Here is a 144,179-nt window from a genome sequence, read left to right on the forward strand (position 1 = left end):
ATGATTCAAATCACTCATCTGTATAGAAATCTATGGAGAGGGGAGGGGAAGGAGTGAGCAGGAAGTGCAGGAGATAAGGGAAGAAACACAAGCTCAGACTGATGATGGAGTTGAGCAGAAACTTCACATCAGTACAGGTCAGGACTTCTATATATGTCCTGAATGGTCTTGGATATGCAACAAAAGATAATCTGGCACCCGTGTAGAAAGCCTCAAAAAGGACTTGGTGAAAACAGTTGCAGCTCTTACCCGGGCACCCACCTGGTAGGGGGTGTAACATATAAAGGAAACACTTAAAAGAACGGGATAATGGGTAGAGTGCTACTGGTTAATTCGCAACTGATTAATTATAATTATCCAAGAAGAGTAGGAAATGAGCTAAAAAAGCTTTATTGGTTCCAAATAGACAGAGAAATGGCTTCATGTTTTACGTCGTCTTCCTCAGGCCAATGCAGAGTACACTGTCAGAGCGTGGGAACCAGGTACTCCTTCTCTATCTGGGCCCAGACTGCCATGAAGACTTGCTCATATCATGCCTGTGCACACAAGTTTTCTGTCATTCTCATCCCCATTTACTAACCATGCCCCCTTTTGTGTCACAACCTCTCTCACCATCAAGGTTTTTTTATATTTCATACCTACTGGCTAACACGGTATAAAAATATTTTTAGCCTCTCTCACAGAATCCCTCCTGGACTATACGCTGTTGACCAGCTGCTATATTTTTTTTTTTTGCCAATAAAGGGTTAATTTTATCCTTTCTGACACTTTAATATTGTGTACCAAAAATCTTCTTACTCCAGTGCACCAGAGGGCAGAGGTCATGAATTTATGACCACAGACCAATGGTCATCAAAGGACATCAGAAAAGAGATCAAAGAAGTTTATCCAGCCCTAGTGTGTTGATGGTGACCTGTGGGCCCCCTGGCTTCTGGACCTGGTCACAGTTGTGACCACTGCGACCTCTTTAGTTACACTGGTGCATACACATGCCATTTTATAATGGAAAGTCAAATAAATATGCATATTCACTGATGAAAAAAAGTATGTCTATCAAAATAAATATTGAATGATCTCTTCTATAAGACAAGAATTTATCAGTCGTTTAACAAACATTTTCATTGCTAGTCATTATAAGTAATCTTTGGTTTTTAGAGGGACTGTATAATGTATTTAATTTTTGCTCCAAAATTGTTTCATTACAATCCCCTCTATCCCATGCCTTCAAGTGCCAGAGTAGATAGTACTTGAGTCAGAGTTGATTGCCGGTCTTAAACCCACAGCATCACAAGGTGTCTTCACTCCCTTGTAAGGATGAAATGGTAGTGTGCATGCCCAGCCTCCGCCACATTTACTAATAGAGAAAGACAAGTACTGCATTTTTTTCAGTCCTATGGAGTTGAATAGAGTCATTCCATTCTCACATGGGACTCAGGACCCACATTCTTCTGATTGAGGGGAGTCCCTGGGGGTTGTATCCCCAGTACTTAGACAGATACCCACTATCCTGCTGATAGAGGCTTAACTCAAATCTCCTTGGCCCCAAAATATGTAATGAGGCCCCAATTTACCATGTTATCTGTAATACCGATGTCTTCTGATATTGTAGTGACGCCATTAGACCCCCCCTGAAGGGTCCGGTAACAATTGCACTACCGGGGTATTTCTATATTTATATATAACTGCTTTCCATTTTGTAATGACCATACAATACTTTTATATTATAAAATGATATGGAAATGTTATTTCTAGGGCTGTGGAATCGATAGACAAACACCAACTCCTCTGTTTTTCCAATGGACTATTTCAACTCCAATTCCAGTAAAAATCCAGTGGAATTGCAATGAAAGTAAATATGTAACAAACTACGCATCTAATTAATGATACAATATTAAACACTGTATAATGTAATTAAAAATAAATACTTATTTTATTATGAAGCCAGCATCGGTGTCAGTAACTTTTTTCCAACTCTGACTTAAACCAAAATTTGGTCCCAACTAGAGATGAGCGAACACTAAAATGTTCGAGGTTCGAAATTCGATTCGAACAGCCGCTCACTGTTCGAGTGTTCGAATGGGTTTCGAACCCCATTATAGTCTATGGGGAACATAAACTCGTTAAGGGGGAAACCCAAATTCGTGTCTGGAGGGTCACCAAGTCCACTATGACACCCCAGGAAATGATACCAACACCCTGGAATGACACTGGGACAGCAGGGGAAGCATGTCTGGGGGCATAAAAGTCACTTTATTTCATGGAAATCCCTGTCAGTTTGCGATTTTCGCAAGCTAACTTTTCCCCATAGAAATGCATTGGCCAGTGCTGATTGGCCAGAGTACGGAACTCGACCAATCAGCGCTGGCTCTGCTGGAGGAGGCGGAGTCTAAGATAGCTCCACACCAGTCTCCATTCAGGTCCGACCTTAGACTCCGCCTCCTCCGGCAGAGCCAGCGCTGATTGGCCGAAGGCTGGCCAATGCATTCCTATGCGAATGCAGACTTAGCAGTGCTGAGTCAGTTTTGCTCAACTACACATCTGATGCACACTCGGCACTGCTACATCAGATGTAGCAATCTGATGTAGCAGAGCCGAGGGTGCACTAGAACCCCTGTGCAAACTCAGTTCACGCTAATAGAATGCATTGGCCAGCGCTGATTGGCCAATGCATTCTATTAGCCCGATGAAGTAGAGCTGAATGTGTGTGCTAAGCACACACATTCAGCACTGCTTCATCAAGCCAATACAATGCATTAGCCAGTGCTGATTGGCCAGAGTACGGAATTCGGCCAATCAGCGCTGGCTCTGCTGGAGGAGGCGGAGTCTAAGGTCGGACCTGAATGGAGACTGGTGTGGAGCGATCTTAGACTCCGCCTCCTCCAGCAGAGCCAGCGCTGATTGGCCGAATTCCGTACTCTGGCCAATCAGCACTGGCTAATGCATTGTATTGGCGTGATGAAGCAGTGCTGAATGTGTGTGCTTAGCACACACATTCAGCTCTACTTCATCGGGCTAATAGAATGCATTGGCCAGCGCTGATTGGCCGAATTCCGTACTCTGGCCAATCAGTGCTGGCCAATGCATTCTATTAGCTTGATGAAGCAGAGTGTGCACAAGGGTTCAAGCGCACCCTCGGCTCTGATGTAGCAGAGCCGAGGCTGCACAAGGGTTCAAGCGCACCCTCGGCTCTGATGTAGGAGAGCCGAGGGTGCACTTGAACCCTTGTGCAGCCTCGGCTCTGCTACATCAGAGCCGAGGGTGCGCTTGAACCCTTGTGCACACTCTGCTTCATCAAGCTAATAGAATGCATTGGCCAGCGCTGATTGGCCAATGTATTCTATTAGCCTGATGAAGTAGAGCTGAATGTGTGTGCTAAGCACACACATTCAGCTCTACTTCATCGGGCTAATAGAATGCATTGGCCAGCGCTGATTGGCCAGAGTACGGAACTCGACCAATCAGCGCTGGCTCTGCTGGAGGAGGCGGAGTCTAAGATCGCTCCACACCAGTCTCCATTCAGGTCCGACCTTAGACTCCGCCTCCTCCAGCAGAGCCAGCGCTGATTGGCCGAATTCCGTACTCTGGCCAATCAGCACTGGCTAATGCATTGTATTGGCGTGATGAAGCAGTGCTGAATGTGTGTGCTTAGCACACACATTCAGCTCTACTTCATCGGGCTAATAGAATGCATTGGCCAATCAGCGCTGGCCAATGCATTCTATTAGCGTGAACTGAGTTTGCACAGGGGTTCTAGTGCACCCTCGGCTCTGCTACATCAGATTGCTACATCTGATGTAGCAGTGCCGAGTGTGCATCAGATGTGTAGTTGAGCAAAACTGACTCAGCACTGCTAAGTCTCTGCATTCGCATAGGAATGCATTGGCCAGCCTTCGGCCAATCAGCGCTGGCTCTGCCGGAGGAGGCGGAGTCTAAGGTCGGACCTGAATGGAGACTGGTGTGGAGCGATCTTAGACTCCGCCTCCTCCAGCAGAGCCAGCGCTGATTGGTCGAGTTCCGTACTCTGGCCAATCAGCGCTGGCCAATGCATTCTATTAGCCCGATGAAGTAGAGCTGAATGTGTGTGCTTAGCACACACATTCAGCTCTACTTCATCAGGCTAATAGAATACATTGGCCAATCAGCGCTGGCCAATGCATTCTATTAGCTTGATGAAGCAGAGTGTGCACAAGGGTTCAAGCGCACCCTCGGCTCTGATGTAGCAGAGCTGAGGGTGCACAAGGGTTCAAGTGCACCCTCGGCTCTCCTACATCAGAGCCGAGGGTGCGCTTGAACCCTTGTGCAGCCTCGGCTCTGCTACATCAGAGCCGAGGGTGCGCTTGAACCCTTGTGCACACTCTGCTTCATCAAGCTAATAGAATGCATTGGCCAGCACTGATTGGCCAGAGTACGGAATTCGGCCAATCAGCGCTGGCCAATGCATCCCTATGGGAAAAAGTTTATCTCACAAAAATCACAATTACACACCCGATAGAGCCCCAAAAAGTTATTTTTAATAACATTCCCCCCTAAATAAAGGTTATCCCTAGCTATCCCTGCCTGTACAGCTATCCCTGTCTCATAGTCACAAAGTTCACATTCTCATATGACCCGGATTTGAAATCCACTATTCGTCTAAAATGGAGGTCACCTGATTTCGGCAGCCAATGACTTTTTCCAATTTTTTTCAATGCCCCCAGTGTCGTAGTTCCTGTCCCACCTCCCCTGCGCTGTTATTGGTGCAAAAAAGGCGCCAGGGAAGGTGGGAGGGGAATCGAATTTTGGCGCACTTTACCACGTGGTGTTCGATTCGATTCGAACATGGCGAACACCCTGATATCCGATCGAACATGTGTTCGATAGAACACTGTTCGCTCATCTCTAGTCCCAACTCCACAGCCCTGGTTAATTCTATATCCTATACACAATGAGTGTAGTCATATATCTGCTGTTATTGGTTGTTATATGTTGCCATGGCTTACACAAATCCTAGTAAATATTTTATCTGTGCACACAATAGCCCCCGCTCCTTGTTCTGTCTCAAAATTAACTTTTTGGATAGTCATTGGTTTATGTAAGTCCAAAAAGGAAAATCTTTCACTGCGAAATGCTCTAATTTTGGAGTAAAATCCATAATGGCCGCACATTAATTGGGGTAAAAATTAACATAAATCCGCAGGGCCAGGTCCCACCAAGGCAATGCCCCCAACCATGTCCACTTTCAAGAAAATTGCGAGGATGTGTAAAAATGAAAAATTTTGTTCATAAACCTGGCTTGTGCAAAAAATTTGCGACTTTTCGTGCCTTGTATGCCAGAAAGCATACAAGGCATAATAAATCTCTCCCATTATGTGCTGTGAGTTTTACCATATGTAAGGTGAAAGGTGAAAACTATAAAAATCCACGGAAAGAACTGACAGGCTGGTGTAAAATCTAAACACTTGGTTAATTTCCACACAATGTCTGGATTAGATTTGGTAAAATCTTGTCTACTTTGCAAAATGTTGCAAATATTGCAACGAAAAAGGTGGACACAAAATCAACAGCGTATCCGCAAACTGGCGAATGACAGAGAAATGGTGATCTGTGCTTTTTCGTTTCGTGCTGATGTTTCCAGTGACGAACATTTACTAGAATCAGATCTGTCTCACAAAAATTCTTTACAAAATATTGGAAAATTATTTTCAGACACAAAGACTTCTGCGACTTTTTGACATAAAAATTGAGCCACTCACTACAGTTTTGAAAAGTGGGTCGGCAATGACATGTCTGTACATGAAATTCATCAAATGCAAATTTTCAAAAACTTTGAAAAAATGAAAATGGAGGAAGTAACTGTAATGTTGGATCGTGTTGCGGAAATACAGCTTTTTTTGCTTGCAGATTTTGTTTCAATTTCACTCAAGTAACACAGACCAACATATTATATGGGCCTGTCCTCAGAATTAGAACGGAGAAAGCATATGTGTAGTATTGTCAGTACAATTGGCTTATGTTGCGGAACGGCAGATTTTTTTGTTACAGATTTTGTTTCAATATCACTCAAGTAATACAGACTCTGGCACTTGTTAGAAACCCAGCCATGATTTCCGTATTCCATACAGGAAGGGGCACTACATGTAAGAGAGCTGGCTGGGTATCAGAACTTAGAAAGTTTCTGCATTCATCGTTGTATCCATTGACAACCGACCAAGACAACAGAAGTCACCACTAAGATGGTTAGAGAAAATCTATAAAATTCTGCAAAAATTAATTATTTATATTTGCATTTAAATGTCTACAAATTTAAGCATTGTTATGTTTGTGGGAAAATTCCTTTAAGGTTAAAGCCCCACATTGCGGAAACGCAACTTTTTTTGTTGCAGATTTTGCTGCGTTTTTTTTTAGCCATAGCCAAGAATGGCTACAAAAGGAATGGGAAATATATAGGAAGTTCTTATACTTCTACCTTCTGTTCAATCCACTCTTGGCTTTGGCTCAAAAAAAATGCAACAAAATCTGCAACAAAAAAAGCTGAGTTTCTGCAACGTGGGGTCTTTGCCTGAGGCCCCAGGGTGCAGAAACGCATTTTTTGTTGCAGATTTTGCTGCAGTTTTTGAGCCAAAGCCAGGAGTGGATTGAACAGAAGGTAGAAGTATAAGAACTTCCTAAAAATTTCCCATTCCTTCTGTGGTCACTAATAGGTTTGGCTCAAAAAACCGCAGCAAAATCTGCAACAACAAAAGCAGTGTTTCCGCAACGTGTGGCCTTAGCCAAGGAATACAATCTGTGCTTACTTTAGCACTCACCGACTTTTCCTTTTCCCTCTGATAAAGCATTTAGGTAATTGTCTTTTTAGGAACTACAAGTTAGTTTTCTCAGGAATCTAAGAAACTCTGCCAATACTCTATTAGTAAATAAAATACGGTATATGATTACTATGGAAACAGAGGAAGATCTTTGGATCAGAATTTTTTTTTTTTAATAATAAAAGTTTTTGTGAAGGATATGGTTACTATGGAAACAGAATATTTTTCTTCTTTGGATCTGAATTTTTTTTCTTCCTAAGAAAATTTTGTAGAAAAATCATTATAGTGTCACAATGAAAAATATTATCATTATTTTATTGATTTTAAAACTCGCTACCCGAAACCGTCATCTCTTGTTCGGTCAATAAAACCTGACCATACGAATATTACGACTATACGGCAGTGTGTGTATGGAGGTTGTATACAGAGGCATGAAGCAGTCAGTCAATGCAGTAGTTGCTGTGAAGTTTCCCCCCCACCGACAATTTGTGAGGTAAAAATAACCTCCCTAAGCAGTGATAAGGTTGGGAGTTTGCCTTTTGTGTCCGTCTGAGCCGAAGGGCCAATGGAGCTGTATGTATCTGACACATGGGAATTTCTCACATATCTGCCCTCTACTGTGACCTTCAGCCACACAATAAAAAGAGGCTTCAGTGTATCTGTCCGCAGCCTCTCGGTCCTGTAGCCAAGGTTGGTAGCAGTGTATGTGTGTGTGTGAGCGATACTAACCCCCCAGTCTGACAGTCTTATGTCGGCCTTGTCTCCCCTCTCATAGACGTCTCATCCACTAACCAGTACCGGCCTGCTCTCTATCGCACCGTCTCCTATGGATCAGACTATGTCTAATGTCTAAACATCTCCCACATGGCATTTTTCTGTCCATTTTACTGGTTTTGGTTTTCTGCTATAGGGATTACTCATTTCTTTATACATTGTGTGATGGCAAAGTGTAGAAATGCAACTTGGATTACTAGGATTATGGACGTTTTTTCTGTCTGAATTTTTTGCATTTTTTAGATTTTTTGTCATTCCAGGGTCTTTTGTAAGGTTTTTGCTTCTACTATTACCATAGCTAACATCTGCTATTGACTGTATGCCTATTATGTATGAATCACTCCTATATACTACTGTGTACTATACAGCTATGTCGTGGCGGGACTGAAGTCTATGTCTAAAAGCAATTTAAGAATTTTCTGAAGGAACTGTACATATTGTACAATACATATCTGACTTAGGTTATCACACAGCATGGTAGACATATATCTCATTTTTTATGATTTTTCTTATGATTTTTCACATTTCTCACCTAAGTCCAGTTTTCGCTTTCGTGTATTATGTAACGCTACTTTGTTGTTACGTATTATTATGCACTGTTCACATTGTAATACACTCATCTTATCTTAAATATTAACTTTTATCTAGTTTTTTTTTTTATGTCCAATTTTAACAGGATCCATGACCGATATAATGGATTTTTTTTTTAACTGGTCATAGATTTTTATTTATTTTTTTAATAATTCGGTGTCCAACATTAGCGGAAAGCTTACATTGCTGCTTTTCTTATTTATGTAAGGCTTCTTTTGTAAGTGCCCACATTATTTTTCCTATAACCTGACCCGGTATAAGTTATAAGACTTCCTTTAAATCCAAACGTCATCATGGCAGCCATGATGGTCATGTGAACAGCGCCTACAATAAAATACATAAATTAAATTTGTACAATTTTTTTGTCCCTTTCAGCATCAACTCTTTATTATTCCCTTGCAGGATGGTTATGGAATATTTTTAATTTACAATATAATAACCGTGACATTTAGAGATAGTCTATGTAGTCAGATTGTATATTTCATTCTAATTGTAGATTTTTTTATTTTGTAATTTTTTCCTCCCCTGGCACTTACATAGATCCAACATATTCCATAGTAAATCTTATCAGTCTCTGTTTCCGGTGTGGCCTGCCATCTATTTTCCCATCCAACCCATACACTAGATAGATATATGGCTCTTCTTGTGGGAAACAAATTAGAAAACAGCAGAAAGTGATGTTTTTGACAATTCAATTTGTAATTTTTAAATTCTTATTACTTTAAATTAGAAATATTCTAGGATTTATTCCCTTCAGAATTATCTACGTTTTTAATAACTGGGATTTCTAGGAAGATTGATGGAAGCGGAGCTCACATAACTGGCAATGCCCTATGTCTAAATGTCATATACTATATATACAATATACTAAATATAATCGCAGGGGCGGATTTGCGTTCAGCCATTCATAAACAGCCGCGTTAGTAAACGAACAACATTGATCGGATGTCATTCTGTATGGAAAACTCAAAAGAAGGGTATGGGTGCCCCATATTATCACCAAAATTGTATCAAGACATTTTCTTAATCATTATTGATATGGATATCCTAAATATTCTAACTAATATGAATAATTTTAACCCATTTGCAAGAGGCTTTACAGCAGCACATAGACGCTATGCGGCTGCACAGCATGAAACTACACTAACTCTGTGTCACCATCTTACTGGGTTAAGCCAAGGCCCCACATTGCGGAAACGCTGCTTTTTTGTTGCAGATTTTGCTGCGGTTTTTTGAGCCAAAGTCAGGAGTGGATTGAGCAGAAAGGTAGAAGGATAAGAAATTCCTATATATTTCCTATTCCTTGTGTAGCCATTCTTGACTTTGCTGCTAAACCTGCACTGAAAAAAGCTGCGTTTCTGCAACACGAGGTCTCAGCGTTAGTAGGGATGCCTATAGAAGACAATACCTCTGTAATAAGGCAAATGATAGATCATGCTACAATCATTTCTTTCCAGATTCACAGATCTTACAGAATAACCAGTGTATGTCCACACATTAAACAAATAGGAACAGAGGCATAGTAGAGTTCCATAGAAGTTTATACATGTACTATTATGGTGCCATCCAATTTGAGCATTGTACAGAGCAGTGGTTCTTAACCGGGGTTCGATCGAACCCTAGGCTCTATGCATGGTTCATTTTGTGTACCAGTAAAAAAACATATACCTATGTCTTGAATTTGGAAAAAAATCATATTTGATTTATCACTAAAGAAGGGTTTGGTGAATGTGCATATGAAACTGGTGGGTTTGGTACCTCAAACAAGGTTAAGAACCACCGGTATAGAATCATAATATGGCCATGTACATGAACCCATAACCAGGCTATACCATAGCTAATGATATTTTTCCATTAGATTACCCCAAAATATAAGTCATTGGTGTGTTCCTCTTTTCTCAGGTTTCTAAAAAAATGTAATTATTTATATTTGCAAATATTCTATTTAGTAGTATTTCAATTTTGTCTGTTTCTGGGAAATCTGGGCGACAAATAATATAATATATAACACTGTGTATAATGTATGGCTGAGTAAATTGGGCTGTAACTAAAAACTCAACTTGGAGACAACTGACTGAATTTGTTATGGCTGGGTATACCATAATGTACATAATTAGGATGGGGGTTCGTTGGCACCTGTCGTGTAAAGGCATGGAACACATTGTATATTTTTTGTAACACATGGGGACCAAGGTCGGGGCACATGCTGTAGTGGACATAAACAATGAGTTTAACCTTAGGCCACTACTTGGTCTGCCTGGTGAGTGTAGGATTGGGTTACACAGTCAGGACCATGTCAAGAGGCTGAGGTCATGGATGTGCCTCAAGTGGCTTACTGTTTGAAAAAATGTTTTTGTTGTGCTGGATTACCGTGACACAATGTTACCATTAACCTCTGTGCCAACAGCTGCTGGCGTTTGATGCTCTATGAGGGAACTTTAGCATGGTAGCCCAGGACTGTGCAGCCTTTTAGTTGAGACTCTAAAGATGGCCATGGATATTAGTTTACTAGCCAGGCAGTTATCCCTCCAACATGAAAATGTTACTTGTCCAAGCTTGTATATAACTTGTTTAGTAGGAGTGCAAACAGTTTTGAGACACCCTTGTTTTGGAAGGAAACAATAAAGGGACATCATGTAAGTAGACACTCTCTCCAATTAGTGGTTTTGGCCATTGACCGTGCTATTTCAATAAATGGGTTGTCTGGTGCAGAAAATTTTTGACAAAGGACCCAGAATGGGTACAAAAGTAAATTAAAAAAGCAATACTTGTCACACTGATTCTCTGCCGCTCCCATTCTGGTTCTTCCTGGGTCAGTGACCAGTTTCCACCTCTAGGTCCCTCTCGGCCTACAGAGCATTGATCTCAGATAGTCATTGGTCACCAAGAAGTAGAAACTGGCCTCAGAATTGGACTGTTGAGGAACCAGTAAAATGAGTATTGCTTCTTAGATTTTTTTAACCCACTAAATTTTGGACTCCTCCGTTCCTACTTGGAAGCAAAGTCAGTGCAAGCAATGTTTGTTGTCAACTTCATGTATTGGGTTTCCACGATTGAGCAACCAAGCACAATCCTGAGAGCAGCATATACAAATAGAAGTGTCAGCGAGAGTGGTGAGAACACAACCTTATCGGAGAGGTGAAAATACATTCTAATGGGTGAGGGATCACTCTTTGCAATCTGGTAGTCTAAATGGACAAATCTGAGTTTGACCCAATGTATGTTGCCAATTGCAAAGACTTAGGGTTTGTGAATTTGTTTTTCATGACATGGGCCACTTACTGTAGGTCCAGTAGAGTGAAAAGTTAATACTATGGCAAGAATAGTCTTTCCAATGATAGAAATAAGCTTGAGGAAGACTCTTACATTTCGGCAGTGTCCTCAGTGCATCATAAAATGAGGTCCGGAATAATGGTATACTTTGGGAGGAAATGCTCTATAAGTAAATTTCTGACCACTGTGGATGGAGATGCTTTGCTTTGCCGAGCACCATGGCCCCTTCATTCAGAGATTGTAGCTCACTGACTCTTAGCAATGTTGTCTCCTGGTGGAATCCCATGTGTCTTAAGGAAAGCACACACTAAGAATTTTGGCTGCAGAGGTTTTTCTCTTGTAGGACCTGTTCACATTTTCAACTTTTTTTCTAGGGGTGAGGAACATCCCTGTTATTCCAGTTTCTGCCGGCTGGCTAGTCACAGTCTTTGTCCATCATGTCGTCGCTCCTGGATATGTCCGAATTTGGAGAAGCCGCGGATTATTTGCGGAAAAGTGATAATGAACTCATGAAGCTACAAACAATCCCATTTGATGGTAAATGGATATTTATAGATATTCTGAATGAGCTGCGTTGATGATGTATTTTTGGTCTGTGTCTAGAGTAATAGTTTACAGAATTATGATATCTGATCAATTCCTAATGTGCAGGAATAGTCACAAATTTTTGAAACAATCTCGGCCAAAAACGAGTGTAATTCCTAAAGAGTATAACATTACTTATTTCCTTTTTATACTATAGGTAAGAAGAAGGGATGGGTTCCAGATGAGAAGGAAGCCTACATAGAAGTTGAAATAAAGGATTCTACTGGTGGCAAAGTCACTGTGGAAACTAAAGACAAAAGGGTAACCCTTATCTAATTTTGTTATATAACCAACCTAATGGATGGCTCTTTTTTAGATTCCACTTTATTTCCATGGAAATTCCCTTTTTGTATGAAGCCTCTGCTATTCTAAACTTCTAATCACATTTTCATATTATTTTCCCAGCATCTAAGAAGTCACACTGCTGTCTTTTAGGCAAAACCCCCTCTGGTCAGGGTCATTGGTACCCAATTAAGCACCATGCTTGCTAAATAGGGTACTAGGCACCTCCACCCATGCTTTTTGTGGTGAATGTGCCATCTCAGTTTGGTTTACATTAGGTTCACACTAGCTTTGCATCTCCATTGTTCTGCTCTGTTGGGGGACCCAAACAACAGAGAGGTTACACAAGGAGCCTGGCGGACCCCATTGACTATAATGGGGTCAGTTGGGGTTTATTTGTAAAAAGTGCAGGTGTGAACATGGTCTTACTAGACAGGAGGTTTATGCTACCAATCCTAAATTGATGGCCTATGCAAGGATTCTAGACTAGGCCATCAATGTACTAGTTGTAGAAAACTAAGTACATTGACTGCCATTAACTGTACCATAGTCAAGTGATGGCAAAACAGCTCAATCTGAATATTCCTGGGTCCTCCGGTAGTTTATTCCCCTTTAATACAGCACTATAATATACTATTTCAGCTATAGTATGTCTGTTTGGAAAATTTGTTAGTCCATAAGAATATTGTAATGGGAATCGCTGTAGATATCGCTGTAGTTATCTCCAGAAGGTCCCATTGAAACAGGATGGGGTTCAAAACACCCCTATTTCTCATGATCAGCGGAGTCCCATTGAACAATCCTTTGGGATCAATTCTTTAAATCCGTTTACAATCCCTATTTCACACTGATTAAATTATAAATCTCTTTATTACTTGTCTTTATGTAGACTCTAGTGGTGAAAGAAGATGACGTCCAGCAGATGAACCCACCCAAATTTGACATGATTGAAGACATGGCGATGTTAACTCACCTCAATGAGGCCTCAGTCCTTTCCAACCTGAGACGACGCTACGCCAACTGGATGATCTATGTAAGAGAACCTTTTTGTTTTATAATACGAAGCTTCTTACAAGTGTAACCCGTTTGCACACATTAGATAGAATCAGTGTAGTGAAGCATCTCATGGTGGCGATACACCAAAGACAAGGATGAATTAGACCAGGGCGACAGGTGCCGTGACTGATGGCAAATATCTGTCAAAAAGTTTAGCTGCCATTGTCTTTGTATGCTGTAGGTAGAATATTATTCATGCGGAACAACAGATCCTCATTCCATGAATAGAAGCCCAGACTAGGCCGTAGATCATGGCAGAGATCAGACAGTTTTTGTTGTAACATATGGCATTGTCATTCAATAGGAGGTCAAGTCATTCCGAAAACAGCCCAAAATCCCTAATGGACATATTGAGTTATTAGCAAAATATCAGCAAATTCCTTGGATAGATTTATTATAATGTCCATGATATAAAACAGTATATAGGCAAAGATAATTCATCAAAATATCCTTGGAGACGTGACGTAGTAAAAATCCTAAAAATATTAGAAAAAATATACCAGGACATTCATTTTACTTACTGGATTGGTCTTCGAGAGTCTTTGTTTGGCGATGTGTAAAAAAAGCTTGCTTGTTTCAACCTGTTTTGTGACAGATGATATCCTAACATGGTGGATATTTCATGTAATTAACCATGGAGAGAACGATTGAGGTTCTTGGAAGTGATCTGTGGGCACTTTGTAGTTTATGAGCACAGCTGTTGCATAGTTGAAGTTTTTTCTTCTTTCTCTTCTCAGACCTACTCCGGGCTCTTCTGTGTAACTGTGAATCCATACAAATGGCTTCCTGTCTACACGGCCACTGTTGTAGCCGCTTACAGAGGCAAGAGACGCACAGAGGCTCCGCCACATATTTACTCCATTGCTGATAACGCATACAACGACATGGTGCGAAGTGAGTATCCAGTTAAGCCATTTTACCCTCTGGACATTGATAGGGAACCAATGAACATAGGGCTTATCTATAGGGAATATGACCTTATAGTTATCGGGGCAGGCATTGTCATACGGGGAGGCTATCCATCACTGGACCACCCACGCCTTAGTATAGAAGGAGCATGAATGTAATACTGAATCCTTCCCTATACAACCATATATCAATCTGCTCAGCTCCTCCTGCTCTGTAACATGCCGCCATGTTTAGTGTGACATGTCATAGTCACTTCGAGACATGAAAGACACATTCTCCAATGGGATAGTTGGATTGTATTTTCAACTGGTTACAAAGATTCACCACCAAAAACATATATAATAATTGAGATCAGAAAATGAAATAACAAGGGAATTATATTATAATAACTATAGCAAAGCTCTGGTACAATATAATTCATCAGTAAAAAGTAATACAAATAATAGCCAAAAAAATGCAACTTATGTAAGAAGCCAAGAAACAACATTACACTAGTTGGTCTTTAGCTAATTGTTGTGTTATTTACTTATTTTTAGATCGTGAGAACCAATCAATGCTGATCACGTAAGTATAGCTATACATTATATATATGTTTATTAAGTTTGTTCTGTTCTTTAGTTGTAAACGTCGACAGCACTTCATAGAATTCTGTGAAGTTATATTGATAGTTATATTGATGGTTATACCCTCTGTGATAGATAGAAACATTGACAGCATTTAGTAAGGTTTTATATAAGAATATAAAGGGGGAATTTGTACTATGGAGTACTATGGAACAGGAGTCTAGTATGGAGTGCACTGGAGTAAGATGCGCTACATTTATTAGCTATACACTTAGTAGATAGGGAACATCTTTGGCTGTCTGTGTGTCCTGAAAAGAAATTGCCTGCCAAATCGTAAGCTGCCACTTACATGGATTTCTGATGACAATTATAGTAAATCTGTTGGGTTGTAGGAGATCCCGTCTCCTCTGCTTAACCCACCAACTTTTCATTTATAAAGTGACCAGAGGAGTGAAAAAACTTCTATGAAGTCTGCCAAAATTTGCGATGCCTTTGATAAACTCCCCCACAGTGATCCATAGTGTGTATGTTTAGGATTTGCCTGAAACTGGAATAATTTAGGAATAAAACATAATTTTATTATAGTATACTGTATACCAGTAATATATAGTAAATAATGTATAATGCCTCTCTGTTATGGATGGGGATGGATCTGTCACGTGATGGACACAAACAGATCCTTATGGACCCTAGTGACTATAATGGCATCTGTCAGGGTTTGTTATGGTGTCAGTCATATTGCCTCTGATGATAACATGACCTTAGCTTCTTGTTAGCCTGCAGATATCAGATATGTCACCAAGTGTGATACAATGCATTTTTACAAGTCCATGACATCACACCTTTCTCCTATACGTCAAATATGAATATGCTTTGTGACCTATATTACTTTACTCCGCATCCATTGACTCTCATGTACATTGGCAGTATTGCAGAACATACTCTGTCATTTCTTTGCTAAAGTCCAAATATTCTGTAGTTTAATGTTCCAAAATCCATTATATATCTTACAAACGTTTGGATTTCTGGGATATGGAGACATCTGGTTTGACCCCTGATCTGACCCTTCATATTATTTTTGATAAGTAAGATCCAGACAATGGATCCAGATGGCTATGGGACTAGATTCTCACGTATATTACAGGCATAGAAAAGCTAAAATAAGCAGCCTAAGAGCAGCCACATCTCTGGACTAAACCATTGCCTAATTAGGTAAAGCAGAGATCTGGTATTAAAATGCCTGGCTGTTCTCCTACCGCCACCATCCTGCTATCATTGTCCATAGCCTTTGTTATCTGGGACTATAATACCAGGAGGGCTATTCATAGCAATGAATCACTCCAGAACAATTGGTTAGCGCAGATATAGAGCATGAGTTTATCTTCATTGTCACTCCCAGTAACACTACACTAGGCAGACAGTCTTGTATCAGGGTCACTATATTACACACCCTCTTTTCTATATATGTATATATAATAACATAGCTATATACCTGTACATGCTACAATCCTGTATTATCTGTATACTGGGGTCATAGACCTAGAATAACTGAGAACTACACAACGCTCGGTGGATTTTATTATCTGATTTCCCATTATAATCATGTCAAATTCTCTGGCACAAGAGCTGACACTTTAACGGTTACCTACTCAATAGATCATAGCACAACAAGAAGTGTATTTTTTATTTGGGGCTGTTTTCATCCTATCTATAGTTTATTTATTCTTCTATAATTTTCTAGAATTATTCGCATTTAATAGTTCAATAATAATAAGGACTCGTAATATTGGATTAATGGAATTACACTGTATGTAAGGAAAGGCGCCCATTGTGTGTATGTCTTATAAAGAGTCCTATATATGCAATATATATATATATATATATATATATATATATATATATATATATATAACATTATACAGTAAAGGATTGGTGGCATGTTAGATGAACATTCTCTTATTGCCGTGTATGGTTATGTATCTTTGTGTATTTGTCATATCATGACTGTATACACTTCTATACACATATCTCATTGACACTTTTCCTCCTTTGTACAAGATCAGAGAGTTTTTAAAGAAAGAGCGCCTCTTACTGGTCACATGGACACATTGTCCACTGATATTCTGTGGATCCAGCCAAGTGTAATGTTATATCTGTATACCTTTAACCATTCTTCCTTCATTCACCCTCTCACGTCTTTCTGTTACCCAAAGCGGAGAATCCGGTGCAGGAAAAACTGTTAACACGAAACGTGTAATTCAGTATTTTGCTATTGTGGCAGCCCTTGGGGAAGGGATCGGGAAGAAGAGCGTAAGATTGAGTTTCCTGACAGCGCTTCCCTTGCCATTTTTCCCCTTTTTCTCTTCTTTTTTTAATTTGCTTTTGCTTTTTCATCTCCTTTCTTGTCTATCCATGGCCTTTTTCTTGCAGCAATAATACATTTTTATATGTAAGAATCCCATAGACTGTTCTGTAGGTCTAGCTCGGATATCGGATAGCGCACGCCACTATGTGCCAGTGTAGGGTTAATTTAAAGAGGAACATCACCATATTTACATTTATACAAAGTAAAAGTTGAACATTTTTCGCAAATGTAAATTATTCATTTTTTTAAAGATTTTCTCTCATTGCGACTTATTGTCACAAGTCTTTTGTCTTGATAGGTTGCCGGTGGCTATAACCATGGAACTTCCTATGGTCTGCTGAGATTCCCAAAACCATTACTGTTTTGGAAACCACAGCATATCAATTATACCTACAGAAATGCTGACGGTTTTACTGTAGGTTTAATGAAAAGTGCTGCGGGAAAAACTGTGATGCGTTAGTGCTGGGTTTTTCCCCACCACGCTTTTATGCTGCAGCTCACTACATCGGGCCTTAGCCTTACTACTCTTTGCAACTGAGAGAGAAAGTTGAGAGTTGTAGCTTCCTAAGACCATCGATTGAAGACTACTTACTATAGCTACCCCAAGGCTAAGGCCTCACGTTGCGGAGACGCAGCTTTTTTGTTGCGATTTTTTGATTTCCAAAGCCAGGAGTGGATTGAGCAGAAGGGGAAAGTATAAGAGCTTGCTATATATTTCCCATTCCTTTTGTAGACATTCTTGGCTTTGGCTCAAAAAAAAACGCAGCAAAATCTTCAACAAGAAAAGCTGCATTTCCGCAACGTGGGGCCTCAGCCTTAAAGGGAAAATGTCAGGTGAATTAAGGACACTAAGGGCCCGTGCACAAAGAGTTAACGCGAGTGCATTGTAGCATAATACAATACGTGTATAGAATACCATATATACTCGAGTATAAGCCAAATTTTTCAGCCCAGTTTTTGTGCTGAAAAAGCCCCCCTCGGCTCATACTCGAGTCAGCAAAAAAATTTTTTTTTTTTTTTTTTTTTTGTTGACTCGAGTATGAGCCGAGGGGGGCATTAGGTATCCCTGTGTCTGACAGTGCCCGGTCTACTGAATATAGGGTATCTGCAGATACCCTATATTCAGCCAGGCTGAATTCCAAGTGGAGGAAGAAAAAACCCAGTCCTCAAGCTCAGGGAAGGGGCAGACAGACAACCAGAACACCCCCTCCCCTTTCCCAGCACCCAGCAACTACTGCACCCAAAAACTCCAACCATTTTAATTTTTGAAATTTTCCAGTAGCTGCTGTATTCCCCCCCGGCTTATACTCGAGTCAATAAGTTTTCCCAGTTTTTTGTGGTAAAATTAGCGGCCTCGGCTTATATTCGGGTCGGCTTATACTCGAGTATATACGGTACACGTGTAAAAATAACACTCCCATTGACTTCAATGAAATTTTTTACACGTGTAAAAAACGCGTCAAAATACGCACCAAAAAACAAGAGGCGTATTTTGACGCGTTTTTTACATGTGTAAAAAATTTCATTGAAGTCAATGGGAGTGTTATTTTTACACGTGTATTATGCTAAAATGTGCTCACGTTAACTCCATGTGCACGGGCTCTAAAACGCCCCCTGATACCTACTGATCTACCATATGCCTGTCGGGGTCAGGGGTGTTTCCAAAAAAAAAAAAGAAAAAGCCTTTACTTACCAAGAGATGAGTGTTGTCCTCCATTAAAACCTTTGATTTCACCTTGTATGCCCCGAGCAGCATGTACCGGGAGCATCAGAGAATATCGGCTATTTTTTTGGTTTCAGTTGTCACAGTTTTTATTGCATTTTTTATAATGACCATCAGCCGAAATCAGATATTTCAGCCAATTGAAGACTAATACAAATGACCCCAGTGGCCAGATTTACAGAAGTGTGCTACTAGTTCCATGCCTGACTTTAGAGATATCACCGTCAGGGCTAGTCTGGGTACCTAGATGAGGTTTTTGGTGGGTTTACGGTATGCAGTTCTAGAAGTCATATCCAGGAGCCAAGAGTTATACGGCACACTTTGTAATTATTTAGACCCCTGTGTAGATAGTTGACAGGTGGATGGCGGATACTGGCCGACATATCAGCAGATCACAGAGCATTAGTTATAGTCTGAGGACATTAATCCCTTTCTTTACATTTCCTTTAATCCTTGTCTTCTTTATTCCTGAAGCCACTAAATGATTTCTTCATTCTTTCTGTAATCGCTTTTCTTTTTTTTTTTTCTTATTGCTACTTTTTGGAATTTCCCGTTTCTTCCATTTTTGTCATCACCCTGCCTTTTCCCGCAGTCTTTTTGGATTAACTGTTTTCAGATGTTTTATCTAATTTTAATTTACACAAAAAAAATTTGACTTTTTTTCAGCAGATTAAACTTTTTGGCTTTGCCTTATATTTTACCTTTTTTTGGCTTATACTTTAACACGTGATTTTCTTCTTCGCTTTTTAGTAATGTTTTTGCTTTTTGGATTTCTTGTTTTTAGCGATGTGTCAATCATTGATTTTCTCATTCCCATTCATGGCAGCTTTATAAATGGCTTTACTATAACATTGTTGCTCTTTATTATTTTATTACGTGACAGCTTTATGCAGTTTGGTGTTATATTTAATAATCAGTTCTCCATTGGCATTGTTATATTGTATTCATTATATGTGATCTGTTTGTTTACAGCAAGCTCCAGCCACCAAAACCGGGGTAAGTGTATAAATGCATTGTAAGTACATAATATTAATACATTTTATTTATAGAGCGCCAACATATTCCGCAGCACTGTACAATTTGTAGGGTTCAAGTACAGACAAAAAGATACATTACAAAGAAATAGTCACTTCACACAATGGGACTGAGAGCCCTGCTCGCAAGAGCTTACAATCTATGAGGTAGAGGGGGTGACACAAGAGGTAGCAGGGGCGGTATTGCTTATACAGGGGTCAGACAATTTTGTAATAGAGGTGACTGTCTTTACACAAACATAAAACTTTATGAGCCGTCACCAGTTATGTCCTGTGCAGATGGTGTCTGGACATATAAAGTTACAGTCAGATACAACATCATATCATGTGGGGTAATGTGGGAGTGGGAACAGAGGAGGGTTTGTTTTAGGGATTCTAATTATGGTACAGAAGGGTTTACATTAGGAATTGGGATAGGCCTGTCTGAAAAGATGCGTCTTTAGTTGCGTTTGAAACTGTAGAAATTGGGAGTTAATCTGATTGTCCAGGGTAGAGCATTCCAGAGAAGTGGTGCAACTCGGGAGAAGTCTTGTATACGAGCGTGGGAGGTTCTGATAATAGAGGATGTAAGTGTTAGGTCATTGAGTGAGCAGAGAACACGGGTTGGGCGGTAGACAGAGATGAGGGAGGAAATGTATGGAGGTGCGGTATTATGGAGAGCCTTGTGGGTGAGGGTGATAAGTTTATATTGTATTCCTAACACCATTTCCGGAGGATTATATGGAGAGTACATGTTACACTGTATGTTCTCAGCTTTTACCATGATATTTTATTTTAGGGATAACAAGAGATGCTGTTCAGGGAAGAAAACGGCCTTATTTTTCACTCTTACTACTGAACCTCTTCTTAGGCAGATACTTCCTGTTCTGTAGAGATCATCTATTAGCAAATATCTCTTTATTATCACAGGCAGGGTTACAATGACACCTATTATCGGGATCCATCATTCACAATAGATGATGGTCGTGGCTCCCCCTCTCAGCAAAATGATCTCTGTACAGGTCACAGGGCATATCTAGAAAACTTTCCCATGGAAGAGTCATCTACAAGGAACATCCCATGGAAGAGTCAATGAGTCCTCTACAAAGTATAAGCTTGTTTGGTCTATATGGCTTCTCTAAACCATATCCCTATATGCTAGTAACATCCTTTCGGTTAAGATTAGAGATGAGCGAACACTAAAATGTTCGAGGTTCGAAATTCGATTCGAACAGCCGCTCAATGTTCGTGTGTTCGAACGGGTTTCGAACCCCATTATAGTCTATGGGGAACAGATACTCGTTAAGGGGGAAACCCAAATCCGTGTCTGGAGGGTCACCAAGTCCACTATGACACCCCAGGAAATGATGCCAACACCTCTGGAATGACACTGGGACAGCAGGGGAAGCATGTCTGGGGGCATCTAACACACCAAAGACCCTCTATTACCCCAACATCACAGCCTAACAACTACACACTTTACACACTCAATACCACCTCTCTGACAGTAGGAAAACACCTTGAAACATGTGTATTTGGCACTTGCAGTGAGGAGAGCTTGTCACCAGCAGTGAATTTGGCCCTTGTAGTAAGTTGAGGTTGGCACCAACATTTGTTTTGAAAATCAGGGTGGATTGAGCCTCTAACCAGCAGAGTTTGGGCAAATTCATGGTGGAGGGAGCCTCTAAAAACCCCAGTTTGGACCAATTCATGGTGGAGGGAGCCTCTAACCAGCCCAGTTTGGGCAAATTCATGGTGGAGGGAGCCTCTAAAAAACCCAGTTTGGACCAATTCATGGTGGAGGGAGCCTCTAACCAGCCCAGTTTGGGCAAATTCATGGTGGAGGGAGCCTCTAACCAGCCCAGTTTGGACCAATTAATGGTGGAGGGAGCCTCTAACCAGCCCAGTTTGGACCAATTAATGGTGGAGGGAGCCTCTAACCACCCCAGTTTGGACCAATTCATGGTGGAGGGAGCCTCTAAACAGCCCAGTTTGGGCAAATTCATGGTGGAGGGAGCCTCTAAAAAACCCAGTTTGGACCAATTCATGGTGGAGGGAGCCTCTAAACAGCCAAGTTTGGACCAATTCATGGTGGAGGGAGCCTCTAAAAACCCCAGTTTGGACCAATTCATGGTGGAGGGAGCCTCTAACCAGCCCAGTTTGGGCAAATTCATGGTGGAGGGAGCCTCTAAACAGCCCAGTTTGGGCAAATTCATGGTGGAGGGAGCCTCTAACCAGCCCAGTTTGGACCAATTAATGGTGGAGGGAGCCTCTAACCAGCCCAGTTTGGACCAATTAATGGTGGAGGGAGCCTCTAACCACCCCAGTTTGGACCAATTCATGGTGGAGGGAGCCTCTAAACAGCCCAGTTTGGGCAAATTCATGGTGGAGGGAGCCTCTAAAAAACCCAGTTTGGACCAATTCATGGTGGAGGGAGCCTCTAAACAGCCAAGTTTGGACCAATTCATGGTGGAGGGAGCCTCTAAAAACCCCAGTTTGGACCAATTCATGGTGGAGGGAGCCTCTAACCAGCCCAGTTTGGGCAAATTCATGGTGGAGGGAGCCTCTAAACAGCCCAGTTTGGGCAAATTCATGGTGGAGGGAGCCTCTAACCAGCCCAGTTTGGACCAATTAATGGTGGAGGGAGCCTCTAACCAGCCCAGTTTGGACCAATTAATGGTGGAGGGAGCCTCTAACCACCCCAGTTTGGACCAATTCATGGTGGAGGGAGCCTCTAACCAGCCCAGTTTGGACCAATTCATGGTGGAGGGAGCCTCTAAAAAACCCAGTTTGGACCAATTCATGGTGGAGGGAGCCTCTAAACAGCCCAGTTTGGGCAAATTCATGGTGGAGGGAGCCTCTAAAAACCCCAGTTTGGACCAATTCATGGTGGAGGGAGCCTCTAACCAGCCCAGTTTGGGCAAATTCATGGTGGAGGGAGCCTCTAAAAAACCCAGTTTGGACCAATTCATGGTGGAGGGAGCCTCTAACCAGCCCAGTTTGGGCAAATTCATGGTGGAGGGAGCCTCTAACCAGCCCAGTTTGGACCAATTAATGGTGGAGGGAGCCTCTAACCAGCCCAGTTTGGACCAATTAATGGTGGAGGGAGCCTCTAACCACCCCAGTTTGGACCAATTCATGGTGGAGGGAGCCTCTAAACAGCCCAGTTTGGGCAAATTCATGGTGGAGGGAGCCTCTAAAAAACCCAGTTTGGACCAATTCATGGTGGAGGGAGCCTCTAACCAGCCCAGTTTGGACCAATTAATGGTGGAGGGAGCCTCTAAACAGCCAAGTTTGGACCAATTCATGGTGGAGGGAGCCTCTAAAAACCCCAGTTTGGACCAATTCATGGTGGAGGGAGCCTCTAACCAGCCCAGTTTGGGCAAATTCATGGTGGAGGGAGCCTCTAAACAGCCCAGTTTGGGCAAATTCATGGTGGAGGGAGCCTCTAACCAGCCCAGTTTGGACCAATTAATGGTGGAGGGAGCATCTAACCAGCCCAGTTTGGACCAATTAATGGTGGAGGGAGCCTCTAACCAGCCCAGTTTGGACCAATTAATGGTGGAGGGAGCCTCTAACCACCCCAGTTTGGACCAATTCATGGTGGAGGGAGCCTCTAACCAGCCCAGTTTGGACCAATTCATGGTGGAGGGAGCCTCTAAAAAACCCAGTTTGGACCAATTCATGGTGGAGGGAGCCTCTAAACAGCCCAGTTTGGGCAAATTCATGGTGGAGGGAGCCTCTAAAAAACCCAGTTTGGACCAATTCATGGTGGAGGGAGCCTCTAACCAGCCCAGTTTGGACCAATTAATGGTGGAGGGAGCCTCTAAACAGCCAAGTTTGGACCAATTCATGGTGGAGGGAGCCTCTAAAAACCCCAGTTTGGACCAATTCATGGTGGAGGGAGCCTCTAACCAGCCCAGTTTGGACCAATTAATGGTGGAGGGAGCCTCTAACCAGCCCAGTTTGGACCAATTAATGGTGGAGGGAGCCTCTAACCACCCCAGTTTGGACCAATTCATGGTGGAGGGAGCCTCTAAACAGCCCAGTTTGGGCAAATTCATGGTGGAGGGAGCCTCTAAAAAACCCAGTTTGGACCAATTCATGGTGGAGGGAGCCTCTAACCAGCCCAGTTTGGACCAATTAATGGTGGAGGGAGCCTCTAAACAGCCAAGTTTGGACCAATTCATGGTGGAGGGAGCCTCTAAAAACCCCAGTTTGGACCAATTCATGGTGGAGGGAGCCTCTAACCAGCCCAGTTTGGACCAATTAATGGTGGAGGGAGCCTCTAACCAGCCCAGTTTGGACCAATTAATGGTGGAGGGAGCCTCTAACCACCCCAGTTTGGACCAATTCATGGTGGAGGGAGCCTCTAAACAGCCCAGTTTGGGCAAATTCATGGTGGATGGAGCCTCTAAAAAACCCAGTTTGGACCAATTCATGGTGGAGGGAGCCTCTAACCAGCCCAGTTTGGACCAATTAATGGTGGAGGGAGCCTCTAAACAGCCAAGTTTGGACCAATTCATGGTGGAGGGAGCCTCTAAAAACCCCAGTTTGGACCAATTCATGGTGGAGGGAGCCTCTAACCAGCCCAGTTTGGGCAAATTCATGGTGGAGGGAGCCTCTAAACAGCCCAGTTTGGGCAAATTCATGGTGGAGGGAGCCTCTAACCAGCCCAGTTTGGACCAATTAATGGTGGAGGGAGCCTCTAACCAGCCCAGTTTGGACCAATTCATGGTGGAGGGAGCCTCTAACCAGCCCAGTTTGGACCAATTAATGGTGGAGGGAGCCTCTAACCACCCCAGTTTGGACCAATTCATGGTGGAGGGAGCCTCTAACCAGCCCAGTTTGGACCAATTCATGGTGGAGGGAGCCTCTAAAAAACCCAGTTTGGACCAATTCATGGTGGAGGGAGCCTCTAAACAGCCCAGTTTGGGCAAATTCATGGTGGAGGGAGCCTCTAAAAAACCCAGTTTGGACCAATTCATGGTGGAGGGAGCCTCTAACCAGCCCAGTTTGGACCAATTAATGGTGGAGGGAGCCTCTAAACAGCCAAGTTTGGACCAATTCATGGTGGAGGGAGCCTCTAAAAACCCCAGTTTGGACCAATTCATGGTGGAGGGAGCCTCTAACCAGCCCAGTTTGGACCAATTAATGGTGGAGGGAGCCTCTAACCAGCCCAGTTTGGACCAATTAATGGTGGAGGGAGCCTCTAACCACCCCAGTTTGGACCAATTCATGGTGGAGGGAGCCTCTAAACAGCCAAGTTTGGACCAATTCATGGTGAAGGGAGCCTCTAAAAACCCGTTTGGACCAATTCATGGTGGAGGGAGCCTCTAACCAGCCCAGTTTGGGCAAATTCATGGTGGAGGGAGCCTCTAAACAGCCCAGTTTGGGCAAATTCATGGTGGAGGGAGCCTCTAACCAGCCCAGTTTGGACCAATTAATGGTGGAGGGAGCCTCTAACCAGCCCAGTTTGGACCAATTAATGGTGGAGGGAGCCTCTAACCACCCCAGTTTGGACCAATTCATGGTGGAGGGAGCCTCTAAACAGCCAAGTTTGGACCAATTCATGGTGGAGGGAGCCTCTAAAAACCCCAGTTTGGACCAATTCATGGTGGAGGGAGCCTCTAACCAGCCCAGTTTGGACCAATTAATGGTGGAGGGAGCCTCTAAACAGCCAAGTTTTGGGAAATTCATGGTGGAGGGAGCCTCTAACCAGCCCAGTTTGGACCAATTCATGGTGGAGGGAGCCTCTAAACAGCCCAGTTTGGGCAAATTCATGGTGGAGGGAGCCTCTAAAAAACCCAGTTTGGACCAATTCATGGTGGAGGGAGCCTCTAACCAGCCCAGTTTGGACCAATTAATGGTGGAGGGAGCCTCTAACCAGCCCAGTTTGGACCAATTAATGGTGGAGGGAGCCTCTAACCACCCCAGTTTGGACCAATTCATGGTGGAGGGAGCCTCTAAACAGCCAAGTTTGGACCAATTCATGGTGGAGGGAGCCTCTAAAAACCCCAGTTTGGACCAATTCATGGTGGAGGGAGCCTCTAACCAGCCCAGTTTGGGCAAATTCATGGTGGAGGGAGCCTCTAAACAGCCCAGTTTGGGCAAATTCATGGTGGAGGGAGCCTCTAAAAAACCCAGTTTGGACCAATTCATGGTGGAGGGAGCCTCTAACCAGCCCAGTTTGGACCAATTAATGGTGGAGGGAGCCTCTAAACAGCCAAGTTTGGACCAATTCATGGTGGAGGGAGCCTCTAAAAACCCCAGTTTGGACCAATTCATGGTGGAGGGAGCCTCTAACCAGCCCAGTTTGGGCAAATTCATGGTGGAGGGAGCCTCTAAACAGCCCAGTTTGGGCAAATTCATGGTGGAGGGAGCCTCTAACCAGCCCAGTTTGGACCAATTAATGGTGGAGGGAGCCTCTAACCAGCCCAGTTTGGACCAATTAATGGTGGAGGGAGCCTCTAACCAGCCCAGTTTGGACCAATTAATGGTGGAGGGAGCCTCTAACCACCCCAGTTTGGATCAATTCATGGTGGAGGGAGCCTCTAACCAGCCCAGTTTGGACCAATTCATGGTGGAGGGAGCCTCTAAAAAACCCAGTTTGGACCAATTCATGGTGGAGGGAGCCTCTAAACAGCCCAGTTTGGGCAAATTCATGGTGGAGGGAGCCTCTAAACAGCCCAGTTTGGGCAAATTCATGGTGGAGGGAGCCTCTAACCAGCCCAGTTTGGACCAATTAATGGTGGAGGGAGCCTCTAACCAGCCCAGTTTGGACCAATTCATGGTGGAGGGAGCCTCTAAACAGCCCAGTTTTGGCAAATTCATGGTGGAAGGAGCCTCTAACCAGCAGAGTTGTGGGAAAGCAGGGTGGAGGGAGCCTCTAACCAGCAGAGTTGGTGGAAATCAGGGTGGAGGGAGCCTCTAACCAGCAGAGTTGGGGGAAATCATGTTGGAGGGAGCCTAGTATTAGCAGAATTGTGCAACGCTTATGGTGGATGAGTATGAGGATGCGGAGGAATTGGAGAGGTTGAGTACAGACATGGAGTTTCATGTTGGGGTGCTTTACACAGGTGGGCACAAAAATGAAGGCTCTATCCAGTGGTGGTTCATTTTTATCAAAGTGAGCCGGTCGGCACTCTCAGCTGACAGACGGGTGCGCTTGTCAGTGATGATGCCACCGGCTGCACTGAACACCCTCTCAGATAGGACGCTGGCGGCAGGACAGGACAGCACCTCCAAGGCATATAGGGCAAGTTCAAGCCACAGGTCCAACTTCGACACCCAATACGTGTAGGGCGCAGAGGGGTCGGAGAGGACAGGGCTGTGGTCGGAAAGGTATTCCCGCAACATGCGCCTATACTTCTCACGCCTGGTGACACTAGGACCCTCCGTGGCGGCACTTTGGCGAGGGGGTGCCATCAAGGTGTCCCAGACCTTAGACAGTGTGCCCCTCGTTTGTGTGGACCGGTGAGAACTTGGTTGCCTACTGGAGGAACTGCCCTCCCTGCCGCCAACGTCACATGCTGGAAACATCTCCATCATATTCTGCACCAATTGCCTGTGGCAAGCATTGATGCGATTGGCCCTCCCCTCTACCGGAATAAAAGACGAGATGTTGTTTTTATACCGGGGGTCAAGGATAGCAAAGATCCAGTACTGGTTGTCCTCCATGATTTTGACAATACGCTTGTCGGTTGTAAAGCACCCCAACATGAACTCAGCCATGTCTGCCACAGTGTTAGTTGGCATGACTCCTCTGGCCCCACCGGAAAGTTCAATCTCCATTTCCTCCTCATCCTCCATGTCTACCCATCCGCGCTGCAACAATGGGACGATTCGAAGTTGCCCGGAAGCCTCCTGTATCACCATCACATCATCGGACAACTCTTCTTCCTCCTCCTCCTCCTCCTCCTCCTCCATTAAACGCAGTGAAGCGGACAGATGTGTGGACCTACTCTCCAGCTGTGACGGATCGGATGCTATCCCTAACTCCTCTGTGTGATCTGAGTTATCCCTGATGTCAATCAGGGATTCTCTCAGAACACACAAGAGCGGGATTGTAAGGCTCACCATCGCATCCTCAGAGCTCACCCTCCTTGTGGACTCCTCAAAGACCCGTAGGATGTCACAAAGGTCTCTCATCCATGGCCACTCATGGATGTGAAACTGAGGCAGCTGACTTTGTGGCACCCTAGGGTTTTGTAGCTGGTATTCCATCAAAGGTCTCTGCTGCTCAACCACTCTATTCAACATCTGAAACGTTGAGTTCCAGCGTGTGGGGACGTCGCACAAAAGCCGGTGTTGTGGCACATGCAGGCGTTGCTGGAGAGATTTTAAGCTAGCAGCGGCTACTGTCGACTTGCGAAAGTGGGCGCACATGCGCCGCACTTTCACCAGTAGCTCTGGAACATTGGGGTAGCTCTTTAGGAAACGTTGCACCACTAGGTTGAAGACGTGGGCCAGGCATGGAACATGTTGGAGTCCGGCAAGCTCCAGAGCTGCTACCAGGTTCCGGCCGTTATCACAAACGACCATGCCTGGGCCCAGGTGCAGCGGCTCAAACCATATTGCCGTCTCATCGAGGAGGGCATCCCTCACCTCGGAGGCAGTGTGCTGTCTGTCCCCCAAGCTGATCAGCTTCAGCACAGCCTGCTGACGTCTACCAACGCCAGTGCTGCAACGTTTCCAACTCGTAGCTGGGGTCAATCTAACAGCGGAGGAGGAGGCGGTGGCGGAGGAGGAGGCGGTGGCGGAGGAGGAGGCGGTAGAGGAGGAGGAGGGGGGTGTTCTTCTCGTGTCCCTGCCAGGAATGTTAGGCGGGGAGACGAGGTACACCGGGCCAGTTTGGGAAGCAGTCCCAGCCTCAACTACATTCACCCAGTGTGCCGTCAGTGAAATGTAGCGTCCCTGTCCGCATGCACTTGTCCACGCGTCGGTGGTCAAGTGGACCTTTGTGCAAAGCGCGGAACTAAGGGCCCGCCTGATGTTGAGTGACACGTGCTGGTGCAAGGCGGGGACGGCACACCGGGAGAAGTAGTGACGGCTAGGGACGGCATAGCGAGGTGCCGCAGTTGCCATCAGGTCCAGGAAGGCGGGAGTTTCAACAAGCCGGAACGCCAACATCTCCTGGGCCAGCAGTTTAGCGATGTTGGCGTTCAAGGCTTGCGCGTGTGGGTGGTTAGCAGTGTATTTCTGCCGCCGCTCCAATGTCTGAGAGATGGTGGGTTGTTGTAAAGAAACGCCTGATGGTGCCTTTGATGGTGCAGGAGAAGGAGATAAGACAGGACCAGGGGAGGATGAGGTAGAAGTCAACAAAGTGGCGGAGGCAGATGAAGTGGTGTCCTGGCTCGTCCTCTGGAGTGCATCGCCAGCACAGTCAGCAGTGGCAGTGGCAGAGGCAGAGGCAGTGGCAGAGGCAGTGGCAGTGGCGTGAACGGCAGGCGGCCTTTGTCCTGCCGTTGCTGCCTGCCACTGATTCCAGTGCTTGGATTCCAAATGACGGCGCATTGAAGTGGTGGACAGGTTGCTCTTCTCAGAGCCCCTAATCAATTTCGAGAGGCAAATTGTGCAGACAACACTATATCTGTCCTCGGCGCATTCCTTGAAAAAACTCCACACCTTCGAGAAACGTGCCCTCGAGGTGGGAGTTTTTCGGGGCTGGGTACGAACTGGAACATCTTGGGAGATTCCGGGTGTGGCCTGGCTTCGCCTAAGCTGCTGACCTCTGCCTCTGCCTCTAGCTACCCTTTTTGGTGCTGCACCTGCCTCAACATCCACACTACTTTCCCCGCTTGACATCCCCCCTGTCCAGGTCGGGTCAGTGTCCTCATCATCCACCACTTCCTCTTCCAACTCCTGTCTCATCTCCTCCTCCCGCACAATGCGCCGGTCAACTGGATGCCCTGACGGCAACTGCGTCACATCATCGTCGATGAGGGTGGGTTGCTGGTCATCCACCACCAAATCGAACGGAGATGGAGGAGACTCTAGTGTTTGAGCATCTGGACACAGATGCTCCTCTGTTAGGTTCGTGGAATCGTGACGTGGAGAGGCAGGTTGAGGGACAATGAAAGGAGCGGAGAACAGCTCTGGGGAGCAGGGACAGTTTGGGTTATTGTTCTGTAAAGCTTCGGAATTTTGGGAGGAAGGAAGACAAGACTGTTGGGTAATAGGAGGAGAGGAGGCAGAGTCTGACTGGCTGCTGGACAATGTGCTGTAAGCGTTCTCTGACAGCCATTGCAAGACCTGTTCCTGGTTCTCGGGCCTACTAAGGTTTGTACCCTGCAGTTTAGTTAATGTGGCAAGCAACCCTGGCACTGTGGAGTGGCGCAATGCTTGCTGCCCCACAGGAGTAGGCACGGGACGCCCTGTGGCTTCACTGCTACCTTGCTCCCCAGAACCATTCCCCCGACCTCGCCCACGGCCTCGTCCACGTCCCTTTCCGGGAGCCTTGCGCATTTTGAATTCCTAGTTAGAAATTGGCACTGTATACCAGTAGTAAAAATTGTGGGTGCACGTAACCCCAATATATTCTTTGAATTCCCAGTCAGACACTGGCACTATATGGCAGTAGCAAGAAATGAGGGTATTTGTATTCCCAATATACTCTTTAAATTCCCAGTCAGACAATGGCACTGTATACCAGTAGTAAAAATTGTGGGTGCACGTAACCCCAATATATTCTTTGAATTCCCAGTCAGAAACTGGCACTATATGGCAGTAGCAAGAAATGAGGGTATTTGTATTCCCAATATACTCTTTGAATTCCCAGTCAGACAATGGCACTGTATACCAGTAGTAAAAATTGTGGGTGCACGTAACCCCAATATATTCTTTGAATTACCAGTCAGAAACTGGCACTATATGGCAGTAGCAAGAAATGAGGGTATTTATAACCCCAATATATTCTTTGAATTCCCAGTCAGACAATGGCACTGTATACCAGTAGTAAAAATTGTGGGTGCACGTAACCCCAATATATTCTTTGAATTCCCAGTCAGAAACTGGCACTATATGGCAGTAGCAAGAAATGAGGGTATTTATAACCCCAATATATTCTTTGAATTCCCAGTCAGACAATGGCACTGTATACCAGTAGTAAAAATTGTGGGTGCACGTAACCCCAATATATTCTTTGAATTCCCAGTCAGAAACTGGCACTATATGGCAGTAGCAAGAAATGAGGGTATTTGTATTCCCAATATACTCTTTGAATTCCCAGTCAGACAATGGCACTGTATACCAGTAGTAAAAATTGTGGGTGCACGTAACCCCAATATATTCTTTGAATTACCAGTCAGAAACTGGCACTATATGGCAGTAGCAAGAAATGAGGGTATTTATAACCCCAATATATTCTTTGAATTCCCAGTCAGACAATGGCACTGTATACCAGTAGTAAAAATTGTGGGTGCACGTAACCCCAATATATTCTTTGAATTCCCAGTCAGAAACTGGCACTATATGGCAGTAGCAAGAAATGAGGGTATTTGTATTCCCAATATACTCTTTGAATTCCCAGTCAGACAATGGCACTGTATACCAGTAGTAAAAATTGTGGGTGCACGTAACCCCAATATATTCTTTGAATTACCAGTCAGAAACTGGCACTATATGGCAGTAGCAAGAAATGAGGGTATTTATAACCCCAATATATTCTTTGAATTCCCAGTCAGACAATGGCACTGTATACCAGTAGTAAAAATTGTGGGTGCACGTAACCCCAATATATTCTTTGAATTCCCAGTCAGAAACTGGCACTATATGGCAGTAGCAAGAAATGAGGGTATTTGTATTCCCAATATACTCTTTGAATTCCCAGTCAGACAATGGCACTGTATACCAGTAGTAAAAATTGTGGGTGCACGTAACCCCAATATATTCTTTGAATTACCAGTCAGAAACTGGCACTATATGGCAGTAGCAAGAAATGAGGGTATTTATAACCCCAATATATTCTTTGAATTCCCAGTCAGACAATGGCACTGTATACCAGTAGTAAAAATTGTGGGTGCACGTAACCCCAATATATTCTTTGAATTACCAGTCAGAAACTGGCACTATATGGCAGTAGCAAGAAATGAGGGTATTTGTATTCCCAATATACTCTTTGAATTCCCAGTCAGACAATGGCACTGTATACCAGTAGTAAAAATTGTGGGTGCACGTAACCCCAATATATTCTTTGAATTCCCAGTCAGAAACTGGCACTATATGGCAGTAGCAAGAAATGAGGGTATTTGTATTCCCAATATATTCTTTGAATTCCCAGTCAGACAATGGCACTGTATACCAGTAGTAAAAATTGTGGGTGCACGTAACCCCAATATATTCTTTGAATTCCCAGTCAGAAACTGGCACTATATGGCAGTAGCAAGAAATGAGGGTATTTGTATTCCCAATATACTCTTTGAATTCCCAGTCAGACAATGGCACTGTATACCAGTAGTAAAAATTGTGGGTGCACGTAACCCCAATATATTCTTTGAATTACCAGTCAGAAACTGGCACTATATGGCAGTAGCAAGAAATGAGGGTATTTATAACCCCAATATATTCTTTGAATTCCCAGTCAGACAATGGCACTGTATACCAGTAGTAAAAATTGTGGGTGCACGTAACCCCAATATATTCTTTGAATTACCAGTCAGAAACTGGCACTATATGGCAGTAGCAAGAAATGAGGGTATTTGTATTCCCAATATACTCTTTGAATTCCCAGTCAGACAATGGCACTGTATACCAGTAGTAAAAATTGTGGGTGCACGTAACCCCAATATATTCTTTGAATTACCAGTCAGAAACTGGCACTATATGGCAGTAGCAAGAAATGAGGGTATTTGTATTCCCAATATACTCTTTGAATTCCCAGTCAAACAATGGCACTGTATACCAGTAGTAAAAATTGTGGGTGCACGTAACCCCAATATATTCTTTGAATTACCAGTCAGAAACTGGCACTATATGGCAGTAGCAAGAAATGAGGGTATTTATAACCCCAATATATTCTTTGAATTCCCAGTCAGACAATGGCACTGTATACCAGTAGTAAAAATTGTGGGTGCACGTAACCCCAATATATTCTTTGAATTACCAGTCAGAAACTGGCACTATATGGCAGTAGCAAGAAATGAGGGTATTTGTATTCCCAATATACTCTTTGAATTCCCAGTCAGACAATGGCACTGTATACCAGTAGTAAAAATTGTGGGTGCACGTAACCCCAATATATTCTTTGAATTACCAGTCAGAAACTGGCACTATATGGCAGTAGCAAGAAATGAGGGTATTTATAACCCCAATATATTCTTTGAATTCCCAGTCAGACAATGGCACTGTATACCAGTAGTAAAAATTGTGGGTGCACGTAACCCCAATATATTCTTTGAATTCCCAGTCAGACACTGGCACTATATGGCAGTAGCAAGAAATGAGGGTATTTGTATTCCCAATATATTCTTTGAATTCCCAGTCAGACAATGGCACTGTATACCAGTAGTAAAAATTGTGGGTGCACGTAACCCCAATATATTCTTTGAATTACCAGTCAGAAACTGGCACTATATGGCAGTAGCAAGAAATGAGGGTATTTGTATTCCCAATATACTCTTTGAATTCCCAGTCAGACAATGGCACTGTATACCAGTAGTAAAAATTGTGGGTGCACGTAACCCCAATATATTCTTTGAATTCCCAGTCAGACACTGGCACTATATGGCAGTAGCAAGAAATGAGGGTATTTGTATTCCCAATATATTCTTTGAATTCCCAGTCAGACAATGGCACTGTATACCAGTAGTAAAAATTGTGGGTGTATATAGCCCCAATTCTATTGCTAGGGGACTTGCAGGGTATTTCTGGGGTGAAGGTGGGGGGGCACACCGTTGGAACGGGTATCGGGGTATATATCGGGTATACGGGAATACACTGACAGTGTATTCCATTCAGGATCCTGGGAAAGCTGGGTTGCGGCGATTGAGCCCGTCAGTGCCACGTTACACTGACAAGCTTCTCCCTGGAATTTAGCTCTTACAAGAGCTGTTGGTTGTCTTCTCCTTCCTATCCTAGCCTGTCCCTGCCTACCCAGAATCTAAGCCCTAGCTAGCTGGACGGAAACCTCCGTCCTCGGTGAATTGCAAGCTCAGAATGACGCGAACCTGGGCGGCGCTGTTCTTTTAAATTAGAGGTCACATGTATTCGGCAGCCAATGGGTTTTGCCTACTTTTTTCAACGTCACCGGTGTCGTAGTTCCTGTCCCACCTACCCTGCGCTGTTATTGGAGCAAAAAAGGCGCCAGGGAAGGTGGGAGGGGAATCGAGTAATGGCGCACTTTACCACGCGGTGTTCGATTCGATTCGAACATGCCGAACAGCCTAATATCCGATCGAACATGAGTTCGATAGAACACTGTTCGCTCATCTCTAGTTAAGATGGCTTCCCCATAATCATGTGCAGAAAACTGTACATGAAAAAATACTAGATCAGAAAATAAAAACAGATTGGTAAAAAAGAATACGTATCAATATTTATTTAATGGATTAACTAAAAATAAGTAGGTGACACATTCCCTTTAAAAAAGTTATCAAAAAAAAATCTTGACTGTTGACCCTGTACTCTGTCTGGACCATTATGGATGAATAGACTGACCCATGGATAGATACTATATACTGTATGATCAGCAATATTTTCATCTCTAGGGCACTCTTGAAGACCAAATCATAGAAGCTAACCCAGCAATGGAGTCATTTGGCAACGCCAAGACCCTAAGAAATGACAATTCCTCCCGCTTTGTAAGTGATAAGTATTTGAGCACAATTTATAAGTTCTATTGAATATGAACCTTGCATTATAGGTCATGTTAACCTTTGCTACGTCTATATATATGAGAGATCCATAGTGTTGAGCATGTTTTTGGTTTGCGATGATATTACTTAGTTATCTTTATCTACCTAGGGGAAGTTTATTCGAATCCATTTTGGGCCTACTGGAAAGCTGGCTTCAGCTGACATCGATATCTGTAAGTACAGCTGTATAGTAGGAATATAGGGGATAATGTTTATAGAGGGGGACGTCTGTTACTTGCATTACATATAGGTATGAAATAAAAAAAAATACAATATCATAAATAGGTCTAGACAACCAACCCTATCCCCAAATTCTTATTATAAAGTGACAATAGCTATTAGGTAAACTGGATAACAATTGGGATGTCTGGGCAATGGCTCTCTAGTTACTCAAGTGATTTTCTTTGTTCTATCACGTACTATATACTCTTATTGCACTCTACATAGAATAACATTTACATTCATCAGAGTTCTTAATAATTATTAATTTTTTCAATTTTTTTTTTTTTTCTGTAAGATCTCCTGGAAAAATCTAGAGTGATTTTCCAGCAGCCTGGGGAGAGAAGTTACCATGTCTATTACCAGATTCTGTCTGGAAAGAAGCCAGAGCTCCAAGGTAAAAAAAAAACAAAAAACAAAAAAACATGTCCCGTGTGTATGTCTTTATATACCATATCTTAAGACATGGAGCAAACACACAACATACTACATCCATAGAACGATTTTATGTATACTGTCTCTATAGTTCCATATGTTCTGATCATGATGATTTCTTCTAGACATGCTACTGCTCTCCACCAACCCCTACGATTACCACTTTTGCTCACAAGGAGTGACAACTGTGGACAACCTGGATGATGGAGAAGAACTCATGGCCACTGATGTAAGTAAACTGAAGCAATTGTTATGTAGGCATTGAGAATAGGATGGAGAAAACCGTGGGAAATTGAGACAAAGTATATGGGAAAATTGTATTTTCTCCTTTAAGTTTCCTTGTATAAAGGTGCACAAGTCAATATTTGGAAACTCTGCAAATTATTTATTTTTAGTGTATTTTTAAAAAAAAATGTGTTTGTGCTTTCCCATACAGCACGCTATGGATATCTTAGGCTTCAGTCAAGAGGAGAAGACGGGCAGCTATAAAATAGTCGGGGCCGTTATGCATTTTGGAAACATGAAGTTCAAGCAGAAGCAGCGAGAGGAGCAAGCGGAGGCCGACGGCACTGAAAGTGGGTGCACTTTGTGGCATTAAAGGGATCCTATCATTAAAACTTAATTTTTTTCTCACTACCACATAGGAATAGCCTTAAGAAATGCTATTCATCTCCTACCTTTAGATGTCTTCTCCGGGCCGCTGTTCGGTATAAATCTCAGTTTTCATTGGTATGCAAATGAATTCTCTCACAGCACTGGGGGGCGGTCCCCAGCACTCAAACTGCACTGGGGGCATTCCCAATGCTGAGAGAGAACTCTCCAGAACTGCCTCCATCTTCTTCAGGAACGGGTCTTCATTGCATCTTCTTCCAGGGGTTGGCATCAAACTTCTAGGTCTCGATTCTAGGGCAAAGCCGACTGCACATGTCCGCCGGCCACAAGAAAATGGTCACATACACAGTAGTATAAGCGGCCATTTTCTTGTGGCTGGTAGGCATGCGCAGTCGGCTGCCCGAGGCCTAGAAGTTTGAAGCCACCGCCGGAAGAAGATGCGTGAAGACCCGTTCCTGAAGAAGATGGAGGCGGCACTGGAGAGTTCTCACGCAGCATTGGGCCACCCCCAGTGCTGCAAGAGAACTCATTTGCATACAGACAAAAACCGGATTATATACCAAATGGCGGCGCGGAGAAGACATCTAAAGGTAGGAGTAAAATAGCATTTCTTAGGCTATATATATATATATATATATATATATATATATATATATATATATATATTATAATACTATTATATTATTGACATTTTTTTGGTAGCCAATGAATAACATGTCATAGTATGACTTTACAGGGGGATACATCTACATATACCTAACTAACATACACCATCAACATATGGACATAAACCGTGGCTGTCTACTTTATAACTTGGTGTTAAAATGGCGGATGCTATGTCATTGTCCTTCTTATGGTGTACATTTCTGGATAAATATCAGATTGTTGTCCATCCTTTGACTTATACAGGTGCCGACAAGGCCGCCTACCTTATGGGAATCAGTTCAGCTGATCTCATTAAAGGTTTGCTCCATCCAAGAGTGAAGGTTGGCAATGAATATGTGACCAAAGGTCAGAATGTGGAACAAGTAAGTATTTCTAAATAGTTTAACATAAATGTATACAGTAAATCACTTATGTAGACTTAGCGTTATCATATGGGCAGCGTCCGAGCTGTAATATTTTAGTGTGTTGATATCTGATTTTCTTTTCCCTTTATTTACAGGTAGTTTTTGCAGTCGGTGCCTTAGCAAAAGCCACTTACGATCGCATGTTCAAGTGGCTTGTTAGTCGAATTAACAGGACATTGGACACCAAGCTGGCCAGACAGTTCTTCATAGGAGTGCTGGACATTGCTGGCTTCGAAATATTTGAGGTAATTGGTTTATTCCGTGTATATATAAGAAGGTCCGTGTATATACAGTAACTCTACATATAATAAGGTGATAACAGTCTGACTGGTGGTTGTCTGGCTGCCAGGACAGGATAAGGTCCTAGATTTTTATTTTTACAAGTTATTTATTTAGATATTTTAATTAGAAAATTACCCAAAACATTCAAACAGAAGAATAAATACAGGGCGCCAATAGGCAGAATGACGCACCAATAAATTTGCAAACTAAGAACATTGGAATTAAGCTTTTCTCCTTTGCACAAAATAGTAATTGAGCACCATTTAGTAACTTCACTTATTAAGGAGGTGGGTACATCCTTCGGGGAAGGGAGGGAAACATGTCAGGGGCAAGAAGTAGGGGAGAAAGCATGGGGGTATGTAGTGAGGGGCAATAAGAGGGGGGAGAAAGAAAGAAAACATAGGGGACCCCCTCCAAATCAAAGTGGGAGGGGGTCCTCTTTATTGGAGAATGGGTGGAGGGAGGTATCGTCCTCAGCTGACCACTTAGTGCCCCTCAGGGTCCCAAAAGGTCCCAGATTTGTTTTCTTGCACTGTCGCTGATCTAGTCATATTCCTCAGGGTTAAATCAGACTTGGCCAACCATCGCAGTTTCTGCCTCGTCATTTAATTTTTAATTTTTTTTTTCATGATGTGGAGTCATATCCTGATTTTAATGGAAATTCCACTGTGTATATGCTGTGATTTCCCATTGCAACACAAGGCTTGTGAATTATCCAACAAAAGCCATATGAAGAAAAACATGAACAGTTAGTGAGGTCTTGTAGTATGTACTACTGCTTGCCAAAATATGCACGGACAAAAAAAAAAAAAAGTTAAAAAATTACAATACTTAATTAAGAAAAAATTAAGAAACTCGCTCACCATTTATGTCTACAACTCCTATGTGATGTACATATAGAAGCTGGAGGAAGATGGTGAGAAGAATGACTGCAGAAGATGTGGAGACACATAGGTCTTCTTAGGGGCCGTAGACACAAAATACTGTAATAGGAGGTTTTGAATCTTGAATTTTAGATACATTGGAGCAATAAAATGGTCTCAAAGGTAGACTTATCCTTGTAAGACCTATACTGTGTGTAGTCTTAGAAAGTTATTTTCTAAGGATGGCTTCACACAGATGGCTTTGGTCTAAAAAATATGGATTGGAGGTAGGCAGTATTTCCCAGACCGAACCCTGAACCTGGCCTGTACTCCAAATAGCATAGCCATCTATGATCCTAGGAGTCTTTGCTAGTCTGTTGCTCTTACAGTCTATACTGTAATTGTGTTTTCAGTACAGGATAGTAGAGCCAGGGGAAAGCAGGGACTATTAGCGTCATAGACGACTCTGATGTTGGGAGTCCAGGTCCTGACTCAGGGTCCAGTCTTGGAAATATTGCCAATATCCAGTCCGTATCTCATGGTCCATCTATTGGTGTGTAGCCGGCCTTTACAGTAAATGTCTTGCCATTGTTGGAAACTACTGAAATTACTGTGCAGGATAAAGTGACTACTGCTGCAATGGGTTACATACACCTGTAGCTGAGGACCAGTGCTATACACGTGTATTATACTAATATATATGACTTACAGCTCTGTATTTTCCCCTGCAGTATAACAGCTTTGAGCAGCTCTGCATCAACTTCACCAATGAGAAACTGCAACAGTTTTTCAACCACCACATGTTTGTCCTGGAGCAGGAAGAGTACAAGAAGGAAGGAATCGAATGGGTCTTCATTGATTTTGGACTCGACTTACAGGCTTGCATTGACCTTATAGAGAAGGTATTACTGCATTTCTTTTGTGTGGTGATACAGTAGAAGATCTGGAAGCTTGTGGTAAAGTGTACAAGAGCCCTAGGGAAAATGGCCCCATGGTAGGTGCGTCTGGGTTGTCATAAATGAGACGATGTGTAGACTGGCATTGAAGTTTCTCCCTATGGCATCTCCCACCATGTTTATTTGGTCACCTATAAATGGATGTATCCAACTACCAGACTGTCCAAATGTTCAATATGGCTTCACTCGGGACTGAGCGAGTCTCATTCTAGATCTAAACTGCCATCCATTGCCAGCTGGGCATCAACTTTCATATTAATGTGTGATTTTATTTTCAGCCTCTTGGTATCCTTTCCATCTTGGAAGAAGAGTGCATGTTCCCTAAAGCATCAGACATGTCCTTCAAAGCAAAGCTTTACGACAACCATTTGGGAAAATCTCCGAACTTCCAGAAACCAAAAGTAGATAAGAAGCGCAGATATGAGCCTCACTTCGAGCTTGTCCATTATGCCGGAGTGGTGAGTCTCAAGCTTTATATTAAATCCATCCTAAAAACATATTTGCTGTCCTTGTTCATGAACGTGTTGTAGAGATCCATCTACCTATATGATTCAGTAGGAATAGCGACACCTTAGTCATATTGAGTCAGTACAAATAGCATCTTTATTTTCAGGTCCTCTATATTATAAACATGCACTTGTATAATGTATAATGTATCATGTACTTGAGGATTGATAATTCTAGACGCTGACAAGTTGTTGTTACTTGGACAGGTACCCTACAACATTATGGGATGGTTGGACAAAAATAAGGATCCATTGAATGAAACTGTAGTAGGGGTGTTTCAGAAGTCCTCCAACAAACTGCTGGCCAGTCTCTACGAAAAATATGTCAGCTCCTATTCAGGTACGTACAATAGATGATGTGGGACTGGATGAATAATAACTGAGTAACATCTTGTTCCGAACTAGTAGGCAGATTCCTTGTCGGAGGCTGCAGAATAATTGGGGTTGTCTCACAAAGAACAGTTATCACCTAAAGAACAACTGATAACAGGAGACCTCACCCCTGAGACCTTAACAATCACTAGAAAAGGGGTCTGTATCCCCCTGTTTCCATCACAACATGAGTACAGGTGTGACCACAACATCATTCATAGAACATCAGGGTACATGTGTGACCGTGACATCATTCATAGAGCATCAGGGCACATGTGTGACTGCCACACCATTCATAGAACATCAGGGTACATGTGTGACTGCCACACCATTCATAGAGCATCGGGGCACATGTGTGACTGCCATACTATTCATAGAGCATCAGGGCACATGTGTGACCACTACAACATTCATAGAGCATCAGGGCACATGTGTGACTGCCACACCATTCATAGAGCATCAGGGCACACGTGTGACCACTACAACATTCATAGAGCATCAGGGTACACGTGTGACCGCCACACCATTCATAGAGCATCAGGACACATGTGTGACCACTACACCATTCATAGAGCATCAGAGCACATGTGTGACCGCCACACCATTCATAGAACATCAGGCACTTTTATGACCACCACACCATTCAAAGTATATAGGCATGTATTTTGGGCCGAGCTCGCCAATACTGTGGCTTTACCCATATTGCGAGCAATGTCATATTTTACTCAGGCGATATTTTTTGATTCCACAGATGAACAACATAAACCAGGAGTGAAAGAAAAACGCAAGAAAGCAGCTTCATTCCAGACAGTTTCCCAACTTCACAAGGTAATTTCTGTTGTGTAGTGGTCATCATAAAGTTCAATATATAATCCAGTGCAACATATACAGTAACAGCTGTGCTCCTAAGGCTAAGTTCACACTACCTTCCCTTTAGTCCATTGTTCTGATCTGTCGTAGGAATAAAAAGCTGACTTACTGATAAATGCAAATGGAGCAAATTTACTTTATTTTTACTGTAATGTAAATCAAGATAGAAGCTTTCTTCCATCTTGTTTGACTTCCATCATGCAGGACTTTGATAAGTAAAGAAACACAATGGGATCTTTGCTTCTGTCTTGTTTTTTTACATTACATTGAATGATGATCCATGAACTCCATCTGCATTTGTCACTATGTCTACTTTTTAGTACATGGTTCTTATCCTTTTACAGATCAGGACAATGGACAAAGCAAAATCAAGTGTGAACTTAGAATAAGCAATATAACATGGAAAATGTTCTAATAGTTTGGATGGATGGATTTTTTCAATGTCGCCATTAAAATGAAAACTCCATCGATATATGTGATGTTCCAAAGGCTGGGTAGCGTATATGGAAAAGTGGAATAAGACATCCCCATTATTGTGAGGGGGAGGCAGTTAAGACTTGCAGTGATGTTTAGTTAAATCCATATCTTGAACATCACTTTAAGTCTGTACTGCTTCCTACTCCAGTGCACACCGAGGGGAGACCAGAGAAACTAACGGAACAATAAGGTAGGAATCGCACTCAATGCACTTTATTACGTCTTTGTAAAAATGGTGGTGGTGGTGGGGGTTTAGCCCAAAATTCCGCGTAGCGCTTTTTTTTGCTGTGGGACGTCCCATGGGGCCTTAGCCTTACTCTTATTCCCTGGAAACAGCTATTCTGTAGCTCTCTGTTTTCTGCCATTCCTCTGTTATTCCTCCTAGATATTAATAAATAATGGGTGTCACCACTCCTCTTGTTAAAAAGGCATGACCTTACATTGGCAGCACGGATCAGATAAGGTCAGACTGTGAAAGGACAATCCCCCAACTGGTAACACCCATTTGTCAATTTATTCAAACATTTCTTTTAGTAGAGGTACGGCACAGCACAGCGATGTAGGAAAAATCTAGGAAATACAAGTTATGCTTGGTTCACACTAGCGTTGCCTCTCTATTATTCGGGTCCATTGGGGGACCTGAATAACGGAGAGGCAGACTGCAAAAACAGTAGTTATACATGGAGCCTGGCTGATCCCTATTGACTATAATGGTGTCCATCGTTTTTTAAACTGAAATCTGAAAATGGTCTCCATGTAGGACTTTTTCCTCCACCAATTTTTAGTGGACACTGCATCAGAGCACAGATGTGAATGCAGCCTTATATCTAGTTGATATGCAGTAGTAACAGTATGACTTGATATCCTTCTTGTTACTTCTTATGCAGGAAAATCTGAATAAACTGATGACTAATCTCCGATCAACACAGCCTCACTTTGTTAGATGTATTATCCCCAATGAGACTAAGACCCCAGGTAAGAAATACTGCATTACGTGACAATGGCAGAGTCATAAACATAAGGGTTAATAAAATGCCACAAGTATAGTTTACATGTACAGTGCAAGTCAATGGCGTAACTAAAGTCTTATGGGCCCCGGTGCAATCTTTTATCTGGGCCCCCTACCTCATCCCTACAGTGAATTCTTAATAGTGATAGAAGGAGTTTAATCCACCTTAGTGTGGTTAGGGTAAGCTGAGGGTCTCCTTGTCTTATGAGCCAGATGGAAGCTGCAATCTCAATACTGATACCAGTGCTTATGGGCCCCCTAAAGCTCCTGGCCCCGATGCAACTGCACCCTCTACACCCCCTCAAGTTACACCCCTGGCACAGGTTATAAAATCAAACCACACCATGAAATCTCACTGTATATAAATCATCATGTCTAATAATACCAATCACAAGTCAGCAATTTCCGAAAGAGAGGAGCTATGTAAGTTCTTCTTCACACCTTTTAGTCTCTTAGGATCCACAGACTGCAAACAAAGCAAGTGGAAATGCCAATGTGATATACATGTATATGGAAGTTGTCCGTGACATAACCTTAGAATTCTGCTGTATTGTTTAGGTGTTATGGATCCATTTATGGTCCTTCATCAATTGAGGTGCAATGGTGTCCTGGAAGGTATAAGAATTTGCCGTAAAGGATATCCCAACAGACTACTATATGCTGAATTTAAGCAGAGGTGCGCAGGCTCTTCATCCTTAATACCAGCCGAACGTAGATTGAACATGTTGGTAACAAACTCCTAGTATTTGGTTTATTTGGTTTGTCCTTTATTTTCTCCACAGATATCGCATCCTCAATCCTAATGCTATCCCAGATGACAAATTTGTGGACAGCAGAAAAGCCACTGAGAAACTACTGGGCTCTCTGGACATTGATCATTCACAGTACAAGTTCGGGCACACTAAGGTACCAGCCATCTCCACAATACATTACTCTGCTTCCAGGCATAGGCTGTAGATGTCTCCACTCAAGTCTATGGGAGTTACAAAAACAGCCAAGAAAAAACTACTTTAAGAAAATTTGTTTTTTTAATTTTTTTCCCTTAAACAAAATACTAAATATTTTTATGTGACAGTATTACATAGTGATGACCCAGGCCCCACAGAATATTTGTTTGATGAGGTCACTTCCCTGTGCCGATGACATCATCAGTCACATTGTTATAATAGCCGCCCTACCAACCACACAGGCTGCAGTGTCCACCCAAATTCTGCAGTGTCTTCAACTATCTGATCTGTATGTTGGATCCCAGGTGTTGGACCCCTATCAGGTCACCAATATGGAAGTCCTAGAAAACCACTTTAACGTCAGGTACATCGACTCAGAACTGCATTGCCTACACCAATGCCAACATTTTTATACTCTAGGTCTTCTTCAAAGCTGGTTTGCTTGGTCAACTTGAAGAAATGCGAGATGAACGCTTAGCTAAGATTATCACCATGCTACAGGCTAGAAGCCGAGGTAGACTCATGAGGATCGAGTACCAGAAGATCATTGCAAGAAGGTACATGACACAAGTTGTGAACCGATCTGAAAACACTATTTGTGTCTCATTAACATTTCTCAGTTAATATCTACCATAAGGTCTCATTTCATGAATGGTTTATATAGTAGCTGATGTATATTGGTGATGGTAAGTCATAGCCAAGAATGGACATGTTTATGATTATTATAACTACTGTCATCGCAGGGATGCATTGCTGGTCATCCAGTGGAACATAAGAGCCTTTAATGCAGTCAAGAACTGGTCATGGATGAAACTTTTCTTTAAGATTAAGCCTCTGCTGAAATCAGCTCAAACGGAGAAAGAGATGGCTAACATGAAGGAAGAATTCCTGAAGTTGAAGGAAGCTTTGGAGAAATCTGAAGCTAAAAGGAAAGAGTTGGAGGAAAGACAGGTCACTCTAATCCAAGAGAAGAATGACCTGGGTCTGCAGCTCCAAGCAGTAAGTTACTGACACAGGGTCATCAAACATGATGGAAACTTCAGATCAGTCTTCAATCATATTTGGGGTTCATATTTGTAGGCCAAAAATAATTTGGTTTTAATAGTAATATTACATTGCCTGTGCCTGAATAATTGCAGGAGCAAGACAATCTTGCAGATGCCGAAGAACGCTGTGACCTCCTCATCAAAACCAAAATTCAGCTAGAGGCAAAGGTAAAAGAGTTAACCGAGAGACTGGAAGATGAGGAGGAGATGAATTCTGACCTGACTTCCAAGAAGAGGAAACTTGAAGATGAGTGTGCAGAACTGAAAAAGGACATCGATGATCTGGAAATTACACTGGCCAAAGTGGAGAAGGAGAAACATGCAACTGAAAACAAGGCAAGATAAGGAGGAACCTGTTCTGATGTACCGTATATCACTCATACTTTGCCATTTTATAACTGGTTCCTTTATCACACAGGTGAAGAACCTTGTAGAGGAGATGGCTGCTTTGGATGAAATTATTGCTAGGCTTACCAAAGAGAAGAAGGCTCTTCAAGAAGCTCATCAGCAAGCTCTGGATGACTTGCAAGGAGAAGAAGACAAAGTCAACACTCTCACCAAGGCCAAAGCAAAACTAGAGCAACAAGTGGATGACGTAAGTAGTTTCGACTAATAGACTAAGCGATATGTGATCATTGCTCGAAAGGGTTATAGGTAGAACAGCAATTTTTTTCTGTTTGCAGCTTGAAGGGTCTTTGGAACAAGAGAAAAAACTGCGACTGGATCTAGAACGGGCAAAGAGAAAGCTGGAAGGAGATCTGAAACTGACCCAGGAGTCTGTAATGGATCTAGAGAATGACAAACAGCAGCTGGAAGAGAAACTGAAAAAGTGAGCAGAATATTTGGTTCTTGGTGAAAAATAAGGCTTGTCATGTTCATGGTATACATGTGGAATGGCTTCCAATACATTTGGTGATATGCATAGACATATCTTATTATGTCAATAGCTATTTCTCCTGAGCCTCCATGCTCATGTAGCTAAGTATTCTTGTGTTGTGTATGGGGACAGAGGAGCAAGCTGCGGCCATGCACCTTTGGCAGTGGCTTGTCTCCTTTCAGGACAGACCATATTAAAATTTAACCAGCATGAGAATCTGTCCATAAGAATCTGTGGGTGGTTTAGTGTCCCAAATTGCCGAGACAGGTTCCTTTTAAGGTTTACAATCAATCACTTGGTCACACTCCACATCTGAAGTATGTCTTAGCTTATGCTCATATATTATATATTGAGATTTGACTTCTTGGGTTTGCTCTGTAGGAAAGATTTTGAGATAAGTCAACTAAACTCAAGGATTGAAGATGAGCAGATGATGTGTGCTCAGTTACAGAAGAAAATCAAAGAACTTCAGGTGATTTAGTATTTTCCTAGATTTAACTTTGCTGAAGGTTTGTTGAGATTAGCGGGAATTATAGAAATGACAGCAGTTCCTCCTTGTAATACTTAGGCACGTATTGAAGAACTTGAAGAAGAATTAGAAGCAGAGAGAGCTACTCGAGCAAAGGTGGAGAAACAGCGCTCTGAAGTAGCCAAGGAGCTAGAGGAATTAAGTGAACGTCTAGAAGAAGCTGGTGGGGCCACATCAGTACAGATTGAGATGAACAAGAAGCGGGAGGCTGAATTTTTGAAGCTCCGCAGGGATCTGGAAGAAGCAACACTTCACCATGAAGCCACTGCTGCTGGTCTGAGGAAGAAGCATGCAGATACTGTGGCTGAACTTGGGGAACAGATCGACAGTCTGCAGCGGGTTAAGCAGAAACTGGAGAAGGAGAAAAGTGAGATGAAGATGGAACTGGATGACTTGTCTTCCAACATTGAGCAACTCTTGAAGAACAAGGTAAGAGACCTTCCTTAGTTTGTCTTGAACAGATGTAACAATCACCAATGAACTCCAGAATATGAAGGAGATGTCTACACATATTGGACCTTCATTTTGAATTATAGGGGAATGCAGAGAAGTTGTGTAGGACGTATGAGGACCAACTAAGTGAAGCAAAATCCAAAGTAGATGAATTGCAACGACAATTAGCCGATATGTCATTGCATAGAGCAAGACTACAGACAGAGAACGGTAAGATAACTTAATACAGATAGTACTAATCCAGTACTAATACATGCAGAGCAATGTAAACCATGGCTGTGGAGTTAGGGTTGGGACCAATTTTGGGTGAACTTGGAGTTGTCGGAGTCGAAAAAGGTTACAAACTCCTACTCTGGCTTCAAAATAAAATAATTATTTTTAATGATATTAAAGATTTAGGAATATTGTATAAGTCATTACATGTATAGTTTGTTTCATGTTACTTTCACAGTAATTCAATTATTATTTTTTTATGAATTAGAGGAGCCTTGCTGCTTCTGAATGGCCATCACTGTCAGCCAGTTATGAAGGAGTCTGGGCAGGACTCGGACATTGGAGTTGGCATTGGTGGTTTGGCCTACCAACTCTACTGCCCGGTTATAAATAATGAAGATGTAGCTCTGCTCACCATGGTGCATTCAACTAGCTGGCTGGTAGTGGTGCCAAGACTCTCCCATTGATATGGTGTTGGTGTCCTATCATAATACTAACAGCTGTTCTATTTATGTGGCCTGTTAGGAGAACTATCCCGTCTTCTGGAGGAAAAGGAGTCCCTTGTCAACCAACTGAGCCGAGGCAAGGCTTCCTTCACTCAGAGCATTGAAGAGCTGAAAAGGCAACTGGAAGAGGAGACAAAGGTGAGGATGTGACATAGACCTTATGGGACCATAATAACATCATCATAGAAAAATGACTATAAGGGTGCATTCAGACTACGTAACGCCGGGCGTGTATGAGAGCCGTACACGCCGGCATTACGGCAGACTGCCGAACACTTCCCATTCACTTCAATGGGAGCGCTCGTAAACGCCGCTGTTACGAGCGCTCCCATTGAAGTGAATGGGAAGTGTTCGGCAGTCTGCCGTAATGCCGGCGTGTACGGCTCTCATACACGCCCGGCGTTACGTAGTCTGAATGCACCCTAACAAAGTCAATTTCATTTTCAGTCAAAGAATGCATTAGCACATGCTCTGCAAGCATCACGTCATGACTGCGATCTTATGCGTGAGCAATATGAAGAGGAACAAGAGGCCAAAGCAGAGTTGCAAAGGTCTCTGTCCAAGGCAAATGCCGAAGTAGCTCAGTGGAGGAACAAGTATGAAACCGATGCCATTCAGAGGACAGAAGAGCTGGAAGATGCTAAGTAGGTTTCTATTCACCCTCTACTAAAAACTTGTTTATCCAAAACTTCATGTACTTTAATAATATGAATACTCTTCTTCAGGAAGAAGCTAGCAGCACGTCTTCAAGATGCTGAGGAAGCAATAGAAGCGGCAAATGCTAAGTGTTCTTCACTGGAAAAGACCAAGCATCGCCTCCAGACCGAAATTGAAGACTTGGTTATTGACTTGGAGCGAGCAAACTCGGCTGCAGCAGCCTTAGACAAAAAGCAAAGAAACTTTGATAGGATCCTGGCAGAATGGAAGCAGAAATATGAGGAGACCCAAGCGGAGTTGGAGTCATCACAAAAGGAGTCCCGTAGCCTGAGCACCGAGCTCTTCAAGCTGAAGAACGCATATGAAGAGTCTCTAGACAATCTTGAGACAATGAAACGGGAGAACAAAAATCTTCAAGGCAAGTAAACAAAAATATGGTAACAAATGGGTTAAAGGGGTTATAATGATATAAGGAAAACCAACAAACAAACGATTTTGCTGCTAAAGAAGAAATTTAGTTTTACCATCCAAAACTTTTCTCTGTTCTGACTCATAGAAGGGCCCCAAACTAGTCACTGACTAGTGACTTCCATATACTGTACATGTACTGTGGATTGGTGCAGGTACAATATTACAAAAGTGGCACCTGATGCCTGTCTGCCGTGGCCAAGGACTGGAACAACTTAAATCCTGACTGGTTACCCATTGAGATACTACCGCACCGAAAAAAAGGCCACCAACCACAACCCAAGGTGCCCAGTAATGTTCCCTAGGCCTGCCATCTTGGTAGGCCTGCCATCTTGGTAGGCCTGCCATCTTGTATGCTAGAAGAAATACAATACAATACAACCACAATACACATCTGCCCGTTTTGCACCATAGAAATGTTTTAATCCTTACAATCTACCATATTTGCTGTAGATATTGTACTCCTTCAGCTATCTGTATTAACCATTTCTCTCCCTACTCCAGAGGAGATTGCTGATCTCACCGATCAAATCAGTTCCAGTAGCAAAACAATTCATGAACTTGAAAAGGTGAAGAAGGCTCTAGAAAGTGAGAAGAGCGATATACAAGCAGCTCTGGAAGAAGCGGAGGTAAGTGTGCTTAGACACCTACCGGGAGTAGCCCATGTACCTTAGTAATATGCGGACTGGATTACTCCTCCATAGTAGGCCTGATCATATATAATACTCTACAGGGAGCCTTGGAACATGAAGAGAGTAAGACGTTGCGTATTCAGCTTGAGTTGTCTCAGATTAAAGCTGAAGTGGACAGGAAGCTGGCCGAGAAGGACGAGGAGATAGAAAATCTCAGGTCAGACTCACTACTTTACTGGATGTGGTTTAGGGCTCGTTCACATCTGCGACCCGGTCTCTGTTCTGCAGGTTTCCGTTTCCTGCACAAAACAGAGGCAGGAGACGGAAACTTTCAGGACTCTTTCTCACCCATTCATTTGAATGGGTTTGAAAGCTGTCCGGCTGTGAGTGGCGGTGAGCGTTTTAAGCTCTCCGCCGCGAAACCGTTTTTTTTCATCCGGACACAGAGTCGGACATGCAGTTATCTGTGTCCGGTTTTAAAAAAATGATTTCGCGGCGGAAGAAGACGGAAACCACAGAACGGAGACCCGGACGCAGGTGTGAACCCAGCTACTTCTGATGTCATTATGCATGTAGGCCATGCAGTTCAACGATGGAGAACAATACTTATGTTACTTCAAAATGTGGAGTACATTATGAAATATACTAAATGATTTTGGCAGCGTTTTTAGTGTTTTTGGTTTTCAAGATACAACTTGATCTAGGTATGACATTTTTACCAATAGGCTTCCATTGGGTTCACCGTTTACATGCTTGTGTATCTCCTGCCCAGGGGTGTAACTAGGAAAGATGGGGCCCCATAACCAGCTTTTGACTTCCCCTTGGCTCCCTACATGGTATAATTCCCCTTTACTGACCCTCATACAGTATACTATCCCTATTACAGGCCCCCATACAGTAATTGCCCCCCGTTATAAGCCCATATAATGAGTGCCCATGTTACAGGCCCCCACCCGAACTCTTAAAAGGCAGGCATTAAAGTGGACAATATACAGTATATACTGTATATGAATCCTAGCTGCACAGTGCACCAATATTAGGAAGTATATGTGTTACTATTACTTTGATAAATGTGGGTAGTAGGCATATTGTGTGTGTGTATATATATATATATATATATATATATATATATATATATTTAATACCTATTTACTTGATTGATGTAGACGCAATCACCAGCGCGCCATGGAGTCCATGCAGGCAAGTCTTGATGCAGAAGCTAAAGCCAGGAATGAGGCCATTCGTCTTAAAAAGAAAATGGAAGGGGATCTAAACGAAATGGAAATCCAACTCAACCATGCCAATCGCCAGGCTGCAGAGTCCCAGAAAATGGTCCGACACTTGCAGTCTCAGATAAAGGTCAGTCACTTATGATTTGCTCACTTTTCTGGAAGCTATAATAGAAGAAAGTCTAATATTTGTATTTCTATCCCAGGATCTGCAAATCGAGCTGGATGACACCTTGCGGCACAACGATGACTTAAAAGAACAAGCTGCAGCCCTTGAGAGACGTAATAATCTGCTGCTGGCCGAAGTGGAGGAATTGAGGGCAGCATTGGAGCAGGCCGAGAGGGGAAGGAAACTGGCAGAGCAAGAACTACTGGAGGCTACAGAGAGGGTCAACCTTCTGCACTCACAGGTGCGCTTTATAATACTTCTCAAGATATTGCTTGTTACCGCCGTCTTGGTCTTGGTTGCATTTCACAGCCAGGAAACACGATTAGCTGCTTGAGTCGGAAAAAATTCCAATTGCTTAGTCATTGCAGTACATTGTACTTGTACAGGGGATCAGATGATCCCGGGTTCACTACTAGTTGTTTTAGTCAATGTTAAAAATTACCAAAACTCATGACATAACATCTGTGTCCTACTGTGTTTACCTACCAGAACACCGGCCTTATTAATCAGAAGAAGAAGCTAGACGCCGATATCTCACAGCTGACCACTGAGGTAGAGGAAGCTGTCCAGGAATGTCGGAACGCTGAGGAGAAAGCTAAGAAGGCCATCACTGATGTAAGAGCCAGATCATTCTTAGTACTAGTATCTTGTCATATACAAAGAGCATTATAAAACATATTGGATAAGAAATGATGAGCGGACAGTGTCTCAGATTACTGTATGAGATGGTTAGGTCCACCATATCTATCCATGATGACCATGCAAGGCCTCCCGGCAAACAAGAATGGTCTAACAGGCTCTATATGCCACCCACACAGGCCGCAATGATGGCAGAGGAGCTGAAGAAAGAGCAAGACACCAGCGCTCATCTTGAGAGGATGAAGAAGAACATGGAGCAAACCATCAAAGATCTGCAGATGCGTCTAGATGAAGCTGAACAGATAGCTTTGAAAGGAGGGAAAAAGCAGATCCAAAAACTTGAAGCAAAGGTATGGAAGGAAATTGTGTGATCATCACTCAGGAAAACGTCCATGTTTTTTGCATTTTTCGTCCTGTTTAAAGGGATCAAATTTGTAATTGGGGCAATTTTAGTAACCACTTTATCTTTCACAAAAAGTCTGCATGACGTATAACTGTTATGTATAGCATCTATGAAGACTCCATGGTAACAGACTATAAACAAGTCAAGGTTTTATTTCTTGCTATCTTACATTTTTTCGATGAGCAAGAAGTTTAGGACAAAGGTAAAGGATCATGACTGCGGGATCAGACTACAGAGTGTTTGTTGTAGTCTGTTACCATGGAGACAGATAGGTCAGCATGTGTGCTGTAGACACAAAACTAATATATTTATAAGTCTATTTACCAAATTGATTGAGGTGAAGGATAGATCTTTATATGAGGCAAATACAACTCTGTGATAGTGATACAACATACAACATGTATATATCATATGTTATATATACTACATGAATATTGAAAATATGACTTGTGGGATCCAGGAACATGCAGAAAGGGGTTTAAGACTAAATATTCTTGACACCCTGGTGTTCAGAATTGTCTCGTACCAACCTGATTTATGACATATCAAAAAGACCTCAAGTTTTGAATGTTGTGTTAAAACCCCTTTGTAGGAAATTCAATGAAGAAACAATTTTATGTCTGCCTACAATAAAACATTATATATAATATATATATATATATATATATATATATATATATATGTGTGTGTGTAGCCGTATACCGTGTCTCATCATGTCTCTTCATTATGTTGGTGACATCAGGTGAGAGAACTGGAAGGAGAACTTGAGATTGAGCAAAAGAAGAATGCCGAAACTCAGAAAGGAATAAGGAAATACGAGAGGAGGATTAAGGAACTCACCTACCAGGTAATGTCTCCACTTACAAGTTGTATCACTTGGTCCATTTTCTGGCCTGCTTGCCACATTAGAGAAAATTGGACGGGCAGGTTTTGGTGTGACATACTGACTACAAGTCATGGCAGAAAACTGGCGCCAGTTATACCTGATATCTATGACAGTCCCTGGTGCATGGGAATTGAGTCCATGATGCACCAGAATTGAGACCTGGAGCCTTTTTATAATTCTGCCACATCTGCCAATGTGTCAGTCCTAAATTTCCCCCCATTTAGATGAAATAATATAGGACTCTGTGGACTGGTTAAGACTGTCAAAAAACACACTCGCTTCCACTGTCAATATCCATATGCAATACAATAAATAGAAATATTCACACATATCGGTACATATTTCCACAATGACATTGTGTTATTTTTTTTTCTCACAGACTGAAGAAGATCGTAAAAACCTGGCCCGAATGCAGGACCTGATAGATAAACTGCAGATGAAAGTCAAGAGCTATAAACGGCAATCCGAGGAGGCTGTAAGTAACTAGAATGTGTACATGACACTGATGCTACAAAGCAATACCGAAATATAGAATATGTAAGCGAGAAACTGCACAATAAGTCATCAATTCCCATCATTTATGGGATAATAATTGATCCCTTTCCCTGCTATAGGAGACCCAGGCCAACTCCAACCTACAGAAGTACAGGAAGGTCCAACATGAACTGGATGATGCAGAAGAACGTGCAGATGTAGCAGAGGCGCAAGTCAACAAGCTGCGGGCTCGAACAAGAGAAGCGGCTACTTCCAAGGTAACTATTACTCTTCTGTGCCTTGATGTGTCTCATGACGTGTATCCCACTTCCTACAATTATAAGACAACTTGAATAAATGAATAGCATTGGCAAATATTTTAAAAAAATAATTAACCAAAAACTTTGTAATATATTGTATTTAACAAATAGGTTTCTTTTTTCACTTAGTAGGCAGAGTTACTTTTACATATACTCACCGGCCACTTTATTAGGTACACCATGCTAGTAACGGGTTGGACCCCCTTTTGCCTTCAGAACTGCCTCAATTCTTCGTGGCATAGATACAACAAGGTGCTGGAAGCATTCCTCAGAGATTTTGGTCCATATTGACATGATGGCATCACACAGTTGCCGCAGATTTGTCGGCTGCACATCCATGATGCGAATCTCCCGTTCCACCACATCCCAAAGATGCTCTATTGGATTGAGATCTGGTGACTGTGGAGGCCATTGGAGTACAGTGAACTCATTGTCATGTTCAAGAAACCAGTCTGAGATGATTCCAGCTTTATGACATGGCGCATTATCCTGCTGAAAGTAGCCATCAGATGTTGGGTACATTGTGGTCATAAAGGGATGGACATGGTCAGCAACAATACTCAGGTAGGCTTTGGCGTTGCAACGATGCTCAATTGGTGCCAAGGGGCCCAAAGAGTGCCAAGAAAATATTCCCCACACCATGACACCACCACCACCAGCCTGAACCGTTGATACAAGGCAGGATGGATCCATGCTTTCATGTTGTTGACGCCAAATTCTGACCCTACCATCCGAATGTCGCAGCAGAAATCGAGACTAATCAGACCAGGCAACGTTTTTCCAATCTTCAATTGTCCAATTTCGATGAGCTTGTGCAAATTGTAGCCTCAGTTTCCTGTTCTTAGCTGAAAGGAGTGGCACCCGGTGTGGTCTTCTGCTGCTGTAGCCCATCTGCCTCAAAGTTCGACGTACTGTGCGGCGTTCAGAGATGCTCTTCTGGCTACCTTGGTTGTAACGGGTGGTTATTTGAGTCACTGTTGCCTTTCTATCAGCTCGAACCAGTCTGGCCATTCTCCTCTGACCTCTGGCATCAACAACGCATTTCCGCCCACAGAACTGCCGCTCACTGGATGTTTTTTCTTTTTCGGACCATTCTCTGTAAACCCTAGAGATGGTTGTGCGTGAAAATCCCAGTAGATCAGCAGTTTCTGAAATACTCAGACCAGCCCTTCTGGCACCAACAACCATGCCACGTTCAAAGGCACTCAAATCACCTTTCTTCCCCATACTGATGCTCGGTTTGAACTGCAGGAGATTGTCTTGACCATGTCTACATGCCTAAATGCACTGAGTTGCCGCCATGTGATTGGCTGATTAGAAATTAAGTGTTAACGAGCAGTTGGACAGGTGTACCTAATAAAGTGGCCGGTGAGTGTAGATGTCTATGGACAGGGGAGGAGAAGGCTTGCAGAAAAGACATACTAATAACTGCAGCTGCTACACGGTCTCAGGGAGCTCCTTTAAAGAGGACCTTTCACCACCTACACAAATTCTTAGCAAGTGAATAGGCGTCGGTGCACTGAATTCAACGCTTTTAGAATTTTCTCTCTAAATCACACCATTCCCGAGCAACAAGAGCTGTTCGTTTTGCTGCTATTATAATCTCAGTAATGTCAGGTGGGTGGTGTCAGGCAGGGGGTGTGATTCAGAACTCCAATAAGAGGCAGCCAATGTCAGAGGTCAGATTCACACCCTTTATCTGCTCCTGCCCGACACCGCCCTCCTGACAGTACAGAGACTAAATAGCATATTAAGTATCAAAACTAACAGCATTGATTGTTCGGGTACAGTGGGGACTAGAGAGAAAAATCCAACTGTGCTGGAATCAGTGGTACATAAGCTATTAAATGGCAAACAGCTGGACCTGTCGGAAGTGGTAAAAGATCCACTTTATCATGGCTATGCTACAAGCTAAGACTCAGGACGAGGCAATATATAAATTAGCCGCTGCCTCCTCCCATATCCCCTTTTAATAGAGTCCTGAATGTGAGCTGGATTCTATGTAGACAAACAGAGTGAAGATAAAGAGAGCATCCTAATAAGTGTAGAATCAAATAGATTTCCGTAATGAAATATTTGAATCAAATATCTTATATTCACCTGTACTGGATGGATAACTGGAGGTAAACTTGATGCACCAATACAGTCATTGGCATTGTAGGCACTACTTATAGTGGAATATATGTATATATACCTTTGTTGCCTCCGCAGTGCTTGTGTACCCTGCGCCTATAGTTTGCCATGGTAACACTGACTCTCCACTATTAGTTACCTACTTTACATTCCCTATCTCTCTTAGCAAGGCTTATTTTTCACTGTACTAACACCAAATCCAGTTCAGGTATTGTGCAAGTTTACAGCCCATCGGCACTGACTGTACAAGTAGACAAAACATTAAAAAGACAAGGCAATGTCCAAAGGATTCAGCTTTAGTAAAACCTTAAGGCCCCGTTCACACGGAGTAACGAGCTGCTCATTCTGACACGTAAACTTATGCGCGCTACACATTGAAATCAAAGGGAGGCTTTGTAACCCATTGATTTCAATGTGTAGCGCGCGTAAGCCGGCACACATTGAAGTCAATGGGATCTGTTTTGAAGCACCCCGCTCTGACACAGGTTTACATTTCAGAATGAGCGGCGCGTTACTCTGTGGGAACGGGGCCTAGACAGAACACACTGGGCAAATCTAACGTATATACTTTGTCATGCCTAAAGCAGCACAGGGATTCTAATAATAGAGAATCCCCCCTGAATTTGGAGAACACACGTATATCAGTTCTGTACGAGTGCCTCTTTACATAAAAAGCACATTATAAGCTCCAATTTTATAAGCCAGTGATAATTGTTTTCTATTGTAAGACTGAAGTGTCTGTGCATTGTGGAAAGTGAATCTTTTCTTCTTCTTTTCATGACAGCATGAAGAATGAACAGATCAGACGCAACAATGGCTTCCCAGACAGCTGCAACAGCTGTGGCCGACCCTTACTGTTCCTGATCGCATCCCACCCCTTGTCAACTAATAAAATCTCCTGAGGCACAAAGACTGGCATCTGTTGTTGTATGGGATATGCTCACAGAACAGACATTAATAGGTTTCTGATTAGACTATGCATCCTGAAGGCCGCATTCTTAAAGGGGTTGTTCAGGATTAAAAAAAAAAAAAAAAAATGTTAGGTCAGGAAAGGCAGGGAAGAAAAAAAAAAAAAAAAAAAAAAAAGGAAAATCCCACTCACTTGTCCCTGGTGCTCTGGAGTCTCCGAGCGTGGTCCAGTCCTGCTGCTCCAGTGTTTTCTTCTGACAACCAGAGGCCTTAGCGAAGGACATGTCCTTAGGCCGCTGATTGGATTGGACTGGATTAGATTGATGTGACCGCTGAGACCAGTCAACAGCCCAAGGAAATGGACAAGGGACATCACAGTACGGCAGGGACTTCTGGCAAGACTGGACTGCACTGGGGTTGCCATAGGACAGGTGATAGAAATTTTTAAAGCTAAGGCCCCACATTGCAGAATGCAGAAACACACTATGGAAAAATAAGCAGTAAAAAGGCAGTATTTCCTAAGGCCTAGTTCACATCTGTGTTCAGGCTATTCTGTTACCCTATCTACATGAAATTAGTGTAGAGAAAAGTCCTGCAAGCAACACATTTCTCTCTGCATTTTTCATGCAGAAACCACACAGACCCCATTATAGTCTATGGGGTCTGCAGGTTTCCTTAGGCAACTGGATGCCGATGCACTGTCGCGCACTCCTCTCCAGAGTAAGGCCCAAATGAACGGGCCTAGTTGGGAGTGAGTGTCTACAAGCGGATGTCGCGAGGTGAATCCTCCTGAAAGAATGAGCATGTCGCTTCTTTTTCCGGGAGCCAGAACAAACCGATCTCGGAAAAAAGAACTGACCGGCTGCCATTTATTTCAAAACCCCTGTGTGAACTTACCCTTAGCCTAAAGGAGTTTCTGATAAGACAAACTCTTTACCCGAGAAGGTTAGATAAATCACTCTGGCCATGAAAGTAATGACAGACGCGGGTAAACACTTAAATTAGAAGCATCTCTTTATTTACACCAGTTCTAAGTCACAAGTAATCTCTATATATATATTTATATATCAAACAAATATACCGGAAAATAATAAAACGTAAAATTAGGAGAGGATGAAATGTGAACGTGCAGACCCTGAGCAGATCGACAAAATGTTTATAAAACATCAATAGAAGTCATCCGAAGGGCCTGCACGCCGCTCAATAGAAAACTGCAGGGCTCACCAAATATTACACAGTAACTGACAGCCAATGTTCGCCACTGTAGGGGTTAAAAACAACATCAAGTGCCATCGATATCTCATGTTGGTACCAATAATTTACAGATTTGTAAAAGTGACTGGGGAGCGATAAAACGGGCATGGTTTTACTGCGTTACTGACAGAAATAAAACAGACAGATGATACATTCTCCAGCACACTGAAGGTTAAAAACGTATAACCAAAGGAAGCACGTACGTAGTCATAGTTGAGGTTTTCCGTACTGTGCCGTCTTTTTCAAACCTGCCTAAAACTTTTGCAAAGTAAAAATGCTTACGGTAATTAAAGGGTTAATAGTTTAATTTTTGTCACTCAAAATATCTGCGGTGACCGCCCTTTGGAGGAGTCATCCTGAAAGTGATCGCAATATCATCCAGTCTGTCTGGGATTACACGAAGAGACGGATTGGAGCAAGATCTGCGCTTAGTTCTCCAAGATGTTTGGAACGACCTCCCTGCAGAGTTCCTTCATAAACGGTCTGATGGACGGTAAAGGGCAAAGGTCACACCAAATATTGATGGGATTCACTTTACGTATTGCGGTGTGACAAAAATAAACGATTATACTTTTATTTCTGAACGCAATTTTACTTTGCAGCATTTTTCCCCACACCTACTTAAAACTTTTGCACAGTACTGTATAACGTCTAGAAACACGTTCTCCTTCCTTGTACAGGGATCAAGTCCCAATGGGGCTTAGGATACGCGACTACAGACATGGCTGCAGTCCTAAGGTGACAGTAAAAAACAAGCCTGGCCCTCAGCTATACATTATTAAAAAAAAAACCTGGAACATGTCGCGGTCCTGTGCTCCACACATTGTACCGTGATGGGTCAAGTGATAAAAAGCCTCTTTATATGGTAAAATCAAGGTGTTCAGTGGTGGGGGTAGAACATGAATAGGGGGTTGAGAATAGAGGGAAACGTGGCCAAGTAACGTTCACCACAATTTCATGAAAGACCAGGCGAGCGCAACGTCCAAACCTCATAACCAAACAAGACATCGTTACAGTAAATCGGGTCACGACCGCCCCCCCATATGTACTTAAGTTTCATCTGAAGCAAAGATTTGACAACCAGCAGTCATCTACACATTCATTCAGATTATAAATAAGGTTATGGAGGTTTTTGCTGTTTCCGGGGGTTTTCTATTATTGCTGGGTTCCCACCGCCCGCTTCTCGACAGACCGGTGGGAATGGGAAGACACCAAGAGAGACAACTTTGCCAGAGAATTGTCCTTGATGACGACAGTGTTAAACGTTTGTCCATTTCACAATATCTCATTGAAAATAAAAAGGAACTGATGCGGATTATCATTATGTACAACGGCACAAGCGAGAAAGGAAACAGGGAGGTTAAAACCTTTAGTCGCGAAGAAATAAAACCAAACCGAAAGGTTAAATGATGATGTCCCTGAATGTATTGCACAGACTTAATATATCCTGGTGAGTGGCATCGATGGTTACTGCTGGGCACACCGTCTCCTGGGTGGAATCAATAATCCAGGATCGCTGGAGAGCTCAATACCGTCTGGAGGATCTGTCCATACAGCAAGGTTCCAGCTTGGGTTTAGTCCTGCAGAAATTCTTTGTCCACATCCATATAGGCCTCATCTATGTAGCTTACTATGGCACATGGCGATGTCCTGTCTGGATTTAACAGTACAGATACAGTCTCTCTCCAGTAGCTGAAGTTGATGCATGAACTCTGGAAGAGAAAGTCGAGATTAGATAAGACATTATTACAGGAGATCTTCCCTCCGCCGCCCCAAAACCAAGGAAAGGCCGACTCACATTTTCTAAACAAGTGCTGTCCTTGTCCTTGTTGAGGTAATGCTGCTGCCAGAACCGCAGGAGACTGTGGAAGTTGTTGAGGATGTAACCCGGGTATTTCTCTATACACTCCGTTTCTCGGATCATGTGCAGGTAATATGGCAATCGGCCTTTCCTTCGGGCCAACATTAAGATGACAAGGCTTGTATTCAGACAGCTGACATTCTCCTGTATAACGCAAGCAGATTCCATACATTATATAATAATTCTTGTAAAGCAAATGGTTAGTGATCAGCATTAGGAAAAGAGGGAAGGGAAATGGCAACCCCAAAAGCTCCCCAGGGTGGGCTCAGGTCCTATGCACACATTATTAGGGATGCCTGGAAGTCCTGTGCTAGATCGGGCAGGGGGCGGCACTCTTCTAGTATATTTACTGCTACTGGAAGGACTGACATGACTAGAGGAGGGGGTAAAGGTGGCGATATCGCATCAAGAGTATTTCTTCAGCCACCGCCTTCGGGGGGGGGGTCAGATCAAGCACCAAAATGCCAAAGTAGTAACGCAACAGAAAACTTGCCCGATGCTCATGAAACCTGGAATAGTATGGGGGTGTTCATATTGGCATCCTTTGATCCGTTCTTCTGGTCTGTTGTAGAGCTGGTATAAAACCAGTCTGTCTAAAGACGGACAATAGGGGTCCTGAGGGACCCCACTCACCATAATGGGGCCGGTTAGGTATCCATCTAAAATCATCAGGAATTTCAGAAGGACTCTGCATCGGACAAACTCTGGTGCGACTGTGAACGTAGCCCAACAAGTCAGTGAGAGCAGTGGCTACTAAGGATGTACTCAGTCTATAGTTCTCCAGTAAGGGTCCATTCACACAGAGGAAAATGGTGAGGAATTTGGTGTGGAATTTCAGTGCTGAAAAAAAAAAAGCCTCCCATTGAAGTCAATGGGAGGCTTTTTTTTTTTTCAGCGCTTAAATACCACACCAAATTCCTCACCATTTTCCTCCGTGTGAATGGACTCTAAGATGGAATAGTAACCAAGTGTGGCCTCTGATGAGCTCCTAGTATGATAGGATATGTATGACAGTATGGCCGTATTTAGTATGACACAGGGTACAGTCCCTGGACTTTGTAATCTGGTTTTATTCAGTAACAGTATAGTATTAGTCACTATGTGGCGGTAACCGTGGTGGTCATGGAGCGGCAGTAACATTAGGGCCATATGTGTGTGTCTCTGTACGTATGTATACATAATACCTTGCATGTAACAATTTTGTATAGTATATTCCTAACTATCAATACTGTAAGTGGCCATCTATTAGTCTGCATAGATCCAAAGAACAACATTCGCTCTAGGCCGCCATAGACTTACCTGTGTCAGTGTCTGCACATGAATTATATCAATGAGTCGGAAGAGGAAAGACATTCGCACAGTCCCCTGAGTCATATAGGACAATAACCGGCATTCAGATAGAACTTCAGACACTGTGGAGGGTAAATACATTTCAATAGGTGTACTAAAATATGTGGGCATTACATATGTAAGAGCATCTTCAGTCCATATACCCTCACCTTTGATATCTTCTGACTGGCTTTCAAACCGGTCCAGAGACAGCGCAATGCATCTCACTAACATGTTTGAGTCCACTAAAGAGGTGTTGATCTGGTTCAAGAAAAACTGGAACTAAAACAGAAAAACAGTCAAGAGTTGCTGGAGGAAGACAAGACAGCCTAAACATGCAGCAGATTTATCACAGGAGCTCAAGCTTAAAGCTGGCGCATCCTTAGTCAATGTTCTCTTACTTTACACAGTGTGAGAAGGTGACTGGTAAAGTCCTCGAAGGTCGCTATATCTCCCCCAGATTCCTCACTTATTGGGGGGTAAACACAGGTAGCTAACAATACCTTAGCTGTCAGCAGGCTTGTATTGTTAACCTCTTTTTCTTGGGAGGAGCCTTCTAGCATAGGTGGGAGCTGGACCTATATCAGGGTGTGAAGGCCTCAGTCCTGAGCAGATCCTGAAAGGAGAGGATGTGCCTAGGTCTGCCCTGAAGCACTGAGAGCCTGGTGAGATTAGACTATGTGAGATGCTACTTTGTTTTGTTCATGTAAGCCACACGTATAGCTAGTTTTTGCTACTGTTTCGTTAGAGCTCGGACGAGCAGGGTTTTGTTTTACCTTTTGCCTGAAGTTAAGGCTGTGTTTTATTTTCCTTCTAAAGGTTTATTTATTTTGCTGTTTTTTAAATAAACCGATTTCTGCTGCATGATGTGTGTCCCTGTCTCTGACTGGTTGGGTCTGTACCACTGCTTCTACTGAGCTACCTTCCCCACAACAGCTATTGGTAAGTTTACTTAGAAAAAAGAAATTTGGTGGACATTGGCACATCTTAGCTCACACTACTTTGTGGCTTAGGCACAGAAGTAAATGTGGTCCAAAGCATGTATGGTAATTCGGGGTGCATATCAAGTCACAATTCTGGCACATTCAATTCATTGAGTCCCCATTGTCTCTAGGATTCCGTATCACAGAGATGTAGGCACTCAGTGTATCACTGTATAGTATTCTGTTCAGCAATACGTAACAGAGAAGGAATACTTTTAAAGGGATTGGGCCGTTATGGGCACTTATCTCCTGGCCACACAACAGAGGATGTGTCCCATCGTTAGGGGCCTGCTTGCCGGGTTCCCCAGTGATCAGGACAAGGGACTTAAAGTCCCCCTAAGGCCTCCTTAGTGCCAGTGCTCTTATGTGACCAGCACTACATTCAATTTTATTAGCTGTCAGAGAAAAACAGTCCCGGCAGCCCTATAGAAGTGAATGGAGCACCGGTCTTGCAAGTGTATTGATGCTCCATTCTAAAGGAGTCTTTAAGGAAACTTTCAGTCCCCTGTCCTCTTGATCACTAGGGGACACAGTGATTGGAACTCCACCAATCAGACACTTATTCCCTATCCACGTCCATAACGGCATAACCCCTTTAAGTAAAAGCCAAGAATCTCAGCTTTTATGTGATAGCAGCTGGAGATACAGCCATATGAAGTGACAAACGCTACAACTACATGTCCACAAAGTCACACTGGCAATCTTTCAAGAGTAACATGCCCCACTTATTTTCTTTACCTTTTCTTCAGTATTGATATATTTGTTGAATCTCTTGAATGCATCAATGTTGAACTTCATTAGCTCCCCGAGGAGGTCAAAGTAGCTCTGTAGGACGTCTCGAGATTTGCATTCACTATCCATAATACAGTACAGGATGTGCTGAGAAAGAAGAAACCTCGTGTTACACGGTTATCGGTTACAGAGAAGCGAAGTCCAGCAGATCAGCATACAGAATTTCTAACATTGTAGAAAACAACTGTAACCTCTCCTGTAGATTCACCAATGAGCCACGTTGAGTATTATAACCTGCAATTTGCTGACTTACCTCTAACAGGCCTCTCTTTAAGAGAAACATCTGGTCAGCGTACGACGTCACACCGCGAAGGAAGCTTTCAACCGCTCGGGCTTGCCAGAACCTACAGGGGGCAATAATGAGATAAAGCATGAACAAATGAATGCGCTAATGATATTTAAAGGGAGTTTCCAAGAGTTATTTAATGACCGATCCTTAAAAGTGGGACCTCTGCAGATCAGTATTATCAGGGTGCAGTACCCAAAATTACTCAAACAAGAAGCAAAGACAGTCTGAGGCCCGGTTCACATCTGCGTTTGGGGAGTCTGCTTGGGAACCCCTGAATGAAAACCTATTCCCAAAGTGGTTAGCTAAGAAACGATAGACTATAATGTGGTCTGTGTGGTTTCCGCACGAAACATGTGGAGAAAAAAGTGCCGCAAGCAGTCCTGCACTCTCCGCATTTTTTGTGTGGAAACCGAGCGTAAACCACATGGACCCCATTTTTGTCTATGGGGTTTGTGTGGTTTCGTAGTTAACCACTTTTTAACGCGTATAGGTTTTTGTTCAGGAAGTCCCCAAGTGGACTCCCAGAACGGAATACTGAACGCAGATGTGAACTAGGCCTAAGTAAAGAAACAGGTACCCCTGCATCTGCATTACTGATTCCCTTAGGCTAGGTTCACATCTTCGTTGGCGCCTCAGTTGCAGACCCTGTTGCAGAGAATGCTGAAAATTGGTGGAGAAAAAAAAAAAATTCATGCATGGAAGATTTTTTCTTTTCTCCTCTGCTCTCAGTTTCAAAACGGCCAACAACCAGAAGACCCCATTATAGTCCATGGGGTTCGCCGGACTTCAGCAGTCCAGTTCTCAGAGAGTGGATGAAAGGTAGTATTAGACAAATAGACAATAAACTGCGGCCAGTAAGTAAGATGTCACACACATGACAGTATATTTCCTTACGGCTGCACATCTGAAGCTACACTGAAGGAGTTGGATGGGATTTAAAAAAAAAAAGGGACTAAAGTCACCTGAATGAAGACTCCGCCGGCTCCTTCTTCATGACCTGTAGCAATCTGGTTAATAAGCCCTTCTTCCCATCACACACTAAGCTCCTGAAACAAGACATTACTGTTAACACTGAATATTTTGGTTTATTTCTACTGAAATTGCAGGATGTAAAAGATGTTCGTGCACCACCTTTCTGATGGATCTGCACCAGATAAACACCTGAAGGTGGCCTTACATGGCTGAGAAATATAAAGGGCCAGTATTATGGAAGGAGAATGTGCTAATACATTTCAACAATGGGTTATAAACCTTGTGTAAGGACTTCGACTACTACATGTGAAGTATCCAGGAAGAACATTATAAACTGATAGACCTAATTCTACTTTGGCCACAATAGTATTGGAATCAGCAATAGTTTGGGTTGACAACAGCCAGGACTTCTGCGCCGGGTTGCAGACTGTCACGACGCTTACCTATCTGTATTCGTCACGGCCTCCACCTCCGGGATATTTGCTTTTAAGGATATGGCACTCAATTCATTTAATTCTTGGCTGTTCAGAAGCAAATATTTGTTCCTGTCATTGAGAACATACCAGATTAGAAAGGATATTAATCCAGCATAACACAAAGCACATTATAATATTCTAAGATGATGCTAATACTGAAAAACCACAGGTGATGTGAACTTGGCACTACATAGTGATCTACACTGGGAGATTCTGACCATATTCCATGATCTTTCATAAAATTACTGTTTGTACCCCACTGCCAGAAAGACTTACTATGACATTCTGGCAGGAGTGATCCATGTTTATACATTAATACAGACAATACTGCAGTGGTGTCAAACTGAAGTCTATGGGACAGCAGTGTAGTATCTCACGGCTTGCTGCCATGTAAACATTACCGGGAGCCGCACTCTCCCACAGCAGCTGATCTGCAGGGGTCCCTGCTGTGGGACCCGCACAGATCTAATACTGATGGTCTATCCAAGTGATGCCCAACAGGGGTGCCTTTGGAACCTGCCAGGGGGCTGTAACACTTTGCTTAGGAGAATGACTGCCTTCCTTTATGAAATGTTATCGGTGTCCTTCAGATGTTTTTTGTCTTTAGGTAAAATTCAGAAAGTGAAAGAATATTTTAGGCTTAGTGGAAAGAGTTGAAATTGCAAGACTTTTGAGACTTTTTAAAAAATATATATATATAGAACATGGAAAAATTTTGAAAATTTCATACAACGTTTAACATAAAAAAGCGATCTCAAATATAGGTCATTTTTAGACATAAGTTAAAAGCCCAAATGGGTTTTTAATACTGATGACCTAGACACACAACGGTATGTGATCTGTGGAGGTCCCACACCCAAACCCCAAAAAGAGCTGTTCCAACGCCAGCAGTGGAGGGAGAGCAAGTGCAAGTTTCTCCTATTTAATAATAAATAGTGCTAGCCCTGAATCCAGACTATCACGGAGCGAAGGTATACGTCCTTCCTCCGGAGGATATCTTGAATCAACAGGGACGCAAGAGATCGGGAGGCAACAGCAATTTATTGTAATCCACAAAGTTAGTAGCCGGCGGCGGTCACATCAACCGTAATAACAATAAGTCCACAGAAGTCACAATCCAATGATAGCTTTGGTTCCTTGGTCCTGTAACTAAATCCTGGCTCTCTGCAGAGCTGTGCACAGGCCGGCTAACCCATACTAACTGCTAACTACATACTATATACTAACACTGTTACATCCTATATCTGTGGGTGGGAAGGGCTGAGTCACAGATCCTTCCCCCCTCACCTATACCAAGGAGAGCAGACTCCCTGTCTACTATGGACAATGCACCATCCAACATCTTCTTGGGGACACCGAGCAGATTATCTCCACCCATTGTCCTCACTAGTTAGAGGTATTTGCATACAATGTGCTAACACACTAGACCCTAATCAGCCAACTACACATTGATGTATACAACAGGTTAGAGGATACATTACACATGAAATATATATTACACATGGCCTATAGTACAGACTCTAACCATCCCGTGACACAGACTATATAGTAGATGGGGCCGCGGCATCCTCATATTACTTGAATAGGTCTGCATATGCTCCGTGTCCACTGCTAGACAACATGGAGGCTGCCAGAACAGCTGATCTGTGCGGATAGATCATTAATATAAAGCAATCCATTCTGTGCCAGAAAACCCCTTGTAAACTACAGGCTGTGGGGTAAGCACATCCACTGGTATAGACGTTCTGCTCAGCTAACAGTGTTGCTTATGCTAGGTTCACACTAGTGCCAGCCGGTTCTCCATCATTCAAAGCCATCGGTGGACCCAAATGATGGAGAGGTGGACCACTAAAACAGCGGTTACACATCGAGCCCAGAGGACCCAAGTCCTCTGCAGAACTTTATTCTCCACTAATTTTTGGTGGTCTCTGCGACACACGTGTGAACCCAGCCGTACCAAGCCGTAGCCAAGTGTAAGATATGGCAAACGGCAGGATCTTTTGGATTGTCCATAAACCTGCAGCAAGCAATGTGTATTAAGGTCAAGTCACGTAGTTCACTTACTCATGATGATCGCTAAAACTCTGGAGCAATCTCAGAAACTGAATCTTCAGTGATATATCCTAAAAATATAGAACAGCCAGACATGAGCAAAAAAATGACATTAAAAGATATTATGGTTATTTAATGTTCTCCGCTAACTTGCTGACTGGTGGTGGTCTGACCACTGGGACCCCCCACCAATCACAAGAATGCAGTTTATTCTTATCTTCAGTATAAGAGATGTATTTGTACACCTTATAGTGATAGTACTTACAGGACTGCAGTCACAGTTCTGGTTATGGCCATGAAGAACGAGGGTGGACGCAGAATGTTTCCTCCATATCAGCTTGTCAAAGAGATTATTAAGTCCTGGGATCAACTTAAACTCTGCGATCATCTTATGGACCTTTTAGGACACAATGAAAGAAAAAGTAAAAATATGGAAAACAGAAATATTAAGAACTTCATGCAACTTAAACGGTTATTTAAGGGCTGCCCTCTGTACGTATACGCCAACCTTAAAGGAAGCTAAAATGGGCTGAGGAAACCTTTACCTCCCCTTTTCTCTTATGGTTGTTTCACATCTATAGTGATGGCGTACATTTGGGCAATATGATCACTATCAGTAGAATAACCCTTTCAGTCCTAAGTAACTCTGCCTGGTGACAACACGGATGGTGCTATATAAACAAATGATAAAAGATGGAGAGGAGTAACACACAGACCTGATTTCTTTGGCGCCCCATCAGCAGGACGCAGAGCACATACAGAACCTCCACCTTGTACATGATTTCGTGCATGATCTTCATGGACTGTGGCAGCTGAGTTCTGGAGGAAGGATTAGCCAGGCTGGTTTCATCAGAGGATTCTAGGAGATATATAACACAACTAAGTAACAAATCACAGCCAATGTACATGGAATAAAAGCTCACTTATGAAGCACTACCTGTCCCACTCTGCTCAGTTTCCTCGTGGGCCACACGCATCAAGGCATCTAACACCAAGGCATTGTCCAGCCACGTATACCACTCCTCTAGCTCCTGCAAGAAGGTGGTGGTGCCTGTAGAATCAGACACTTTCCGGGTGGCAAGTTTGCATAATCTTTCAATAAACCCTGGGATGTTCAGGAGTGTGGCTGTGGATGAAGCACAGAAAAGGTATCAATTTATAGTATGCTATAAGCTACTAGCCATATTATTCTTATGCAATTCATAGCAACACTTTACATGAAGAGATTCCCATTTAAGACAGGATATACCACATAGCTGTGTTCTGTAAGTCATTACAATAAGACAATATAGAGAAGTGTACGGCTCTCCCCATTCACATCTATCAGGGGTTACTATTTATCACCATAGACTAATGTTATATTCACATGACTGAAGCAGATCTCAGATGTTTTTCATGGCTGGATTTGCATCCTGTATGAGATTTTTTTTTTTTTTTTTTTTAATGGACTTAAAGCCTTCAAATGGGTAAATCGAGACCTATCCGTGAATAACTAATACATGCACATTATAGTCAGAGATCATGGAAAGCACACATCAGAGCATCTTGGTTCTCAGCTTATGACACTTGGCTCACCTTGGTTGGTTTCTGCTCTAGATGGGCTCTGGGTCTTCTTCTGTTGAGCGTCTTTCGCAAGCAGGGTGTATTTATCATCATTGCCGGTTTCCAGCTCTGATATGGTGACGGAGAGAATCCTACAGAAGTTTGCCAGCTGCTGTTGATCAAAGCTTGACACCAGGCTTGCAAGATTGGGTATATCCTCCAGATGGATCATCTCCTGAGAAACAAATGCAAGTTGCAGCTGAAACCTACAAAGACATTTATCTCTAAGCCACAGACAACATGGAATCATTCAGTAGGTAGTCCCAGGTATGTCTGTGTTCGGTGTCTTATAAAGTTACCTGTGACTTTCTTAACTGTACCTTTTTAACTCCCAAGATGTCTTCTATGAGAGTTGCAGTTTGCAGGAAGGTCTTCTTGTTGGTCATGAGTGTGAACAGGAAAAGCACAAAGTCATTCCGTTCTGCCAAACGCTTGGTGACACCTTCCGTCTATGAAAGCCCCAATAAAAGTGAGAGTTAGTCTAGTCTTAACCACCCTGAAAAGTAAAATCCAATAAAAAGCCTGTTCGTAAAAGCCTAGGTTACGCTCAATATCCCAGTCACTCTATAGCGACACTCTCACATCCGTTTAATTCGCCTTTCCTACACAGTTTTAGACCACCAAAAAGCGTCAGTCTCTTTTCAACATGTCAGAACAATCATGGAAATGCTCCTTATAGATTCCCCAACACAAATTTCAGACATTGCCAGCAAATCCAAGTGCAACAAGTAAAACCGCTTTATTAATACTTTAATGAAGAGACAAGAATCTTGACACCTATTAATAGGTGTGTCCCGTATCTAATGGGTACTGAGGTTATTGAGAGCATTAGGAGCGGCGGATTATTCTAATGATAGGGCACCATGATAACGCACTGCTTTCTAGCTCAGGGACAGAAAACACCGTACACATAACATGTATTGTGCCACAACACCGCATACAGTCTTATGTTAAGAGCTGCGCTTGTATGATGGCATTTTCTGCCACATGCAAAATCCATGTGGTCTTTATGTGCTTTACCTGTTTTTTGCCACATGGTGCAATATATTGTGCTATGTTTATAGATCCGTACAATCCAGAATTCACCCAATGATCAATTAACTCACAATTGCTGAACAGAGGGAAGACCTTACCTGCCTCAAACTGCTATTAAAGGGGTTGTCCAGGATCTGAAGGTATTTGATACTGATGACCATCCACAGGATAGGTTTCCAGTAGAGATGAGCGAGTACTATTCGAAACAGCACGCACCCATAGGAATGAATGGAAGCGGCTGGCACGCCGACTTTGCCGGCGGCCGGCCGCTTAAACTCCTGCGCGATGGCTGCGTCCATTCATTCCTATGATGCGTACTAGCTCATCTCTAGTTGCCAGTAGCGGATTGGTCGGGGTCCGAAACCTGTATCCTGTCTCGATCATCTGTTTTGAGCCCCAGAAACCATGTACTAGGTATTGAGTGAATGGGAGCATGGCTACAGTTCCAGGCGCCATTGTTAGACTGTACAGACCACTACACTGTAGTAGCTGAAACTGGAACTGAATCCCCACTCCCATTCATCAGGCTAGGAGCAAGGTTCCTTCCCAGCCATATAACTAGCATATGGCTTCTGGTGGGCGAGACAAATGATTGAAACATGATCCTGGTGTCAGACCCTGACAAATCTGAAACTGATGACCTATCCTGTGACTAAAACATCAGTATCCAAAACTTTCAGATCCTGGACGACCCCCTTTAAAAAAAAGGCTTGGCTCCCGCAGGGTCAGCTGACCAAGGCGACGTACAGACACTTAATTTCAAGAATTACTAGAAGATATAGGTCCTCTCTACCATGTCTATTATTTGTCTAGAGTGAATATGGGATCTTACAATATCTGCTTAATGATCACTAAAATATTAAGACGAGAAAGGCTTCTTACACAGATGCAGGTGTTATACAGGATGCTCAGGCAGTCCTTTATCAGCTCATCACCAACTGCAAAAGAAGAGGCACAGAAATTATTTCTATTGTGGTTTTGCTATAAAAACTGCTATTTTCAAACTTCATTTTTTCGTTTTTTGGCCATTGCAGATGTGAACTAAGCGTAAGAAAGGAGATCCTTACAGAAAGATCCCTCTCCACTAGTCACATCACTCAATGGGCCATCTCATGAAGACAGACCCTTTTTCAAGATTATTGCCAAGGGAAACCATAAAGGGATGTTCTTAATGAGGCACGCTGACAGATCGCCATGGTAAAACCCTTAAAGAGGTCGTCCGATAACACTTATCCCATTCCCCTTTGTCTGAATGGAGCAGTAGTCACACATGCACACTGCGGCTCCATTACACATCTATGGGACTGACCAAAATGCTGTGTAAATGCTGCCTTATTCAAATAGCGGACATTGAGGCATCTTCAGTAAGGGGGGCAAACAAGGAAGACTTCTCTGAAGTAAAAAACACCACCTCAGAATCAGACAGCCTTGTTAAAGCGGATTATACCTGGAGTCCACTATACAAGCCATAAAACAGGGCAGCTCTACCGCAGTTAAACCAACTAAAATGGCCCAGTCATGCACTAAGGTCATCTCCAAGACATGACAGGCTTCTCTACATTGACTCACTCACTTTTGTGTTTCTTCTTCTGAGGAAAGAGGCTCGGCCGCATGAGGATCTCCACTAGAAGCTGCGGGGAGACAGAGGGTTTCTCAGTGAATGTATATAAGCACAAGATAACGTCCCATACATTTGAGACCTATTTTTACATCAATGAGGCTTTTGCCCCCTCCCCATTAAGTCACTGATATGTTACACTGTTACCAGTTGTATTAAGTCCATATTAGTGCTATACAGCTTCCTTTCCAGGGCCTGATAAATGAGAGCTTTATACCCACTGGTAAACAGAAGAGCCTTGTATTTATGGGAAGCCATACTAGCTCTTACCCAGGAATCCAATGTAGACATTACATAGGGATCACCCATCTTCAGTGACTGCCTGGAGAATCCAGCTATCTCAATATATAGGTTTGTGACTTGCCATCTCCTTGAGAAGGACCATGGGCCATAGACACAATGGTCTGTAGCAGACCCTACTGACCTCTATGGGGGAGATTTTAGGCATGCACAGAGAGAGGATCAGATAATCTGTGAGATCACCAATTGTGACTGCAGGATTCTGTGTCTTATCTACATATAAATGATCGCGGTGATCATCAGTGAGTTGCTTGGTGGCTGCTGCAAAGAAATCTGCAGAAAACAGGAAGTCTCCTCATTATGTGCCATCTTATCTCTCCTAGTAACAAAAGGATCACTGAAATTCAACACACCCGATCCTTCTTTCCACCAGGCACCCATCACCCACATACACTTAGATTGGCCAGCTCAATCGCCTTTGATTTAACGTAGAATCATCCAGAATATTTAGAACTGGAGTACATATTATATACATTAGAAAGTTCTTGGAACACATCGGACTATCTGATGTTTGTGCCACTTCTGTTACTGCTTAGAACACAGACTAAGCTGGAAAAATAATAAATTCTAAATGGTAAATTGTCAGAAATGCACAAAGGGGCAGTTTTATGAAGACTGACATTAATAACCCCAGCAGAGGGGGCGCCCCTAGGTACAAGCCTCCTCATAAATGGCGTGCACCCTCTGCTGGGCCTTGTAATGGTGCACATTTCCGATGTAAATCAGATCTCTGATGTAAATGATAATAAACCTGTTCGGGCTAATAGGGGGCGTGCAGGGGCTTTTTGGTAAAGAGGAGAGGATGACGCAGAAATGAAAAAAAAAAGTAAATTTTTTGTGCAAAAACTTGTAGCTATTTATGCCTTGCATGCCAGAAAACTGGCATACAGGGTGTAATAAATCTAGGCCATAGAGCTGCAAATATTAACTCTTGCATCTTAACAGCTTGATGGAGGATGACGCATGTAACCATATTCACTGATCATTATATTTAATCCATAAACTCCCCAGCTCTGGCCTAAATCCAGAAAGTAAGACAATTTCTCCATACAGTAACTAATGACAAGTCCATCTTAAGGGCAATGGAATTTTCTATGCCGTATCTGATACATAAAATCATAAAGCACAATATATGAGCACAGTATAGACTAGAACACCTACAAAGAGAACTATACTCCGCAAATACCCAACTAAGCAAGTCCGATTAGACATTTCCGGAAATGACAACTTACATCCACTCCGCCAAACAAATCAAAGGTGTACGTGTTCGGAAAGGGGAGCTCAGGACCAGACTTCTTATCATCGGTCACAATCGCCATCGCTTCCATAGAGAGCAATGGAGAAATTTCCTGTATGTAAAGAAATAAAGACAGACATTCACATTAAACTGCACGACTGCGTCCTACAACTAAATGCTTGAAATAACTTTATTTGCTCTGTATTCATTCTACATTGGTTAATATTTATTGATGCATTATGAATTATAATATGTTGTAATTAGAGATGAGCGAACAGTATTCGAAACTCCCATTTCGAATAGCACGCACCCTTAGGAATGAATGAACTCAGCTGGCACGCAGGGGGTTAAGCGGCCGGCAAAGTCTGCGTGCCGGCCGCTTCCATTCATTCCTATGGGTGCGTGCTATTCGAAACGGATGTTTCGAATAGTGTTGGCTCATCTCTAGTTGTAATATATTTATGCATATAGACTAAATTCATTTGGCTTGTGATATATAGTAGGGATTGAAATATATTACATCTATTGACCACATGTATAATTTACGCTAGGTTCACACTAGCACCCGGAGTCCATTCTGAGCTTTCCGTCTTCTGCATGCAGAAGACGGAAAGCTGTCAGACCGGGTCCAGGCGTGAGTGCCGGTGATCGTTTTATGCTCTCCGCCGCGAAACTGTTTTTTATAAACCGGACACAAAGTACTGCGTGCCCGATTTAAAAAAAAAAACGGTTTCGCGGCGGAGAGCATAAAATGCTCACCGGTGCTCACGGCCGGACACCTTTCAAACCCATTCAAATGAATGGGTATGAATGGGTGGCCCGGGCATGCGCAGTCGGCTCTGCCCGAGGCCTAGAAAATTGAAACCCATGACGGAAGATGACACAGGGAGAGGGCGTTCAAGAAGAAGATAGAGGAGTCGCTGGAGAGCTCTCTTGCAGCATTGGGGACACCCCAGTGCTGCAAGAGAACTTATTTGCATACCAAAGAAAACCCGGATTTCTACCGAACGGCGGCATGGAGAAGATATCTAAAGGTAGGAGAAGAATAGCCTTTCTTAAGACTATTCCTACTTGTTAGGGAGAAAAAGAAAGGGTATCCAATGATAGGATCCCTTTAAATCCCATCCACTACACTGCTACTATACTTTGCAGCAAGTCAGTCAGCAATGAAAGGACGTAACGTGGGAGACGCCGCCCTAGCCGTAATTGGTTCTCATCTGCAATTCCAATGACATGTCAAAAGTTTAGGTGCCCTTAGTCCTAAGCTTTATATTTAACCAGTGTATTCCTATGTACCATATTATAAAGTACAAGACAAACCTAACACAGTAGGTGACGTTTAGTGGTGCACAGTAACGCATCATGAATATGACTAAAGGGCGGTTTATTACATTGTAAACTCGATGCAATGAAGGGAGCAGTGTCTGTACCTTCAGTATGGGCTGGCACTGCGAGAAGTCACTGTTGGGGTGGCTGCTTTCATGCAGCTTGGATAGGAATAGAGGAATACTGTTCCACTTGGCCTGTTTATCCCTTTCTTTCAGCAGCTCCTCGGAAATCTAGAAAAAAAAACATCCATAAGAACGGGACGTCCCCTCCAGGAAAACCCAAAAATAACACTTGAAGAAAAAATACCCATATCATGCCGAATATTACCATACAATTACAGGATGTGTAGACTACTACAAATAAAGGAATGTTTCATGACCAATGCCAATCCCAAAAATCTCTGGTTGGGTTTCCACACTTGAGCTACTACTATGCCCTAGCAATGATGGGGAACGCAAAGCAATACTTTACAACAATGACTCCTTTTTTGGCAGTGGTGCCAGTCTACTTCTGGGTTCATGGGCATTTGGTTTCAGTCTGTCATGGCTCCTGACCTATTATGGCATATGGACTGCATATCTTACTCCAGCTTATGACAAACTCTGCCGACTCCCGAGAATAAAGTCATGACCCGCTAAACTAGATAGCAGGTTCAGCTAAACTTCATCTAAGAGAAAAGTTGGCAAACTGCCTAATTCTGGTGGGACCAGAGGATGATCTTACATTTACAGGGACCTCCTGGCACTTTCCCGAAAATTGATATCTGGGCAGAAAGAAGGATTGGGCATCCTCAGTTTCTACGCCGGATTCTTTTGCTCTAGGACAGAGGTAGGGAACCTTCGGCTCTCCAGCTGTTGTAAAACTACAACTCCCAGCATGCATACTGGCTCTGCTGTTCTTGGAACTCCCATGGAAGTGAATGGAGGATGTTGGGAGTTGTAGTTTCACAGCAGCTGGAGAGCAGAAGGTTGCTGACCCCTGGTCTAGGAGATAAGCCGAGGTTGTCTGAGCGACTTACCGCTCCATTAAAAAGCACATGCACATTGAAAACATAGCACACATGATATCCATGAGAGACCAAGAGCACTCCGGCACTAGATCGCAGAGGCGTCATGGCTTCCTAGCTAACGATTTTCCATACATCCGAATGAAGAACGTATCAACAGACATCATAACACAAATGTATATAACCTGGACAGAGTAGTGACACAAAGGATCAAAATAGGCAATGGCGTCATCCTTTACCCAATATGCTTCTAGAAGGTTAGCTTCACTGGAGCCTCTACCATATAAAAACGGTCAGAAAGAAAAGTTTATGGGTCCGCAAGTGTCTGCGCTTTCTAAGTGGACAGGCTCTCCATCTTTAAGGTCTCCATAAGGACAGGACCGACGTAGACTTGAATGCTAGTGTGAACCTAACGTAAGAATCTCTCCTTTACAAGCAAGCCATGGTGATATCAATGGACGTTATGGAGAGCTATGGGAAGGGTACTAGGTGGTTTCCATAACCCCTATTGATTCTGACAGAGGACTGGTCACACACGTGGGACAATCTCTAATCTGAGGTAGGAGCCATGACGGGACCAGCATTTATTCACAGCTCCATCCATTTACTTTTTTGGTAGTTATGGAAATAACAAACCAGTAGAATTTATCATTTTGTATCAGGCCAACAATGTAGTGAGTGAAGAAGGATCAGGGAGAAGCTTCTGGATATTCCTTACCCCCGCCCCATAGGGCTCCATAGTTACACTGGTGTGGCCACCCTGTACTATTTGTCCCCTGAACCAATAAAGCTCTCCACCATCATTTCTGTCTACCACCCAGCTAAGATTTTACCATCCTCCATAGTCAGATCCTCCAGTTCCCATGCTGCAAGAGTTTTCTGGGATGCGCTACCTCTAACAATCAGGTTGATGTTCAACATCCATAGTATAAAGCATGGTCAAATAATACCTTATTTCACACAGGCCATGACTTTTCCATCAAAAAGTTTTATTAAAGATTTTCAGTAAAAGAAACTGAACAATCAAAACAGAAAAATAGTATAAACAGAAGGGGGGACCCCAAAATCGCAACTGTTAAAAGTGGATGGGATAGGGGAGAAGCTCCTGACGCAGCAGGGCAATACAAAACACATGAATAATAAAGTCCAACGTGAAAGAAAACTGAGCAAGAAAGAATGAGGAAAAAGAAGAAAAGGGGAGGGGTCCTAAGTACATAAGGATGTCACAGACGTCAGAGAGGGGAAGGGAAGGAGGTGGTGGGTGATAAGACGTATTCCACAGTAGCCAGATTCTTTGGTGAGTAGCATCACTTTGTCGAAGAACGGAAACCATGTTTTCTATCTGGCAAAGGTTCACTATTTCCTGAAGCCGGTCTGTTAAAGTACGGTGGGATGGGGGGGGGGGGGGGGGGGGCGGGGGTGATCTAGATTTCCAAAGATGGGGAATTATGGACCTGGCCGCAAATAGGTGTAAAGACAATCAAACGGAGGAGATGCTTCTGAATATTGCAGGGAAATATAGAAAGAAGAGGGGCTGGATCGTCCTCCAATACAATGTCAGTCACCTCTCTGACAACCCTGCAAACCCTGTCACAAGGGACCGAGGCGGGAACACTTCCACCAAATGTGAACAGGCCTTCACTTTCTACAAATTGACTCCTTTTCTTTTCATCACCCCCCCCCCCCCACAACATAATTTCTTCAAACCCATTCCCTAATGTCAGTCTGTATACAGATATTGTTAGTGACAGACTGTTCTTTCTTAAGAAGGGATGGAAGACCACCCAACAAGACAATAGAACTGTGTAGTCGTAATTGGGAACAACATGGGGCGAGGTAGGAAAAAAAAACGATCGATTCCTCCTCCAAAATAAAAAGATTCATTATTTGTAATTATCCTCTACAATTATGACAAAATTATCCCATGAAATCAATGGGAGCTTTTACGGCGCGCAAAGTCTCACACACCGTATACATGCCATATCACCCGGCACGTTACTCCGTGTGAATGGACCCTTAGGCCGGGGCCGGAAAAATCGCGGCGTTTTACAATACTTGCAAAGTGGATGGGATTCATGCGAATTCCATGCCCACTTTGTGTGTGTGGGGGGAGGAATCACAGCGCAGACATGCTGCGATTTCCAAAACCGTTGCAGTTTTGAAAATCGCAGCATGTCAATTATATCTATAACGCCAGCGGCTTTCCCGTAGATATAATTGTAACAAAGTCCGCAGAGGAAAACTCCATGAACTTGCAGTTCAAAGCGCTGTGGGAAGAACCGCAATGCATTCGCGCTGAGGTTGTTCCCGCAACGCTTTATCGCAACCTTTACAAACCGTGGGGCCTTAGCCTAGCAGTGCTTTAAGTGATTTCTGGCTTTTTCTGGTGTTCTCTGCATTTGTTTACATGGCTAGCTTCCTGCTGTCTACAACTACCATGATGCATTGCAGTTCACTTATATTGCCTCTATTACTCCCCCTCCCCCTAGTTAGCTCTATCTATCTATCTATCTATCTATCTATCTATCTATCTATCTATCTATCTATCTATCTAAGTCTCCTCCATCATACTTACTGGTCCTGGAGATGAGGTGCTGCTGTCCCCTCTTTGGTCCACACCTGGGATCCTGTGCAACAGAAAGTCGGCAGAAGTCACGCATGTGCAGTAGAACATTGCTCCTGCTGGCGTTCTATCGTGCAGGTGCTGGTTGCAGCTCCTTGGTGAAGGAAGCAACGGCCAGAAGAAGAGGAAGTCTGTGTTGGTGAGTATGAGGGGAACGGGAGGGTGAGAGAGTACCAGTGGCCTCGTGACCGCCCCAGCCATATGGGGAAATACCGTATACAGTTTTGTTTTTTGTTTTTTTAATGGGAGTAAAAATAGAAGTTAGATGGGGAGGGAGGAGGCTTAGCTTAGTGAGAAGTTTTTAAACTTATCCCGGACAACCCCTTTAAGCTGTAGGATCTATATTACAGCAGCAAATCCAATTAGGGTATGTTCACGCAAGAGGTTTTTTTGTTTGTTTTTTTTAAATTTAAAGGGTTTTTCAAGGTGGAATCTGCCTGAAGATAGGTTTAGGTCACCTTAGGCCCGGGTCACATCTGTGTTCAGGTCATTCCGTTCCCCTCTTTGCATGAAAAATGTGGAGAGAAAAGTCCTGTAAGCAGCGCTTTTTATTACGGATTTTTCGTGCGGAAACCGAACAGAAACCACACGGACCCCATTATAGTCTATGGGGTCTGCGGGTTTTGTAAGGTAACCGCTTTTTTTTTTTTTTTTTTTTTTTTTTTTTTTTTTTTTTTAATGTGAACAGGGCCTTACCCCAAACCAGTCTTACAGATCCAAGAGATGCCAGTAGCACAGTTCTTTTTTTTTTTTTTTTTTTATAAATTCTTTATTTATAAGCAGCCAGAAAGTAGGCCAAACATGACAGATATACAGTAAGGTCGAGGTAAACCAGCCCACAGCGGTAAAATGCAAACATTAAAACAGCCAAACATATAGAACAAACACATAGGAAGCAAAAGAAAGCCCCCTGGGACAGACATCGAAGACAAAGATGGGGAGACGAACAAAGCCAGAGAAGGGGGAGAAGAAGAAGAAGGGGAAAGAGGGATTGGGGAGCAGCTCCGAGCACCAGCCAAGAGACCAGCAATCACATAAGGCACAACAACCAATCAGGACTCTGCAAGAATGGAAGAACCTGAAACAGAATTCATGGGGCCAAGGCGCACACAGGCCTCTTGCACAATAAAATATCAATACTAGGCTAACTCGGGGTGGAGAGAAATGAAAGCCACAATAAACTATGACTCAGAGTCAGGACGACAACCACGATGCAGACCAAGAGAACGATAGAGACTGGTCCCGACCATCACGCAAAAACGGCATATGAATAAAGGCTATAAGAATTCTCACACCCTATAGATGGCGAGGCAAGGAAGGGCGCCAACCCGGATAATGAAAACCGTAGACGCAGAGGAGAGCAGAGGCAATGGAGTCCAAAGACGACAGCAGGAGCTAGGGAGGGGAAAATAAAAAGAGTAGAGAGAGGGTCGAAAGAGGAGAAGGAAAAAGAGAGAAGAAGAAAGGGGGAGAGAAATGCAAATAAAGAAGACGAACACAAACGCCAAGTAAGGCTAAGGCCAGGCTCGGCTAGTCCGAACTCGGAGAACACAAAACAGTGGGAAAAACCCCACTAAAGCAGGTCTCAGAGGCACACCGCAGTATACACTCAGAGAGCCGCCAAATCTAAGTAACTGGGGGAGTGGTAGAACGAAAACCAAAACTACCCATTCCCGCAACGGTGCAACCCATAAAACATGAGAGGATAAGAATGCAAGGATCCTACTAATAGCCAGCAGTAAGGCCAGCCAAGCTACCAAAAGCACAATCAACCCGGCCTAAGACAAGCCGAAGTGCGCCGCGACCAGGAGTGGCATGAGCAACCAAGAACGTCAACTACCACGCCGCAGAGCTCCATAAAAAAGGGAGCACCGCCGTAGGAAACAGAAAAAAGATGGGTGCGGGGCACTCCGACCCGGCCGAAGGAACGGGAGGGGGGGGGACGAACAACAATACCAGTACAAGGCAAAGACCAGGATCTTCACTCTGCACCCGCAGAGCACTAAACTTAGCTAAGAGGATGAGCCAAGAGAGCACACAAGAAGAGAAATGCACATCAGCCGAAGGGACAAAGAAAGAATAGATAAAGAAAGACAGCGGGCCTCGGCAGGTCTAACAACAGCTATTCAACAGGCAAAGATACGGATCGCCCAGAGGGGGTCACAGAGGAGTCCACATCACGGCGTCCCTGGCGTGGCAATGGAGGAGATGAGGGCCCAGTAGATGGAGCTGGAGCCGGGAGCGGGTACTCCAGCCAATCCGGGAGGGACAAGTCCGGGACATCCAGGAAACAAGCCAAGTTCTCCGCCTGGTCAGGAGAATGCAAGATAAAGCTGGCTCCGTTGCGACGGATTTGAAGATGGAAGGGGTGACCCCAACGATAAGTGGCACCAGAGTCCAAAATCTTACGGAGAGTGGGTTTCAGAAGACGCCGCATAGCCAGGGTGCAGCGGGAGACGTCTGGGAGAAGAGTAATAGAACCATCCAGAAACGGGATCGGGCCATGGCGCCAGGCCGCCTGGAGAATATCCTCTTTTTCCTTGTAGAAATGAACCCGACAAAGGACATCCTTAGGGTCAGTGGAGGAAGCCTTCCGGGGCCCCAGCACGCGGTGAACTCTGTCAATGTTAATCTCGGTATCCACCGGCCTAGAAAGAACAGTATTGAAAACAGAGACAGCAATGGAGCGGAGCTCTCTAGCAGCAACAGTGTCAGGATTGCCTCTCAACTTTATGTTATTCCGGTGGCCTCGATTTTCTTGATCGTCCACCTGCAGCAGTAAATGGCGATTAAAAGTGAGCTGAGAAGACAAGGTGTGCTCTACTGCAAGGAGTCGTTGATCAATAGAGTCCGTGCGGTGCTGTTGAGTGGAAACGGCAGTTGAAAGGGAATGCAGATCAGCCTTAAAACCGTTAAGGATCCTATCCTGCCTCTCCTCCATCCTGCAAACCATAGCTTCCATGTCGAGTTTAGTAGGCATAGCACAGAGCAGCTCCCATGTATCAGACAGCTTAGGGCGTTTAGGACGACCCTGGAATGGGGAGGGACCCAGAAGAGTCAGAGTCCACAGAGGCCCGTAGGGTGGCAGGGGTGAAAGGAAAGTCCACATCATTCTCCAGTAGCCGGGGGGGGGGGGGGGGTGTCACCCCAAGGAGGCAGGGACTGTTGCGGAGTCAGAGAGTCCACCAAGGAGGGGGTGCCAGTAGCGCAGTTCTTAGATCTGCATCCATAATGTACTCTCGTACAATATGGCCATCGGAATTAGATCTTACACATCAGAAAAGGGACTTGTTAGACCTAAAGTACACGGAATAGGGAGCAGGATCATTGTAGCCGGCCATCAATGCAGGGTAGTGAATGGAATCATAGTAAAGAAAAACAAGAATAAATAGAAAGAGACATGTACTAAAAATCCCCTTAAGAAATGTTAGGGAACGAAAATACTATAAGTTTCAACTCTAGTTGTTTGCAAGAAACAAAACCCCTGCGCGTCTTCTAAACTAACCTGGAGGTAGAGCGCAGAAATCTCGCCCAGGAGCGATGTGTATGTTATCTCATCGTGGCCCTATGGTTTCAGGCTTGTGTATGCACATCTGTACAAGAACTGAAACGTCTCGTAACGATAGAATACAGGACGCCGACACGCCATTCTGCCTGCAGGGAGGGCTATTTTTCTCCACCACAATGGAACCCAACTGACCACATTATAGGCTTGTCAGATGCCACCAACATCCGCCATGCAGTGGCTTATAAAAGGAGATCACAAAGAAGGTGTGAACAGAAACCTTCCCAGCAACCCTGCCCCTTTAAATGAACCAGAGGAATGTTACTCCTTTTTTGGGAATTTTCCAATGCAGTAAAGTATCCAATGCAGAATTCTGAGCATATTCCATGGCCAAGTGCAACTTGGATTTCCTGCAGTTTTTACCGTAGGCGCCTGCAGAATATTGGATTTTGCGAACTCTGCAATGGATATTTTCTGGTACCTGCGGACGCACCTATTGGGTATATTCACACACAGCCGATTTGCTACAGAAACTTCTACTAGTGGAAATCTGTTCTGTACAGGGGAATGGAGGGAGTTGTTTCTGAAGCATGTGCATGCATTATTGTAAGCCCTATTCAGACAGGACAGTAGTAGTAGTTTCAGCAACAAATCTGCCATGTGTGAATATACTGAAAGGTTGGGAGAGACAGAGATATATTAGCTTAGCACCCTGCTACCTTATGTGTTATCTGTTATACTTGTTCCTCACGCCACCGTCCTAACAGCAGGGGCACAGTCCTTTGGGTCCATCTCTGGTCTTCTGCAATGACATCACTGACCGCCAGGTGGCTGCGGCAACCACTTTTAGCTCAGTGGCCATGTGCAGTATTCATGTGTTACTACTGCAGAGAAATTGGACCACTTAGGCTTCTGGCAGCCAAAACAAGTGATCAGATCGGGGGTCTGGTGGAGGGGTCATCAATATCAAATACCTTCAGATCTTGCACAAGTCCTTTAACTCTGCTGCCTGCCAATCCCTTCACTGGCTAGTTACTGACCAATGAATACAATTCAAGATATTAGTTAAGACTGACCCCCATCGCTGAGACCTTTCAACTCACCTCTTTAGGATAACATATGGCACATATTACCCCTCCTGCCACTATATGAGTAACACTCTGCGCCTATAGGCAGGGTCCTCTTTCCTATTTGTATGTGGTTAGTCGTCGTGTTAGGTTTGTGGTTATTGTACTTGTTATTTGTACTATGTATGTAAACAACAATATACAGAGCCATGGATATATTAATAGCCGCCCACGGGGGGCCTGTGACGTCACCACTGGAGAGCCAGAGGACAAGGCCCCTACTGTTAGGAGGGCAGGGTGAGGCAAACTTATCACTTAGTAACCCCTTAGCTAATTCACGTAATTGCACGCCACCTGATTAATAGTGGCCACATGATGTAATTACAGCCTCAGCCCACAGAAGTGAATAGGACGAGGTTGCGGTTATAACAAGACACAGGCTATGGGATGTAAACAGTGGAGGGGTCACCTGGGAGGGCCGCAGACCCCTTCACACTAAGGATCAAGAGCGGCCCCAGGTGTCAGATCTCCACCGACTTATCCTGAGAATAAATCATCAATAAAAAAATGAAACTGGACCATCCCTTTAAGAGGTCAGTATAAGATTTGCTACATTGTATCCCAGGCCCTGCACTTGCATATATTTGGACAGATCTTGGACCATCCCTTTAAGTCTGCCATGTCCATGTTCGGCTCCTGTGTACAGAGGATGTGACGGATAATTGTGGGTCATATTCAGGTCAGCAGTAATGTAGTTGTGTCAGATACAGAGCCCCTGACAGGCCCGGGCACCCCGCAGCAGGACACACACTCAGCACTGCTACATACAGGTAAGAGCCGGCCAGTCAGTCTCCTACCTGGGATCCCCGGGTCAGACCGCACCCGGTTAGCTGGCCCCGCCGCACCCGATGTAATATATTCTCCACCCGGCAGCTACCCGGGCCCAGCCGAGGAAACGCAACCCCCGCAGCGGCCATGGATCCGTCCACTACCGAACAACGGGAAGTATGGCTATTAAACCGGATACAGCGCCCCCCACTGGCCAGAATGACGGAATCCTACGCAAAGCATGTTGGGAAATACATTCCTGGATGTGACTGGACGCGCAGAGACGCCAGACCGGAAGTGGATCGCAGTGTGTTGTGGGGACTGTAGTCCAGTGACTGGAGGAGCAGGAGAGGTGTCATTCCGCTAGGTCTAGTAGGTGGCGCTGCCAGCCCGTTACAGCGAACACACCCCAAGCCAATCGGGTCTTACATTATCGAACTAGAGGCTAACTATGCACCTACCTGCATACAACAGGCAGCGCCACCTACTGGATCCACAGCATAGCAAGCAGCGCCACCTACTGGATCCACAGCATAGCAAGCAGCGCCACCTACTGGATCCACAGCATAGCAGGCAGCACCTGACTGTATCTACTCCATTCTACAGTATCATCTAATGCCAGGATTTCGTTTAGACGATATCATAGATGTAGGCTAGATTAGATCGACCGATCAGTAATTTATGCCAGATATTAATTGCACATGATCATTTTATTGTGTTGCCTCAGTCTGCAGTATCACTTTATGACAAGCACTTCATACACGTGTCACACATCTTACAAGGATCGGTCCCTTCTCCTGACATGTATTCTCCATACTATAGCAACTCTGGAGCAGCTCTTCTTATAACTCTGTGTTGTGCCTTTCCTCTGTTAACACTCCTGAAAATTGATTAATAAATTGACAACTGGGCGTTACCTAGGGTTGACACTTTTTCAAAATAAAAGTCCTAGTTTAGGCCTGGTTCACATCTGCGTTTGGGCCATTCCCCGATCCCCATGAAATATGCGGAGAGAAAACTCCAGCAAGCAGCACTTTTCTCTCCGCTTTTTTTGTGGACCATTATAGTCTATGGGGTCCGCGGGTTTCCTTAAGTAACCGCTTTTTTATGCAGATAGTTTTCGTTTCAGGGAGTCCCCAAGTGGACTACCCGAATGGAAGCCTTAACGGGATGTGAACCGGGCCTTACATGGGTAAAAGAGGTGCCTTGCTGAAGCATCCCCAGATCACCACAGATCCTCCACAAAATTTCACAGTGGGTGCAAGAGAGTGTGGCTTGTAGGCCTCTCCAGGTCTCTGTCTAACCATTAGATGACCTGGTGTTGGGCAAAGCTGAAAATTAGACTCATCAGAGAAGATGACCTTACTCCAGTCCTCTATGGCCCAATCCTTATGGTCTTTGGCAAACTTCAGCCTGGCTCTCTTTTGCTTCTCATTGGTGAAAGGCTTTCTTCTGCTCAGACAATGTTCTCCAACTCTGAGGATTGTTTTTTCCAGCAGGACGATGCGCCATGTCACACAGCTAGGTCAGTCAATGTGTGTATGAAGGAGCACCACATCAAGACCCTGTCGTGGCCAGCCCAATCTCCAGACCTGAACCCCATTGAAAACCTCTGGAATGTAATCAAGAGGAAGATGGATAGTCACAAGCCATTAAACAAAGAAGAACTGCTTACACTTTTGCATACCTCCCAACTTTTGAAGAATCGAAAGAGGGACAAAATGTGCAGCGCGCCGTGGCACGTTTAGCCCCGCCCACTTTTGTGTTGACTCCGCCCACTCATTGATTTTTCATGTTGCCCGCACACAGTATAATCCTCCTACACTCACTCGTAAATTATATGTCCCCCCTCCGTCTCTCCCCCAGTTTCATATACACCCTTCATCTGCCCCCAGTTTCATGTCCCCCTTCCATCTCTGCCCCCAGATTCATGTCCCCCATCTCTGCCTCCAGATTCATGTCTCCACATCTCTGCCCCCAGATTCATGTCCTCTCCATCTCTGCCCCCAGATTCATGTCCCCACATCTCTGCCTCAAGTGTCATGCCGTTCTCCATCTCTGCCCCCAGTGTCATACCGTCCTCTCCATCTCTGCCCCCAGTGTCATGCCGTCCTCTCCATCTCTGCCCCCAGTGTCATGCCGTCCTCTCCATCTCTGCCCCAAGTGTCATACCGTCCTGTCCATCTCTGCCCCCAGTGTCATGCCGTCCTCTCCATCTCTGCCCCCAGTGTCATGCCGTCCTCTCCATCTCTGCCCCCAGTGTCATACCGTCCTCTCCATCTCTGCCCCCAGTGTCATGCCGTCTTCTCCATCTCTGCCCCCAGTGTCATACCGTCCTCTCCATCTCTGCCCCCAGTGTCATGCTGTCCTCTCCTTCATCTGCCCCCAGTGTCATACCGTCCTCTCCATCTCTGCCCCCAGTGTCATACCGTCCTCTCCATCTCTGCCCCCAGTGTCATGCCGTCCTCTCCATCTCTGCCCCCAGTGTCATGCCATCCTCTCCATCTCTGCCCCCAGTGTCATGCCGTCCTCTCCTTCATCTGCCCCCAGTTTCACGTTCCACCTCCACATTAAACTTACCTTCTCCTCCGCTCCCTCACCGCTCTCTGCGCGCCTCTGCGCGGCTGAAGCGAGGAGCTGACCTGTGTCAGCTCCTCACTTCGCCGCTGCCGCCGGCTCCATGCTTGTAGACGCGATGTGACATATGTGATGTGTCATGTGACACATCGCGTCTACAAGCAAGGAGGCGTGGCAAGGAGCTGACATAGGTGACATCATGTGACCTGTGTCAGCTTCTCGCTTCAGCCGCATGTGTCAGCGAGAGAGGCACGCAGCGGGGAAGCGAGGAGCTGACCTGTGTCAGCTTCTCGCTTCAGCCGCATATGTGTTCAGCCGCATACCTCCCTCCAACCGGGACCGCGGGACATGTCACCCAAATCGTGACTGTCCCGCGGAAATCGGGACGGTTGGGAGGTATGCTTTTGTGCCAGGAGTGGCATAAAGTCATCCAAAAGCAGTGTGGAAGACTGGTGGAAAGTCAAGACGAATGACAACTGGGATTAAAAATCCTGGTTATGTCACCAAATATTGATTTCTGATCTTCTAACAGTCTATTCAGTAGGACTATCAGCTGTGTATCCACCTGACTTCTGCACAACACAACTGATGGTCCCAACCCCATTTATAAGGCAAGAAATCCCACTTATTAAGCCTGACAGGGCACACCTGTGAAGTGAAAACCATTTCCGGTGACTACCTCTTGTAGCTCATCAAGAGAATGCCAAGAGTGTGCAAAGCAGGAATCAAAGCAACAGGTGGCTACTTTGAAGAACTGAGAATATAAGACAGATTTTCAGTTGTTTCACACATTTTGTTAAGTATATAATTCCACATGTGTTAATTCATAGCTTTGATGCCTTCAGTGTGAATCTACAATTTTCCTATTTATATTTATCAGGTGAAACCCAATGGAACGTACATCAAGCCACTTAGTGATAAGCTGACCTATGGCACCATGGTATTCATCCGGTCCATGATTGTTGGGGACTCTGCCCGCAGTCTTTCTAGGCCTTGCACTATTGCAGTCCGCTACAGTGCTGTATGACATCAGTCCGAGATCAGACCTGGGTGAGTGTGGCTTCGCTACAAGCTGGACGTGACCAATTGTTTCTTACTTCACTAATATTGTCATACATATGTACATTGTACAAACACCCTGGGTTGAGCTGCACACATTTTATGTATCTCCCATCTTCATGCAGGTAGATGGAGGATATCAATACAAATTCTACATTAATAGGTGATAACAGAATTCTCCTCTTTAAAAGGGTCTTTTGAAATTTTAAAAATTTGCTTAAAAGTTTGTAAAATAAAGAAAAAGTGGTTCTATATCACTGGTCAGATAAGTAAAGGTGATGATGCTCCTTCAATAGTCTTTTGCAGTACACTTGCTCGGCTGACAGCTTAGCCACCGCCTGTGCATTCCAGTTTGTTGGGTCATACCATAGAATAACAGGAGACATCCAGCAAGGGAACCTGAATGAGCTTCCAGAGGTGAGGGATGGCGATTGAACAAGTATTATTGCATTTATATACTGCGTAATGTCGTAATGTAGGATAGCTCATTGATGGTATGTAACTTGTAACATCTTCCCACAGCTCCATGCCTTGCCTGCAGTGGCATAGAAGAGTGCAGGTGCATCTTTGACATGCAATGGGGGGGGGGGGGGGGCACAGTTTCTTGCCTGGGGCCCATAGTACCTTCAAATGGGTTTTCCAGACAAAGATTATTTTTTTAAAAAAAGGTTTCTTGGTGCTATTAATGGGTTAATAAGTGCACCGAAATACCTGTTGAAGTATTTTTAGTGATTTTTGTGTTTCTCTGAGAGCTCCTGGCATCTTCTGTATTTGTTTACATGGTGTCGCTTCCTGTGCTTCTATCCTACAACTACCATGAGTGCTTAAATTGGGCCGGAACGCACCGGTATAAATAACCCCGCAAACACTGTTATCATTATACCTGGAGGTCTTTTCAGACCCCTGAGTAAAATGATCAGAGGGCTAGCAGATGTCAGGGAACATAAAAAGTGCTGTTACTTACCCTTCCTAGCTCGGGAAAGCCTCAGGCTCACTTGGTGATGTCACAGACGTCACGCGGGCCGGGCTTGTGTCCTTATGTGTTGCGACGCAAGCCTGGCTCAAGTGACGTCTCTTCCATCATTGAAGATGGCCGACATTAGCAGGGAATGTGCCGGAACCCAGTAAAAGTAAGTATCAGTGTTTTGTATCCTCCCCTGGGTCTACAATTATTATATTCTGGGTTCTGAAAAGACCCCAGAGTATAATAATTGTACATGGGTGGGCCATAATGGGGCATAATACTGTGTGCAGGGGCCAATATGGGGCATAATACTGTGTGCAGGGACCAATATGCAGTATAATACTGTGAGCAGGGGCCACTATGGGGCATAATACTGTGTACGGGGGCCACTATGGGGCATAATACTGTGAGCAGGGGCCACTATGGGGCATAATACTGTGTACGGGGGCCACTATGGGGCATAATACTGTGTGCAGGGGCCACTATGGGGCATAATACTGTGTATGGGGTCCACTATGGGGCATTATACTGTGTGCAGGGGCCACTATGGGGTATAATGCTTTGGTATAAATAATTACTTTGGCCTTGGGGGGGGGGGGGTAATTACTCCAGAGTTCCCCTAATTTTTTTTCCCAATTTAAGCACTGACTACCATAATGCTTCCCTCACACCCCCCTCCCTGTCTCCATAGCTAGCCAACCCATTATTAGCCCTTCCGTCAGGATATTTTTTAATTTCCTGATGGAAGAATGCATGAGAAGTAACACACATGACAGAAGAAAGCGTCTCTCGTGTTGTTTCCCTTATAGTCAATGAGAAGAGGCCTACAAGGAAGGGGCTCCACCTGTGTCCGTCACAATATGACTGGTAGAGTCTGTCACTTTCATCCTATGACGAATGTCAGTGATGATCATTCACAACAGTAGTGTGAACATCCCCTTATTAATGTGTGTAGTGAGCAGTCCTGCAGGCGGTGTCACCATCACAGTCACTTTCGTCTGGATTTCAGACCACATTGAGGAGATGTACTCATTTATTAGACCACCACATGGACATCCCATAGCAATAAAGACATGGACACAAAGATATAAGGGGAAATTAACATTTTATTTTTAGCTAATAGTGGGCATAAAGGGAATTCACCGAATGTACCTGGTTATATTATCATTCTATATTACTAGAAAGCTGTTCTAATACTATATTTATAGATCTGTTTCTAATCTATAGACTTTATTTTATTACTCTAAACCAGTCTTTCTCAAAGTGGGCGATAACGCCCCCTTGTGGGCGCTGGAGGCCTATAGGGGGGCAGTAAAGGGCACAGAGAAGATTGGGGGGCGTTGAAGCGGTTTAGGGGGGCGATGGCTAATTTAAAGGGGTGGTATCATAACAATGATTCTATCTGTACTGCTTGTTAATGTGGATTTAAGACTTTTCCTAAATACACTGCTTCAGCAAAGCTGCTTTGTTTGTCCACTATTTTACTTTATTCACTTCATTATGGACACTAGCACCTGGCTCCCTGCTCATTGCTGAGGGAGCCACATGACGTAGCTCCCTGCTGTGTGGGGGGAGAGAGGGGGGGCTGAGTGTACGGAGCCAGCCTGTGTCTGCACCACACATACACATCACATACACATCACCTAGCTCCCTGATGTGAGATAGAGGGGGGTGTGTGGAATAAGTGCTGCTTTCTTATATAAAGCAGTCTAAATCCTACTGGGCTAAAGGACCTGGTCTCTCTCTTCACTAGGATAAAGCTTTATTATATAGAGCAGGCTGCTAGTGGGCAGAGGAGCCAGGTCCTTTAGGAAACTCCGTACAAGGTATGTCCAAGTCTACAGGACCTTTTGATGACATCACAGGCCCTTCAGTCATCCCATAGGATCACGCTATGTGGTGGGCGGAGCTTCACATTAGATTAGTATTAAAATTGAAATGTTTGTTTTAATAACATGAATAAAAGTTTTCCTAATATTACAAAATGGTGTTTTACATTACCCTCATCAGAAAGTCTTATTTTCACATGACACACATAATTTAATTATTAACATAATGACTGCGATTGTGATTCTTAAGATGTAGTAAAGTAAAAAAAATTGGGGGGGGCGCTAGAAAATAATTAATTCTCGAAGTGGGCGGTAGACAAAATAAGTTTGAGAACCTCTGCTCTAAACCTATTTCTTACAATGTATTACTATTATATAGAAGTATAGAAGTATATAACATTTCTATATATGTAAGTACATGGCTAACGTCAGTATCTAACCTATCGGGTATATCTTTAAAAAATATTAGTTATTGGGTTTTTTTCTTTTATAAATATATACTAAATTACTATATTTATGGGCACAGTATAAAATGTGCCAAACTAAACCTATTTTTTAATGTATCTATATTATTTACGGGTGTCTCTAGCAAAAGTCAGTATCTAACTTATCTTATTTAGTTTTTTTATTTTTATTGGGTTTTATTTTATAGATGTATACTATATTACTGTGTATATGTGTATAATATGAATTGTCTCAAACTAAACCTACAGTCCTATGAAAAAGTTTGGGCACCCCTATTAATCTTAATCATTTTTAGTTCTAAATATTTTGGTGTTTGCAACAGCCATTTCAGTTTGATATATCTAATAACTGATGGACACAGTAATATTTCAGGATTGAAATGAGGTTTATTGTACTAACAGAAAATGCGCAATATGCATTAAACCAAAATTTGACCGGTGCAAAAATATGGGCACCTCAACAGAAAAGTGACATTAATATTTAGTACATCCTCCTTTTGCAAAGATAACAGTCTCTAGTCGCTTCCTGTAGCTTTTAATCAGTTCCTGGATCCTGGATGAAGGTATTTTGGACCATTTCTTTCTACAAAACAATTCAAGTTCAGTTAAGTTTGATGGTCGCCGAACATGGACAGCCCGCTCTCAAATGATCTGAAAACAAAGATTGTTCAACATAGTTGTTCAGGGGAAGGATACAAAACGTTGTCTCAGAGATTTAACCTGTCAGTTTCCACTGTGAGGAACATAGTAAGGAAATGGAAGACCACAGGGACAGTTCTTGTTAAGCCCAGAAGTGGCAGGCCAAGAAAAATATCAGAAAGGCAGAGAAGAAGAATGGTGAGAACAGTCAAGGACAATCCACAGACCACCTCCAAAGAGCTGCAGCATCATCTTGCTGCAGATGGTGTCACTGTGCATCGGTCAACTATACAGCGCACTTTGCACAAATAGAAGCTGTATGGGAGAGTGATGAGAAAGAAGCCGTTTCTGCACGTACGCCACAAATAGAGTTGCCTGAGGTATGAAAAAGCACATTTGGACAAGGCAGCTTCATTTTGGAAACAAAAATTGAGTTGTTTGGTTATAAAAAAAGGCGTTATGCATGGCGTCCAAAAAGAAACAGCATTCCAAGAAAAACACATGCTACCCACTGTAAAATTTGGTGGAGGTTCCATCATGCTTTGGGGCTGTGTGGCCAATGCCGGCATCGGGAATCTTGTTAAAGTTGAGGGTCGCATGGATTCCACTCAGTATCAGCAGATTCTTGAGAATAATGTTCAAGAATCAGTGACGAAGTTGAAGTTACGCCGGGGATGGATATTTCAGCAAGACAATGATCCAAAACACTGCTCCAAATCCTCAGGCATTCATGCAGAGGAACAATTACAATGTTCTGGAATGGCCATCCCAGTCCCCAGACCTGAATATCATTGAACATCTGTGGGATGATTTGAAGCGGGCTGTCCATGCTCGGCGACCATCTAACTTAACTGAACTTGAATTGTTTGTCCAAAATACCTTTATCCAGGATCCAGGAACTGATTAAAAGCTACAGGAAGCGTCTAGAGGCTGTTATCTTTGCAAAAGGAGGATGTACTAAATATTAATGTCACTTTTCTGTTGAGGTGCCCATACTTTTGCACCAGTTAAATTTTGGTTTAATGCATATTGCACATTTTCTGTTAGTACAATAAACCTCATTTCAATCCTGAAATATTACTGTGTCCATCAGTTATTAGATATATCAAACTGAAATGGCTGTTGCAAATACCAAAATATTTAGAACTAAAAATGATTAAGATTAATAGGGGTGCCCAAACTTTTTCATAGGACTGTATTTATAGACTGTGTTGATCCAGAGGAAGGCGAAAACCCCCCTTGAGGAAAGAGCCAATTGTCCTCATGTAAGGGGGGAAATTCCTTCCTGACCCCAAATATGGCGATCAGAGCAAGTCCCAGGATCAAAAGCCAGTATCTAACCTTCCTAATGTGAAAAAATAAGATTTTTATAAATAGATCTATTTTATAATACTATAATCTCTATATATTTATTATATTTATGTGTATAATATATATTATGTTAAACTAAACCTATCTAAAGACTGTGTTGATCCAGAGGAAGGCGAAAACCCCCCTTGAGGAAAGAGCCAATTGTCCTCATGTAAGGGGGGAAATTCCTTCCTGACCCCAAATATGGCAATCAGAGCAAGTCCCAGGATCAAAAGCCAGTCTGGTGTGAGAAAAGTTTATTATTAGTATATAAGCTTTACATTATATGAAACTGAAACTAAATTTTCATTTTTTTTCTATTTTTCTATTCTGTTATATGAGTTATTACTTATCACCTAAGGATCTATTACACTAAACCTATTTAAGGCTGAGTTGATCAAGAGGAAGGCGAAAACCTTTTTGAGGAGTGAGCCAATTGTCCTCAATTGTCCTGACCCCAAATATGGCGATCAGAACAAGTCCCAGGATCAAAGCCGATATCTAATATCTAACATCTATCTATCCATCTGCCTACTTGTATCAGTGAGTATCTATACTTATCCGTCTACCTATCAATATATCTATAAGTCTATGTGACTATACTTGTATCTATGTGTCTATACTTGTATCTATGTGTCTATACTTATAGCTAGGTGTGTGTAATCTATGTGTAATGTATGAGTGATGTATATAACTTACCTGGCCTGTGCTGAGATGTATACATGCACAGGCCACTCCTGGGGTCGCGGGCAGTCTTCAGGAGGTAGTGATGTCCGATGCCAGCCGGATATTAGAGGATGCAGTCGAGGTCCAGGACAACAGCTTGATGGAAGATCTGCAGCATTGAGATGGTTAGAGAGGATGTTTCAGACAGCCGAGGTCTCTTCCAGCAGCAGAGGTACGGGTCCGGAGGCACAGCGTTCTGGGCATTAGGCGTGGCTGATCCGGGTCCAGCTTGGTGACACGTATGAGAAATTGGACACAGCGTGAAGTGTCTTTTCTTCCGGCCACAGAAGGTCTTGTTTCTTCAGAACTGCCTTGGGTGGTATAAATGGCGGCTGTGCTCTCCTCATCTCCAGATCCTCCCAGCAGATGGTGGTAAAGAAGGAATGGTCTCTGATGTTTCCTTTCACACCCAGCCTCTTCTTAGGATTTCTCTGCAGCAGTCCTGAGAGCAGGTGTTGTACATCAGTGTTGATGGATAATGTCACCTTGTTAAATGGGAAGCATCCTGATGACATTCTGGATACAATAATCCCCAGGCTCCACCAGTCCACTGCTGCGTCATAATCCTCTCTTAGAAGGATCTCTGGGGCCGTATAACATAATGTATATATATAACGTAATGTGTATATATATATATATATATATATATATATAGTAGCGACATCAAAATGTCCTCCGTGACAATTTCTTGTACTGTCCCTGGACATCGGGAATGTTGATGACATGTGACATTGCCATAGTGAAAATTCCCCTGTATGTCTTAAGCTCTGGACAACAGACTGATATATTACCTGCACTGATATATTGAACCAAACTAATAGAACTGGAGAGAGATTTCAGCTGCTGATCTGTTTTGTTGGCAGAAGATTGCTTAGAGGAAATAACAAAGGGTGCATTCACACTACTGATACGCTGACTGATTCTGAATGTTAAAACACGTTCAGAATCAGCAAGTATAAAGCAGATCCCATTCATTTCTATGGGAGCCGGCATATGAGCGCTTCCCATTGAAATTAATGGGCTGCTTTTTTCTCTACGAGCGCTCCCATTGAAGTGAATGGGAAGCGCTCGCGTGTACAGCTAGCTCGGCTCATTCCGAGCCATACACGCGAGCACTTCCCATTCACTTCAGTGGGAGCGCTTGTAGAGAAAAAAGCAGCCCATTCATTTCAATGGGGAGCGCTCGTATGCCGGCTCCCATAGAAATGAATGGGATCTGCTTTATTCTGAACGTGTTTTATGTTCAGAATAAGCTGCCGTATACGTAGTGTGAATGCACCCTTAAAGGGTGCATTCACATATATAAGGTTGCTATTATCAGTTTCCCTCCAGCGTGGTCCACACAAGCTGGAGGGAAACTGATGTCAGGATGGATCCCATAGTTTTCTATGGGATTGGTTCTGGCACAAGAGGAATCAGTTCTAGTGCTGTATGGTGCCGGATCTGTGCCTCAGCCAGATGGAAAAACGCTACCTGTAGTGTTTTTCCATTCGGCTCCCTTGAATTCTCTGCAGCACCACATCCATCTTTAGGCAGCACCTGGCATTTTGCAGATGAGCTCCACAGTCCTTTTAACAGTAGCGAAACCAGCAATTGCTGGCATCACTACCGTACCCAAGCAGGGGCCGCCTGCTGTCCGGGCCCCTGTCTCCCGACACTTGCATGATGACAGTGGACATGAGAAACTTCTATCCCCTGCCCACTGTCCCCAAGCTGGCAGGAGAAACTTCTATTTCCTCCTTGTTGTCCCCAAACCCTGATATCTTGTGCTGGCATCTATCATAGAGGCCTAAAGATGCTGCAGGGAATTCAAGGGAGCTGGATGGAAAAACACTACAGACAGCATTTTTCCATCCGGCTGAGGCACAGATCCAGTACCATACAGCGCCAGAACTGATGTCTCTTGTGCCAGAACGGATCCCATAGAAAATTATGGCAGTACCTGATATATGTGAACGCACACTAATTTAATGCTTTTTCTTTGAATAAGGCTACTCTGAGTCAGGGAATTTTTAAAAGTTATTATTTCAGAACAGAAAAATATCAAGATATTGAAAAATGTTGCAAGTGGCAGAAAATCCTCGTATAAAGGTGCGAAATTCAGGTAGCAGCAGTAGCAATCAATGTCATGATGTTTATTACCTTCCCTGCCTTCTCGATCGCTGTGGACACCTTACATTCTGCTTGTTGTGGTTAGGGCCGGATCCTCCGCAGCACTGTGCAGAGGCTGCTGACCCTATCCTTGTCCTGCTCCCGAGTCCCCGGTTCCAGCTGTCACAGCTCAGCTCCTTGCTTTGCCGTGGCAGTGGAAGGTACTGTATGTCCTGATTTCAATTCAGATCTTCGTCTGGAGGACGCAGATCTGAGTTGAATTCATACGCGACTAAAGCAAGGAGCTATCACAGCGGCACTTCAACTAGTGGCTGTGTAAGCGCGATGTGATGACGTTACTCCGCGTTACTCTGTGAGTGAAACTACGGAGAGAGTGGCGGGGGAGCGAGGAAAAGGTGAGTATAAGTGTTTTTTTGTGTTAAACATTGAGGTGGAACATAAAGAAGGGGGTCCATGAAACTGGGGGCATATGAAGGGGGTATGGCATGAATCTGGGGGCAGAGATGGGGGGACATGAAACTGTGGGCAGAGATGGGGGGACATGTTTCTGACCCTTTGACCTTGCCTTTACCTCCTGATTTTGTACTGTACTCCTGTTTATGATAAGAGACACTGTATGTATATCCAGCTCACCATTTAAATGTCCATAAACAGCCCGAATCGAGGAAGCACGGAAACCTTTGGGGATTTCACCAGGTTAAACAGCAAACACGATGTATAGATAAAATACCAGCTTCAAATACGATTTCCAGGTCCAAAATTCCAAGGCACGTATGGTATGATAAAATGTAGCTTTTATTATATTACAAAACAATAAAAAGGTCACATCATGACCAGGATAGTCAGCATAGATATAGGCTACGCGTTTCGGGATCTTATCCCTTCCTCATGGCATAAGATCCCGAAACACGTAGCCTATATCTATTCTGACTATCCTGGTCATGATGTGACCTTATTATTGTTTTGTAATATAATAAAAGTTACATTTTATCATACCATACGTGCCTTGGAATTTTGGACCTGGAAATCGTGTTTGAAGCTGGTATTTTATCTATACATCGTGTCTCCTGTTTATGACCCTGGCTTGTCTCTAGACCTCTGCCTCCTGATCACCGTTTTGTACTTCGCTACCACTCCTGTTACCGACTCGGCCTGCCTGACGTGGGGACTGTGTGGGGTCAGTGAGGCCGGGCAAACAGCTCAGTGTCATCGCATTTTTAATTAATAACAAGGGGGAAAGGGGTTTGTTATGAAGGTGGTGACCCCTATATACCTGCCCCCAGTTGCCAGTATTCTCATTTCTAAATAAGGGAAAGACTGTTTAATTTCAGCTGGATATCATTACAGGCGGTGTGGGACTCACTATAGCCACTTACATGTACATAGTCTGTAACCACCATTAACCACAAAGTCTTTATTGGCAACTAGCCTCTGCTCACGACTTCGTCTGCGTGTTGTTGGCGTTGATGATCTGCCTATATTCAGCAAATTGCTGCTGTCATAGGTTTGCCTGCTCTGACGTTTCGGCAGCTCTAAAGCTGTCCTGCTGCTGAACTGGTTCCTCGCACCATGCCTGTGATTGTTACAGCACCTCTGCAGCTCACTGGGACATCATATAATGAGCTATTGTTGGCGTTGATGATCTGCCTGCTCCGGTGTTTCGGCCGCTGTCAAGCTGACTTGCCGTTGAACTCGTTCCTCGCATTCTGCCCGTGATTGTTCAGCAGTTCAATAGGAGTGAGTTCCTCCCCATCCTCATTCTAACAGGATTGCCATAATATCTTGTGTGAGAGGGTGACAGGCAGAGTGCTGGAGTCCCACTATATCAGCCCCATATGTGTAGTCCAGTGCGGGTCTGGAATAGGTTTCAGCTCCAGGTGTTGTTCCTGAGGCACATTATTGGCCCATAAAACGTTGCAGAGCCCGCACTTCAGAGCAGATCCAGGAAGTGAGGAGGTGGCTGGTCTGTCCTGTAACCCTGAGTCTGGTGAGACCAAATTGTGCTTGTGTTTTTCATGTGGCTGGTAGTAAGCCACACGTATAGTTAGGTTATTACTTCTGTTTGGTTAGTTACTCGGATGAGCAGGAATTTGTTTTATTTTTGCCTGAAGTTAAGGATCTATTTTGTTTTGCTCATTTATGCCTGAAGTCAAGGTTTATTTATTTTCATGTGTTTTGTTTTTTTTTTAAATAAACCAGTTTGCTGCATATCTTGTGTCCCTATCTTGACTGTTTCGGTTCCCAACACTGCTTCTACCGAGCTAACTTCCCCACACTTGATATATTCTGTAACATTTCAGGAAAATGGATATAGACCTATGACCCTGACAGTACTTCATACTTACAGATGCCTTCAGATAAGAAACGGGAACTGTAGACAAGTTACTCAAGTCCTACATATGACGTACATAGCACAACTTAAAATTCCTTTGATCTTAACATGTGGTCGCTCTGAGAGTCACTTCTGTTTGAAATATGGAAGAAATTTCTCTATCTACAGTGCAATATTGAAAACCAGACTGGACTGGCTCTGCCGGAGGTCACTTATTCCCTAATTGAATATTTCATCATGTACAAGACTGGAATAGTGACTATAGCGCATATGACTTATATATAGCATATCAAAGACCCGTGTACTGCACAGAGCTGTCTGCTTTATTAGGGTTGTTCACATAATGGAAATTATTATTCGGCTTGTCCAAATTCTGCATTGAATTCCACACCAGCCAGACGGTATTTTTTTGCTTCCCATTCACTTCACTGGGAGCTATCAGGTAAAATCTGCCTGGAGATCAAGCATGACGCTCAATTTTCCTCTAGCTAAAAAAAATCTGCTAGAGGAAAAATCAGGATCTGACTCCCATTGAAATAAATGGAAACTGATTTCAGATGGAGTCTGGATCTGATTTTGAGATGGAATCTGCCTCAAATTCAGTGCCAAATTCCTCCATGTGAACATTCCATTAAAGAAGTTATCTAGTTTCCAAAATTTTCTGCAAATACTGTACATCCAGAGCAGTGCTAAATGTTCACTGTTCCCTTGTGCAGTCTTTGCTTGGCTTTATTTTACTTGCTGCTCCTTGCATAACTATTTACATGGAGTGAATCTGTGGACAAACTATATTTCCAATGTTCACCTTCCTGCTTTTACTCTCTGTGTGCCCCTCCCTTCTCCACTTTCCCCTGCAATAAAATCACATGTAATAAATCACTCCCACATTGAGGTCACGTGCTGATGGGATGTTTTGTTTGCTGGCTGAACTGCCCACAGGGAGGGATAGTGAGCTTGTAAATGAAACATCACCGCTGAAGTCAATGACCTAAAAGTAAATAAGATAAACAGTGCTGAAATTAAACAGGAGATACATTAGGAAGCGTTTTGTATTGATGCATCCTGCTATTTGGCCGATATTTCTTAAGAAATATCTTAAAGATTTCTTTAAGCTCCATATATTATGCTAGTTACTCCTATGCCTGTAACTAGCACAGAAGATATTCCATTACCCAAGATTTAAAGCAGTTGTGCCTCTAGGGATAGTTATCCTCTATCCACAGGATTATGGGTTAAGTGTCAAATTGCTAGGGTCCAACCGCTGGGTCCCCAGGGATCAGTATAACAAGAAATATTTCATGAGAGTTTCCCTATAAATTAATATTTTTAGAAAAAAGCAGGGGATAAAGTGAGTATCCAAAAAATATAGGGTAGCAAATTAAAACTCAAAAGCTTTTATTAATACCCGCTAAAACATTTACTATAAAATTGCTCCCCCACAAGTGAACCACCATCACCTATCACAATGTAGGATAGCTAGACTACAGATAGTCACATAGGTCTGATTGGGGGTATAGTAGCCAACACAGGTATTCCAGCTACTAGGATGTCAAGGGGAAAAAAATAAACATGGATCCTCCCCCTCCTTTCCTCAGATCCCTTCAACACCCCATATCAGATCCAATGTGTAAGTTACTTTTGGGAGATACACAGGACGCTCTTATATACTATTGTTATCTCACTCCTGTCAGTATAAATAGCAACTAAACTAGCTGTTTACAATGTTTCTAACTATTTAAAACAGCAATGTAAGATAGCAGAGTCCCCAGGGATCAGGACAATTTCTCCCTGCATTCTTCCTGTGAATAAAGCACAAGTGTACTTGTTTGACCAGCACTCCAGTCAATGCTATTGAGCTGCTGTGACTGCAATCTCCGACAGCCCCAAAGAAGTGAATGGAGTGCTGATCTGATCACACAAGCACAATGGATCCTCATTCATAGAGAAAATGCAGGAGACTTTGGGCTCCCTATTATTCTGATCACAGGGGGACCCAGCAGTCAGACCCACAGCCATATGCCACTTATTCCCTGTCCTGTGAATAAGGGATCTGTCTGTAATGACACAGTCCCTTAAAGATAAGATAATAAGATAAGATAATCCTTTAATAGTCCCACAGTGGGGAAATTTCAGCATGTTACAGCAGCATAGTAGATACAGGATAATACACAGTAATACATTACAGACGTAGACATGATATATGCTGAGAAGAGAAGATATACTAGGAGTCCATAGCAGCTAAGGAACAGAAGAAGAAAGAAGGAAGACTTCATAGTCATAATCATTAGTTTTCTGTGCAGAGTGATCTTCGCTTGGACTGATGTAGATTATACAGCCTGGACGCGGTTGGAAGGAAGGACTTGCGATAGCTCCTTCTCACACTTGGGATGAAGCAGACGGTCACTTACAGTGCTGCTAAATGCCATCAAGGTCTCATACATGGGGTGGGATTTATTCTCCCACATGCAGCTCACCACGGACAGTATCCTTCTGTCACCCACCACCTGTACTGGGTCCAGGGGGCTCCCCAGGGCAGAGCTGGCCCTTCTGATCAGCCTGTCAAGTCTATTTCTGTCCCTGGTTGATATACTGCTACCCCAGGAAGCCACACTGAGAGTTGAAGAAGGCCCTAAGAAGTGGCCCTTGGACTCCGAAGGCCCTCAGCCTCCTGAGCAGGTAGAGTCTGCTGTGGCCCTTTCTGTGCAGCGCCTCCAGGTGATCAGCCCAGTCTAGTTTATTATTGAGGATCACACCCAGATACTTATAGGTCATGACTATCTCAATACATGTTCCTTGGATCTCCACCGGGGTCGGAGCACTTCTCCGTTTACTAAAGTCCACCACCATCTCCTTGGTCTTCTCAGCATTAATCCTGAGCTGGTTCTGCTGGAACCATTCAACAAAATCCCGGTTTAAGTCTCTGTATTCCCTATCGTTGCCATCAGTGATAAGGCCTACTATTGCAGAGTCATCGGAGTACTTCTGTAAGTAACAGCTGGAGGAGTTGTGCCTAAAGTCAGCAGTGTACAGTGTGAAGAGAAATGGGGCAAGAACTGTACTTTGTGGTGCCCCTGTACTACAGATCAGTGGAAATAAACCATCAAAGTATGAATGGCCGACACGAATGAAGGGGCAGTAAACAGAGCTAAGTTGTAATTCTAGACACAGCTCATAAAAAAGAGATATTGCCCCATCTCTCCCTGATTGGTAACAGATCCTCGCAATAGCAAAGGGGCAGATTTACTAATTCTGTCTAATTTTTAGATACTGTAAACTTAGACAAGCAGCAGATTACTCCAGCGGTATCATAAATCTATAGGCGCTTTTTCCACCCATATTCCTGTACAGCTCTGGGTAACCAAATCGCACACTTGGAAGAGCTTATGAGTTGGAAGCTTCAAACACATCCCAAATTTCTGAAGATATGGACCCCCTGGTGGAAATCAGAAAATGAAAAATGACATTCTGTCTCTCTTAAATACTCCCAAGAATAAAAGTGGGCTCGCTTTTTTTGTACTAATATACTAACCCCACCTCCCTTATTTTTTCCTCTTCCTTATCCCTCTCTACTTTTTCTTTTCCATTCAGTATTCTCATTACTGCTACATATCGCAGGATACTCTTAGTAATGGAGGATGGACTTTATTATTTTATTAGGAATTGATACTTTATTGTCCTTTGCAATATATGTAATATGAATCTTGCAACTTATTTGATGACTGTACCTATATCCTGTGATCTTACGATAACATGCTATTTCCAGCATTTCCTTGTTATACTATGTCATTGTTTTCTTGTTCTTGTCATAAAACCAATAAAAATTGAATTCTAAAAAAAGGGCATTTTTGTGTAATTTTATACCAATTTAGTTTGCAACATTGTCACATACCAGTGGTGTAACTAGCAAAGACTGGGCCCCCCAGCAAAGTTTTGACTTGGGCCCCTCCCACAGCATAGCACCCACTATAATGTCTCAAAGTGGCCTCCAGATATTATAATGTCCCATAGCGGCCCCTCCACACAGTGTAATGTCTCATAGCAGCCCATCCAAACAGTATAATGTCCCATAATGGCACATCCACACAGTATACTGTCGCACCATGGCCCCTTCGCACACAAATATGCCCCACAGTGGTCCCTGTGCACAGTATTATGCCCCACAGTGGCCCTTGTACACAGTATTATGCCCCATAGTGGCCTCTGTGCACGGTATTATGCTCCATAGTGGCCCTTGTACACAGTATTATGCCCCATAGTGGCCTCTTTGCACAGTATTATGCCCCAGAGGTAAGTAACAGTGTTTTTATTTATGTTTGTCACCTCCACTGGGCCTCCCATCATTATACTCCAGGGTCAAAAGAGACCCCAGTGTATAATAATTGCTCATGGGTGGTATAATAGGGGCCAATATGGGGCATAATACTATATGTAGGGGCCACTATGGGGCATAATACTATATGTAGGGGCCTGTGTACTGTGTGCAGGGGCCTCTGTGGGCCATTATACTATATGCAGGGGTCACTATGGGACATTATAATGTATGCAGGGGCCACTATGGGACATTATACTGTGTGGAGGGGACACTATATGACATTATACTGTGTGGAGGGGACACCATGAGACAATGGGACATTATACTGTCTGAAGGGGCCGCTATGGAACATTATAGTGTCTTGAGGGGCCACTAGTCATAGTCTTTGCTAGTTGCATCGCTGTTATTATGGTTTATGTCAGCCACAATGATACTTTTGTGTGAAATACTGATAATTCAGTTGCAACTAGACGGCATTAGTGAGGTAATGAAAAGTTATTCACTGGGACAACAGCACTTTTGTGTATGTTGCAATCGCCGCTTAATTGTACGTCAGATAAACCATAGTGTGAATGGTGTGATAAACACATCACACTGCAATGGACTATCTGATGTGTCATGGCTGATAGGATATGTATTATATGTAGACCCTAAAAGGCATGGCATATCCACACTCCTTGTTTACTGCGGGCACTATACGTTTGCTGTGATCTGCTGGTTCCTATTATCAGCATACGTAATCCATAGGCAGCCAGGCACCCACATGGTGTATTTGTACGACTAGTTTGTCATAAGCCCGAGTTGGCCATTGATTTGAGGAATTTTAATATATAAAAAAATTATATATTTTTTAATTATCCGGCAGGATTTAATATATTATAAAACAAGGACTTTTTTGTGTGTGCCGCCCACTTGTCTGGACACAGATAAATAGATGTCTTTTCTTTGCAAGCATTTAATAAATATGCCTAAAAAAGAGGTAACATTATGTGCCAAGAGGTGCAGAACAAGCAGGGCCAAAGGGTCCATAGCTCCCAGCAGTAAGACCCCCACCTTCCCAATACTAAATGGAATCCTTATGTTAAGGGATTAGGATTAGGATAGGTCATTAATACTGTATATGAAAGTCTGACAGCAGAGACCTCCACTGATCGGCTGTTCAGAGTGGCTCCTGGAAATGTTACATCCGAGGGACCACAGGACTCACACGCCATTCTATCTGTAGCTGCGGATTCTGGCACAGGTGAACTGCCCCATGAAGTCTGTACAATCTATGTACAAGTTGTAGAGCAGTAGAGTTCCCCCGCACATACACATTATAGGGAGTCATTCTGTCCCTGAATAGCAGATCAACAACTATATTCATTACAGGTATAACAATGTACAAAGTACATGACATGGAATCAAAAGGGAGATACAATCTCCAAGCAAGAAAATCATGAAACAATCATAAGGTAGTGGTGGAGCTGAACAAACCGGGTTTAGGACAAATATTCTGCCATAGTCCTGACCAGGGGTCCTCAAACTTTTTAAACAGTGGGCTGGAGGCAGAGCAGGTCGCACAGACATCGGGAGTGGTGCCCTAAAATAGGTAAAGTGAAGTGCACTCCATGGCCTGGCCCGAGCTCCCCAGGAGCTTCATTATAAATGCACGCCTGCTGGCGTTGTTGGCAGGGCCAGACAGAAGTGCTTGGTGGGCCGCATGTGGCCCTCGGGCCGCAGTTTGAGGACCCCTGGTCCTGACTGTCAGACCCATATAGGCCATTTATATTAGAATCTGGATAACCCGTTTAGGCCAGGACCCCACATGGCATAAACCGCATCATTTTACAGTCCCTAGCGAATCCCATCCACACTTTGCCGAAAAATACCCACAGCAACAATGCTGTGATTTCCAAGACCGCAGCATGTAAATTATACCTACGGAAACGCTTGCAGTTTCTATATAGTTGTAGTTGAAACAGAAAGTCTTTCTGCAGACTTTCTGTGAAAAATGCTGTGGGATAGTCACACGTTCAAACCCTCAACACCTCCTGCCGCCTCCAGCTCAAGAACATCCATCGAATCCACTCCTTCCTCACCCCTGAAACTACCAAGATGCTTGTCTAGGCCCTCATAATCTCCTTCTTAGACTACTGCAACACCCTTCTCCATGGACTCCCAGCAAACACCCTTGCCCCCTCCAGTCCACCTTAAACTGCGCTGCTCGTTTAATCCACCTCACCCCCCGATCTTCATCGGCTGCTCCCCTCTGCCAGTCCCTCCAGTGGCTACCCATAGCCCATCGAATTGAGTTCAAGCTACTAACATTAACATACAAAGCGATCCATAACCTGTTCCCTCCATATATCTCTGAACTAATCTCCTGCTACCTGCCCACACGTAACCTCAGATCCTCCAATGACCTCCTACTCTGCTCTGCCCTCATCCGCTACTCACACAACCGTCTCCAAGATTTCTCCCGTGCATCCCCCATACTCTGGAACTCCTTACCAAGACACATAAGACTGACCGCCACAATCACAGGCTTCAAGAATGCCCTGAAGACTCATCTATTCAGGAAGGCCTACAACCTCCAATAACACTATCACCGCACTGCCATCTGTACAGTCTCCCCCTCTCCTTCTGTCTCTATCCCTCTTCCCTCATAGATTGTAAGCCCTCGTGGGCAGGGCCCTCTACCCCACTGTGCCAGTCGGTCACTGTTAGTATTATATCTACCTGTATATTTTGTGTATTGTATGTAACCCCCAAATGTAAAGCACCATGGAATTAATGGTGCTATATAAATAATAATAATAATAATAATAAATAATTAACAGCTACGTGTGACCTTAGCCTTAAATGGGCTGTCCAGGCCCCAGAGGTCTTCTATTTACTGCACCAATGTAATATTCATACCATCCAAAGCAACTTTGTAACATACAATGGCTTGCAAAAGTATTCATACCCTTCAACTTTTTGTCACCTTACAACCACAAACTTAAATGTATTTCGAGATTTTAAGTGATAGACTTGCACACTTGCTGGTGCTGCTACAATTGCTTTTTTTGAGGAGGAGCCGGGTTCTGTCCCAACACTGTGAAGACTAGCGAGAGTCCATTTTGAACTGCTGCCACTGCTTTTGCCCTGTCTGTTGACCATGTGGCTGGAGCAAGTCACACGTACGGTTGGTTGGCGACCGGGCTGATGAGTTTGTGGTCAATGTAAACAGCTCCATGGCTGGAGATAATGGTCTGGACACTTATCAGCTGAGCTCTATGGCTGGGGGTAAAGTGGCTGTGGTGGGCAGTAGCGGGGTAGCGGCTGCCACTGGATGCTACAACTATTTAAAATATTTCTGTGGCTGCCATATTTCATGGTCAGGAGTCCAGCTAAAAGTCCTGTCACCTCTACCTCAAGTACCTAAAACTATCACAGTGAAAACACCTAACAGGTAAGTGAAATATCAATGTATCTAAGTGTGGAGAAAAACTGTAGCACTTAGGACAATATTGCATGGTACTATTACAGATCCATACAACCTCTGAGACAGGGGACATTATAGTGGGGAGTGGGGGAAACATGGAAAGGGGATATTAGGGGGGCACCTGGAAATGGGGCATGATACGGAGGCAAGCAAGAAAGGGGACATAATATGAGGGGGGGACCTAGAAAGGGGGCATTATATGTGTGAATTTGTTAAAGAGGACTTTTCATGTCCTCATGCACATTCAGTGTAATACACCACTAAAAAGCCGACAGTGCACTGAATTCAGCACACTATCGACATTCCCGTTATGTGCCCCGGGAAGAGCTATCGGTGCCATAACCGTAGCTCTTCAGAGTCAAAAGGACGTTTTTTTTAGTCTGACAGGAACACCCTCCTCACAGTAGCGTCTATTGCGCTGTACTGACAGAGGGGGCGTTCCTTACCAACCAGCCATGACACTGAGTGATGAGGAACGCCTACCTCCTCTCCTGATAGTACTCGTCCAGGACAGGGCTCGATACTTCATGTCTGGTGGAACTGCTGCCACCTCCACCCCTTCTGGCACGAGGTTCGTAGGGTCATTAGGGATGTGACAATTGTTGCACTGGAGGACTATCCAGTCCCCCTTCTCCTATCTATATTCCCTTGCAAGATTCTGAGACACGTATGCCGGATGGTTGGCTTTATACTGCCAGGTCTGTTAGTGCCTGCCTCTGAAAGTCTACATCCTCCCTACTTTATACTTAGTGCATTGGAATGTATTGTTGATATGCTATATATCGCCCTGCTGCGTCAGGAGTGTTTCCCTTACACTTCACCCAATGTCCCCGGATGTTATTTTGACTGTTCTCCCCCCCACTCTTTTTAGGGTCCCTTCACACAGCGTAAGCGCTCGGCTCATTCCGAGCCTTACACACGAGCGCTTCTAAACACTTCACATTCACTTCAATGGGAGCGCGCGTAAAGCCGGCTTTACGAGCGCTCCCATTGAAGTGAATGGGAAGTGTTTAGAAGTGCTCGTGTGTACAGCTCGGAATGAGCCGAGCGCTTACGCTGTGTGAAGGGGCCCTTACTGTGTATATCCTTATATTTCGGTTGTTGTTCTTGGAAACGTCTTAATAAAATTTGTTGATCTGAAAAGAAAAATGCTGACGTGTGACGTCCTTTAAAAAAGATATAAAAATAGACGTCACACAGCCATTATTTACCGTCTTGTGAAAATAACCTAAGGTCTTAGTAGCTGTATACTGTACTTGTTCTGTATATAACTTCTAGGGGAGTATCCTACTAATATTAAAGTTTGTGTGTTTGGATGTTTGTGAGTTCGGATGTTTGTTCCTCAATCACGCTAAAACGCCTGGACGGATTTACGTGCAATTTTCCACAAACATCGTTTTCCCTTAGGATTGAGTCACAGGCTACTTTTGGTGCCACTAAACAACATGGCTTCCTAGCAGGAGACTCACAAAAGCAGGACTCCTAGCCCCAGCTATAGACTCACACACACTGCCTGGCATTTCCTGCCACAACCTGCCTGCACACTCCTTAGGGCTAGTTCACACGTGAGTATAAGGGGAGGTTTTTGACAGCGGATTTCGCGTCCAAAACCTCCCCTTATAATGGTGGTCTATGGAGACTGCCGGGCTTCTGTTCTCCGCTAGCGGCGAGCTGCTGCTAGCGGAGAAAAGAAAGGACATGTCCTTTCTTCAGGCGGAAGCCGCGCTGTCTCAGTCGCGCGGCTTCCGCCCCCCGCAGCTCCCTCCTATGTCGGCTCATTCATTTGAGCCGACAGCAGAGGGTTAAGCCGCGACAGCGATGGTCGCGGCGGGTTTTGACAAGAGAGAGACGCGGCTCGACGCGTCTCTCTCTGTGTCAAAACCCGCACGGGCAGTTCACGTGTGAACTAGCCCTTACTGTCACCTCAGGAGTAGCCCTCACTCTACTCACTCACATTTACATATAGCTTTCCACTATATAACACATCACATTGTCTGTATCACTACATACACAATATAACACATCACATTGTCTGTATTACTACATACACAATATAACACATCACATTGTGTGTATCACTACATACACAATATAACACATCACATTGTCTGTATTACTACATACACAATATAACACATCACATTGTCTGTATTACTACATACACAATATAACACATCACATTGTGTGTATCACTACATACACAATATAACACATCACATTGTCTGTATCACTACATACACAATATAACACATCACATTGTCTGTATTACTACATACACAATATAACACATCACATTGTCTGTATTACTACATACACAATATAACACATCACATTGTGTGTATCACTACATACACAATATAACACATCACATTGTCTGTATTACTACATACACAATATAACACATCACATTGTCTGTATTACTACATACACAATATAACACATCACATTGTGTGTATCACTACATACACAATATAACACATCACATTGTCTGTATCACTACATACACAATATAACACATCACATTGTCTGTATCACTACATACACAATATAACACATCACATTGTCTGTATCACTATATACACAATATAACACATCACATTTGCTATCCCACCAAACTTTTTAAAGCACTTTTACAGTTTCACACGTCTGTGTCCGCCCAATTCTCAAATCACCGCAGACGAAGTCGCGGGTAAAAGCAAGTACATTATAACACAGTGCTGCACAGAGAGGCGTCATATGGCAGTGTCTACCTTGCACAGTACAGAAAGGTACAAACCCCTTGTGCACACTGTACACGGAGCTGTTCTCAGGACAATCTGATCCTCGGTGTACACACTGACATATTGTATTTACTTAAACTGTTCACAATGTAACACTGGGAATTGAAGAGATCAAACCAATCCTCCGCCTACAGCATTGCTGGATGTCGCTGTCCTCAGCTATGACAATCTGAATAAGTTATTAGTATTGCAAAACTTCTTTCTAGGCCATTCCCTGCAAGTAACTAGAAGCAGCCCTGTACATTGTTGTCACTGCCGCCTGTTCAAGCAGTCGCCCTCACTGAGTACAACACTTGAAGAACCAATCACATCTGTGCTGTGGCCTATCCGGCCACACATGACAGTCCTCCAATAGCACTACACCGCAAAAGGCCAATGAGGCACAAGGTTAGTCCCAGCCAGGAAATGTAAAAGACTCCCACAGCTGATATGTAATGTAGATGCATGCTGTTTGAGTCTGTAGAAAGTCTCAGCGGTGATCCACTTGTACCCTCTGAGCTTCTGCTATTGACCACTCGAATTTTCAGGATTCAGTTCACAGGCAAACACCTTCCAGTTGTAAGTCGTCTGGATGAATCGTCCAGGACTTGAGTAATTTTGCAGGTGGACACCATTGATCCAGATTCTTCAATGAACATCTGACTGCAAACACAAGGATGAGAGGAACCGCGTTGACTTTGTTTCTCCTGTACTCCCTTGGTGTGGTGGTTTCAGGAAAAGTTTTTAAGACTTTGTTCCACCTTAAGCCACAGTACAGGGATGCAGTGCAGACCGCCGCCGTGCAGGATCTCCTTAATCGATTGATTGGCGACCGCGCTGATGAGTTTGTGGTCACAGTAAACAGCTCCATGGCTGGAGATAATGGTCTGGACACTTATCAGCTGAGCTCTATGGCTGGGGGTAAAGTGGCTGTGGTGGGCAGTAGCGGGGTAGCGGCTGCCACTGGATGCTACAACTATTTAAAATATTTCTGTGGCTGCCATATTTCATGGTCAGGAGTCCAGCTAAAAGTCCCGTCTCCTCTTCCTCAAGTACCTAAAACCATCACAGTGAAAACGCCTAACAGGTAAGTGAAATACTAATGTATCTAAGTGTGGAGAAAAACTTTAGCACTTAGGACATTATTGCATGGTCCTATTACAGATCCATACAACCTCTGAGACAGGGGACATTATAGTGGGGAGTGGGGGAAACATGGAAAGGGGATATTGGGAGGGAACCTGGAAAGGGGGCATGATACGGGGGCAAGCAAGAAAGGTGACATGATATGAGGGGGGGGGAATCTAGAAAAGGGGCATGATACAGGGGGCAACCTGGAAAGGGGACATGATATGATGGGGGGACCTAAAAAGAAGGCATGATACAGGGGGGCAACCTGGAAAGGGAACATTATACTGTGGGAGCAAAATAGAAAAGTAAAATTATACTCTGGAAGAAAAGTGGAGGGAGACACTAAAATATAAAGTCTGAAGGTCCACTGGGGTGAGACAAGGTAATGTATAAGGGGCCACCGGAAGAACCTGTTAATGGCTGATGCCTCTCCAGGGGCATTTGCTAGTGTGATGGGACATCGAGGGGCATCAAATTGTATGAGGGTCATTATATTATGTGAGGGCCACTGACTGAGCATTATAATTTGTGTGCGTCAAGTATTTCTAAGGGGTGGTGATGGGGGAGTCCATTTATGAAACCTCTGCACGTGGCCCATCAGTGTGTTAAAATAGCCCTGGTCACATCTACTCAAATATTTGTTGCAAAAAAATATCTATAGTGTGTGAGAAAATCTGTAGTCTCCGGGATCTACATGGGACATACTATGAATGGTATAGCTGGTGATTGTAGACTACAGTATGGTGCTGGATTTGATGGTTGGCTAGGGTTTTATTCCTCTTTTTTTTTCTTGTGGGCTTTTCTAGAAGAACACATGATCTCTTTTTTTCTGTACATAATGCAAATAGATTTATGACCATCACTTCCCCATATTGACCTTACTAGCATTGTCTCATTGCCACAAGAGTCAATGCTATGGTGTCAATACTCTATTTTGTCACTGGAACCAGGTAAATAGAACCCGGAACATTTGGCATATCTGCATCATAGTATACTGTAAATACCATTGATTGCAGCATTGTAATGGTAGGTTCACACTACGATTATTTAATGTCCATTGCTTTTATATATCACAGGATGAGAGCAATGGACATTAAATGACAGATGCAGACAAAGTCTCCTCCGTTGTCCGTCTGCATTCACACTAATGTGAAAACATGATAGAAGCTTTGTTCCATCATGTGTTTTTACTTTTACTTTTCCTCACAAAAGTAATCAAACATGAAGGAAGATAGCATCTGGCATGTAATTTACATTAGAGTCAATGGGAACAGACATGGATAGAGGGGGCTCTGTCTGCATCTGTTTCTCTGCAACAGTTAATGTCCGTTGCTGTCATCCTATGACGGATGACAGCAATGGACATCGACAGTGGTAATATGAACAAGGCCTAATACTGTACAGAGAGATATTGGTACAGGAACATCCAAATTAACAGTGAAATTTATGGCTTATATACCAAAAAAATCAATACACATATAAAATAAAATTGCTCCAATGAAACAGAAATGAATTTGCAGTAAATGAAGCAACAACACAACAGCATATGTGTTATGAGCAAACCAGGCAATCTACCATCTCTGCGGCAGGGGGGACACTTCCAAAACCTGTCAGCAGTCCCTGACATCATTCAGGAGGCTAGAAAAGGCTTGAAGAAGACAAAGACCCATGCCAGAGCCCAGGGGAGGTGAGTAATACTTTCTACTCACCTCCCATGGGCCTCTGCTAACTATATTCTGGGATCCACAAAAAAAACTCCTAGAATATGACTCCAGAAGTTCTGTTCAGAAGTGTTCAGTCTAAACAAAACTAGAGGTGGCTCACGAGTACTGTAATATCCTGAAATACCGGCATGTACAAAATCCCATCGGTTAGCCAGATTGAAGGTTGGTTTCAGATATTTTTAATTGCCCAGGGCTAGTCTCCCCAATGTCAGGATGCTGCTGTTGTTGAAGAGATGACATTTGTATCACTTCCCTATTTCCAATAACTGGACACATTGAAACTGCTGAGTGAGTGCCCTATAAAATCTATACATATTGCACTTCCCCAGATGTCACCACAGTCCCCAGGAGCCGATAAAGCCGTCATTTCCAACCATGGCATTGAATGAACCTGACATGCAAGGAATATGATTTATATCGGCAAACCCTTGAAGTCCCTTAGTGAAATAAAAACACCCCCCATGTGAAATCCAATTCTTTACCTCTGTATTATGGCTCTATGGGGTCATTTATTGAATGAATGCAGATGTCCCCCTACAATATGTAAAGAGGTGAAGAAAGTTCCCCCAAGGTGGAAGAGTATAGCACAATGCAAAACTGACTTGTGGACATATGGTTTAGATTATTTTTTTTACTGTAGCCTTATCCATGTATATAAAACCCTACATACATTACTATTATACAATATGTCTGAGTGTCCTACCATCAGCAACCCCAAGCTATGTGGGATATCGGTCACTTCTTTGGATGCCCCTGATGTTGCCATTCAATTCATCGCCATGAGCCCACATGGTAAATTATTTGCCACTCTATGTTGTTGACTTGTCCCTCTGTAAAGTTGTAAATTCTGACAAGTCTATTTTAGAGGAAATTTTAAATTTTTATATGGGGAACCCCAAAGACACCGGAGCGGGGATGACTGTGATCTGGACACCTGGGTAACACTGATCAGGATATCTTTTCTACAACCTAAAGATCTGTTAAGTTTGGTATATCTGTCATTGTACCGACCCACATACAGTGTTGGCCAAAAGTATTGGCACCCCTGCAATTCTGTCAGATAATACTCAGTTTCTTCCAGAAAATGATTGCAAGCACAAACTCTTTGGTATTAATATCTTCATTTATTTTGCTTGCAATGAAAAAACACAAAAGAGAATGAAAAAAAAAAAGTCAAATCATTGATCATTTTACACAAAACTCCAAAAAAAGTACTGGCCCCCTCAGCCTAATACTTGGTAGCACAACCGTTAGACAAAATAACTGCGAACAACCGCTGCCGGTAACCATCAATGAGTTTCTTACAAGGCTCTGCTGGAATTTTAGACCATTCTTCTTTGGCAAACTGCTCCAGGTCCCTGAGATGTGAAGGGGGCCTTCTCCAAACTGCCCTCAAGAGATCTCTCCCCCACAGGTGTTCTATGGGATTCAGGTCTGGACTCATTGCTGGCCACTTTACAAGTCTCCAGGGCTTTCTCTCAAACCATTTTCTAGTGCTGACCTGAAGTGTGTTTTGGGTCATTGTCCTGCTGGAAGCCCCATGACCTCTGAGGGAGACCCAGCTTTCTCACACTGGGCCCTACATTATGCCGCACAATGTGTTGGTAGTCTTCAGACTTCATAATGCCATGCACACGGTCAAGCAGTCCAGTGCCAGAGGCAGCAAAGCAACCCCAAAATATCAGGGAACCTCCGCCATGTCTGACTGTAGGGACCGTGTTCTTTTCTTTGAAGGCCTTTTTTTTTCCCTGTAAACTCTATGTTGACGCCTTTTCCCAAAAAGCTCTACTTTTATCTCATCCGACCAGAGAACATTCTTCCAAAACGTTTTTGGCTTTCTCAGGTAAGTTTTGGCAAACTCCAGCCTGGCTTTTTACGTCTCTGGGTAAGAAGTGGGGTCTTCCTGGGTATCCTACCATACAGTCCCTTTTCATTCAGACACCGACGGATAGTACGGGTTGACACTGTTGTATCCTCAGACTGCAGGGCAGCTTGAACTTGTTTGGATGTTAGTCGAGGTTCTTTATCCACCATCCGCACAATCTTGCGTTGAAATCTCTCTTCAATTTTTCTTTTCCGTCCACATATAGGAAGGTTAGCCACAGTGCCATGGGCTTTAAACTTCTTGATGACACTGCACACGGTAGACACAGGAACATTCAGGTCTTTGGAGATGGACTTGTAGCCTTGAGATTGCTCATGCTTCCTCACAATTTTGCTTCTCAAGTCCTCAGACAGTTCTTTGGTCTTCTTTCTTTTCTCCCTGCTCAATGTGGTGCACACAAGGACACAGGACAGAGGTTGAGTCAACTTTAATCCATTTCAACTGGCTGCAAGTGTGATTTAGTTATTGCCACCACCTGTTAGGTGCCTCAGGTAAGTAACAGGTGCTGTTAATTACACAAATTAGAGAAGCATCACGTGACTTTTCAAACAGTGCCAATACTTTTGTCCACCCCCTTTTTTATGTTTGGTGTGGAATTATATCCAATTTGGCTTTTTGACAATTCTTTTGTGGTTTTCCATTGAAGACAAATTAAATGAAGATAATACCAAAGAATTTGTGATTCTGGAAGAAAATGAGTATTATCTGACAGAATTGCAGGGGTGCCAATACTTTTGGCCAACACTGTAATGCAGGTGACACATCATTTTGGTTGCGCAGTGAACGCCGTAAAATCAAAACCCGGAAGAAAGTTACACACACACAGTTTTTATTTAATTTCACCCCATTCTGAATTTTTCTTTCCAGCTTCCCAGTAAATTATATGAAATATTAATGGGTACCATTATGAAGTATGATTTGTCCTACAAATATAAAGCCCTCATACAGCTCTGGGAACGGAAAAATAAAAAAAACTTATGGGGTTTGGAAGACGGGGAGTCAAAAACGAAAATGAAAAATGTCTGCAGCGAGAAGGGGTCATAAATAAAATAATGTCCAATAATGTGTGTATATGGATATATATAATGTATGTATCTCATTAATTTGATGAATAGGTTCCAGTAATGAGACATCTGGAAAGCTTAGCACTAACTTCCTGGCCTCCTGCTGGACTCTATAGCCTGGCGTCTTGTAAAGACTTTTTTTTATACATCTGGAAACACATGGCTGCTTAAAGACTGGAGTTTAACTCTTAATTCATTGTGTGCTTGATAGTAAGGATGGAGGTGACCATATAGGAATAGAAAAATAATGCAATTTATTAATAAAAAAAATATATAGTTACATAATAGATGAAGGAAGACATCAGTCCATCAAGTCCAACCTATAACCCTACAATCCCTACAGTGTTGAACCAGGGGAAGGCAAAAAACCCCATGAGGCTCATGCCAATTGCCCCATTTCAGGGAAAAAATTCCTTCCCGTCAGTATAAAAACCCTGGATCAACGTGTCCTTAAAATCTAGAGTCCTGTTATATTGTCTTGAATATATATTGAACTTTATTTTTCATCTGCAAACACTGCAGGTAACCAGTTATGGAGTGTTCAAGGGTAGGAATATAAGACTGAATTTGTCAAGCAGAAAATGTCCTTAGAAGTCCTGATAGGATTTATCTAGAAATATTCCTCCTAATTATATAACCCTATATATCACAGAGCTCAGCTTCTCTCCCTCTATCATAGGGAGAGTGTGTGCACTGTTCGCCTAATTAAACCAAGAGAAAAGATTTGCATATTTTTTACCTAGAATCTAGAACCTACTGCCTATGTAGGCACACACTCTCCCTAATGTGTATGATTATCCCCTGGTCTATAGTCTCTCACTATGACAAATCAGTATCCCTGCGCTATGCTGAGGAGGTCCAAAAGACCGAAACAGCGCTGTCCATAGCTGGGAATTTGATCCTTTTGGGAGTCATGCATGATGTTAAGGGGGCTGCCCTCTAGAGGGCAGCATACAGAGGTACTGTTCTCCTAATTACATCCTGGAGAATAGATTTGCATATTTTTCACCTGACATCTTCACTTTATATTATCACTATATTCTTCCTTATATAAATCACATAATTCAGATTTTTACATAGTTAAATAATCTGACATTTTTTTTTCTTTTTTCAGATTTCGCTACTATCAAAATGTCTGCACTTCCAGTTACTCATTCGTGTGGTGGGACTGGGCTAGATGGGAGAAGGAGATAGACTGGATGGCCCTTAATGGAATCAACATGCCCCTTGCATTCACAGGCCAGGAGGCTATATGGCAACGGGTAAATCCACCTATCTGTACGGTGAAGTGACAAAGCTCATACCACACAAAATTGTCCCTAAAACACCACAGGGTAATCCTGAGTCTCAGCACTGCGAGACTTTACCCTGCTAATCTCTATTGAGATCTGTCTGGATTTACCAGGGACCATGTCCCATTTTTGTCTTAGAAACCTATATTTCAGAGAGACCGGATGCCGCTAGTTTGAGACCCTATGGATGCTATAATGTAAGGTATTTGCCCTGACAATTTCACTTATAAAGGTGAATAAACAAACTCCATCTCTATGTCACATAGTAAAATTCTGCTTATCTACACGCTTGTGTTAGGGTCACGCTAGCGCCAGCTCTCCGTCATTTGGGGACCTGAACGATGGAGAGGCAGATTGCTAAAACGGGGGTTGCACACAGTGCCCATCAGTCCCTGTTGACTATAATGGGGTTCCTCAGGTGTCAATCGTCTTCTCTGCCAATTTTTAGCAATCTTTGTTACAGAGTGGTATACAAATGTGACCCCATTCTGACAAATGCATACATATACTGTACACCGTTCCACTTTTTACCACTAGGAGGCAATCCAGGATTATATCAGAATAGATCTGGTTGGAGGCTCCAATGAAAGACTCAACACAAATTTAGTTAAAAATTCCGGTAAATAGTGCAGCATGCTGAGATATTCTGTCAGGGATAGGTATTGCCGGACTCCATGATGACCAATTCTAGTAGAACGCTGTTGAGTTGTTCATGTCTGTCATGCTGTGGAACCAGGGCATTCATTACATTCATTGTTCAACGGAAGTAACAAAGTAACAAAGCAGATGTGAACAAGGCCTTAGGCCTACTTATTTCCAGCTGTGACGTCTGATGGTCATTACTTGTGAAGAAGAAGCATTAACATCTGTTACCTATCCAAACTACTATCTAGTCTAGCTAAGTACAAATCTTTACTACTGTAGTGACGTCAGGAGACTGTTCTCCATTCCATAAGACATTGTGGCCCAGCAGATGGTCCCCATGTGTTTGGTCACAAGCAGACCCCATGAACAGAAACCTGAATGCATGACCCTAGCATAAGGCCCCATGCAATGGAGATGTAACAGATCTTTTCTTAAAGGCTTTGTCCAGATTTAACTTTTAAATCAACCTGGGGTAGTGAAAAAACTTTAAAAAAAAATGCATACTTACCTGTCCCTAATCCTCTGGTGTCCTCCTGGCCCGGAAATTCAGAAGAGACCCATTTGGCAGAAGGACTGGAATGCGTTGGGTTGGACACCAGAGTGTCAGGGACTGATTTTCAATGCCCCTGGCTGATTTAAAGTGGTTCTCCATTTTTGCCTGATTAACTTTAGACTAAGGCCCCACGGGATGTCCCGCAGCCAAAAAGAGCTGTTGGAAAAACTGCGGCAGCAACACACGCAGCGTTTTAAACAGAAAGTTCATGGAGTTTTTCGCCACGGACTTTCTGTTACAATTATATGTACGGGGAAACAGCTAGCGTTTCTGTAGATATTATTGACATGCTGCGATTTCCAAAACCGTACCAGTTTTGGAAATCGCGGCATGTATGCATCGCGGCTTTTAATGCAAAGTGGGGCGAATCCCATCCACTTTGCAATTAGTGTAAAACGTTGCGGTTTTTCCTGCAGCATTTCCACTGTGGGCAAATCACAGTGTTTACAACCCGTGGGGCCCTGGCCTTAATGTCCGTTACCCAACAATGGGAGACCATAGGGACATACATATGTCCGTGTTCTTGATATGTTCTATTTTTTCTCTGTTTTCAAGGCTAGATCAATATAATTGAATGGGTCCAGTTTTAATGTCCGGGATAAAACATTTAAAAAGTTTTTTACAAAAATGTATGAGTGGGATGTGTCAAAAAACAAAACAAAACAACTGTTCTTTTTTTTTTTCTTTTTTTTTTTTTTTTTTTTTTTTTTAAACTGGATGACAAATGGATACTAAGCAGACATTAGAAACAAACAGATGGTCAGAAAAGTGATAAAAATAAATAAGTGATGCTACTAGAAAATGGATGTTAAAAACTGATCGTCTTTGACTACGTTCACAATCTGTGATGGAGACTCTGTGTCTACCAACAATCCAAGGAGTAAAGAGTCCCGCACGGATGACTTTTTCCTCCACTGGTTTTGGTATTCTAGTAATGAATGCCCGTTGGACCCGAACAATAGACTACCTTAAATTGCCGTTGGCCAAGTTTTACATAAAGTGTCAGGTGTTGAAATTCAACATCCAGAATCTTCTATCCCACAACATGGTCTGTCAATAGTCTGCAGACCCCCATAGATGCAATGATCCGCTAACCCCATGGTTGTAATGTGTGCGGGGGTCAGAAAGTATAAAACTTACTAGGAAAAAATCTGTATAGCTGTGAGGAAATAAGGGAAGGAGGGTAATAGTGTATTATCCATTAATTATGTCAGACATTTTAATAAGAAACTAAATAGAAGAACACGGAGCACAAGTGGTTGGAGGAAGATCAGAAGCAATGTCAGGAAATCGAAAGAACAGACTTCTAGCAGATGTGGTGGGAAAATCTGCAGAAAACAAGTAAATACATGGTTGGGACAAGCACATGTCTATTGTAACCTATAGAAGGATATAATGGAAAAAATATATAAAGGCGGGCAAATAAAAGGGAAATTATATAAGGGTAGATTAGATATATGTGATCTTTGCATTCCACCTTGTGAACCTTCCGCGCGGCTAGTCTTGATGGAATGCCGGTGCAGTGCACTGTGGCGTTCTGCTCCGGTTTAGACCCGAATGAATGGGCCTAATCGGAAGGGAGCCTCGTGCTGTGTCAGCCATGGAATCCGCGGCAAGATAGAGCAGCTCGCTTCTTTTTTTCGCTACTAGCTAGCAGAAAAAAAGAAGCGAGCGGCTCCCATTGAAGTCAACGGGAGCCTTTTTTGGCAGTGAATTTTGAGGTGGATTCCATGTCAAAATCCGCTGCCAATAAACTCTGTGTGAACAGATCCTTTATCTGCTGTTAACCCTTTCCCAACATCCGCTGTAATAGTACAGCAGATGTCGGGTATTTAAATTTGGCAGGTTCTCAGGAGCAGAGACCTAGTGGCAGTGCCTCCATGCGGCAGAACAATCCAACGAAAATAAAAAAAAATTCCTGCAGAGGGAAGGGGTCAGTGTGTTTCTATGATACATTTTCTCATCAGATGTCTATTCTAGTATTGGTTATAGATAGGTTCGTAGGTTACAGAAAGCTTTTACATTTTTTCCAATCTTTTCTTACTCTTAGGTATTCTTGAATTTGGGATTACGTCAGTCGGAGATTGATGACTTTTTCACTGGCCCTGCTTTCCTAGCCTGGGGTCGGATGGGGAATATTCACACTTGGGGTGGTCCACTGTCCTCCAGCTGGATGCAGAAGCAGCTATCACTTCAGGTAACGTCCACATACGCCATCGGCTATGATATGCTGGGATATATTATGGTATTTTACCACAATGGCTTTGTGATTCATCATATTTAATTATACACATTTTACGTAATGTATTTCGTGCAATTATTTTTATTACAGAGGTTTTTTAGAAACTATTTAGGTCATCATAACGGTTGTGGTGCAATATGGCGATCACTAGGACTTCTCCCTGTCACCTCCAATGGCAGTCATAGGAACTACAATCTCAAATAATTATAAACTGAACTTTTACTCGGGTGGTATCGGAGCCATAACCGAATAGGCCTAATGATGGGGGGTGAAGCAAAAAATCCTAACATTCACTTCATTCATTCACTCACTGATGGTGGGAGTTATTTTATATACAGTATGATATGGATGGCTATATTCAGCTCCATTATTTTCTAGCAGACATGTTTATAGCTGTAGCCATGACCCATATAGTGACCATTCCCTTTAGTGACCACCCATAGCTGGTAATGTCAGTCACCGGTATACACTACAATATAAAGCCGTGTCTCGACAACTTCAACTTCTTATTAACTTTTTTCCTTACTCCACCATCATAACTTACCCATCGGAGAACCCATGATAATGATTCGATGAGGGGACTGAATAATAAAGTCGCTTTAAGCGTCGCCCGCCCTGTTTAATCCGTATTCATTTCATGTTTCATCTTAGAACAAGATAGTAGAGAGGATGAGGTCTCTGGGAATGATCACAGTGCTGCCTGCATTTGCTGGACATATACCACAAGGCCTACTAAGGTAAGAAAATACAGGATTATATAATATGGCTCAATAACTAATGAAACAATTGCGTTACTAACAGCGTCTATGAGGGTGACAGATATTCCTGTCTAGACCATCAGAGAATGGAAACGCTTCCAGCAAGGTAGTTGGGGTACCCAGTAGGGTTCTAACATGTCATGTTGGGCGGAAATTGTTTGGTGCGATCTATATAAAACACAGTTCTAGTGTTATATATAAAAGCACTATTATAAGGGAGACTATTATATAAGGAGGGCTATTATATTTAAGGGGGACTGTTATATATAAGGGCAGCTACTATAGTAGAGGAACTATTATATATAAAGAGGGCTATTATAAGTGAGGACTGTTATATATAAGGGGGCTATTATAGAACTATTATATACAAAGAGGGTTATTATAAGTGAAGACTGCTACAGTATATATAAGGGGGCTATTATAGAACTATTATGTATAAAGGAACAATTGTAAGAGGAACTATGAACGGTGAAACATTTCTATTTCCTTACTTTATTGCTATTTTCTACAGAGTATTTCCTGAAATCAATGTGACCAGGCTTGGTGCGTGGAGCAACTTCAATTGCACATACTCCTGCAGTTATCTACTGGATCCCGAGGATCCCCTCTTCCAGAAGATTGGAGGACTCTTTATAACAGAGATGATTCGGGAATTTGGAACTGACCACATTTACAATGCAGACACATTCAATGAGATGACCCCAACCTCTTCTGATCCGGCCTATTTGTCTGCAATCAGTAGTGCCATCTTTAAGTCCATGGTTAACGGTGCGAGTATACTATTTTCCTCAATGTAAATTTGATATACTGTACTTTATTGATGGATAGGGCTGCACAGCACTCAACCTTAAACAGGACCTTTCACCACCCTCACCAATTCTAGTTCTTAGCGTCTGTTAATAGACACTGCACCACTCATTAGAGCACAGTTGGACTTTTTTCCTAGTCCCCACCATTCCCTAGCAACAAATGCAGGTAGTTTTGATGCCTGATGTGCTATTTTGGATCTGTAATGTCAGAAGATGTGATTCAGAGCTCCAATCAGAGGCAGCCAGTGTCAGAGCTCAGTCACACCCCTTGTCTGCTCCTGCCTGACACCGCCCTCCTGACAGTACAGAGACTAAATAGCATATCAGGCACCAAAACTGATTGCTCGGGAAAAGTGGGGGCTACAGAAAAAGTGGGGTCTTATTGCGAAGGTCTGTTCCCAAGCACAAAATGCTGAATGTCATACATCATTTGATTCCCTCTTCCTGGTCAATTTGACTTTTTTTTTTTTTTTTTTTTTTTTTTTTAAGCCCATCAAGTTTTGGCCCCTGGAAGATTATATGTAAAATGGCTCTTATTCTCCAAGTGGGTGGGAAACATCTGTATTTCTCAGGGACAATAAAAGTTTCCCACCCATTTGGAGAATCAGAGCTAGTTTACATATAACTTTCCAAGGGTTATATCTTTGGAACAGGTGGCCAATTGAAAAATAAACGCCAAACTGTCCAGGGGCACAGTGAGAATCAAATGATGTATGATAGCGATCATATATATGAAGATAAGACACAGAATCCACCAGTTTATGTCTATGTAGGTCACAGAGCATGCCTAGAAAAATCTCCCATACAAGTGAACAGGGTCAGCTCCAATCCATTGTGTCTATGGTCCGTCTATAGCAGACCTGGGCAATGTCCGGCCCGCAGGCCACATCCGGCCCTCTGACTGCTTCTATCCGGCCCGCATAGCTAGTGGAAGGTTTTTCAAGGACCTGTGATGATGTCATCACAGCCGATCACCAGGATAGGCTATGACTCGTTAGTGGGCGGAGTCACACGAGACTGTGTGCTTCCTGCAAGCTGCTGGCAATGGGGGCTGCTGGATGATAGAGAGAGAAGAGACAGCATGTGTGAGCAAGAGGGAGGACTAGGGGCAGATGTAGGGGGCAGTTAAACTGAATGCACATGGAAGGGTGACATTAAACTGGGGCCGCTGGAGGCGGATATTAAACCATGGGGGGTAGCTGGAGGGGAACATGTCTGCCTCTAGTTGCCACCAGTTTAATGTCCCCCTCCAGCTGCCCCAGTTTAATGTCCCCTCTAGTTTCTTCTGGTTTATACTGGGGCACCAGGAGAGGGACTTAATACTGTGGGATATTTGGAGGGAAACGTTATAATGTGGGGGTGTATAATGTACGGGTGACTGTAGGAGGATTTTAATTTGTGGGGCACATAGAAAAATGATTGAGAATGGGCGGAGTCAGCAGAGAAGTGGGTGGAGCTAAATTTGCCATGACGTGCATGGCCCTCTAGAACCGTTACAATTTCTCTTGTGGCCCCATGGGAAAATTAATTTGCCCACCCCTGGTCTATAGGATACAGAAAGTCACAGAATGTTTTAGGCTGTGTTTAGTTTTGTTTTTTTAAATATAGATATTAAATTGGAAAATTAAAAACATCATCATCAAAAATTATTTAAAAAAAATATATTTAACATAAAAATGTGATTTAAGCAATAGGTCAATTCCTGATGACACATTCCCTTTAAGAGTGGGAATATATTGGCAATTTTTTGTTGATCAAAAACAGATGATAAAATATAACTTTTTTTTTTTTTTAATGTATTTTCTGATTTGTAGTTTTCTCATGGCCCATGATTTATAAAGTGACTGCTGCAAAGATATTTCCATTAAGCAATGGCATAGAATAACTTATATGGAGAAGAAATATTGTCCCCTTGGTTATCATTGTAGCCTGATGTTTCTGGGGTCCTGGGATTAACCTTTTGAAGACCAAGGCTTTTGCTGTCCAAATGTCCAGAGCAGAATTTTAGTTTTTCAATTTCTGCATTTTGAAATATAGATATGATATGTAAAATTCAAAATCATTAAAAATTCTCAAAAAAAAAAGTGTAACGTAAACAATTGGTTTAAAATGGGTCATTTTTCTGTTGGCACATTGCCTTTAAGCTACTAAGGACTAAGAGTATTGACTAATATTATTTTTCTTATTTTTAGTGGACCCTGGAGCCATCTGGTTAATGCAGGGCTGGTTGTTTGTTAATAACCCATGGTTCTGGAAACCAGCGCAGATCCGAGCACTACTTCATGGGGCACCCATTGGTAAAATAATTGTTCTGGACCTGTTTGCAGAGACCTCCCCTGTTTACCAGTCAACAGAGTCTTTCTTTGGTCAACCATTTATTTGGTGTATGCTGCATAACTTTGGTGGCAACCATGGTTTATATGGCAAAGTTGAGACGGTGAACATGGGGCCGTTTGAGGCTATGTCATTTGTAAACTCCACCATGGTTGGAACAGGACTGACCCCAGAAGGCATTGATCAGAATGATATGATATATGAGTTGATGAATGAGATTGGTTGGAGATCCCAGCCCCTTAACCTCACTGAATGGATCTCTGGTTATTCCACCAGACGTTATGGGCAGGAAGACCCGAATGCTCTAACTGCTTGGCAGCTTCTTCTTTCAAGTGTCTACAACTGTACCCAAGATTGGAAGGATCATAATCACAGCCCACTAGTAAGACGACCATCTTTGAAGATGAACACAGAAGTCTGCTACAATGAAAGCTCACTCTTCGAGGCTTGGAAGTTCATGTATCATGCAGCCTCTTCCCTGTCGAAAAGTAGCACGTTTCTGTATGACCTGGTGGATGTGACTAGAGAAGCCATGCAACAGCTGGTAACTCGGTATTATATAGACATCAAGACATCTTACCAGAGTGAAGCTCTAGAAGAACTTATGACTGCGGGTGGTGTATTGGTTTATGATCTTCTCCCTGAACTTGATCAACTTCTTTCCAGCCAGCCCCAGTTCTTGCTTGGCAAATGGCTGGAAGATGCCAGTAAAATGGCAGTGACTGAACAGGAGGCTTCCCTTTATGACATGAACGCCCGTAACCAGATCACTCTATGGGGTCCCACTGGCAATATTTTGGACTATGCAAACAAACAATTTGGAGGCCTGGTAAAGGATTATTATACCGAACGCTGGAGCCTGTTTGTGTGGTGCCTGGTTGAGAGCCTTAGTACGGACGTTCCCTTCCACCAAGACAAGTTCAATCAGGCTGTATTCACTGTAGAAAAGGAATTCATTTACAACGGCAAGAAATACAGTTCAACTCCCACAGGGAACACCATAGATATTGTAAAAAATATTTTTATAAAATATTATCCAAGAGCTGTAAAGGGAAAATAAAACATGAAGTACAGAAGTGCCCTATACAAGTGACTGTACAAGAACGTCCAAAATCAATTCAAGGGAAGGCTCAAATATGACCTGTTGTCTTAATTCTTCACTACATTGCAATCAAAAAATGTGCATAAAACTGTAGAAATATACAGCAAAGTATGCAAAAGTTTTGGGGTAGGTGTGGGGAAAATGCTGTCAAAGGAATGAACAAAAGAAAATTCTAACCCCTCGATCACATCTGCGTTCGGTAATCCGTTTGGGGAGTCCGCATGGGGAAACCCCTGAACAGAATACCAAATGCATTACCAAGCGGTGTACAGTGAAAGCACACGGACCCCATAGACTATAATGGGGTCTGTGTGCTCTCCACGTGGTGTCCGAACAGAAAATGCGGACAGAAAAGTACTTTGTGATCTACTTTCATGTCCACATGATTCGTGCGGGCAGCACGCAGACCCCATTATATGTATATTGTCTATGGGGTCAGTGTGCTTTCACTGCACACCGCTTGCCAGTGCGTTTGTTAGTCTGTTCGGGGGGGTCCCCATGCGGACTCCCCAAACAGATTACAAAACGCAGATGTGAATGAGGAGTAAGTCACATCAATATTTGGTGTGACCATTGCCCTTTGGAGAAAGTGATGATATGGCCCCCCTAGAGCTCTGATCTCACCATCATCCTGTCTGTCCAGGATTACATGAAGAACCAGAAGAATTGGAGCAAGCCTACATCCACTGGAGATCTGGGCTTACATAGGTTCACACCCGCATTCGGCCTTCCACTCTTTGGGTCCGCATGGGGACCCCAAAAATGGAAAGCTAATCTGCTTAAAAATTAGTTACCCGTGGACCACATAGACTGTAATGGATTCCGTTGGGTTTCCACCTCATTTATGCCAGAAAAATGTGAAGAAATGCAAAGAGAAAAGACCTTTCTCTCCATATTTTTTCAAGCAGATTTGGGGACGGAAACCCTAAACAGAATTTGAACACTGGTGTGAACCCGGCCTTAGCTCTCCAAGATGATTGGAACAAGCCTTCTGCCTAGTTCCTTTCGAAACTATCTGGATGTGTATCTAGAAGAATTAATGGAAGAAAAAGGAAATATTGACTTGAATTTGATTTCTCTTTTCTTCATTCACTTCATTTTAAAGGGATTCTAGCATTAAAATCTAATTTTTTGTCAATCATACGTAGGAATAGCCTTAAGAAAGGCTATTCTTCTCCTACCTTTCGATGTCTTCTTCGTGCCGTCATTTGGTAGAAATCCTGGTTTTCATCTGTATGCAAATTTGTTCTCTCGCAGCACTGGGGGTGTCCCCAGCGCTCAAACAGCACTGGGGACGTCCCCATTGCTGCGAGAAAAATCTACAGCGCCGCCTCCATCTTCTTCAGGAACGGCCTCTCTGCGCGTCTTCTTCCGGAGCTGGGTTCAAACTTCTAGGCTTCGGGCAGAGCCAACTGCACATGCCCACAGGCCACAAGAAAATGGCCGCTTACTGTGTAAGCGCCCATTTTTCTTGTGTCCGTGGGCATGAGCAGTTGGCTCTACTCGAGGCCTAGATGTTTGAACCCAGCTCCGGAAGAAGACGCGCAGAGAGACATTCCTGAAGAAGATGGAGGCGGCGCTGGAGATTTCTTTCGCAGCATTGGGGACACCCCCAGTGCTGCGAGAGAACTAATTTGCATACCGACGAAAACCGGGATTTCTACTGAACGGCAGCATGGAGAACACATCTAAAGGTAGGAAAAGAATAGCCTTTCTTAAGGCTATTCCTACGTATGATCTACAAAAAATGTGATTTTAATGGTAGAATCCCTTTAAGGGTGCATTCACACTGAGTAAACGCTAGCTTATTCTGAACGTAAAACACGTTCAGAATAAGCGGCGTCTAAAGCAGCTCCATTCATTTCTATGGGAGCGGGGATACGAGCGCTCCCCATAGAAATGAATGGTCTGCTTCTTTCACTCCGTGCAGTCCCATTGAAGTGAATGGGGAGTGCCGGCGTGTACGCTCCGGCATGAGCAGAGCTTGCCGTATACGCCAGCACTCCCCATTCACTTCAATGGGACTGCACGGAGTGAAAGAAGCAGACCATTCATTTCTATGGGGAGCGCTCGTATCCCCGCTCCCATAGAAATGAATGGAGCTGCTTTAGACGCCGCTTATTCTGAACGTGTTTTACGTTCAGAATAAGCTAGCGTTTACTCAGTGTGAATTCACCCTAACAGACAAAGATAACTATTAATACTTCTATGTTGAAGCATTTGCAGCATTTTTCCACCCCTGCCCATTACTTTTGCAGAGTATTTGTATATACTGTATATTTGCTGTATCAGCATTGCCCTAGAATTACACACGTTGTGCGGTTTAGTGAATGTTGACTTATGAATGTAACATTCCTACTCTTCCTTAAGGTTTTTTAAGTGCTTTGCCCATTATGGATTTACTACACCACTAACAATAACAAATATATAGACTACATATCAAGTAGAAACCAGGCTAATGTAGTTTAAAGGGAGTGTATCGCTGATGTCAGCTACTTTAAACCGCTCCCATATTGCTGTAGATGCTGTTATACTGAATAAAACCCATACCTTTCTTATGTTTCAGAGCCCCAGGGATGCATAGAAAAAGCATTTTTATTTATTTAAAAGAGGATCTTGTAGCACAGGAAGATTTTTCTTCTATTACTGAGCACTGCTGCATCATCACTAAACACGCCCATCCTGCATTAAGCTCCTCCCCCTGGGCAGTGGGAGGATCAAATCAAATTTTTTCTGTAATGTGTGGATGGGATTAGCCAGAATCCAATTAACTTTGCATTATAAAATGCTCCTTTTTTTGCCGTGATGTTTCCACTGCGGTCAAATTGCGGTATTTGCACTACATGGGGCCCTAGACTTAGGAAGAGTCACAGTTACCAAACTGCCATTAGGGATAATAATAGTGCAATGCCTGATCAGATTTTTGTATGGTAATAAAATCACAATTCATATAAACTTCTTAAAAAGTGCCAGAAATATCTAATGTACAGATCAGTCAGGATCATTTTCTTCATGGGGTGATTTTGTGCTTTGGCCCTTGGCCAATTGATGTCTTTGCCAAATGTTCTCCTTTGTCAGCTGGATTTTTTTTTTTCTGTTAACGCTTAAAATGCAATTATTTTTGGTAATGTTATTATAATATGCTGGGTTTTTTATAGTGTTTAACTTAATTATTTCTCAAACTAATACTCACACGATATGTGTATCCATCCATCACTTTCCTAACTGCTCATGGGAATGGGGTTTATTAATGTCTGTGTATATATTTGGTTATAAAGTACTGTCTTTGCCGTACAGTTGGGACTTATTCTGCTTCATATGGACTCATTTAATAATCAGTGTCATGGTTTAATGGTGACCATACACTTTGGATAAGTGCCATCTGAACCCACCGATTTTGGCAGATGCCCATCGTATCAGTATGGAGTTCTCCTGATGGAAGATGTTGGGAGAATAAAAATTGGCATATTAGATTTGGACACATCTGATCTTTTATTCCCACTGCCATTGGGATCAGAAAGCAGCTTATTCCCTTTTCTATATTTAAAAACATGCACACTCAGCTAAGCCAAGTATGCATGTTAATGCTAGGCCTGGAAACAATAGATGTCAGGAACCCCAAAATACACACCCTGCAAATTTTGTTCAGGAACATCGATAACTTCATATACGAAAAAGTATCCTAAAATAATATCATGTGACGGAAACAGAAAAGCCAATGAAAAGCAGTGATGGTTGATATATAAGCAATGCATAAAAACAGTAAAACAAGCTGAAAATATACTGGCTTGGACTGTTCGTCAAGTAAGGATTCTAAAGAGTAACTAAACTTTTTATTTTTTTTTCCTCAGAAATCATTAGTACAATTGAAGATGAGAAACTTTGTATTATGCCTGTCTGTTGCTTCTCTTTCAATATACAAGACACCCTTTTTCTCCTTTGCTTCTTGTGCTGGTTACTTTCTCTAATTTTACTAATAAATCCATACACAGAAGTGAGAGCACAAAAAGATCTAGTCTATGGAGAGGAGGAATTGCTGGAGGGAGATATAGACAAAGAGATGCAGCTGCAGCATCTAGTAAGTGTTTTACCTCACCCTATTTCTGGATTCACACGCACAATGCTCAGCACTGCTACTACTGAATAAGCAAGAGAGATATACAAAAGCAGAAACTTCTTTTCTCTGTGGCTCACATCTATCAAGCTGGATCTGCCATGAAAGTGGTCAAAAATGCCACTCAACATTACATCCTCTGCCCCATCTTCTAGATTTACTTTGATGAAAATGGGCATGAGTTCTATCACAAATCTACAACAGTCCCTACATGTGCTAGAAATCACTAAATGGTGAGTTGTGAGCCGTCAGGGAATCCATTAAGAATCCATTAATCCATTAATTGGTGTAATATTCTCTGGTCTTAATAAATTCCCCTTATTGTGACAAGACGCAAGAGATGTAATGGCCAGAAATAGTTATTCCCTGTATTTTCTGACATCTCTGACAGCTTATTCTGAAATGTCATATGAAAATTTGTGGAAAAAAATCCAAGTAGAGCCATGGATGGATCCCTTATACTCTACCCAACTAAAATGGGCACCTTGTATACCCTCTATGCAGATTATCTCATTGTTACAATCATGTCACCCACTTACTAAGAGGCACACCAATTGAGGCATAACCCTATATTCACACAACGTTCTTTTAATGGCTATCACATGGTGGCATTAAGTACAATGCTTGTGAATAGGGAAGATTCACATTACCAATTTTTTTTAACGGGATATTGTTGTCTATTTTCATGGATCCCTCAATGCATGGGTGCGTAATGACTGTGAAAAATAGATGTGTTTCAAGACCATTTTCACCATTTGTTGTATAAATGTAGGCTTACTGTAATGGTTGTAGATGCCCTCGGACCCTAGAAGTCTAAAACAGCTCCAGCAGCCCCTCTCCTACAAAGGATACATAGGGGTAGGCAACCTTAGGGATAGTTCACACGTAGGCAAAGGGGCGGATTTTGACAGCGGATTTCGCTTCAAAATCCGCCCCTTTACAATGGTGGTCTATGCAGACCACCGGGCTTTTTTTTTCCGCTAGCGGCGGGCTGCCGCTAGCGGAGAAAAGAAAGGACATGCCTTTCTTCAGGCGCTTAGCCGCGCGGCTTCTGTCCCCGGCAGCTCCCTCCTATGTCGGCTCATTCATTTAAGCCGACAGCGGAGGGGAAAGCCGCGACCGCGATGGTCGCGGCAGGCGGGTTTTGACAAGAGAGAGACGCGGCTCACCGCGGCTCTCTCGGTGTCAAAACCCGCGCGGGCAGTTCACATGTGAACTGACCCTTAGGCACTCCAGCTGTTGTAAGACTACAATTCCCAGCATGCACACTTGCTCTGCTGTTCTTGTAGCTCCCATGGAAGTGAATGGAGCATGTTGGGAGTTGTAGTTTCACAGCAGCTGGAGTGCTGAAGGTTGCTGACCCCTGGGATACAGTTTGGGCTCAGTTACACCAGTATGCAGTACTGTAATATACTGTGCTATAGAGGGAATAAAGTAAATATTTCTTAGCACTGCTTCTATACAGAGGAAACTGTCAATGATCAAGACAAATATTAACAATAATCATGGGAATAATAACAATGATCATGACAAATATTAACATATGAACAATTCCGCTATTTAGGCTGCACAAACAGCCATATTCGTCAGGCTTCCCAGGTCAGACTACAGGCTGTTCTTCTCTACTGGGATTATTTTAGAAGCAGGAATGAACATTGTAATGACCACTGAAGCCTCTAATGTCATTACTTTATATAGAAGAAATACTAATCACATTAAAAATGTCTTCACATTAGTGAGTCACGATGTCACTGTAATATTCTCTCCTACTTTGTTTCAAGTGGATAGAATCAGTAGGGATGAATACAGAATGTTATGTCTCCTATAAGGACATTCGTAGACTGTTCATTTAGAGGATCATACCACATGGCTATACATATAACCGGAATGGTGATTTTAACCATATTACTTATTCTATAGCTATGTGCAGCATTGCAGTGATATGGAACTTACATGGAGGTGCAACATGTCTGCCTGGATATTAGTCTAAAGGACCCCTGCTCTTAAGTAAAAAGTCAGCCAACAATGGCGATTTGAGTATGACCAACCAAATGTTTATAGGGGACCTCCTAACCTCCTGCTGAGTGAAGGAAGGATCAGACATGTAGAATGTTATCATGTCCAATCCTGTTCTTCTGGAAGATGAGGTGTATTCTAAAAATATATGCAGGCTTGGTCAAGCATGTTTATAAGGGATTTGCAAGGAATACCTGTCAGCAACTAATAAACAATATAATGCACCTATGTATTGTTGGTAAAACCACCTCCCTGGAATAATCTTATTTTATTGTATCATAATAGGACTGTCAGTGTTCAGTATATTCTGTAGGAGGAGCCTGGCAGTAACCGCTAGAATTCCCTACAGCACCACCACAGGGGAAACAGAGCATTACACAATTGTAGTTGAAATCAATGTGTGTGCATGGAGTTGTCAGGTCCTCCAGTCCAGTAAGATGCCTTTTGTAAGATATAAGGGTCCTCCGAATTTTCTAACAGTGATTCCAAAATAGACTTCTTATGCTGGAAGATACATCTGTTACCCTAATAGACTTCATAGTCTAACTTTACATCTCCTATTGGTGAATGTTTGGCGCACATTGCATTACCAACATAGGCCTTTTCTCATCCACTTTTCTTTAAGCCATGCTCAATTTTTGTACAAGTCATAAGTGTCTAAAACACTTGATAAATGAGACACAGGTTACAGCAGATTTCTAGCACAATGGTCCAGATTTAGGACTGGAGTTTTCTATGCCAATCTTAATAAAGAGTCTGACAAGCCAGCGGCACAGCTGATATATGAAGAACCTCCGGGCTCTTGCTAAAAATCACACATGTGGAGAACTACGCCAGTCTGTAATTGAAATAGATTTCCTGTATAACTCACACACAAAACTGATGTGACTTCTAATACGTTAGACTATGAAGAGCGAGGCGCTGACTATCTTTAGTGCAAGAGAGGGACTTGGACCAAAGATGCAACACATTGTCACATATATACAAAGAATTGCCGATGATTTCCCCCATGTTGCTTAGTAAATCTCATTGTCTTCACCATCTCCAGTTTTCTAGACACTTTATGGTATTGTTCTCGACCATTCTACATAAGTACAAAGCCAATGGAATTGGAGAAACCACATACTAGCAATGCTAGAGAGCACTGAATGGTACCAGTCTACACTGGAAATGTCAAGTACTGTATTCCCTAGAAAATAAGGCTTTATAGCCATCATAGTAAGAGACAGGATAGTGCTTTCATTTCATGTATACATCTGCGCACCGTATACAGTGCATTAGTAAATGGCCTCTTTGCTCCAGCCTGCATCTGGCCAGCCTTGCTTACTGTATGTTGCTATAAGGGTCAGTCTGCATATAGCATACAGGTGGATTAACCATTGCACTGCATTGTATTCAAAGAAACCGCTGTTATATAAGTCTATTTTCTGTTGTTTCACAATATTAGTATTTTATTTTACTTATTTTATTTTGTTCTATTAGTATATACAGTATACCACAAATGCGTACAGCGGGGTTGGATTATATCCCACAGTACATGAGTGGACCCTATTATGGCTATTTATGCTATATATCAGAAGCAAACAGTTTGACAGAAAACTGTAATGTATACTGTGACTTCCCATACATGTATTAAAGGGGTACTCCCACGTCGCATAGTCACCCGTCTTCGTTCCTCTAAAATCTTCTGTCTTCCGGCTTTGTTTCGTCATTGGTGGGCGGGGTCACATATGCAAAGCCAAGCGGCGAGATGCCGCCGGCCCTGCGTGCGCGCTCATACACCAGTCTACCCTTCACAATGCAAATACAGACCCGACACCCTGCGGGTCTGTATTCGCATTGTGAAGGTTAGACTGGTGTATGAGCTTGCACGCAGGGCCGGTGGCATCTCGCCGCTTGGCTTTGCATATGTGACCCCGGAGCGGAACAGCATCGCTTCTGCCGCTGCTGTCTTCATGCAGGGCAGAAGCATAGCGATGTGCCTGTGCCGGCGTCTAACAGTCCCCAGCATCCGCCTATTACAGCGGATGCCGGGGAGTTAGACGCCGGCACAGGTGAAGCCAGCAACATCGCTATGTGCCTGCCCTGCATGAAGACAGCATGAAGCTTCTGCCGCTGCTGTCTTCATGCAGGGCAGAAGCATAGCGATGTTGCTGGCTTCACCTGTCCCCCAAAGGATAAACTACCCCCCCCCCCCTCCAGGCTCGTTCCCGTGCACTTAGCCCCTCCTCCCTCCCCCCTGAGAGCAGCAGACACATCACTTGACTCAAGAGCAGCTAGGTCAGGGCTGTGGCCACAAAAAAAATGAATAAAGATAGTGGCCAAACAAAGCAGTTTTGCTGAAGCAGTGTATTTAGGAAAAGTCTTACATTCACATTAATAAGCATTATAGATAGGATCCTTGTGACGGGACAACCCCTTTAAAGACCCTTGACATACATGGAGGCTTACATTTTAGGAGGCACCCTATAGGCTCCTAGCCGGCTATGGGCACAGTATTGTATATCTGTGCAATGTGGATATATAATACAGCTGTGTGCATGAAGTCAGAATAAATACAACATATGGTTCATCTTAGCAGAAGTCAAGTACCTACTGTAGTATCTTCATGCATGATTTGCCCACTATTTCAATGCACCCACATCACTGTAGGCAATTTAGACTTAAAGCTGGCTGGTAGTTTTAGGGAGCGTTCACACTACCGTCAGTGTCCGACAGGTAGTGTCCGCTGCTAATATCCGTTCAAAATCTTGTGCGGACATTAGCAGCGGACACTAGCTGTGTCCGTTACATTTTGTATTGAGATTGGGTGCGTTCTTTTACAGTCCGTATCTGTCCTTAACTGTCCGTAACCAAAGATGTCCGACTTTTCAAGCGGACAGCAAAAACCTACATGTCGGGTCTTTGGAGATGGACTTGTAGCCTTGAGATTGCTCATGCTTCCTCACAATTTGGTTTCTCAAGTCCTCAGACAGTTCTTTGGTCTTCTTTCTTTTCTCCATGCTCAATGTGGTACACACAGAGACACAGGACAGAGGTTGAATCAACTTTAATCCACTTCAACTGGCTGCAAGTGTGATTTAGTTATTGCCACTACCTGTTAGGTGCCTCTGGTAAGTAACAGGTGCTGTTAATTACACAAATTAGAGAAGAATCACATGATTTCAAACAGTGCCAATACTTTTGTCCACCCCCTTTTTTATGTTTGGTGTGGAATTATATCTAATTTGGCTTTTTGACAATTCTTTTTGTGGTTTTCCATTGAATACAATTTAAATGAAGATAAAAAATACCAAAGAATTTGTAATTGCAATCATTTTCTGGAAGAAAATGAGTATTATCTGACAGAATTGCAGGGGTGCCCATACTTTTGGCCAACACTGTAGAAGCTATATGTGCACTATATAGAAGCTATATGGCTAGTTCACTGAGCAGTGATGTGCACTATATAGAAGCTATATGGCTAGTTCACTGAGCAGTGATGTGCACTATATAGAAGCTATACGGCTAGTTCACTGAGCAGTGATGTGCACTATATAGAAGCTATATGGCACTATAAGGCTACGTCACTGTGATGTTCCTTGTTATAGTCTAGTTGTTCCTGCTCTCTCTGGAAATACTGAATGTTCTGTAGATTCCAAGGACATTTTATTTTCTTTGTTGTGAACTGATGTTTATAAAAGTTGATAAAACCTTAGAAATCCTGGAATGTGTCCATGGTCAGGCCTGCATAGGAATTCTTCATATATTCTCTAGGACATCAGCTGATGATGATTATATAGGCGAAATCTATATATTCCTTATATGATGCCTGAAATCAGTGGCGGAGATTTATCATAAAACAACTTGTAAAGTCAGTTTTCTGGAGTCTGCGTTGCTGCAATTTGTACAGAATTCAACAAATGTTACATTATGTTTGCAGAATTAAGTGCATCTTCAAGTCCTGAGATGTTTTTACATAAATTGTCATTGCCAAAGGGCTCATAATCTAAATTCTCGCATCACAATGTGCTTGGAGCAGTGATGTAACCACTGCCACAGCTACTGCTACGGGGCCCAACGGCTGCTGTTTTTTTTCTTTTTACATAGCCTGTTATCTGCTGGAGTAACCCCAATATTTGTAACAAACACCATGGGGGCAGTATATAACATAAAAATGTGTGAAAGGTTCACTATGGGACATTATACTGTGTGGAGGGTGTAGTGTTGTAGTGAGGATGGAGGTCTTCTGGAATAAGTCCACTATGAGATGGTTACTCTTGTAGATCAGAACACTTTATTCCATGCTTCCATCATGGCTCCCTGTCTAACAACCCCTCCCCCTCAGCTCAGCTCCTCCTCCATTACTACCTCACTGTTGCTAGGCAGACAAAGCAGAATAAGTAAGCAGAACAGAACATACAGAACATACTTATAACAACATCACATCTCTCCCCTTCTTATAAAAAAAATAAAATAAAATGCAATTATTATAAATGAACAATAAATAAAAGGTCCGAACTGAAAAGAAAATTTTACTGCAGAACATAGTCCCTGAGGTGCGTTGGTGGCCTTCGACTTATCCTTGTCGGGTAGCGTTGAGACATCTCGTTATCAGAAACAGTCTGTGAATTTTCGGAGGTGTCTCTTGTTGGTGTTGCTGAACCAGTTGTACCTGGTGAAATTTCCTCATCATCTGTCTCCTCTGTACTTGCTCCTGGATTGTAGTCACGAAGCTTTTTAAAATGGGAGATATTTCGTGTCACTTGATGACCCTGGCGTTGAGCAGTAACCATGGTACCTTTGACGGGCGTGACTTGAAAGGGTTCTGGATGATATGGGGATGATAACTTGTCACTGGGTCTCAGCCTTTTAACAAGGACCCAGTCTCCCACATCCAGCTGTTTGAAGCGACAACTTCTCTTATCTGCATATCTTTTCATCCTGCCTTTGGCAAGGGAATCATTGAGGACCAATGGAGTCTGGACGTGAACTACTGGGATGTTTGGAAGCTTAATGCGCAAAGGCCTGCCGAAAAGCGCAGTCGCTGGCGGAGTTCCCATAGTAGAGTGTGGGGTGGCTCTGTACTGTCTAAGGAATCTGTACAATTCTTGCTGCAAATCCTTGTGTTCCATGACAGCAATCCGAAGAGTTTTGTTGATTGATTGCATGAAGTGCTCCACTTCACCATTGGCTTGAGGCCAGTAAGGAGTTATTTTCCTGTGGTTAAAACCAAGATAAGTTGCAAAAGACCAAAAATCTGCACTATTGAAAGGTGGCCCATTGTCAGTCTTCACTGTTTCAGGTATGCCATATGCAGAAAAGATTTTGTCCAGTTTTGGTATGACAGCTCTTGCAGAGGTGGTGGAAACGGGTTCAATGACTGGAAACCTAGAAAAATCATCTATGACAACCAGTAAATAGGAATGATCTGGCAAAGTGCAGAAATCAACACTCACAGCAGTCCATGGATTGTCTGGCAGAGGTGTCATTTGTACTGGTGCTCGGCTATGGTCCACCGTAGTTGCTTGGCAAGGTATACATGTGGCAATAAGTGCTTCCACTTGTTTATCTAGTCCAGGAAACCATACTTTCTCCCTAAGTAATTGCTTTGTTTTAACTATACCTTGATGGGCCTCATGGGCCAGATCGATCACTCTACTCTGAAGTTTCTGAGGAATGACCAGGCGGTTGTCACGTAGTAGTATGTTTGAGTCAGATACAGAGAGAGAGTGTCTTGCATTAAAGAAGGCCTGTAAATATGCTGTTTGGCCCTGCGGTTGAAGACGAGTCTCAGCTAGAAAAGAGTTCCAGTTCTTAGACCGAACAGTGTCAATTACCAACTGAAGTTGGGGATCAGAATCCACCGCATGTTTAATTTCTTCGAGGGTCATTGCTCTTGGCACAGAGTGTGTAACAATGAAATTTACATGCTCCTCAGCTAAGACAGTGGCAGGCAAGTCATCTTTGGTAGACTGTGGTGAAGGGTGTCTTGAAAAATAGTCTGCAGGGTTCCCAGCTCCTGCCTCATATCTCAAGTGAAAGCGATAGTTCTGCAGGCGGAGTAGCCAGCGTTCAAGTCGTGGGGGTGGCTTTGATGAATGTTTATTGAAGATTGGAATGAGTGGTTTATGATCACTGACCACTGTGAATGGACGACCAAAGAGGTAAAGATGAAAATGAAGGCATCCCCATACAACTGCGAGAGCTTCCCTCTCAGTTTGAGAATAGCGCTGTTCCGTTTCTGTTAAAGCCTTGCTCGCATAGGAGACTGTGGAGATGCTGCCAGTTTTGGACACCTGAGTTAAAATTGCACCAAGGCCTACAGGACTGGCATCCACAATGAGCTCAGTAGACTTTAGTGGGTCAAAATAGGCCATGACCGTGTCACTAGAAAGACTGGACTTAAGTGTATCAAATGCTGATTGATGTTCAACTGTCCATGACCAAGGAGTATCCTTTTTAGTGAGTTGTCGTAGGGGTTCAGAAACAGTAGCCAGATCAGGTATAAATCGTCCACAGTATGTGACCAGACCAAGAAAACTTCGAACATCTGAGACATTTTGTGGCTGGCTAGCAGAGGTTATGGCTGCTACTTTCTCAGGGTCTGCAGAAACACCATTTTCAGAAAAAATGTATCCAAAAAAGTTCAATGACGTCTTGTTGAACTCGCATTTTGATGGATTAACAGTTAAATTGCAGGTTTGCAGTCTCTGAAAGACTTGTTCTAGGTGATTGTCATGTTCCTCTTGGGTTGTGCCAAAGATAAGGATGTCATCACTAACATTGAGGACTCCAGGTATTCCTGAAAGAACCTGCCTGATAACATTCTGAAAGATTTCTGCAGCCGATGAAATGCCAAAATTCAGCCTCTTGAACCTTCTTAGACCGACATGAGTGCTAAAAGTTGTGATATATCTGGAGTCTGGATGCAATTCAAGCTGATGATAACCAGATTTTAGATCAATTTTTGAGAATACTTTTGCACCATTTAGATCTGTGAGAATATCATCAATGGTAGGCGTAATGTGCCTTTCTCTTTGAATGGCTCGATTGGCATGTCGCATATCCACACATAACCTGATTTTACCAGGCTGCTTAGGTTTAGGCGCAACAACAATTGGTGAGACCCAGGGAGTTGGGCCCTCCACACGTTCAATAACATCATCTGTCTCAAGGTCTTGTAGCTCTTTCTCCACTAGCTTGCGGACATGGAATGGGATGCGCCTGTGAGGTTGAACTGACGGCTGGACTGACTGGTCAATGTGTAATTTCACTTGAAAGTCTTTCAGCTTTCCTATGCCTTGAAAGAGTTGAGGATATTTCTGCATAATAGTTTGGACAGAAGAGTGTGTTACGCTGTTTGCCAGTTTCACTAGGCCCAGAGATACCGCACTATTGCAGCTGAGAAGAGTGTCTGCAGAACACTCCACTACATAGAAAGTGTCCGTGATGGATTTCCCTTCAGCCGTTAGTAATGCCTGAAATATGCCACATAGGGGTAATGCAGTAGCTGAACCATAAGGATATATCTTCAGGTTAGTATATAGCAAAGCAGGTTTGTTCTTTAGCTGGCTATAAGTGGCATGACTAATAACATTGACAGACGCCCCTGTATCTACCAGGTCTCCACCGGATTGCCATATATTAAGATGACTTGTTTGGGATTAGACATTGCATGCACATTGTGAGACCCCTCAGTCACTGAGAATAAGTAGGTGCTGCTGGGCTCATCCGCAGGGGACACTACCTGCACTGCCTGAACTTTCTGTGGCATGGCTTGTTTAGCAGAGAGAGAAGATTGTGATTTTGATCTGCAGACTTTTGCAAAGTGATTTTGTTTCCCACAGTTACGACAAGTTACTCCCTTTGCTGGGCATGGTTTCTGATGAGGATAAGGACCTCCACAGTTGTAGCAGGTTGCAGCCTGTGTGTGAGGCACATGTGGCTTCTGAGTGAGCTTTGCTACAGAAGATGGCTGCTGTGGTATATAGTCTGTGTTCTCTATAAGTTTAGCTTGATTCTCTGCTGCATCATGAATACGTGCAATGTCCAGTAGCTTTGCTAAAGTCATGGTGGGATCTCTGAGTGCTTGTCTCCTTAACTTGGATGACACACATCCTTGTATGATTTGCATCAGAATTTCCTTGTCTATATCTGCAAATTCACAGTAAGCTGCAAGTTGTCTTAAGCGGACATGATATTCATCAATGGTTTCTGTTGCTGACTGTTTTGACTGTCTAAACTTGAAAATTTCAAAAGCTGCATTTATGTATGGAGAGAAATGCTTAGTTAGTGCTGCTTTGCTTAGCTCATAGTCACTGTCCTCCCCTGTATTGGGCAGAGTTGTGAAGATATCATAGACTTGCTCCCCTGCATAGTGTAACAACATGGCTTTCTTTCTTGCATTGTCAGTAATGTTCATTGCTTGCAGGAATATCTCAAAGCGTTTCAGCCATTTATTCCAGCATGCTGCTAAGTTTGCTTGGGGCTGGTGCACATCAAATGCAGCAAAGGAGGGTAAGCAGGCCATGGCTGGTGCTAGGATTGCAGTCTTGTAAACAGTTTTCTGTAGCAGTGAAATACCTTTAGCTGATGATTCTTAATCCTCGTCGCCAATTGTAGTGTTGTAGTGAGGATGCAGGTCTTCTGGAATAACTCCATTATGAGATGGTTACTGTTATAGATCATGACTAGTAAAAAAGGCTAGCTGAGCTGGGCCTAGTGTACCAACCACCCAAAACCCTATTCCCATTAAAACACGGAGGCATGGTTGGAATTAAAGGCCACAGCGGCATTTTATTTACCATAACCTAATACCTTAGAACACACAAAACATCATTATTATTCTGTAAATATTATTAAATAACATAAACACATTATTCAAATAAACATGTAAATTATAAACATGTAAATTATAATGCAAATGACCCACCATCTTAAACTTCCCCTTTATGAACCAATAACAAGCTGACTACTTGTCCCCATATATAACAGTAAATCTCCCCCAAGAAGGAGGGGTCCCTGAGAGGCGCCAATCCCCAGACCTCCGAATTTTACCCCCAGCCGTAATCCACCTAACCCAGGGGCACCAACATCGGAGGGTATCTCCATCCTGGGTACCATGACCCCAGGACCTACAAACCACTTGTCATCCATTTAAATTTCACTAAAACCTCCAGGAGACCCCTCCTTAGGACGCCACGACGAGCGAGTGTGACCACCTTACACTTGCTCGTCTCTCCACACACCCACTGCTGATTGAATACCCTCCTGAATACCGAGCAGCCAAATATCGAGCCCAATCGCATTAAGATGCACCCCGTCCGGGCGGAACAGGTCAGGTGACACCACTTCCAGCTCCCTGTGGCGCACCACAATGCCCCCGTTACGAGCCACAAATCTATCACTCTATTAATCTTGATCCTAGCCTTATTGAGGCGCGTCACCGACCTCGCATGCCTCCACTTCTGCCGCGCCACAATATCGGACCAAACCACCATTAACCCCGGGAAGTTGGCCCACAACCGCAACAGATCCAATTTAATGTCCCGCATACATCTCGGGAAGAACGCACCCCCAAGTCATTCCCTCCTGCATGTATGACAAGGGTATCCGGGGGGCGATCCCTATCTACATACCCTTGAAGCTCAGGCAGCAGCCGCGACCATAGTAAACCCCTCACCCCCAACCACCGGATCTGTACCATATCACGTGCAAAACCAAGTTGACGACCGGACGGCCTGGCTTCGGCTCTCACTCCACCCCAGTACACGTAGGAATGTCGTTGATCCACACCAAACATGGCGACACACCTGGAAAACAACAAACAACATAAAGACAACAACCCCAGTAACTGTAAGCAAAGAAAAAGACCCCTTTTACAACAATTGAGGACGAACATAGATCCGATACCGATCAGACTCCCACCTCCCGATCCTGCGAATAATCTCGGGGGGGAGGCCCCAGCGAGCCGCCTCCGTGGCCGCCCCAATCCTGAAGGAATGGGAGCCATAATCCCGAGTAGAAACCCCTTGCAGACCCAACCCCTTCTTGAAAACTTGGATAAACTGAAAACGTGAAAGACAAGCCAGGTTAGCATGTACTAGCAAAGCGACGCCCCCGACTGGCCTCAAACGCATAAAAGACTGAAAACAAGACACCGGACATGCCACCGACCCTGGCAGCGGACGCAAGTGTACCACTAGACCCCGCCCAGACTGGTCCGTCTTGGACCTGCGGACCCGGCACCGAAGCTCCCCATCCACCACAGAACAGTCCCCGAAACACAAGCCCCCAGGCCACAGCTTACTCGGAGAGACCAACTCCGACGCTCTGAAAGCCCCAAAGAAGGCGAGCGAAAAAGCCAGCCGGAACAACCGCAACTCAAAATCGGACGTGCAAAGAGTCTCAAGGGACCCTAGCAGTCGAACCAAGAGCTCGAAAGACACCGGCCGCCTCCTATCCCTAGAACCGGACCCCGACGGAACCCCTTCACCGCCTGCCTAACCAGAAAGGACTTCGTACAATCCTGGAACCCCTTGAACTTAAACCAAAAGGCTAAGGCCGACAAGCGCCTAGCCAAACCCGCTGGAGACACCCCTGCACCAAACAAAGAACCCACATAAAACAAAACAGTATCCCCCCATTCCTCCGGGACCCTGCCCCCATGCACCCCTTTTACCAAATCCTCCCACTCCAACCAGCATTGAGAATACCCGGTCCAGGTCGATTCACTCAGAGAACGTCGGATCAGCATCCACGCCGTAGTCATGCTATCTCCCACAGCTCTTCCGGCCACGACATCCCGACCGGATCCGCCTCCGGCGCCAGCTCCCGAAATCTGTCCCACTGGAAACGAGAAATGGCATCAGCAACAACATTCCTCGTCCCAGGAAGATGAACAGCCACAAAATGCGCGTTCAACTCCAAGCCACGCAGCACTAACTTGCGCAGCAGGCGCACCACCGGCGGGGAGTTAGCCGACTGGGAATTGATAGCCTGAACCACACCCATGTTATCGCAAAGGAAACGCACTTTACGGTCCTTCAACCTATCACCCCAAACCACCGTAGCCACCACGATAGGGAACAATTCCAGCAGAGCCAAATTGCCCACCAAACCGTTCTCGCGCCACGCCGAAGGCCACGCCCCACAACACCAGTGGCCCTGAAAGTATGCCCCAAAACCATGTGCTCCCGAAGCATCCGTAAACAACTCTAAGTCAACATTAGTCACCGGAGATCCCATAACCATGGACCTACCATTATACCGGCCCAAGAATTCCCCCCAAACAGTCAAATCCTCCCGCAACTCCCCATTCAAGCGTATGAAATGAAAAGGCTGACGAACCCCCGAAGTAGCACTGGCCAGGCGTCGGCAAAATATACGCCCCATGGGCATAATGCGACAGGCAAAATTGAGCCTGCCCAACAGGGACTGAAGGTCCCCCAGCCTAATTTTACGTTGCCGAGTCGCCTTGCCAACCAGTTCCCTAAGCTCCCCCAACTTGTCTTCTGGAAGCCGACATTCAAACTTGTCGGTATCGATAACAATCCCCAGAAACTTAATAACTGTAGATGGGCCTTCAGTCTTCTCTGGAGCCAGGGGAACCCCAAAAGTCTCACAAACCTTCTCCATGTCCTTTAACAACAACGAACATACCCACTTACCCGGGGGGCCAATGAACAACAAGTCATCCAGGTAGTGAAGCACTGAGTCAACCTGAGTCCGCTGCCTCACTACCCACTCCAAAAAGGTGCTGAACGCCTCGAAGTATGCACACGAGATCGAACAGCCCATGGGCAAACATAAATCAACATAAAAACCATCACGCCACTTGCACCCCAGTAAGTGGAAACTTTCCGGGTGGACCAGCAAGAGGCGGAAGGCCGACTCAATGTCGGTCTTCGCTAAAAGAGCCTCACGCCCGTACCGCCGCACCCACGCTAAAGCCGCATCTACGGAAGCATAAGAAACCGCGCAAAGCTCAGGATCAATTCCGTCATTAACTGACCCGCCTTCAGGGTGGGACAAGTGGTGAATCAGGCGAAATTTGTTTGGCTCCTTTTTGGGAACCACCCCGAGAGGGGACACCCTCAAATTAACCAAAGGGGGGCTAGCAAAAGGCCCCGCCATGCGCCCCAATTCCACCTCCTTCGCCAACTTTTGCCCCACCACGTCCGGATGAGCCAGCGCAGACGCCAAAGTTACGCGGCACACACACCCCCCCCCCCCCGCCCTCATTAACACATGGAATGCGAAAACCTTCAGAAAAACTGGCCCTCAACAGTGCCGCCGCCACCTTATTTGGATAATGTGCGAGATACTCCGCCATCCTTGCCACCCTCACCGGCGTCGCCCCTCTTCTGCTCAGAATCGCCCCCTTTTCCTTTACCCCTCTTAAAGCACCCGGTGAGGGCGTGCGCACCACCACAGCCGGAACATTCGTGCTTAAATCGGCAGTCATTGCCGAATTTGCACTGACCCTCATTGAACTGCCAGCAACAGCCCTTACCACTGCCCGCTGACCGCCCGGATCCCGAACCCGAACCGCCGGCTCCGTCACGAAAGGACTGGGCCCCCCAACCCCCTTTTGGAGCCGCCATCAACGTCATCCAGGAGCTAATGTCCTTGTGATCCCAACGCAGGGAAGGACGCACCGCCTTCCGCTGCCAAAAATGCTCATCATACCGTAGCCACGCATTCCCGCCGTACACCCGGTATGCCTCGCCGATCGAATCCAGATAGCAGAATAGCGCCGAGCAATTCTCAGGTGCCTTCTCCCCAATTACACTGGCCAGGATCGCAAAGGCCTGAAGCCAGTTAGAAAAAGTCCGAGGAATAAGGCGATACCTCCGCCTCTCCTCCTCCTCCTTCTTAGACTCGTCCAGTTTAACCCGGTCCAAGTTAAACTTCTCTAAGGGCAGGAGTGAAAATATCTCTACGTACTCCCCTTTCCATATTTTGTCCCGCACCTCAGGTTTCAAGTGGGCACCAAGCGGGCCTTCAAAACACACGTAAACCTCCCCCTTTGCTGAGTCCGACAAGCGCACCTCATCCCGCGTCGTGGAAGTTCCTTCCCCAGCCGGCGCGGGCCCCCCCGTCGTACCACTAGCGGCCGCCACCACACTGTCCAAGGCTCCATTTGTCACCACCACTCCCGAAACAGGCGCTGCACCCACACCCCCAGAACCTAGACCCCCAGGAGAAGCCACAGATCCCACCCCACCTGTAGAAGCCGCAGAAACTGCCCCACCGACTACAGGGGACCCCCATACACCCGCCGGAGTCCCCCCAGCAGTACCCCCTCCATTCCCAAACAACTGTTGCAAACCCCGAACTACCAGGTGTAATCCCTCTAAAGAAAGGACAGCACTTCCCCCTCCCCCCCCAGGATGGAAGGGGTGGTAAAACACTCACCCAGCGTCGCGGGGGACTGGGCCCCGGAAGCCGTCCTTCCAGAGGAACCCCTGCCTCCAGGCAGGGAGATGGCAGGTGATGGACCAGGGACGTTCAGGGCCTGCTGAGGGCTGCCCGCAGGTTCTTCAGCGGATGCCGGCACGCCCGCTGAGCCTCCGCTCCGGTAGCCACGCCCCCCGGGCTGCGCGTCATCAGAAGAGGCCGGAGAAGCTGGATCATCAGCCTCCGCGACGTGAGGGCCGTCGTCATCACGTCCGGGGGCGGAGCCAGAGAAGCCAGCGCCCGCCCCGGCCAGGCAGGAAGCCTGGCTCTCCAAAGATGGCTGCCGGACCAGGACTTCCGGCTGGACCGCAGCGCTGGACCTTCCACGACCCGCCCGGCGCTCCGACTGAGCCGCCGGGCCTGCAGACGTCCCAGGAGGCTCCGGACGAGACCCGGACCTCTGTTCCCGCCGGGCTCGCCCCCTGCTTGGAGCATCAGCAGGGGCTGCAGCCGTCCTAGCACCAATGCGATCCTGACGCCGGGGGGAGGGGGACTGGCGCCGGGACCCCCCCAGAGCCGCCTGCCCAGAGTGCAGCACAGGATTCCTCCCCGCTGAGCCCCTGGAAGACAGGCGTTGCCGACCAGGAGCAGCAGCCGGAGGGTCCACAGTGGGGCTCCGTCGTCGTCGCCTGGGCAGCGGGGACAGCTCAGGGCTGAGCCTTTCTGGAGGCCGCGCGCGTCTCCTGCGCGGCCGAAGGTCCGGGGCACCATCAGGAGGCACTGGAGCCGCGGACGCCCCCAAGAACTGCTCCTGAAGCCAGCCAGGGCCGCGCTGCGAAGCGGCCTGGCGGATGTGGGACAGCAGAATATCCAACTCGTCCGGCATGGTAAATTGCACGATACAACAGGTACAACTTTTCCCTGTCACACTCCTGGGTAGAATGGTCCCTTTCTACACCTCCCCCCTGTATAACTCATCAAAAACTGTAAATAGTAAATAGTCCCCACCTACTGTCCTTATCTTAACCCAATAAACTTTAACTGACCTATCCTTGGCTCTTACACCCTCTTTACTGTCATGTGCCCTACTCCACTACCCCTTCAGGTTCGCTCCGTGGGCTTCCTGAACACTTTATTCCATGCTTCCATCATGGCTCCCTGTCTAATAACTCCTCCCCCTAAGCTCAGCTCCTCCTCCATTACTACCTCACTGTTGCTAGGCAGACAAAGCAGAATAAGTAAGCAGAACAGAACATACTTATAACAACATCACAGAGGGGCTGCTATAAAACATTATTCTGTATGGAGGCTGCCATGGGACATTATACTGTGTGGAGGGGCCACTGTGGGACATTATACTGTATGTAAATGGGGTGTTGTGCCGTGTAGGTGCCAGGAGGGGGGGTGCCATACTGTGTGGGGGTGGGAAGCTCAAGTCTGAAGTTTGCTATTGGGCCCAGTCTTTGCTAGTTCCACCCTTGGCTTGGAGTGTGGGAGGAACCAGCGTACCCATGCAAAACCCACTGTCAGGGTCTGGGGTTGCTAGGTGGGGCGGCATAGACACACAAGTCCAGTTTCTTTAGTCCAAAACAAAAGTAGAGTTTTATTTTCTCTCAAAAAAGGTAGTGCAGCAACTAAAGGAAAACAATACAAAAATAAATCCCTGCCCGGCTAGGCTCTAACTAAACATAGAATAGGTTACCTCACCTAGAACAACAGAAATCCAAAAGCCAGTTGAATAATTCAGAACACAGCTCAAAAAAACGACCTCTCTGTTTGCTCTCCAGCCAAGCTCTGCCCCCAGTCTGCTGCTGGAGCTGGATTCTTAAGCTCCCTTGAAGACTCTCTGCAGATGAGTCGCTGCCGGAACATCCCCAAAGTGTGGACTGGAGGGGGGTGGAATGACAGGTCCCACTACCAACCTACCTGCCATTTCTAAAAATCCAGCCCAATACTGAGCATTTACCAAAATGCTCAGTAGATGAAAGTTGTCTGCTGAGAACAAACATTCCTTCTGGAGTTTTCTCATCTCACCCACCTGAGTAGTCTGGGTGAGATGTACACCCCCTCCATTACCTGACCAGCCATTGGCTTACACCATACAAACAGGGGGAGAATACACAAACTCCATGTTGATGTTGTCCATAGTTGGATTCTTGCCCAAGACTCCAGTGCTGCAAGGCAATAATATTGTAGTGGAGTCTGGGCATGGAAATAATACTGGACAAACATTCATTTACCTGAGTGTCTGTCTATCTATCTATCTATCTATCTATCTATCTATCTATCTATCTATCTATCTATCTATCTATCTATCCACATTTATATATTATCTTACACCTATACAGAGAAAGAGGAAGAAGAAATACCAGCTGTAGTCCTTGAAGACACAAGTGTAGACATAACAGTAGATACCAGCACAGGCAGATATTGAGCAGTTTACCG

The 144,179-nt window shown here is 43.8% G+C and overlaps 3 protein-coding genes across 3 annotated transcripts; 2 read left to right on the plus strand and 1 right to left on the minus strand.

The window, feature by feature from the left end:
* Positions 1 to 7,459: 7,459 nt before the first annotated feature.
* On the plus strand, positions 7,460 to 55,939 carry MYH7B (myosin heavy chain 7B). Its single transcript, XM_075277337.1, has 43 exons — positions 7,460 to 7,475; positions 11,798 to 11,960; positions 12,166 to 12,269; positions 13,180 to 13,323; positions 14,084 to 14,240; positions 14,792 to 14,819; positions 17,032 to 17,128; positions 19,879 to 19,902; positions 34,625 to 34,717; positions 34,881 to 34,944; positions 35,289 to 35,387; positions 35,551 to 35,654; positions 35,862 to 36,000; positions 36,947 to 37,065; positions 37,203 to 37,352; positions 38,984 to 39,154; positions 39,487 to 39,666; positions 39,922 to 40,054; positions 40,838 to 40,914; positions 42,321 to 42,408; positions 43,001 to 43,118; positions 43,225 to 43,348; positions 43,810 to 43,946; positions 44,133 to 44,388; positions 44,529 to 44,771; positions 44,854 to 45,030; positions 45,119 to 45,264; positions 45,694 to 45,784; positions 45,881 to 46,270; positions 46,378 to 46,504; positions 47,033 to 47,151; positions 47,461 to 47,657; positions 47,739 to 48,088; positions 48,643 to 48,767; positions 48,872 to 48,987; positions 49,937 to 50,129; positions 50,206 to 50,409; positions 50,658 to 50,783; positions 50,987 to 51,157; positions 51,953 to 52,057; positions 52,476 to 52,571; positions 52,711 to 52,848; positions 55,808 to 55,939. Exons 2-43 carry the CDS (start codon positions 11,861 to 11,863, stop codon positions 55,817 to 55,819), a joined length of 5,832 nt encoding a protein of 1,943 aa, XP_075133438.1. The 5' UTR covers positions 7,460 to 7,475; positions 11,798 to 11,860; the 3' UTR covers positions 55,820 to 55,939.
* Positions 55,940 to 56,960: 1,021 nt separating this feature from the next.
* On the minus strand, positions 56,961 to 82,303 carry TRPC4AP (transient receptor potential cation channel subfamily C member 4 associated protein). The gene is made up of 19 exons (XM_075277335.1): positions 82,120 to 82,303; positions 73,163 to 73,291; positions 71,728 to 71,844; positions 70,151 to 70,208; positions 69,460 to 69,515; positions 67,863 to 67,991; positions 67,516 to 67,717; positions 66,878 to 67,066; positions 66,657 to 66,799; positions 66,206 to 66,337; positions 65,953 to 66,011; positions 63,856 to 63,957; positions 63,403 to 63,486; positions 62,405 to 62,495; positions 62,098 to 62,238; positions 60,547 to 60,658; positions 60,347 to 60,459; positions 58,985 to 59,191; positions 56,961 to 58,898 (listed from the first exon to the last, which is right to left on the minus strand). Exons 1-19 carry the CDS (start codon positions 82,237 to 82,239, stop codon positions 58,761 to 58,763), a joined length of 2,322 nt encoding a protein of 773 aa, XP_075133436.1. The 5' UTR covers positions 82,240 to 82,303; the 3' UTR covers positions 56,961 to 58,760.
* A 24,851-nt stretch (positions 82,304 to 107,154) lies between these two features.
* NAGLU (N-acetyl-alpha-glucosaminidase) lies at positions 107,155 to 122,303 on the plus strand. Its single transcript, XM_075278762.1, has 6 exons — positions 107,155 to 107,769; positions 113,601 to 113,748; positions 117,027 to 117,173; positions 117,870 to 117,955; positions 118,488 to 118,744; positions 120,978 to 122,303. The coding sequence occupies exons 1-6, from the start codon at positions 107,360 to 107,362 to the stop codon at positions 122,177 to 122,179; spliced, it is 2,250 nt and encodes a 749-aa protein (XP_075134863.1). The 5' UTR covers positions 107,155 to 107,359; the 3' UTR covers positions 122,180 to 122,303.
* Positions 122,304 to 144,179: the final 21,876 nt, after the last annotated feature.

The sequence above is a fragment of the Leptodactylus fuscus genome, chromosome 6 (assembly GCF_031893055.1).
Source record: "Leptodactylus fuscus isolate aLepFus1 chromosome 6, aLepFus1.hap2, whole genome shotgun sequence".
Classification (NCBI taxonomy): Eukaryota; Metazoa; Chordata; class Amphibia; order Anura; family Leptodactylidae; genus Leptodactylus; species Leptodactylus fuscus.

What these genes read in the sequence shown, in the direction of transcription:
- MYH7B (XM_075277337.1), top strand. Translation starts at nt 11,861, where the DNA reads ATGTCGTCGCTCCTGGATATGTCCGAATTTGGAGAAGCCGCGGATTAT. An exon ending in GCATTGACCTTATAGAGAAG is followed by an intron (nt 39,155 to 39,486) that starts GTATTACTGCAT and finishes TTTTATTTTCAG; the next exon opens with CCTCTTGGTATCCTTTCCAT. An exon ending in TTAAGGAACTCACCTACCAG is followed by an intron (nt 52,058 to 52,475) that starts GTAATGTCTCCA and finishes TTTTTCTCACAG; the next exon opens with ACTGAAGAAGATCGTAAAAA.
- TRPC4AP (XM_075277335.1), bottom strand. Translation starts at nt 82,239, where the DNA reads ATGGCCGCTGCGGGGGTTGCGTTTCCTCGGCTGGGCCCGGGTAGCTGC. An exon ending in TGGGGCGCCAAAGAAATCAG is followed by an intron (nt 66,338 to 66,656) that starts GTCTGTGTGTTA and finishes GTGTCCTAAAAG; the next exon opens with GTCCATAAGATGATCGCAGA. An exon ending in GCCGTGACGAATACAGATAG is followed by an intron (nt 63,487 to 63,855) that starts GTAAGCGTCGTG and finishes GTCTTGTTTCAG; the next exon opens with GAGCTTAGTGTGTGATGGGA.
- NAGLU (XM_075278762.1), top strand. Translation starts at nt 107,360, where the DNA reads ATGAGAGGAACCGCGTTGACTTTGTTTCTCCTGTACTCCCTTGGTGTG. An exon ending in ACAGTGAAAACGCCTAACAG is followed by an intron (nt 107,770 to 113,600) that starts GTAAGTGAAATA and finishes TTCTTTTTTCAG; the next exon opens with ATTTCGCTACTATCAAAATG. An exon ending in CTTTAAGTCCATGGTTAACG is followed by an intron (nt 118,745 to 120,977) that starts GTGCGAGTATAC and finishes TCTTATTTTTAG; the next exon opens with TGGACCCTGGAGCCATCTGG.